Raw genomic sequence first — 144179 nt, 5'->3', positions numbered from 1 at the left:
TAATATTGCACTCAATAATGTATTCATTTGAGATTTTCTAATGTCAACCAATAAAACTAAATGATACTTAAATGTATATGGTACCTTTCATATTTAAGCACCTGAATATTTTTCACCCAGTAAACTACCTTCCAAAATACAATATGCTTATTTATGGACAATCAGTCATTCTGTCCAGAAATGCAATGAAGAACATATATTTTAAAGTAAGGTTTATCCCCAAACTTTTCACTAATAGGCCTACGTAATTCAGAAGCTACAGTAGAACATATTTGAAGGGCTAATCAAGAGTTTGCTTGGAGAAAAGGACTTTGAGCAGATTTTAAAAGTGAGAAAGATGGAAAGGATTATTTTGTGGAGGAAATTTCAGAAGTAGGATTTTCATGGCTGTAGGCCCAGCTGCCAATGGTGGCATGCTTACAATTATCAGAGAAGCAAAATACTTGGGGGAGTTTGTGCAACTAGAGTGCATTGCTGTTAGGACTTGAAATAATTTAATATCAAGCATTAGGATTTTAAATTTGTAATGTTGGGGACTTAGAACCTGATATAAGTTAAAAAGAACTGGAGTGCTAGGCAGGTGGACTTCTGTGCTGACAAGATACTTGATATGGTTAATTGGTTGATGGAAAGGTGACTCTGCAATGACTTTAAAGCAAGGTCATAAAAATTGCTGCAGATGCTGCAGTGAGGATAGAAATAGGGCACAATTATTCTACCAGACCATCAATATAGAGGCTATGAATTGAAATTCGCTATGGAAAAAGAATTGAAATGAAGATCTTTAGAAATCTGTAAATTTGTGAGTTAGCTCGAGAAAATGGATATAAAAAATACTGAACTATCTTGAAATAATTTGAGAGTACTAGATATTGGTGAGATGGAATTTGCAAAGTTAGATAGACTGATTACTTTTTAATTTGATGGATGATTCATTGCTGATATCCCTCTCCAAAATTTTTGTTATTGCTTATTTCTGTAGGGATTCTTTTAAATGTGAATTCCTTGGTAGTTCATAGCCAAATACATATATTGAGGCTGGAGTCATATATTGATTGTTATATATGACATTTTCCTAGTATTTTATTGTTAGACAAACGTGCTGAGGACTCATGATATATTCTAACATATCAGTAGAATATTATTGAACAATGTATGTATATATGAGGAAATTTTAAAAAGCCACTACAAACACTCCTTCATAAACATACCAAACAAAATATATCAAATAATCTCAGAAGAGGGGTGATGAAGGACGAAGAAAAATGGAAACCATTAATTATACATGGCTTCCTTCTAAGAAGCTCAGGCCTTTTTAGGAATGGCACCATCAGTTTGCTTAATCTTGGCTCTTAAAGTCAGTGTGGGAACCAACATGACAGTGAATATCATGCAAATCACTTTCATCTTCCAATACAATTGAGAATAACATGATGCTGGGGGTGCTGAGAATACCTTTGACATTTTTGAAACAAGCTAATAGGGCATACAGTGAGACATACTGCAGTTATGGAATGCTTCCAACTCTGCTTTGTACATTTTCCTCTTTCAACACCTGCAAGTTTTTCCATTCCTTTTCTTTGGCAACATTCCTAAGATCATATTAGTGTTGATAATAAAAGCAAATAGTTGAACAAAATGTTGTCTGATTGGTGTTGGCCTCTTTTCTGCTTTAGATCGCAGAACCTTCCAAGTGATCCTTGCCTGAAGTTTTTGGTGAGTACCAAAGAGTTGTCACATTTGATATCACACATTCTTCCTAAATCTGCTCTAGAACATGTTTTGCTCTTGAGTTCAGACATAGGAGCTTTATGTAAACTCTTACACTTTACATTGTTGAATTCAGAATCGGAGAACAATGGTGAATGCATGAGGAGACACATATAATTTGCACCTGCATCATATTTGTAAATATGAGATAAAGAATTCTTCCAAACATAAGGCAGAATATGCATGATCACTAGCTTATTGTCCTATTCCTCACATGCTTGGATGCCAATTACAAAAATCTTCTTACTTGTCATGGTATTTTTGCAGATGTCCATTCCTGTGCTATTTACAATCTCTACGAATACAGTGGTGAATGTTGTTTGAAGTAATTCATTACCATCACTCCTTTGTGTCTACTTTGAATTGTAGCTGGTGATGGGGAATCCAGTATTGTCAAAGCCCAAAACTTTTCTGTGGGGCTCAGTGGAGCACTCATTCCACTTGGACCTATTAAATAATGCTTATTAACATGGCTGCATTGTTGTCCCAAAATCCAGCAATGTATAATGAAATATGACATGTGATTTCTGGATTCATCTCCTAGTCTTATCTCAAGGCAGTAGTTAATGGGAAGTCCCAGCTTTCTGCCCTATCCAGAACTTGTGAAACACCATTTTGCCAGGTCTTTGCTGTCTTGCTGAAGCAGAAGGGTGAACTGCTCAGGAAAGGGTTAAAACTCACTGTTGCAAATCCATTCAGAGCGTATTTGCCATTCAGGCCAATGTTGCTGAAGTGGGAACTCAGCTGGAATGCAGCAGGAAATATAGCTGCTCCATTTAACTGTATCGGTTTTTGTTCCATTAATTAAAGAGGGTTGAAATTAATTCAATTTCCTTTTTCGGTCTCTTTGCAATTGGTTTAATATGGGCTCGGCAAATTGCTTCCTGCAGAATGTAGAATACACAGGAAATTCCCCAAGAAGCAATAATAACTGCAATGCTAAAACATTTTGCAAAGTTAAAGTTACCAACTTGATTTATTCAAGGACACAGGAGCAAAATCATCAGTGAGGTACAGTACGGTATAATATGCAAACAGATACAATCTATTTTGAATTTCCTTTTTTGAAAAAATATCCATAGTTCTTTCAGTTTCTATCAGCAAGAAAGATAGGAGGAGAGCCTTGCTTGGGTTAGTTTCTGGTTGCTTGACAATAAGGAATATTATTTGCATCCTTGATGGACAATCCTGCTGAGGAGTTCTTGAACAACAACAAAGAGTCCATGTAACCTGGAGAAACTAAAATTAAAGAAGTCTTATAGTATAGTGGTGAATGCCCCTTCATCTAAGACAGGCTTGAGCCACAGCCCTAGACATGATTGCAAGGTGTGTTCATAATGTGGTGAAATCAGGTTCAGTGCTAATCTATAAATCTTTCAACCACATAGCAATGGCAGACCTGAAGAGCAGATGGGATTCCATGAGATGGAAAGAATGTTAGAACCTCCACCATGATTATCCATGACTGCCATGTGCATGTTAAAGTGTATGTTACCACAACAACTGTAACACAGCACCAGCACAACTAGAATTTTTGTAGAATTTATCTCTGGTGCACCGAAGCGGAGATCTCACTGTGTGGACTACTCAGGCCTATAACCCAGAAAGGTATCCAATCTACTCATAATCAGTCATTAATGTATTTAGTTACCTCTCTATGTAAGAAGTAAATAAGCAGCAGAATAAAAAGAATTCATAGTTTAAAATTAAGAGAAGCATGAGGAAGAAATAATGCAGATAGCATAATTAGTCGGAAAACAATCTGACAAACAATATAGATAACTACTGCAAACATTTTATTAACCAGCACCAAGAGTGTACTGGTTGATCAAATATTCGGAGGTCCAAATAATCAATGTGGAAAGGAAATCCACGGGATATACACGTCACTGTCATACTTCATTTATATTTAAGCAATAATGCAACTTTCTCTGAAATAAACCTTATCGGTAGAGAGCCTTTTCAATTGCACCTACAACTGACTACCTGACTCCATGATAATGCAATAAACTTCAGGTATAATGTTTTCCAGTTTATCCAGAGTGCCAGTTCATAAAATGCCAGTTAAAACAAAGTTTGCAGTACTTCCAGCCATGCCCAGTCTCCTTGCACACACAAGTAACTATTACACGTTGTCCTCAGAAATATTATGTCATAGATGTTCTTCCACGTTCGGCCTGCCATTTACTCATTCTTTAAAATAGTTCTTGCCTTCACTCTATGAAAAACATCTAGAACAGAAATGAAATGCATAAAATAATGCAGAAGTATTTACATTCACATGTACTTTTCTTTGGTGATCCGAAAAGTGTGCTTCTCCAACCTTTCAATATAAGAGAAGAAGACAAAGAAAAAATATGATGCCATTCAACATATTGAGATGATAAAAACATAAGATGTTTACTTGTTTGTATGCTTAACGAATTGACAATTGCTTATATGCAACAGTATTCATTTTTCGATAACATGTACATGCAAGTAAAACATATTGTGCTGAATTTTAACAAAAAATAGCTAAGTGCCAACTTTTTGCAAGTTTCAAGGATGGTTTTCCCCCTACAAGACTTAGCAAGATTTCTGGTGTGAGCATCCTAAACTCACCCTCATTAACCACATACCATACCCCTATGGTATCTATTCATTGTATTCTCCCATTCATCACAGGCAGGATTACTCGCCACTGTGCATACTTCCAGGAATTCCTGGTACTGGCAATGCTTTTCAACCCCAACTGTACACACCATGAATGCTATCTGTCTGGAGCTGCCCTGAACATGTCCCAGACATGAGGGAAACTGGCACCCCACTTTGTCTGCAGGATCCACGAGGTCCTGGAAGACAAGGTAGTGCAGAGGAGAGCTGTCCTTTTCCCCCAGGACCAGAACAGAAAACCGTGCAACCAGTTCAAGGTTGCTATTTGGCCAGTGCTGTTTCAATGCTCTGGAGGAACACCTGTCAGTGCCACAAGAAAGCAAATGACCTTTTGCACTCTGCAAGGGTAAATGCCACCGCCTTCACTTTGCTACTTCACACTCACTCTAACTCTTTGACTACATACACTTCCCATGAAGACCAATAATCCTCCGTGGCCCACACACTTACTCAGGACACCAGTTATCCCCCACCTGCACCAACAAATTGGGAGAACTGCCAAAATCTCATTGATCATGCTCTTGTGCCATTTTCTCCTTTCTTTCCAACAATGCATCTTGCACATCTGGTTGTGTAGTGAATTGTGGTAGAGAAGAAATTCTGAATGGATCTCCCTAAAATGAGAGCTGCTGGTGATGGTAAACCACTGCCTAGAGGATTAGCATGTAACTGCAACATAGATATATCTAAAAATCCTGGCAGATCTCTTTACATTTAATTTTCAAGGATTTTGCTGCAAACAGTGTGACAGTTTGACTGAGGGTCGAAAGGACAAACATGTTGAGCGTCCCATTTCCTGCATGTGTCTTGGAGGAGTACATGAGTGTATTATGGGTTGCTGAATGGCCAGGATAAACCAGTAGCTCGGGATCCATTCAGGCCACCCTTTGGTGAAGACCTTTTTGATCTGTTGCTTCTGGCCATCAGCTGACATATCTGGCTGTGCTTAGCTGTAAACAGTGATGTAAACATTTACCGGTGTCCAATTGGCATTGGCATTTAAGATGAATAATGCCAATGCATCATATACAGGACCCATTGTAAGTAGTTAGCTTATCTTGTGTGGACGGCCCAAGGCTGTGCCAATTTCTTGAGCTCATCTGAGTCCTGAGTACTTACAGGGATATTTGCATTAGTGTCAATGTTAATTTGTCATGTACTGGAAGTTATCCATTCATTCTTGGATATATCATTTGAATTGCGGTAAAGGGTTCAGCTTTACTGATGGCCTCCATGCATGTTGATGACATGAACTTTCTGACTGGGGTCCACAAGTTGTAATGTTTCGGTTAGCTTTTGGACTTTGTTGATATTTTTGCATATCATGTGAACATTTGGAAGCTTCTTTGGTATTAGTATTTGGTTGGAAGTAGGCCATTTAAGACAGAGATGAGGAGAAATTTCTTCCCCCAGAGACTGGGGAGCCCGGATATCTCTGCCACAGGCAGGGGAAATGGTTGAGATCAAACATTGAAGATATTCAAGAATGGGTTGGATGTAGTTCATCGGGCTAAAGGTATCAGAGTGTTATGGGGAGAAAGTAGAAACAGGATGTTGAGTCGAATAATTAGCCACAGTAATATTGAATGGCAGAGAGCTTGAAAGGCTGAAGGGCCAAATGGCCTACTCTTGCTCTTATTTTCTATATTTACCCTCTACCTGTATGGCCCCTGTAATTGGCTGTCTTCTGCTATAACATATGAAAGGGAAGGATTGAGTGTGATGAAAGTGGGTGGTATGGCTATTAACAATAAAACAAAGTTCATGAGCAACAGAAATGAAAATAATAATAAGAAAAAAAATCACCATTCCCTTACAACACAAATTAAAATATATTCAAGCTCACAGTATCGAGTAACTCCAGCATTCTTTATAAACTGAACAGAAACAACATTGTTTTATTTCGACTCATAGAGATAAGTAACAAGGAAGCAGAGCTTTTGGTCCAACTTGCCCATGCCTACCAGAATCTAGTCCCATTTGCCAGAATTTGGTCCATATCACTCCAAACCTTTCCTATTCATATATCATCCAGATGCCTTTTAAAGAAAAAATGTTGTAACTGTACCAGCCTCCACATCTTTCTCTAGCAGCACATTCCATACATGCACCACCCTCTGCATAAAAAAGTTGCCCCTTAGGTCCCTTTTTAATACTTCTCCTCTCACCTTAAACCTGTGCCCTCTAGTTTTGGACTCCCTGACCTTGTCTATTTATCCTATTCATGCTCCTTCTGAGTTTATAAACCTCTATAAGGTCACCCCTCAGCCTTCCATGCTCCAGGGAAAACAGCCCCAACCTATTCAGCCTCTCCCTTTAGCTCAAACCCTCCAACCCTGGTAACATCCTTGTAAATCTTTCCTGAACCCTTTCAAGTTATACAAAATCCTTCCTATAGCAGGGAGAGCAGAATTGCATGCATTATACCAAAAGTGGCCTAACCAATGTCCTATACAGCCACAATAAGACCAACTCCTCTACTCAATGCAACGACCAGTAAAGGAAAGCATACCAAAAGCCTTTTTCATTATCCACTTTCAAGGAACTATGAACCTGCACTCCACTGTCTCTTTGTTCAGCAACATTCCCCAGGTATCAGAATACCTTATAACATACAGTTACATTTCTAAGAACATCTTTTGCTACACTTCTAGCAAGACCCAGAGCAGTGTTCTGAAAGCTGGTACTTTCAAATAAACCTGTTGGACTATAACCTGGTATTGTGTGATTTTTAACTTTATCCACTCCAGTCCAACACTGGCACATCCACATCATTATTTTTAAGAGAAAGAGAAAAGAGAGAGAGACTCATTTATTTTTTGTAATAATTTGATGTGTTTGAATTAATTAAAATTTCAACTTATCTGCCAGAATGTAGATAACTCTCTCTTAGTTATTGTTATTATGCTCTCGTTCCAGTTCTACACTATCCCTTACTCAGCTTCATTTGCTTTTCTTCTCTTAAAAAATCTTCAAAATCTCAACTTCACTTCCTTACTATCGACGATACCTAACACTCCAGTCTGGGATTAATAATAACATCTTATTCTAAGATATTTTTATTATTTTAAACTCCTTTTCTTAGAAATGCTGTTTAGCAAATTGAAAGATTTCTCAGCACTTCAAATCTGGATACATGCTTCTCTCTCGAATAGCATCCAAGCACTGCCTCAAAAATGAAAGTAAGGGTCTAGAAAGTTCTCCACCTAAGGCTACTGGGTAATTCCCTAGGAATGCTGGGTAACTTACTCCTACTTGGAATTATGGGTGTGTAATTTCTAAAAGCTGAATGTTAATTCCAAATGCACAGATTAACTAAAAGGTTTAACTTGGAGTTCCAAGAATCCAAACTTGTGCGAAATTATATTAACATGCACATATAAAAAATTCAGTTTCATCACACTCAGGAGATGATTCCTCCACTCTGTATTAGCCCTAAGACCATCACTCCTCTGTCCCTTTGTGGGACTCTCTTCCCCTTCTCCAACATCAGATTCTATCAATGACCGAGCAGAGCAGTTTTGGAATCCTTGGTACAGGTACAGGTGCAGGAGGTGCTGGTCTTTCCATAGACATTCACTGAGTGGTGAATTGTTCTGAACACAGCGATGGGACCAGAATTGGACACGAACAATTGTCATAGAAGCAGGTAGGTAGTTAATGAGCTGAGTTTTGTAAGATTTAGCAAGAAAATCCATTAGGCTTCACAATCCCTGCAGAAACTTGATCCAACTCAGACTTAGCCAGAAACAAGGAATATTCAGCCCTAAACTTTTCTTCACAGATGCTACTAGACTTGCTGAATTTCTCATGGACTTTCTGTTATTATTCAGGGTTTTTCAGCTTGTTTGAATGAGAGTGAAGACAACAGGATGGATGGGCTAACTGACCGTGATACCATGGTACAGGAAGCCATTAAAGAGGAGGGAGTAAGAGTAAGTGTAACTGCAGTTTTCGATTAGTTATTGAGTGGTTTAGCACTGCAGTGTGGGTCGTTTTGTCTGCCTACTACCAAGGTTCTGGATATCTACTCGAGCTTGGATAAGGAATTGTGGTGGGAGAGGGATGATCTAGTGGTTACCGGAACCAACAAGGTAGATGTAACTTGGAAAGCAGTTTTGTTGAGGAGCATGAATGTTTGCTAAATCAAAAGCAGAAATTTGAAGGCAATAATCTTTGGATTACTACATAAACTCGTGCATATTGGTATTGGATCAATAAGTTTGGAGGTGTGAGTACACGCTCAAAGATTGGTGTAGGAAAAGTGGATTTCAGTTCTTGGCTAGTCTGCACATAAAATGTACTAGGACTGGTGTTCTTGTGAGCCACATTACTGGTAAAGTAGAGAGGATTCTAAACTAGACATGGGGGAGGTGTTATTGAGTCAAGTTAGGCAAATATAAGAAATCAAGGTATAGAATTGAGGCAGGAGCCGTAATTGTACTCACTATGGCACCAAAAGAGGATATGCATATACTCAATGCAGCACTCTGCAGAAAAATATTCCCCTGATATTTTTCCCTCTACCCAGGTCTCTGAAGTTCATGTATGGTCATGGTTTCCAACATGTGGATTTTGATGTATTGGTAACTGATCAGCATGCATGGAAACTCCCAGAGGCTGTGCAACTGTACAATTTAGAGGAAAATTTTCCGTTAAGCAAACCAGTCAGCTCCATTGCCCCATTCTATTGCCAAAGTCTATGAGTTTATTTCTCTCAAGTGCCTATATAGTATTTGATTGTCTTCATTTCCAACATCCTCATGTAGCTAGTAATAGGTTATTATCAATAGATTAAAATGTCTTCCTTGTTTAAACTCATTAAACCCCTGTCCCCTAGACCCAATCCCAGCAGCAAAGGCACAGTTTTATTCATGTCTACCTTATCTCAATGTGTTATAATTTTTCATATCTCTATCAAATCACAATTCAACCTACTTTTGCTCCAAACAGAACAATTTCAACTTCTCCAATTTTACCTTGTAGTTTAAATCCTTTCTGCCTAGAATCAAACTCCACTGCATGTTCTCCATTGAGTTGACATTCTGATGACCAGATGAATGATGGAGCAGTGTAAGCTGAGTTACATATCAGGAGCAGCAAAAATCCTAGTATGGCTGACGCAGAGGGAATTGTCCAGGAATTGGAATCAAAGATTCCAGTGGCAATTCCCCAGCATCTGGGGCCTTCTGAAAAATCCCTTGAAAGTCATAGAATCCCTGCATTGCAGATACTAGAGCCCACTGAGTCTGGACCAACCCTCCCATCCAGACTCAGATTCCCCCATTCCCCATAACCCTACATTTCACATAGCTCACCCACCTAGCCTACACTCTCTGGAAACTACGGGGCAATTTAGCATGGCCACGTTTGGACTGTGGGAGGAAACAGGAGCACCCGGCGGAAGCTCACACTGACACAGAGAGAACGTGCAAACCCCACACAGACAGTCACTCAAGACTGGAATTGGACTCGAGTCTCTGGTGCTGTGAGTGCTGGCAGCAGTGCTAATCATGAAGCCACTATGCTGTCCTAATGTTTCTGATACACTTCAAATGAATAGTCACCCAGGAAAGGTTAGAGGATTAAAAACCTGCTGTAACTCCTGGCTAACATTTATTCTGAATCTGACTCACAATTGACACCTTCCCAGATCTGAAGCACGCCTTCTCTCAAACACACTCTACCACCTTCCTGATGACCCTCGACTTGAAACACTTGTCATTTCACAGCTCCCTGCCTCTCCAAACTGACCAGACACCACTTCCAACCTGGTGTGACTGACGCCCATGTCTGATCTATTGTAAGTACTTATCCACTTCCTTATTATCTTAACCAGCTGCCACCTTACCTCCTCATTCACCTGGCACCCTGCCCCCTTACCCATCTGGTACCCTATCCACTTCACACACTTTCACCTTACCCAGCTCAGCTATCTATCCGCTACTCTCGTCCACCCTAATCCCACACTTTGCCCACACTTACATACTTACTCTATCACAGTAGCCTTCAAAGTGGCTGCTAGACATTTGAACCTCAGAATACCTCAATCCTTGCTGGTACAGCAGTATGGTTTCAACAACTCTCTTGGCAGCTGCTGGGTTTGAGGGTTCTTAGTCAGGTTTGTGACAGGAGGTTTCTGTTCAGGACACTCCAGTACAGACATCATCCAAAAGTAAGCAGGTATTTTTTAAAATTTGATCAGGGGTGGAAAGCTATTTCCAACCTGACCAGAATTTCTGAGCCATTAGTCTAATTGAGCTCTAACAAGAGCTTTTTTTGAGTTTGAGCTTAACTTCCATGCTTTTCTAATCAATACCATTACTTCTGAAGATGAAGAAACGATATGTTTTGCTAACCTTGCTCTCAAATGTCCTTCCACCTTCAAAGATCTATCTAAACGCACTGAAACTGGTCGATATTTTCTTTTCCCTATCCCTCTACCAAACTGCATCACTTCAAATTTCTCTTTAATAAGTTCCATATGTCTCTTTAATAAGTTTCTGCTCAATCTGCTAGCTTACCTTTGTCCTGTTACAGTCAATTTGTTGCATCTTCGTTGTTTGCTACCCCTCCCAACTCTCATCCTTGTTTTCAAATTCTTGCATGGCCTCTCCTCCCTCAATGAGTAATCTCCTGTAATCTTCCTCTGTAATCTCCTCCAACCTCTTTTGAGCTATCTGCAATCATTGAATTGTGGCTTCTTGAACTCCCTCCAATTTTAAATTGCTCCACTATTACTGTGCCTTCAGCTGCCCAGGACCTAAGAGTTGTAATTCTGTTGCATCAAGGCTTCGGAGAGTTTGTCGCTGCCAACACTAATGAGTTCTCTCACTGTCTCTTACCAAACCGCCACATTAATCACCTACCATGATCCAATACAGTCTTACATATAAATATGGCCCCATCTTAATCTATATTGGTCCTGAAATTTACATGCCACTAAAGTCAAAATTCACTGGCATCCCTTGCAATTAAACCATCTTTAAAAGCCCCATGTACAACCAGACAAGCACTGTTAGTTGCTGACTTTAGTTCTGGGCATGGTAGTAGGGGGAAATTGATGGCAGAGTTTGCAGGCAGGGCACTAGAGTGCTGCTGGGTGAGATGGGACCAATGTGGTACTTCCTCTTCCCTCAGGACCAGCTGTAAAGCCACAACACCAGACCATACCAATCTTGCCATCCTGGTCAAAACAATCTCAGCCATCTGGAGGAATGCTTAGCACTATCAGAAGAGGATCAATGTCTTTCTATATTTTGCAAGGGTACGTTCCATCATCTTGTCTCCGATACCTGACAATCATTCTATCTCTGTTACTGTACCCACCTCTCACCAAGGTGTACACTCTTGTCACTCTCACTATTATTTGCAACATCTTCCCTACTCACTCTCTAGTCCTGCAATACCAATAATCCTGCATGCCCTCCACACTGTCTACTCACTTATTTAGGACAATTCCCAACCTGCACCAACAGTAACAGCTTGGTCATCTGCTTTCATCACCTACAATACCTGTATCCCTCTCTCTCTCTCTCATTGCAGCAGAATAGCCAGAAAGAGTCAAGACAGGCAGGGACCTGCCTATCATTCAACTATTCACCTGTTGTGAGTATCCTGACTCTGATCACTCCAAGCAGGATCTGAACTGGTATTGGAGGCTGTCCTTTACTTACTGGGCTGGGAACTCCTGAGCAAAGGCTATTTTCCCTTGACTGAGGTCTCGTGACGCTTACAACATGCTTCCTGGCTTTATGTCTGCACTAAATGGAGCAACAGGACATGCGTAATATGAGCCTGGTATCGCTGGCTGAGGCGGGGTTGTGAAGTGCAAAGCGTCAAGGCAAGTCAATGTAAGACAGGGACACTGTGAACATCCAGGCAGCTTCAAAGTGAGTTAGCAAAGAGCCTGGAGATGCAGCCTGGTCCAGTCCATAAGCTGGGTGTGTGTACCTGAACATATGGTGTCCTCGCTGCAGCATTACAAGGAACGTTACCAGGACAGCCCAGTGTATAGCACTAATGTGCTGAAGCATCCCATAAGCAGACTGGAGGTGTGCCATGAGGGTTCTTAGAGGGTGGTATAAGTCAGAGGGCAAAGTCTGTGGACATGGGGTGCTTGTGGCTGGTGCCAAGGTGTTGGTGCCCAGTTTCTGACCTGAGGTCTTTTGGAGTAAGCCACAACTTGAATCCACCAGGTGCTCTTTCCAGTTTCCTTGTATTGTTTGGTGAGTTTGGTAAGATGGGAGGCTGAATATTATTGAAGTAGGTATGGCATTTAGAAGGCATTCAATGAATGTCAATTCTCGTCAACTGGCATCTTGCTGTTGCCGAGCTGTAATCTCGCCATGTAGGTTATGAAAAGAAAAAAATGATATTGAGATGATCTCAGTGTTGAGATAGGCCTTGCTACATTGATATCTGATTCTGCCCTGCACCTTGTCATCAGGGTGAAGGGCTTATGCCCAAAACATTGATTCTCCTGCTCCTTGGATGCTGTCTGACCTGCTGTGCTTTTCCAGCGACACACTTTTCGACCTCCTAAGTCTTGTTATTTACAATGGTCCTTTGAATGTCTCTTCTTGACCATGTATTTGCTATCCACTCTAATAATGCCTTATGCAGCTCAGTGTTTTTTAATGTTTGTGTGAAATGCTGGAATGTTTTGTTGTGCCGAAGCCTCCATATATCTGTTGTTGTCGGCGATCGATATGTTCAAAAGTAAACTCAGACCAAAAACAATACTGTACAATAACATGCATCTTACACTCTCTTCTTATCCCGCTCTCCTGATTTTCAATCTCCCTTTCTTTCTTATCTTGGCATTTTGATTTCTCCCTTTATAACCGTAGAATGGGATTTACAAGCCCTGCTGCTATCCCAAAAGCAACAGACAAACATGAAGACAGATGCATTCCTGTCTATTTGTGGTGCTGGTAAAAACAATTTCAAAATTATTTGGAAATAGCAAAGAAAATCCTCCAGCAATTACGAGCAAGCACCACAAATGTTGGCAATTATAATCTTCAGGCTGGAAGGCAGGAAATCCCAAGGAAAAATTGACAAGTAGTCTAGGTTAAATAGTGAGGCAACCATCTTTATCTTGATTTAAATGTTGTCATTTTTGTCATTTTGAAAGACAAAGGGACCATTGAAATAGCATTATTTATTTTTGGTGCATATTTAAATGGTTCAGCTGTGTTTTGCTGTCAACAGAGACTGTGGCAAATCTTTTCATATATCACTCCTGGGGAACAGAGATTAAGCTAATGCTAATCGTTTTTTAATGAACATTTATATTGACATAGTAATTGTTGTTTTTGACAGTAAATAATGAATTGCAAAACATTTTGTAGTGCAACCAACTCTTAATCTGTGGAATATTCTGATAGTCAAAAATAACAGCCTGGGGGATAACTTCTGGAAACATGTATAGCTGTCAGCTAACCTGACTGGGCATCAGCATGTCATATTCTCCTCCTGTTTAGTTGTTTGTAATATTGTGATGTCTGCTGGAAAATAATAATCTTTTTTGCCCTCAATCATATTTGAAGCATCACATGTTCTTGAATCATTAGTATTTAGCTCACTTGTGAGATCAATTGAAGACTAAAGTGACCACTGACTTGGTCACTGTGGTTCTACTGGACTTCTAGTTTGTAGGGGGTTGTTGTAGTTATTTATATAGTGATCTTGTTTTTCATTAGAAACCTTTATAGAAGAGGAATCATAAATAGTGTTGTTACTACAACAGTTAAAAACATAAGAAAGAGGAAAAACCGTAAAAGAAGACATTGTTCTTAATGGGAAGTTATTATCACTCTGTGGAAGTTGATTGTCCTGGAAGAAGGAAAAACCCAAAGAATAGAGCAACAGACTGAAGAGAGTTGCCCCAGGTTTGTTGGTGTTCTGTATTAGTACAAGAGGAAGGATGCAATATTCCCACTGGAAAATATAGGCGTTCAAGGGATGGCCCAAGAAGGGAAGGAAAAAATGGAAGGCCCAAGATGAGGAGTTTATCAGGGCAATCAATTCCTAGAAATTCTGCAAAGGCCTGACTGTGGTGCCACACGAAGTTCAATAATATGAGACTAGTAGTCAAGGTTAGTAATTGCACTTTCCCAAGTTATTTCCTACCCAATATCTCAAATTGCTTATTACAACATGGCTCTATCGTACCCATCAATGATCACTATCAGTACTCGGCCTGTTTTTGAAATGCTCCACTTCACCCAACATCAATGCCTTTGATCTCACCCCTCCTCTGCCTCTTTACTGCTTCCACATACATTCAGCAATTCAGCTAAGACAGACCAAACACACAATAACATAATACCACTGACATTCCTCCCATTCTGTTGGAAGTCAGGGTGGCACTTGATAGAATGAAACAGAGCAGAGTATGTGGGGGACCGAGTAAAGCTGTATTGTTGAGCCTTCTAAAGGAGATGGTTTCCTGTAGCTTGGGAATAACTATGACAGAGTTAGTTGAAACAGTCATGCTGCAGCCACTGGAGAAGTGCTAGGCCTGTAGTAAATTAGGTGCAAAGAAAATGCTGACTGAAGAATAGTTCAGCTTTGTACAGGCAGTCCCTAGGTTCTGAATAGGTTGCATTCTGGAGTCCATTCACAAGCCAAAACGTACTCAATTGAACACACAGCAGGACAATGGAAAGCAGCCATTTATAAGTATAGAATATGTTGATATGTCGGGTCTTCAAAATTACAGCTTTGTGTGAGATTGTGTTTGTAAGTACGAGTGTTTATACGTTTGGGACACCTGCATGTATATTTGAGAATGTTGTTGGATAAACTTTTAGGAAATGGCAGTTTCAGGACTTTGGCCAAGAGGATGCTGTGATGATCCATAGGAGAGTGATGGAAAGAGGGAGAATTTTGAACCAATTGTCATTTTGGGATGACGTATTAGCAAAATCTCAGAATTTGCTCACCAACAGTTCATCCAGAGTGAAAATGTGCTGCATTTCTCCTTGCTACATCTTCTTCTTCGTCCTTCAGTCTATATATACTGTTTCCCCACTTTGCTGCCTGAGCACTACCTCCATATTATGTTGCACCCTTAGATGGACTGCAACCAGTGATTGGAACAGGAATGTGTTAGCGGCCCTGGGCTCTAGGGGGTGCACTATTCTCGTGTTGGGAGTGGGTCCGGGGCAGGGCTGGACATCCAAATGAGGAGCAGCATAGAGGTCCATGATTACTCTCCCTGCCCCTGACTACATCCATAACACTCTTCCATTGACAGAGCTTCTCCTTTGCCCTCTTCTCACAGCCATACATCTCTAATACCTCTACTCCATCTTCAAGAGAGACTGCAACCATTACTGAAGTTGACTTTCTCCTTGTTTGCAAGTTTGACGATAGCCATAACTAATCAATCTAGTCTTTTCATGGCAAAATTCATATTATTGACAGATTGAGGACATTGAATAGTTTCTCAGTAATGCTTTACCTTCAGCAGAAAATGACATTGGCCATATCAACTTCTTATAGTGATATTGCTTGCATGGGATTCTACTTGAACTCCAGTTTGCAATTCTCATCATCAATTGGATTCTTTGTTTTCTTTTGCAGGAATTCTAGCCAGGCTATCTGCCACAAATACTCAGACACAATCCTCAACACCAATGCCTCACAGGGCAGTGTACTCAGCCCCCTACTGTACTTTTTATACACTCATGATTGTGTGACCAAACACCGCCTCAACTCCATTTACAAGTTTGCTGTCAACACCACCATTGTAGGGCAGATTTCAAACAACAATGAGACTGAATACAGAAAAGAGTGTCTAATGACATGATGTAAAGGCAACAATCTCTCCATCAATGTCATACTTCTCATCTCAGAAGCAATAATTCTGGAAGTTTGTTTAGAGCTCTAGAAATCGGGAGACTGTATTTTGCCATCCTTTCTTAGCTACTCGCACTAAGGAAAAAAGCTAAAGAACGGGGTGACACCATGAGCCAACAGCATGAGTAAGGTCTGTCATCAAGTCCAAGCCCTTTAGGTTTATAAAATCATGAGGGGCATGGATAGGGCAAATAAGCAAGGTCTTTTCCACAGGATAAGGGAGCCCAATGCTAAAGGGCATAGGTTTAAGGTGAGAGGAGAAAGATATAAAAGGGACCTAAGAGGTTAATTTTTCATTCAGAGAGTAGTGCGCGTATGGAATGAGCTGGCAGAGGAGGTGGTGGAGGCTGGGACAATTATAACATTTAAAATACATCTGGATGGGTATACGAATAGCAAGTGTTTGGAAGAATAAGAGCCAAATGTTGGTAAATAGAACTAGATAAATGTAGGATAGCTGATCAGTATGAAGGAGTTGGACCCAAAGGGTTGGTTTCCATGCTGTGCAATTTCATGACTGTAGTAAAAGCAGAGTCCAGTTGTTTGCCTTATAGAATTGGTAGCTTTATGAATCACCACATACATCTTGTTGGCTATTGCTTGCTAATTTATTTTAGTTAGGACATATATTCCTCATATTGCTTTCTTTCCTCTGAACCTTAAATATCAGTATCCAGGACATGAAAAAAGAAACTGTACCTCCCAGGTAAGTGGGGAGGATGAAATAATCACCAAAAATATAAAAACATTCAAGAGGAGAGTTTATTTCCTTCATTGTTTATAAGGATCTTTTCATTTTTGTCCCCTGATTTTATTATTCATGTGTATTTTGTTGCACAGCAGATTTACAAAACATTCTCAGGAAATGATGTTGCTTTACAGTTTCTATTAAACTTTCTGCTAAATGGATATAAAATAACCTCAATTTCAAGCAGCATCGAGCATGATAGCAATGGAATAAATGGATATATTTGAAATAGATAAATTTTACAAAGGCTGATTAACATGGAGTATGATAGATTGACATTTGTAACACCCGTTTTTAATTATTGCCTTTCCCCAACAATCAAACAATCTGGGTGTTTTATTCAATTCTCGGCATTTGCAAATTGTTGAAACAAAGCTTCATGGGCTTCAAACCTATAATAATACAGGTCTATTACACAACCGCTTAGACCACATGTGAACTAAGAGAAGACCCGGTCTCAATGGTTCTATGAAAGCTTTCAAATTCAGGTACAACCCATGACCCACTGTTACAGAATCAGCTCCAGAATGTAGCATTAATGATTTGCACTATTCTAGCATGTTTAATAACATCAAATAACTAATTACATGGTTTAATGATCTTATTGTAATGCAGCTGTAAAAGTATCAGTATTCAGCTCTTACAGAAATGAATATTATTACCTTCTGATTCAAGTCAGTTAATTATGCTCCAGTTTTCATAAGCTTGAGATCTTGAATTTTCAATTTTTTCTACTGCATCAGTGCTCCACAATAGATTCTAACATATTTCCCCAATGACAAACATGGGATATGACAAAAAAAACATTCCTATGAGTCCATAAGTATCAGTAAGAATAGATGACAACAAATACTCCGACACAATCCTCAACACCAATGCCTCACAAGGCAGTGTACTCAGCCCCCTACTGTACTTTTTATACACTCATGATTGTGTGACCAAACACCGCCTCAACTCCATTTACAAGTTTGCTGGCAACACCACCATTGTAGGGCAGATTTCAAACAACAATGAGACTGAATACAGAAAAGAGTGTCTAATGACATGATGTAAAGGCAACAATATCTCCATCAACATCAGCAAAATGAAGGAGCTGGTCATTGACTTCAGGAAGCAGAATGGAGAGCATGCCTCTATCTAAATCAATAATGTTGAGGTAGAGATGGTTGTGACTATTAAGTTCCTTGGGGTGACGATCATCAACAAGCTGTCCAAGTCTGCCCATGTTGAAGTGTTGTTTAAGAAACCACAACAATATCTCTACTTCCTCAGAAGGCTAAGAAAATTTGGCATGTCCTCAAGTACACTTACCAATTTTTATAGGTGCACCATAAAAACCTTTCTATCTGGATACATCACAGTGTGGTTTGGCAACTGCTCTTCCCAAGACAGCAAGAAACTCCAGAGAGTTGTGCACACAGTCCAGACCATCACACAAACCTGCCTTCCATCCATTGACTCCATCTATACTTCCCGCTGCCTCAGGAAAGCAACCTACATAATCAAAGACCCAAAGTTTGTATACACATACAAATAAGGGAAGAAGATGTTCTTCAATCGTCATTATTAGACTTCTGAATGCTATAGGTGCAGCCAACTGGGAATTTGAAGAAACATTGGAATTAGCGGCACATTCATCCCTTCAAAACAAAGGAACAGTCTGGAAAAGGAATATTTCCAGAGAAATAGGAATCATACAGCAAGAAAGATGTTTAAGGAATTAAAATTGAAGGTCAAAACTGAAGACAACATTTGTGTTGAGGTCAATGATAGGCAGCACAGACTCTGGACCATCAACCTGATGGAATAAGGGTTGAAATAGAATTTAAGGGAGGAGCTGTTACAATATTGACAGACAGCTTGCCATGGTTGATATCTGTATAAGTTAAACTGGCAAACATAAAGCTCCAGGGGCAAGGCAGTACAGACTTTTATGTGCATGGACTAATCCCACAAAACATAGTGACAAAGGTTGAGATATCAGTGAAGTACTCTAAGCAGTAAAGAATCAGTATGCTTCATTGTCAAGTAGAAATACATTCACTCTGCTAGTTATCTCGGGGAGAGATATGATCTCTCAATATTCCAGAATGAAAATGGGAAATTAATTCCAGTAAGAATTTCCAAAGCTCTTGAAATCTTAAAACAAGCTGAAGCAGAAGTATCACATTACTCCTTAAGAAGGTACTAAGCCACTTTTTTTATACACCAAGGAAAATTCCTCATCCTCTGATGGAAAACGTTAAATCTCAATTAAAACAACATGGTTGAAGGCAAGGATATTTTGTCAGTGACAGAACAGCACAGTGGTGCTCAGGCCTGATAACTATTCCCAAAGCAAAAGGAGAGCTAAACTTATGTGAGGATGCCGCTCATTTCATCTGTCAACAATAGTTTTAGTGAATTTGACAACAAGCTGGTCTTTCACAAAACTGGATGTAAGTATTTCTGGGCTCTGGCAGATACCCTTCGAGTCAAAATTGCTGACTACAATTAAGACACCATTCTGGCAGATGTCAAAAATGCCTCTAAACGTACAGAGGTGCAGACTTAGCCTGATGAATACGAGAATGAACTAATCTATGTTACAGGCATTACTAATGGTCGATGCATTCCCAAGTGCAGCCATGGATCAAGCAGAGAAGTAAAATCATATTCTTTGCAAAGTAGTGGAGTCTTGTTCTATGGGAATAAACCACACTTTACTAGTCAGTGATTCTGACAACTGTTCTGAAGTACGCTTTAGAATCAGCAGTGTGTCACCGCAGATCTGATGTGGTTAAGTGAAATTTTGCCACATGAATCCACCCATCTTGAATAATAATCCAGTCAAATGAGAATTTGAGGACAACTAACAAATGGTAAAGTCATACCTTTCCTGTTGGAAGCTAGTTGTAGTTGTTGGAGGTCAGTCAGCTCAGCTCCAGGATATCTCTGCAGGAGTTCCTCAGAGTAATGTCCTGGGCCTAATCATCTTCAGCTGCTTCACCAATAACCTTACCTCCATCATAAGGTCAGAACTGAGGATGTTAACCAATGATTACAAAATGTTTATTACTATTTACAACTCTTCAGATACTGAAGCTGTCCATGTTCGAATGCAATAGAATCTGGACAATATCCAGACTTGGGCTGACAAGTGGCAAGTCACATTCATGCCACACAAATGTCAGGTAATGACCATCTCCAATTAGAAACAATCTGACTACCACCCCTTTACATTCAAAAGCATTGTCAACACTGAATCCCTCACTATCAACATCCTGAGAGTTGCCATTGATCAGAAACTGAACTGGACTATAAACACACTGGCTACAAGTGCAGGTCAGAGACTAGGAAAACTGCAGCAAGTAAATTACCTCCCGTCTCCCCAAAGCTCGTCTATCGTCTAATTACATGGCACATGTCAGTAGTGTGATACAATGCTTCCTGTTTGCCTGGATGAGTGTAGATCCAACAACACTCAAGAAGCTTGACACCATCCAGGACAAAGCAGCCCACTTGACTGGCATCATATCCGCAAACAGTCAGTCACTCCACCACTGACACTCAGTACACGCTGCTGCTACTATCTACAAGATGCACTGCAGACACTTACCAAAGATCCTCTGTCAGCACCTCCAATTCTACAACCATGTCAATATACAAGGACAAGGACAAGGACAGCAGATATATGGGAACACCACCATCTGCAGGTTTTCCTCCAAGCCACTCACCATCCTGACACAAAACTATGTCACTGGTCTTTCTCTGTTACTAAGTCAAAACCCTGAAATTTCCACCCTAAGAGCATATCCACAGTACATGGACTGCAGTAGTTCAAGAATGCAGTTCACCACCAAAGGCAACTTAGCACAGACAATAAATACTGGCACAGCCAGCGACGCCTGTGTCCCACAAATGAATATATAAAAAAAGCAAAATCAAAGAATTCATGCAGTTCAAAAATCTGAATATAGAAAATACATGAAACATTATTCACAGTTATCAAAATGCTTTGGCCACGACATGAATGTCGGAAGAAGCTAAAGGAAAGGACATGTCAAAAGATGTAGAACAAAACAACGAAAATGGATGACTGACTCCAGTTTGGTTCACACTGTACATGGAAATGTTCAAAGATAAGCTTGTGACTGGATCTGCTGCAACTTCTTTAAGTAGGTGACCATTCAATAGCAGGTGCATGACCCATTTAGTCATATACACAAAGGTTAGATCTATTGGTGTAGTGACGATGCTGTCACTTTACAAAGGTTATTTTGTCCTTGGTTATTTTCAAGAGAGGTTGTAAAGGCAAAGGTACCAAAGGGTCTAGTTTAACAATGGCAGGAGAGTGGCTAATTTTCCCAGTTCAGGTTTTTTCCAGTTTGGTTTAACTGTAGCAGTCACAAGATACTGAAGTCCGGAGCAAGGCTGCAAGCTTCAGTGAAGATTCCTGACTGACCTTGCTCTCTGAAATTTCTTTGGAAGTTTATTCCCTCCTGTCTGTGTTTCAATTTATCTTTTTGCTAAGAAGTGAGTTAATGGAATGTTACTGGATTGGAACAGTTCCTTCGTTAAGTTGCCATATCGAGACAGTTAAGTTTTCCAATGGTCACGTTATTGTAAATTCCACTTTCGTTTGTTTGTAATTCATGAGTAGTGTTTAAATAAATTCTGTTTTGCTTAAACTCGAGTGGTTTGACCAGCTGCATCACACCTGGAATATCCACTTCACATCTGTCTTTAAAATAAGAAAAAGTTAGGGTCTATACTACCTTTTGAAAATATTTTAAGGGGGTCTGGGCTGGTCTATAAAACTGCGCAGCCATTGAATGTTTTTACTAATGTGGCTGAGATGAAAAAGTTTGACAGCCACTCAAGGATGACATCTAGTCTGTGACAATCAGTATGGTGGGCAAACTTTCTGAAAAATGTACCACATGTGGATGAGACATAGCCAAGTGTCTACAGAGACAACAATTTTTTAAGATTTCCAGAAAGGCCATGGGATAGGCTACCAACTGATTAAAGCTTTTGCCCGAAACGTCGATTTTCCTGTTCCTCAGATGCTGCCTGACCTGCTGTGCTTTTCCAGCACCACACTCCCAACCCTCATCTACAACATCTGCAGTCTTCACTTTTACCTACCAACTGATTTGTTTGAAAGGGCAGATGTAGATAGTCACAATAGATTATTATCTAGGATGGATTGAAGTGGCAAAATTTTAATCATTGACAGCAGATCCAATGGTGAGACTCTAGAAAAAAATCTTCTCGATGCATGGTTTCTTCGAAGAACAAATATCAGACAACGGACCTCAAATTGTGAATGAGGATTACAGAAAGCTCGCTTTAGAAGCCTGTATGGCCAGGTGACAGATTCTCTAATTCATCCTCTGTCAAACGGAGAAGTAGAGAGGGCACATAGGATCATTAAAGACACCGATGCTTAAGAACCTAGATTGGGAGGTAGCCACACACAGTTGCAGAGTAGCACCATTCACTAATGGGTACTTGCTAGCTGAATTATGAATGGTAAGGAGGTTAAATAGATGTACCAGTTTTGAAATATATCTGCAAGACAAGTTCAAGACCATGAGAAGATAAAACAAGTGGGGAAACATCACAAAAGGGATGGTACAATTCCAAACACAGAGTAGAAGCATTGTGAACTCTCAAACCAGAGCAGAAAGTTCATTTTTTTAATTCATGGAATGCAGGTCATCACTAACCAGTTTGCATTTATTTCGCATATATAATTGCCCAAAGGACAATATGGGCTCTATCTCCACCTAGCACTTACTCCTTACCACCCCCTCCCCCCTCCACCACCCCCCACCAAAATATTTTCTGCATGAAAAAACAACTTTTCCGAGCTATCTTCAATTCTGAGGAAGGGTCACTAAACCCAATAGGCTAACTCTGATTTCTCTTTACAGATGTTGCCAGATGTGCTTAGCTTTTCCAGCAATTTGTGTTTTTGTTTTAAAGTCTGTGAATGTTTTCCTCCCTGAATCATCTCTAGGGCTGATTGTGGGTGACAGGGGTACCTCAAAAGGCAAGGTTAATATCCCGGTATGAAATCCGTACATAGATACTGAACAGCACTACAAAACTATCCATGTATCTTCTAGAGCCATCATTGAACAGACAATGGGTCTTCTGGAGATGCACTTCCTTTTCCTGGATGGTTGAATTGAATTGAATTTATTGTCATTTGTAGCGAGGCACAGTGGAAAGCTTTGTCTTGCGAGCAATACAGGCAGATCACAGAGTTAAGTAGCATAGATAAGTAAATAATAGGTAAACAGGGGCAAAAACAAAAACACTGGCAATTGTTAAAAGTTTGTGAGTCCATTCAGTATTCTATCAACAGTTTCAAAACCAGCTGGTGCGTATGTTCAGGCTTCTGAACCTCTCCCCGATGGTAGAGGTTGTGGTAAAACATTGCCAGGGTGGGATGAATCTTTGAGAATGCTGGCAATCTTTCCTTGCCAGTAGACCTGGTAGATGGATTCTATAGATGGGAGGTTGGCCTTTGAGATTGTCCGGGCCGAGTTCACCACTCTCTGTAACCATCTCTGATCTTGAATGGTACAGTTGCCATACCAGGTAGTGGTATATCCAGACAGAATGCTCTTGATGGTGCACCTAAAAATGTTGGCAAGTGTATTCGCCATCATGCCAAGTTCAGGAGGAGCATTCCCGTACTTGCCTGACTTAGTCTCCAGAATAATAATTGTTTGCTGCACTGCACAACGAAGATCAACAATGAGGTGAGGAGGGTGAGACAGACCAGGTAGCTCTCTCTTCAGATAAGGAAGAAGGACAATCTGTCAGAGATCTGAGGGAGCCAACACTGATACTACAGATGCTGGGAAAACCTTTGCAATTGGAAGTCAAGGTAGACAGGCCTGTGAAAACTGACAGAGCCCAATTTCAGGACCAATGACTTTGCATGAACATCTGCAGACACTCAAAAATAATTGCTAGTTGTGAAGCATAACCCTTACCCTCATCAAGGGAATACTTGTTTTATAACAGGAAGCATTACATTGCTTTGTTTGTCATGCATTGTATTTCTTTTGGTCCCTTTGCTCTAATAAAGCTCTGTTCATTTTGATGGCTGGAGCATATTTGGGAGCCAAAAAAAACCTTTGTTTGTAAAAGACTTTCATCTATCACAGTAGTAGAGGACCTATACCATGCTGATTGATTCATGCAACACAACCATGAAGGCTAAAACCACTTTCCGTGAGTTTTCTCCTCCTGGATGAGACGTGCATTAAAGCATCGGTATTCCTCACAACAATGGGGCTGAATGTACGGCACCATCATCCTATCTCAAGAAGAGAACGGAAAATTATTAAAAGTATCAAGAGAACACACAAGGAATTTAGAAAATTATAATGCATTTATTTATATTTCTGTGCTTTACTGAAGGTTAACAGCCATGCATCTGAAGTCACTTCAAGCTGTTTTCATCTTTCTCTCAACCATTATATCTTGGTGCTACCTTGGCAGGAACAGTTGAGCCAGTGGAAGCCTGAAGACTGCTTTGCCAGCCTTGGCACAGAGACTTTTGTGGCTGCCCTCTGGTGGCATGGGGCATAAAGTTCATTGGCCCACTGGTGGTCTGCTACATAAGTATAAGTGAAACCTCTTTGGCCAAGGCTGATAGTGTCATTAAGCTCCTTGAGGGGGGGAAGAGAGAAAGAGGGAGAGAGAGAGAAGGTAGTACAACAGGGCACCTCTGCAAAGCTTTGAGAGATCAATAGTGTATGACTGTCACTCCTCCTCCCTGTTGGTGCATAATGGCACCTCCCACATACTGAGCAAAAATGGCCATCTGGAGTGAAGTCAAAGTCCGTAGGCCTTCTCTCACTGAGCTTTTGAATTAATGCATCCATGTGTTTAGCGATAGAGTCAATGTCCAAGTGCAGATACTGACTGTTCTGCTAAATCAGGCTCTCCACAATAGCTACCTGGTCCTTGGAGGTAGCTGTGTATTTAAATGCCAAAGGTAGGACAATTGACAGACCTTGGTTAGATTCCACTGCCCTTTGCTCCAGTCTGCCCCTCTGCCAGACATTCCATTTTTTGTCTCTGGACCTCCATCACCTCATTAATGGCCAAGTCAAGAGGGTCATTGTCTGTTCTCCAATATTTCTGTGAGGAGAGGAGACTTCAACCATTTTATTAATCTTGAACATCAGGCCCAGGTCAATGTTTTGCTCACCAGATTGTGATGCTGACCCTATTCAAGATACTTGATACTCCAAAGGAATTGTCTCTGTACTGGTGGAAAGTGAGAATGCATTGATAGTTGTTCCTTGGAGGATCCTGGCTGTTCTTTCTCAGGGATGTGTTCTGTTGAATTAAGGATGATCCTGAGGACTGGTGTGTTCCTAATCTGGCTCTGGATTGCTAATGAGATTGGAGGTAGCAGAGATAAAAATAAATATTTGTCCATGCCAGGAGGTAGAATCCTCACATAAGGTTTTGTTAAGAATTAGGTGCTTGATGTGTGGTTGAGAGCAGCTTTCTGACTAGATAGCTCCAAGTATCTAATTTCCCCTTCTGCCAATATTCCATTGGCATCTCTGTCAGCTCTCCATACTGCTTTTTAAATGTTGTGAGCACCCTGATTTGTGGCACTCTGTCCCTACGTGTGTGTACTGCCAGCGATTGTATACCTTCCTCTAACATATTAAGTGACTTTAGCAAGGCTACCTAAGCAATTTACCTGCACTGATAAAAATATAGATCAAGATGTGAATCCCTAAAGTTGCAATTATCTCTGTGTGACACTTGCAAAACGCATGCAGTATGGGGATGTTTTAAGTCAGAGTGTTCTGATTGAAGATTGGCTGTGTATGGGATAAGAGCTGGAGATGGTGAAAATCATAAAGCATCATATGTTGTGCATGTTTGATATTCATGTGAGGTGTCCAGCAGAAAGCCTGGTGATGTGGTGATGCCCTTGTCCCACATATGGATTTACTGGAAAACTAAGATATGTGGGGTCATCTGACATATTAATGAACCGAAACCTGCAATCCATTCTATAAGACGAAAGACTTAACAGCAATCTAAGTTTGTTCAGTGGGCTGCTGTTACACAAGTTGCTGAGCATCGTAGCTCGTTTTCTGTTTTAAGTGTGAACCCTGGAATATGGTAAAGAAGTCGCAACACTGTGGTACAAATAGTACAACATGGATAGATGAAATGAAATGACAGTAAATACAGGTGAGGCATGTGGTAGATATTCCTGGCAGTTAATCATGGGTCTGTGCAGAGGCAAACTTCCAATGCCAACTCACATTCATTGGTGCATGAAGATTGACTAAAACTGAATGGCCTGCCTTGCTCAGGTTTCTGAGTGGCACGGTGGCTCAATGGTTAGCACTGTTGCCTCACAGCACCAGGTACCTGGGTTCAATTTTAGCCTCAGTCTGTGTGGAGTTTGCACATTCCCCTGTGTTTGTGTGGGTGTCCTCACATAGTCCAAAAATGTGCAGCTTAGGTGAATTGGCCCATGCGAAATTGCCATAGTGTGTAGGGTTAGGTGCATTAGTCAGGGGAATGGGTCTGCGTGGGTTAATGTTTGGAGGATCAATGTGGACTTATTGGGCCAAATGGCCTGTTTCCACACTGTAAAGATTCTATGAATATTTTGCAGAGATCCCCATGGTTTTGTCAGGAAGAATAATGAAGGAGCTCCCTTTCATCCATTTACAGATTTCAATTTAAATGTTTGCTCATGGCTATAAATTGAGAGAGGGGACTGTGCAATGAGACTGGTGTCTTCAAGTACCAGTCACTGAAGGTAAGCATGGAGGTGCAGCAGTTGGTGAAGAAAGCAAGTGGTGTGTTGTCCTTCATAGTAAAAGGATTCAAGTACAGTACATCTTGTTGTAATTGTGCAGGGTCATGATGAGACTACACCAGAATTATTGTATGCAGTTTTGATCTCCTTATCTGAAGAAGCATGTTCTTGCTACAAAGGAAGTGCAATAAAGGTTTGCCAAACTGATTCCTGGGATGGCAGGACTGACATGTGAAGAGAGATTGAAACAACTAGGATCATTTTCACTGGAGTTCAGAAGGATGAGGGGGAAATAGCATAGAAACCAGTGAAAGTCTAACAGGAAATGATAGGGCAGATGCAGAAATGATGTTCAGGTCACAGTCTAAGGATGTAGGGAAGACCTTTTAGGACTGAAATGAGGAGAAATTTCTTAATCGAGAGAATAGTTAGTCTGTAATTTGCCATCACAGACAGCAGTCAAGGTCAAAATATTGTATGATTTCAAGAACGAGTGGATATAGCACTTTGGTCTAAAGGGATCAAAAAAATAGGATAAAAAGCAGGAAGGAGCTATCGTTTTGGATGATCAGCCATGATCTTTATGAATGGTGTTTGAGGCTCGTAGGGCTGAATGGCCTACACCTCCTCCTATTTTCCATGTTTAATTTCCCTTTTTGCTCCAGTGTGGTGTAGGTCATGTTTCCAAATGATTTATTCACTAATGAGCAGACAATGCACATTGTGTTTCAACAGATTTTAGTTGACATTTTGAATCCAGGTTATGTTCTGTCATAAGACACTAACTTCTAATCTTACTGAAACCTTCTAAGTTTCCAATGATGCTGTGAACAATGGCTGTATTATTTTCTTTCTTTCTGCAGCTGTTTTATCCTGCTCTTTAACGTTGACTTCGTGCTGGGATTAAGTTCCATTAGCCCTAAAAGTCTTTTAATATTTCAACCAAATGGCTTCATGTGATGGCTCAACTAGGCAAGTGCCAGCAGACTAATTAACCATAATAGGAACGATAGCTGAGGAGAAGCTGGTCATTCCCTGAATTCAGTATATGTACAACTGCATTAAGAGAAATGTTTTTGAACTTAATTACACTTCCTATCCAATCTTCCCTTTCCTGAGACCATTTACAGTGGCATCACTGCACCACTGGCAATTCATCACAGAATGGTCATTAAAACCTGAGACATTATTGTACATATAGTCCAACTGCTCCTTCCCTCAAGACCCCAGACATTTGTTTTCATTACTTTTATGTGCAGCAATAAATAATTTATACTCCTGTTGAGTTTTTCATCTTAAAAAATGTCTCCAGATGCTTTACTGCGTGAATGTCTTAAACATTTTTAGGGTAGCAATGGGAAGCAAGGAATGGATATAAAGGCAGAAACATTAATTCTTTTTAGGAATTTTTGGAAACTAAGAGGCAATAGGCATCAGAACATTTTTTTTTAAATAACCTTGCCTCAACACCACTTGCCTCTTTGTTAAAACCTATCCTAATCATTCTGACCCAAGATAGAAAAGAAATCTTCTCTACCTCAACTTAGAGGACCATCATTTGCGCAGCAAATTAATAGCTTGCTTTTTTTCAGAAATGGGATATCTTAAAATAAATCATGATATCTTGTCATCTTTCTTTTTCAGCAACTTCATAATTCCACTTTAAATGCTTGAGTAAAATGCTGGAAGGCAGGAATTTTATTGCAATTGGTGTGTAAACTGTCTTTCTTCAAAAGTTTCAAATCATTTTTATCTGAAAATTGTCTCAATACTGTAGTTCATTTTCCCTACAAACATTTTTCCATTGTTGTTCTGATGGCTATTGAATCCTGCTATGATATATAACTGCCCACTAATATCCTACTTACCAACATTGGAAATAAGAGCATGAAATGGCCACTCAGTCCCTCAAGGAGAAAGTGAGGACCGCAGATGCTGGAGATCAGAGCTGAAGGGCTCATGCCTGAAATGTCGATTCTCCTGCTCCTTGGATGCTGCCTGACCTGCTGTGCTTATTCAGCCCCTCAAGCCTACCTCACCATTCTATAAGGTAATGGCTAATCTGCCCAGGGCTCAACTTCTCTTTCATGCCCTCTCTAGTATTTCAAAAATCTATCATATCTATAAATACATTCTGTAATCTAGCTTCCACAATTTTATGAGGTTAAGAAATTTCAAACATTCACTATCCTGAGAGAACGTTCGTTTATATCATAGTTGTAAACGAATGTCCCATATTCCATTATTAGGTCCTGTATTTCAAACTTCCCCCACTAATGGCAACATTGTTAGAGCAACTACCCTTTCAAACCCCTTCAGAATCTTATATTGTTCAATAAGATTATCCTTTATTCTTCATGGAATTCAAAGAATCCCTGCAGTGTGTAAGCAGGCTATTTGGCCCATTGAGTCTATACCAACCCTCTGAAAAGCATCCCATCCAGATATACCCATACCTGTAACCTTACATTTCCCATGGCTAATCGACCTAGCCTGCACATCCTTGGACATGATGTGCAATTTTAGAATGGCCAGTCCATCCAACCAGCACATCTTTGGACTGTGAGAGGAAATTGGAGCACCCAGAGAAATCGAACGCAGACACTGGGAGAACATGTAAGCTCCACACAGACAGTTACCTAATGTTGAAATCAAACCTAAGTCTCTGGTGCTGTGTTAACCTCTGAGCCATCATGAATAAAGGTCTAACCTTTATCGCCATTGATAAATCAACTTACTTCTTCATCCCAGAAATCAGACCAGTGAAACTCTTTTGAACTACCTCCAACGTCAATACATCCTTTCTTAAAGATCTGGAACAAACCAGAGTACAGTACTCCAGACACAGCTCAACAATAACCTGTTCAGTTGTAACAAGACATCCCTAACTCCAACTCTGAGCAAAAATGTCCAAAGTTCCATTTATCTTCTGAAGTATCGACTATACCTACATGCCAGCACTTTGTACATCATGCAAAAAATACGGAGGTCCACCTGTGTTGCCTTTTCATGAAGTCTTTTAACATTTAAATAAGTCTTCCTTTTGATTCTTTCTACCAATGTGCATGATCTCACTTTCCACCATTAAACTCCATCTGCTAAGTTTTGCCCACTCGCTCAACCTATCTATAACTTCCTGATGATTCCTATGACCTCATCGCAACTTGCCCTCAAATCTGTTTTTGTATCATCTGCATATTTGGATACATTACACTCTGTCCCTTCCTCCAAGCTTTAATAGAGACAGTAAATAATTGAGGCCCAAGGATTGATTCCTGAGGCCCTCAACCAAGTAATTCTTCACAACCTGAAAAAGGCCCATTAATACTGACTTTCTATCTTCAGTGAGTCACCAGCCTTCAATCCATAAACTCCAAACCTGTGTAATAACATTTTATATGGCACATTATCAAATGACTTCTGGAAATCCAAATGCATTATATCTACCAGTTCTCCTTTATCAGCTCAATAAACTCCAGCAAATTTGTCAAGCATGATTTCCCTTTCAAAGACCTACGTTCACTCTGATTGTGCTAAGTGTTTCTAAATATCCTGCTATTTTTTCCCTGAAATAGAGCCTATCATGCATTAGATATTAGAGTAACTGATCTCTACTTTTCTGTCTCCCTCTCTTCTGGAACAGAGATGTCACAATAATGGTTTTCCATTCTCTTAGCCCATTTCCAGTGAGTTCTGGAATATTTCAAGCAATGCCTCTACTATCTTTGCAGCCACTTCTTTTCAAACCCTTGGATGCAGCACATCAGGTCTTGATGTCTTGACTGCCTCTGATCCCATTTGTTTGTCACGGGTTTTTTCCCAAGTGATAAAGATTGTTACAAGATCTTTGCTCCCATTAGCACCTTGTTTATTTGATGTATTTGGGATTTTCAAGAAGTCCAATGCAAAATACTGGTTTAAATAATTTGCCATTTCCTTGATTGAATCATCCTAAGGATCCCACATTTACTTTAACTAATCTCTTTCTTTTTGTCTACCTGTAGAAACTCTTGATTTTATTTTGTTTGTTTTTATATTTTTTGCCAATTTGCTTCACAATTAGAGTCTTTATTAGTTATTTTCTGCTGGTTCCTAAACAATAGGTAATTATTTTTTGCCACCTTGTACACCTTAATATTTGATTTGATACTCTTCTTGACCACCTATTTTAAACAAGAGTAGACCATCCTTCTTATCGAGTCCTTTATGACTGGATTAAGCTTTTGCTAAGCATTATAAAATATCTGCTTTATTGTTTGCCACTGCTTATCCACTGATTTTCCACTTGGGCTACTTTCTCAGCCTGCTCTAGTCAACCCTTTCGTCATGTCTCTGTAACTGCTGTTGCTTAAGTTGAGGACACTGGTTTGAGACCCAAGTTGCTGTCATGGAAATTAAATTGACTTGACTCAACTGTTAGCAAGAGCAAAGAAAGGAGCTTTATTTAAATTCTACAGAATTGACCCAGTACATTCAACTAGATGCCTCAATGTAAAGGGTACCTGAGCACTGTTCAGATACTTGCCTTATACTGTTTCTTATCATGCTCTCAAGGGCAAATACTGGGTAAACTCAAGTTGTTATTCTCTCATCCCCTGGTCTTGGACATAACAGTTCTTCAGCTTTCACTGAGTTCGACTGTCGCAAGGTCAAGTTGAATGTTTACAAAATTCAAACAGAGACAAGCTGGCTGCAAACCTCATCAAAGTATTGTTTACAAAGCTCAGCACAGCATTAAATTTTAGAAAGGCATTCTCTTTCAAATTTCACAGTAAATGTAAAATTTCTTATAAATATTAAATTTCTTAATTTTCCATTACATTTTCCCCCTTTTTGTCATTTTATGACAATAAGGACAACAACCAAAAAAAAAGCCAGATTTTCAAAAAAATACAGAGCCAGATAACTAAAAATCGGTGATCTTAACAGCTGTCTGTGTTATAAGGAGCACTTGAAATGGTCCCAGCCACCTTTTTGCCTTCCAGTTTTTCCTCCTATCCAGTCTTTCACCACTATCCAGTCTCCAGGTTCTAGATCATGCAGCTTTCCTTCAGTTGGTTGGGGTAGTGCTGTTTTCATTTGATTCTGTATTAGAATAAAAAATGGAGAGTTTTATACAGTAACACAACATCTCATCCTCACAGTGGCCTGTTATCTGTCTTACCTTAGGTCTTGGGCTAATTCCTGTGTTGGACAGTCTACCAAACAAAATCCCAAACGGGCTAAGATTAGCTCTTCCTCTCCTCTAGATCTTATGTACATTAGCACAATTGGAAGTGCCTTTGTCCATGTCACCCGTAATTCCTCACAACATTTTGTCAATTTATTTTTTAGGGTAGCATTTTCTCTTTCCACTGCCCCACCACTCACTGCTATTCTTGTCCATTTGATTTGTCCAGCCACCAGGCAGATTAAAATCACCCATGATAATTGCAGTGTTCTGCTTACGTACCTCCATTTTGTCCCAATTCATAATTTGTCCTACAGTGAAGCAACTGTTCAGGAGCCTATGGACAACACTGATGTGTAAGATTTAAGACAGTAGGGATTTGGAAATAATTTGGAGATACCAGTGTTGGACCAGTTAATAATCACATAACACCAGGTTATAATCCAATAGGTTTATTTGGAAGCACTAGCTTTCAGAGTGCTGCTCCTTTATCAGGTAGTTGTTGAGAATAAGATTGTAAGACACAGAAGTTTTTTGCTGTAAATTCTGTGTCTTACAATCTTATTCTCCACAACCACCTGATGAAAGAGCAGTGCTCAGAAAGTTAGTGCTTCCAACTAACCTGTTGGACTACAACCTGGTGTTGTGTGATTTTTAACGTGGGATTTGGAAAGGTATTGAATCATGTAGAGGTCTACAATTAAGCAAACTCTTTTCCTCTTCTCACTCAAAGCCACATGTATGTACTGTACAGCAGCAGAAGCCTGAGCAGACTGCCCCTCCTTTCAACTATGATCATTAGGGCCCATTGTAGTCATTCTTTCTTTTATCTCAGCTCACTTCCAGCTGTGAATAATTCAGTTACTCACTGCCTTTGCAATGAGGCACCAGTGGGCTATTTCCCTACTATTGAATCTTATTTTATTATTCAACTGTGTATTTAGCCCCTCAGTTTTATTCCTTTACCCATCTGCTGAAAGTTTCCGTTTATGTTGTGTTAAGCTTCTATCAGTCATTGAGACCTAATCTATCCTTGTAAAAAAACAAAATACTGCACAGGCTGGAAAACTGAATGAAAAAAAAAGACCTGCAAATAAAGCATCAATGTCTGTTTTCTCCACAATACCAACTGTCGTGCTGAATTGCAGCATTTTCTATATTTGTTTGTGATAATATCTTTGTCCAACGTTTCTCCATACTGACTCATGATCACAATGGGATGTCTGGCTGATTTTTCAGTGCAAATTAAATCAACTGCAACGTTCCAAATGTAGTTCTACTCTAATTAACAAATTCAACACAGTCTGACCTTCAAGGTGAGGACATTCCTAGTCTGCAGGAATACTCGGACCTGAAAGATTCTAATCAAAATAGACATTGCTCTAAATTAATTCACACTTCTGCTGAGCTGTTGTGTGTGAATCAGCAACACCTCAAGTGTGGAGAATTTTTATCAACTAAAGCATCTAAAATTGAATGTGAAAACAAATGTAAGGTGTGTTGCATCATCCACAGTGCTGCATTTAGGATTTAACTAAATTACCAAATTTCTTGTTTTGACGAATATTTCAAAATGGTAAAAAGTAAAGCTGTTAAGTACAAACTTTCTTTGTATAGAACAACAGACAATGTGGTTCACATTAGCGGCAGGTCAGTTTGATCCCATTATAGGCTGGTTATCTTCTTGCATATTATCTTCTTGCTTTTTCTATGTTGGAGTTTGTGGTGTTGTGAGTTGGACTTGTCTTTAAGCAAAGAACAGAATGAATGCGATTCTGGGTGGCATGGTGTCTCAGTGGTTAGCACTGCTACTTCACAGTGCCAGAGACCCGGTTTGATTCCAGCCTCGGCTGACTGTCTGTGTGGATTTTGCACATTCTCCTTGTGTCTGTATAGGTTTCCGTCAGGTGTTCTGGTTTCCCCCCCACAGTCCAAAGATGTGCAGGTTATGTGGATTGGCCATGCAAAGTTGTCTATAGTGACCAGGGATATGCAGGCTAGGTGAATTAGCTGTGGTAATTGCAGGGTTACAGGGACAGGATAGGGGGGCTGGCTCTGAATGGGATCTCTTTAAGAGGATCGGTGCACCGAATGGGTTCTAAAGATTCTGTAGGTTTTGTTTTGCAAATGAGAATATAATTTTGAATGGGAAAGTCTTATCATTGAATGTTGTTAGTATACCTTATCAATTGTGTATATTTAAATACAGTTTTATAGCAAGTTACTCAGGTTAATTTTAAACTAATCATAGTAAAATCCCTCGAGCTGTCCTGATTCATTAGGTTTTTTTGTATTTATTGGAGCATTCGTGTTTCCAATGTGGAACTGTTTTAATCCCAGAGAAAAGTTGTTGGATTAGTTAAAGCTGCTCAATCAAGTAAAGCTGTTAGTAAACTTTATGCTGAGTTCTGGCTGTACCAGAACTCCATTAAAGGCAATTTAACACTAGGATCAAATTCTCTTCAGCCTTAGCCACACAAAGCATGTCACAAGAAACAGCTGTAAGCACAGCCCCAGGCATCAGTGCCTATTAAGCATTTAAAAGGTTTACAATTGCACAGAAACTCCTTTAATTACATGGCTTTTCTGGTAATTGTATAAACTGAATTAAATAGAAGCCAGACTTACAAAGAACCATGTCCTTTAGTGAATCTTAAGCAAGAGAAAACAAATTACTCCAAAATAGGAATATAAATCAGTGGTTTATAAAAATTGAATTTTCTAGCTGTCTTTTGAGGTCCATAATACCCTTTAAATAGACAGTATATATTAACAAATAATTTGGAGCATAGGAGTTCTTCAAGCAATATTATTGTTGCTATGCTCACTGCTTTCAATACTGCATATTTGATCTTACAGTGAACCGAATATGATTAGTTATTTGAATTGGGCAACATTCCATTCATGAATCTATCTGATAAAATCATTCAGCAATGCTGCACAATTGTGGGAGTCAGTACATTCAGAAAAAAACATTTTTGATAAACTGTAAGTAAATTGCTTACTTTGTCTCAGGGAATAGGAAAGTCGTGGTTTATCTGAACTCAATGTGAAGTCAATTCTGTACAACAACAAAATAGACCCCTGAAGTGCAATCCTAATCCGAACATTTCTTCCAGTTTCCTTCCCTATTTCAAAAAGGTGCTGATTTACTAGGAAAGGCTTCACACATGGTGAAAGTTATTACCTTGCCAAAGTGCCTAGTTTTCATGCCTGGTCTCAGGCAATAAATATTGGTGGTTAGGTGACAACAAAAGACTGAATTCATCTCATCCATTATTATTCTATCCTTTATTTAATCCAATAGGACAAATATTGTGTCAGAAATTCCTTAGCTGAAAATGTGTTGCTGGTTAAAGCGCAGCAGGTCAGGCAGCATCCAAGGAACAGAAAATTCGATGTTTCGGGCATAAGCCCTTCCTTATGCCCAAAACATCGAATTTCCTGTTCCTTGGATGCTGCCTGACCTGCTGCACTTTAACCAGCAACACATTTTCAGTTCTGATCTCCAGCATCTGCAGACCTCACTTTTTACTCAGAAATTCCTTAGACTATCATAACAATGAATGTTAGTATAGAGAGCTGTAAAAATGGTGACATGAAACATTCAGGTTCAATATTTGCAGGAGCAGAGCAGAGGAACTCAAAATTGTACAGAAATCCCAGAAAGGTGAATAGTTGATTGTGAAAAAATGAACATGTGAAAAGATGCTGTCACATTTCAATGGTGATTGAAATTCAAAAATGTACCATTTATTGCAAACCCTTTGGAATGGCCTTAGGTCACAAAATGCACTAAATAACTGTAGCTTTAACTTGGCATACAGAGCACTTTAGAAATAGCATATCAACATCATGATGGTCAATGCCAACATGCCCATGGTGGGTTGTAAATTTCCAGCCAAAATACCTTTGTTTCCTGGGAACAAACTCTCCCCACCAACCGTCAGTCCCCTCTTGCCTGCCCTTTTACCATCAGTGGTTCTATAAGGTTGAGTTGAAACAGACGCAGAACATGTACATTTTCTTTATCTCTGTTAATATATTAATAAACAGGGTCTTATTATTAAGTTTCATTTTCACATATTTCCACCAAAGACACCTTTCTGGGATTTTTATTTATTTTATATATATATATAAATACACAAACACACAAATGCCCTAACGCACCATAGCTAAATTTACCTCAAAATACCCTCGAAGGGTAACTTATTGCAAACATTTGAGCAGCAGGTAATGCTAACTGTTTCATGCTGCTACACTGCAGTAGCATCATGAGCTGTGTTTGCCAGTGACAGGATGTTGTTGCTAAGCTAAAAAGTCATTCTGCAAATTACACAAATAAGTAAATGAATCTCAGTGCCAGTGTGATGCCAGGCTGGTGGATCATATCAAATAACAAGTCCATTCAGCTGTTGATAACAAAGTCCTCATTGTATCCAAACAACCTGCACTTCTTTGTCATTTTTATTCCTTGCAGGATGTGGGCATCATTGGCTGGGCTGACATGTGTTCCCCATCCATGAGTACGTGGTGGGAAGCTGCCTTCCAGAATTGTTGCATCCTATTGGGGCCCAGGGCAAGAAACTACATTCACAAAAATCAACCAACAAATGACATCAGTGCGGAAATACAGTGATATAAATGATGATGTCACTCTGCAATGTCACACCAGCAAGCCAGGACTTGGAGCATCCAGAGTGGTAACACAAATAGAACAACACGATGTTCAGAGCCAGGAAGAGTGCACAGCTGTTATTTTTGATGATGAAACTTCTTATGAATGCCTACTTGGAAGAGACAAAGCAACAAACAAGTCAGACTACATGTCAATTCAAAGCATTCTCCTCGAGCAGTTATTCTCTTTTGCAAAGTCTACAAAGAATGTTACTCTGTTTATGGAGATATCTAGACATGACATACGAGCCAAGGAAACAGATGTACATTGCTGCATGTGGTTGGGAGCAGTACTCCCCTTGAAGGATGCAGAGTATACTATGACAGAGTATTAATAATTTTAGATCTAACAAGAAGCAGCAGCTCAAAATCCCCGAGAAGTCATCGAGTCAGCAGAGACATTACATCCAATAGACAGGCACTTTTGTCCAATCAATTAAATTATCCAACAGGTAAATCTCCAAAAGTTGTAAAAAGTAGCAATGCCAGGTGACACTGAAAGCATGAAAAAGCCTCTTCATATGAGTGTATTGGGCATAAAGGGGTAAAATGACAGTACAAGATGGCATGTTTACAAAGGAAATTGAGTTATTATCTCAAAGGCACTTTGAGGAAAGATGCTAACCATAACACGGCACGGTGGCACAGTGGTTAGCACTACTGCTTCACAGCACCAGAGACCCGGGTTCAATTCCCGCCTCAGGCGACTGTGTGGAGTTTGCACGTTCTCCCCGTGTCTGCGTGGGTTTCCTCCGGGTGCTCCGGTTTCCTCCCACAGTCCAAAGATGTGCGGGTCAGGTGAATTGGCCATGCTAAATTGCCCGTACTGTTAGGTAAGGGGTAAATGTAGGGGTATGGGTGGGTTGCGCTTCGGCGGGTCGGTGTGGACTTGTTGGGCCGAAGGGCCTGTTTCCACACTGTAAATAATCTAATCTAAAAAAAAACATCCATGCAAAAATTGATTCGAGTCAGAGGAAGGCAATAAAATCAAGGACCAAATCAGCCAGTACATATTGTACCTGCTAGCTAACTATTAATGGCTAATGACATTCCCAACAGTCATGGAGTCATTGAGTTATACAGCACAGAAACAGACCCATCAGTCTAACTCATCTGTGGTGGCCATTTATTCTAAGCTGATCTAATTAGTGAAACTTCAGCAATCTGATTTAAGGAGTGATGGACTTTTAGAAACTGTGGGAATAAAATTCTGTAACTTGTTGGCAAATGGATGTTTAGCCACTTATTTTACTAGATTGTCTATAAAATGCTGAATGTTTAGAGTCATAGGTAGTGCCATAGAGTCATTCAACATGGAAACGGACCCTTCAGTCCAACCTGCCCATGCCGACCAGATATCCTAAGTTAGTTTAGTTCCATTTGCCAGCATTTGGCCGATATCCCTCTCAACCCTTCCTATTCATATACCCATCCAGATGCCTTTTTAATGTTGTAATTGTACCAGCCTCCACCATTTCCTCCTGCAGTTCATTCCATACCCATGTATCCTGGGTGCAGACCTCTTCGCCCTTGTAGGAACTGATCATCTTGTCACTGTAGACTACTATTCTTGCTACTCGGAGATAGATCAGATGATTTCTCTGACTACAGATGAGATGGCAGAAAACTTTAAACTGCATTTCAATTGAAATAAAATTTCAGTTTTTATGGTGATCAACAATGGCCATTTATCTCTTTAACCTTGTTGATCCTGTGCCAATTTGCTTCAATCCAAAGATCCTTTTCGGTCTGCTTTTATTTTGAGCCCTGAGCTTCTCATATTCCCTCAGTAGAGATTCTTTCTATCTAAATTACCTGACACACCTCTTTTAATCTGTCAGCCACTGTTCCCTGATTGGGCCAGGTTAACAGCCCCAGTCAGGGAACTCATATTTTTATGAGTTCCACCTAGCTGACTTTGTTATAATCACTACACTTTGGATTTTGGGAGGAAACTGGAGCACCTGGCAAAAACCCATGCAGACACAGGGAGAATGTGTAAACTCCACACAGACAGTCACCAGATGCTGGAATCAAACCCTGATCCCTGATATTGTGAGGCAGCAGTGCTAACCACTGTGCCACTGCATCACCCTCTGAGCCACTTTGCCACCATCCGTGCCACTATGCCAACCTATGAGTGTGGAAGTAGACAGTACAGGAGTGCTGATTGTAACATTTGCACCCATTCACCTATTTGTAAGAAAGACATTGCATGGCATCCAAATGTGCAGGTGCAGTGCTGCATGATATAATGTTCACTATGGATAATGCAATGAGCATTCTGCTGCTGAGTTTATTTTCCATAAGAAGGAACCAGATTGACTTCGTTCATTAAAAGGTTCACACTTGGGATTCTGATGCTATGATTGGAGACATCTATTCAATGTAAACGTGACATTTGGGCATTGTAATGAGAATAAATGTAAGTCACAGTGTTTCAGGGTGTATCAGAGGAAGGAAAAAGAGGAGAGCTGTTAATCTGAGTCTGTGAATTTTGTCAGCACTGGGCACTTGCCAATCTTACGTCTAAAGTTAATTGATGAGGAAAGGGCTGAAGATGTCATACACATGGACTTCACCAAGGCATTTGAAAAGGTTCGCCATGGTAGGCCGATGGAGAAATTGAAATTGCATGGAGTCCAGGGTGTATTAGCTAGGTGGATAGAGAACTGGTTGGGCAACAGGAGACGGACAGTAGTAGTGGAAGGGAGTTTCTTAAAATGGAGAACTATGACCAGTGGTGATCCACAGGGATCAGTGTTGGGACCATTGCTGTTTGTATTATACATAAATGATCTGGAGGAAGTTACAGGTGGTCTGATTAGCAAGTTTGCAGATGACACTCATATTGATGGGGTAGCAGTTAGTGAAGGGGACTGTCAGAGAATGCAGCAGAATATTGATAGATTTGAGAGTTGGGCAGAGAAATGGCAGACGAAGTTCAATCCTAGCAAATGTGGAGGGATGCATTTTTGAAGATCCAATTCAAGAGCAAACCATATGGTAAATGAAAAAGCCCTGGGGAAAATTGATATAAAGAGATCTGAGTGTTCAGGTTCATTGTACCCTGAAGGTGGCAATGCAGGTCAATAGACTGGTCACAAAGGCATACAGCACACTTTCCTTCATCGGATGGGGTATTGAGTACAAGAGTAGGCAGGTCATGTTATAGTTATATAGGACTTTGGTTTGACCACATTTGGAATACTGCATGCAGTCCTGGTCACCACATTATCAAAAGGATGTGGATGCTTTGGAGAGGTTGCAGAGGAGGTTCACTAGGATGTTGCCTGGCATGGAAGGTGCTAGCTATGGAGAGAGGTTGAGTAGGTTATGATTATTTTCTTAGAAAGACAGATATTGAGGGGGTTCTGATTGAGGTCTACAAAATCATGAGAGATATAGACAGGGTGCATAGCAAGAAGCTTTTTCTCAGAGTGGGGAACTCAATTACTAGGGGTCACGAATTCAAAGTGAGAGGGGAAAGTTTAGGGGAGATATGTGTGGAAAGTTCTTTACATAGAGGGTGGTGGGTGCCTGGAACACATTGCCAGTGGAGGTGGTAGAGGTAGGCATGATAGTGTCATTTAAGATGTGTCTAGACAGAATGGGCAGGGAGCAGAGGGACACAGATGCTTAGAAAATAGGCGACAGGTTTAGATAGAGGATCTGGATCAGCGCAGGCTTGGAGGGCTGAAGGGCCTGTTCCTGTGCTGTGATTTTCTTTGTTCTTTGTTCTATGTAGAGAGAATGTGACTCGTTTTTAGCATGCAATGTTACATAGACTGGAAAAATAATCACTACTAAAATGAAAATATATTTGAGGTGCAAGCGTTTTGGTCGTTCCACTTCTTCCTTTTGCAGAAAGCAAGGTGGAACAGGCAACATCACTAGTAATCCATGGAGAATTTCCACCTGCTGGCCCATACAAAGACCCAGGAAATAATCGGGAGCTATGTGGCTGAGTCAACAGGTTGCCTGGACCACCAATAGTCATGCCACTTGGTGCAAGATGCCTGTCGTATTGGGCTCTGGGTAGGAACTACTTTTGGCTTTATGTTGGAGTAGCTCACCAAGACCAATCCCCCTTTCTGTTTTTTTTCAATCAACCTGTACAGCTATTTTATCACACACCTTCTGGGCAGATGGCACTTGAAACCATAGGTTAAATTAATATTAATCAGTTTGGAATAATTAGAACCAACAGTTGTCAGAGAAAACTATCTCTAATCAGACCTTGTGTCTGTTTGACTAATTTTCTACTCAAAAATTGTGTTACATTAGCAGAACGGGTGGAGCAAATTCAACATCAATATTAACAATGCCTGTCCTGTCAACATACAGAAACTGAAACTCCTGGAGAAACTCAGCAGGTCTGGCAGCATCTATGGACAGAGAACAGAGTTAACATTTTCTAGTTCTGTGCCCCTTCTTCCAAACCGATTAATCTTGGTTATTTCCTGTAGCCTTTCCTATCAATTCTGTCTCCCTATTTCCACTTCGACACAGGCTCCTTAAAAAAAAGGCAACCAGAGTGGGAACGCAGTTGGCCAGCAACCTCAGAGTGGGGAACTCAATTACTAGGGGTCACGAATTCAAAGTGAGAGGGGAAAGTTTAAGGGAGATATGTGTGGAAAATTCTTTACATAGAGGGTGGTGGGTGCCTGGAACACATTGCCAGTGGAGGTGGTAGAGGTAGGCACGATAGTGTCATTTACGATGTATCTAGACAGAATGGGCAGGGAGCAGAGGGACACAGATGCTTAGAAAATAGGCGACAGGTTTAGATACACTCCTCCTTGAATTCACACGATCTGTGTTACTGAGAGATAGAGATTAGAGAGTATCAGGATAAGATCAATGTTGAGGAAGATAAGGAGGAAAATTAGGGGGAGGGTCAGGAGATCACAGAGCTAAGTGTTGGCCATGGACAAGAGAGAGCACAAAGATGAGCCTGAGGATGACATTTTTTGGATGCTCCTGGGCACCCACCCTAACCTACTCTCACCATTATCCACTCTCGCCCTCACTCACTCTAGCCCTCACCCTCACCCACTTTCAACCTTACCCACTCTCACCATCACCACCTCTCACCTTCATTCACTCTCACCCACACCCACTTTCACTTACAGCCTCACTCACTCTCACCCTCATTCACTTACCCACCTTCATTCACTCACTCACCCACCCTCACTTACTCACTCAGTCTCACTCATTCACCCTCACCCTACTCATCTTCACGTTCTCATTCATTTTTACTTCTCATGAAATCACTCACTGACACCCACTTTCTCACTCACTCTCAATTCTTTACTCACTCATCCACCTTCATTCATTTGCCCTTGTACTCTCACTTACCTTCCCTTTCTTATTTACCGTCTCCTATGCATTCACCCTCAGTCACCCTCACTCACACCTCTGCCCTCACTCACCTTTCCTCCCCAACAGGATGGACAGGTGGCAGGGGGAAGGACAGCAGGGTCTGAGGCCTAGCAACACTGAAATGGAGCTACTGGCAGGATGACAGATATAGGGGTTGGGGGGAGTTGGTGGGATGGTGATGGGTAGAGACAGCTGACAGGAATGTTCTCTGAGGCAGTGCGAAGACGTTTGAATATCTAACATAGTGAGCGAAGAGCTGAGAAAGTGAGGTAGAGATGGAGGAACAGAAGGGAAGTGGAGAGAATGCTGGGAAAGTGAGGAAAATGCTGGGTGGAGGGAGGGAGAGGACAGAGAGTGACGGCAGCAGAGCTGGGTAAGTGGAAGGGACGAAAGGGCTGGGTGAGCAGGTTAAGAACGGGGAGATTGGGGGAGGAACTGTGGGTGAAAATCTAGGTGCAAGGAGAACTAAGGGTATGGGCTGAGAGCCAAAGGAATGTGGGAAGGTTTAGGCGGAAGTGGGAGAATGGGCCAAGAGTTGTGTAAGCTGAGGGAAAGCCTGGAGAGTGGGCTAGGAGCCATAGGAATGGGCAGAGAACCAAAGCAGCAGGCCAAGAGCAGAGGGAGAACAGGGGTAAACCAGGAGCTGAGGGAGCACAGGTAGGACTGAGGGAGTCGGGGAGGGTGGGAGGAGGAGATTGCTGAGTCAGGCAAAGACATGGAGACTTGGGGGGAAGGGAAGAGATACCCTGGGCTGGAAAGTGGCCTAGACATGGTGGTTCAGGCCAAGTTTAAAAAGTTGGTTTGATTTTACTTTCTGTGGTGGAACAAATGTGGCCCTGATGGCCAAGGCTGTCTCAACCTCAGTGGTAACCACACCAGAAAGTGGTTACCAATCAGAATCGCAGAAGTGTTAAGGCATAGAAGGAAGCCATTCAGCTCACCCTTTCTGCCAATCTTCTGCTTTTTCCTGTGTCCTTGCATGTTATTTCCATCCAAAAATATACCCTTTTGAGTATCTCAGGAGAACCTGGTTGATTGACTGTTATTTTGGTGCCTGTTCCTAACCATGCCCCAAGTTCAAAATTGGAGATCCTTCCCCTACTGTATACTAATTGACTGCTGTTCCATGAAGCTGAAAGCTGATTGGCCATTGAGACAGTAAGATGAAGCCATGTGCAGTCTGGCTGAGAGGGAGAGAGGGTAAGAGGGAGGGAGGGTAAGAGGGAGGGAGAGATGAAAAACATACGCTTGAAACGTCAACTCTCCTGCTCCTTGGATGCTGCCTGACTGACTGTGCTTTTCCAGTACCACACTTTTTGACTCTGATCTCCAGCATCTGCAGTCCTCACTTTCTCCTCCTTTCTTCTCTCTACCAACCAGTAGATTTTGTCTGTGCCCTCCACATCCCTGGCTTTTTGTGAAAACTGTGACAGTAGATGACGTAAAATTATATCTCCACGAAGATACATGACATTAACAAGAAACATTAATTTTCTTGGACCTATTTGGAAGGAAGTGTTTATTTATTTGAATTATGCAATGTTTCTTTAAATGTGTTTTCTACATAAAAGTTTGAATTTAGAGCTACAGATAGTGTATCTTTTCACTAGCTTTTCACAACTGTGGACACTATCATGCTCAAGGGCTTAATTCGTATGAGGTATGTTCACTAAATTCTATTTATATAAATTGGGGTCAACTGGGAACAACAATAAATAATAGGTGATAACTGTTTCTTCAGCCAGTGATAACTACTGCCGACAGACTGGCAAGCAACTAATATCAGCTTTTTTTTGACTGTGAAAATTCAAATACCTGGTATTTGGAGTAGGGTGGAGGTGGTGTTATAATGATAATGTCACTGGACTAGTAAACTAGAGGCCCTAGCTATTAATCTGGGAACATGGATTCAAATCCAGAATATAAATAAATACAAATCACTTGCAGATTTCTATCCAAGGATAGTATCCTATCATATACATGGTATTTAGTAATTGAAGGGCTCTGTGGAGCAATGCTAGTGTCCCAGAATCAGGAAGCCTTGGTTCAAGTTCTGCCTGATCCGGAGATGTGTCATAACATCTCTGAACAAGTCATTGAGAAAATATCGAACTGGTAACTGGGGTCCAACAAATGGCGCAGCAGGAGAATGCTGGACCCCTACCAAGAGGTCAAGAAATCAAAACCATCCTGTTTACAGAAGCTGTTTTAGAGGTAGTGTGCCTACCTTTGAGCCAGGAGGCCCAGGCCAAAGTCTCATTTGCTCCAGACATGTGTCTTGACACTTCTGAGTAGGTTGGTTAAAGCTACCTGCCTGGTAATTGGGAAGAACTGCTTCCATCTGGTACCCAGCAACCAATGCAAACTGTTTTCAGCTAGACATAGCCAACTGCTCAGGAACCAAGATCAGCTGTTTTTAACTGGCCCCAAAGCGATTGTTTTAACTGGATTGGGTAAACTCAATTCAAATAGGCCTATCCACCTGCTCACCTTTGTATTGAGTTTGTCTAGCAATGCAAAGTAGTTGTTCCAATAAAATTACAGTTCAATCTCAAAGCACCTGATGGTGGCTAATAACTTGGAATAATTTGGCCATCACTCTGTTCCATCTATATTCATTCAACTTTATTTAGGCAGAAGTGGGTACTGCAGATGTTGGAGATCAGAGTCAAGATTAGAATGGTGCTGGAAAAGCACAGCAGGTCAGGCAGTATCTGAAGAGCAGAAAAATTGACGTTTTGGACAAAAGCCTTTCATCAGGAAACTCGCAGTAAAGTTAAAATCAACTAGACAGAAGTGGGTACTGCAGATACTGGAGATCAGAGTCAAGATTAGTGTGGTGCTGGAAAAGCACAGCAGGTCAGGCAGCATCCGAGGAGCAGGAATCCCAATGAAGGGCTTTTGCCCAAAATGTCGATTTTCCTGCTCCTCGGATGCTGCCTGACCTGCTGTGCTTTTCCCGCTCCACTCTAATGTTGACTCTATTCATCTATATCTCCTTGCTTTAATAATGGGTGGTTTCAATATCCTGCAAGTTGAACAACCTGAAGCAAGAAATGTTAAAACAGCCACATTCCCAATGGCGATCATAGATGGTTTGATCACATATGATGCAAAGACTCTGTAGGATTTTAGGTTTTGTAATCCAGCACTGTGAGTTTGTGGCTGGAGGTTAGTAAACATTTAAGATAGAATGCTTATTATGTTGCTAGATCTGAGATTTTTACAAGCTAAGGTCAGAATCAGAACTTTGGAAAGTCAAATCACTTGCTACATATAGACTGAAATAATTTCCGCTCCAAAGGTAGAGCAGCAAAAGGCAAGGAAATGCACTTAAGATAGTTATACAAGTTGAAAAAGAAAATATCCTCCATTTAAAATGACATGGGATCACTATATCACAAGTAACCATCAGGCAAAAGATGCTTCAATATGATACACTAAAAGTGCATTTGAACATGGAATCAATTTTTATGTAAATTACACAGTACATGCTTCTCTTCCTAAGAGGTAACATGCTGGAAACAATGTGCTGAGATCTGCCGATGTTGCTCCTCTTTTGCACATCACATCCACTTCCAGTGGCTGAACAGAGGCCCAGTTAGAAATGGGAATAAACTTTATAATGTGATGAAAATCTATTCCAGGTGCGTGACTAGCCATTACACAGTGTTGTTCGATTTCCGAAACTTGCTTGTATTTAACAGCTATCCAGGGGTGTCCAACAGCCAGCTGCAGATAGGAGCGTTGAAAAAGAAACAATTACAGCTTTAAGGCCAATTCTACATCGATTTTCTGAGATAAATTTGTCTTCTTCTTTCTCTCCATTGCCAGTTTGGTTTCCATGAGCCTTTCTGCCAATTATCTTATTGATATTTTACCCTCAATGCCCCCTCCCCCAGCTCTAACAGTAGCAATGCTAATATGGATGTGCTTTGTGTAGAAGGAAGAGAAAAATCAACCTGGCAGAACCCACCAGGTTGAGCTGTGAATACAAATCAATGTGCTGAAGCTCAAATTTATGGATGAAAGTGTCGATTTGTCTAACTTGAAAGTCAGTACAAAGTCACCAATTCTCAAGTCAGATTGTAGCAGCAGGACTTATAATACAGGTGTAATATGTGACGAACTGTTATGCTGGATGGCCACAGAGATGGTGTCATGAAGGAACATGCAGCATCGCATTCTCTTGTATCTGGGTCTGAAAGAGTTAATAATGATGAGTACCATAAACACCTCCCACTATGATGTAATGGACTTGTGCGTAGAACAGTGTAGGATCTGATCCTCCTCAAAGTCATCATAGCTGGTTGCTAACAGTATAGAGTCATTGAGTCATAGAGATGGACAGCACGGAAACAGACCCTTCGGACCGACTCGTCCATGCCGACCAGGTATCCCAACCAAATCTAGTCCCACCTGGCAGCACCTGGCCCATATCTCTCCAAACCCTTCCTATCATATACCCATCCAGATGCCTCTTAAATGTTGCAATTGTAGCAGCCTCCACCACTTCCTCTAGCAGCTCATTCCATACACGTACCACACTCTACGTTAAAGAGTTGCCCCTTAGTTCTCTTTTATATCTTTCCCCTCTCACCCTAAACCTATGTCCTCTAGTTCTGGATTCCCCCACCCCAGGGAAAAGACCTTGTCTATTTGCCCTATCCGTGCCCCTCATGATGTTATAAACCTCTATATGGTCACCCCTCAGCCTCCGACGCTCCAGGGAAAACAGCCCTAGTCTATTCAACCTCTCCCTATAGCTCAAATCCTCCAACCCTCCAACCCCCCAACCCTTGTAAATCTTTTCTGAACTCTTTATAAACCCAATATACCGGCCACTGCAACAGACAGCTGGAACTGACAACTGGAAGCAGCAGATTCAAACCACTACAAATGCCGGAGGAAAGATCACAGAAGCGCTTCACAGGAGGCTCCCAAGCACTGAGGATGTCACCTAGACAGGGGACAAAACGTCTGCAACACAAATTCCCAGCTCGGTGAACAGAACCACAACTCTTTCAAATTTCACAACATCTTTCCTATAGGAAGGAGACAAGAATTGCACGCAATATTTCAACAGTGGTCTAACCAATGTCCTGTACAGCCACAACAGTCCTCCCAACTCCTATACTCAAAACTCTGACCAATAAAGGAAAGCATAGCAAACGCCTTCTTCTTTATCCTCACTACCTGGTACTCCACTTTCAAGGAGCTATGAACCTGCAAGCACTCTGCTTAATTGGCACCACATCCACATCCTCCACCACTGGCCATCAGTAGCAGCAGTCTGTACTATCAACAAGATGTATTGTAGAAATTCTCCAAATCCCCTTATATAGCACCTTCCAAACCCATGACCATGACAAATGAGAAGGACAAAGACAGCAGATAAATATGAGCACTTACAAGTTTCATCCAATCCACTGACCATCCTGATTTAGAAATATATCAGCACGTCTTCAGTGATATTGGGTCAGAAAACAAACAAACACTCCCTGATGGTAATGTGGGTGACTGACTGCAGATATTATATCATAACTACAAGACAAGTACAATTAGACCAGAAGTGGTTTTCCTCTACTACACTAAATCAAGCATGCCCTCTTGTTTCCTACACTAAAAAAGTATAAAGCAAACTATCTTCACCATGAGCAGCATCTCAGAAGATATCTCTGTGAGCTGTTACACCCAGACAGTATGGTCGACAGTAGTGCAGATTCGACTTTACTGTTAATACAAGCCATGATAAACTGTGAATTAAAGTCTCCTGCTCATAAAGCACAGACGGCAGTGAGGAAGACCTGAAGATTTATGAATCTTACAGAAGAAATCCTCATGATATACTCAGCAAGGAAAAAAAACTCCAGTGTAAAATCTCCAGAGGTCCACTTCAACAGGAGAGTTACTAACTCCCTGGAGAAATCAAGTAGTAATTCCAAAGCAGACAAAGCCTGGACTCATGAGTGGGAGAGCCTGTTGGGGTAGTCCGGTCAGAGCACAGCAATGATGCTCTGTGAATAAAGATTAAGATCCTGATGGACTGGGGAAACTTGAAGATGGTGCAGTGATTCAGGCTGGAGAAGTGAGACGTTATATGACTTACAACTTAGACTGAGCATCACAATCATTGCAGGTGGGCACTATGGGGAATGAATCCAGAAATGGAAGTAAAGGACTGTAAAAGAAAGTGTAATCTGAGACCACAGGCAAAGAGCATCACAGAGTCTGTAGTTTTAAAGTGATAATGTCAGACAAATTAAAATCTTAAGTGAACCTTGTCAAACAAGGGATAGAAAGCTTGAGACACTGTATTCAGGCTGCAAAAAAAAAGGCAGGCGATCTTTCAGATGAGCCACGATAAAGGTAGGAATCATTTATTTAAGCTGCCAGGATCAAGAATGAATCAATCAAACTGATTGAAGCATGAATTACATTTTAAAGCCACCAAAAGCAGGATCTTAGAGCGAAACTACAGAAAAAGGTTGAGAATTCTCCATTTTATCCATGAAGAGCAAGAATCTTCCATATTCACTGTAAAAGGTGGCAATCATCCAGTTTAGCTGTGAAAAGGTGTGACCCCTCCATTTTAGTTAGAAAGCACTCCAGTGCTCCAGCACAGGGCAGGAGAACTACTGTTAATGGGAATTATAATGCCAATAGAAATAGGAGCAGGAGTAGGCCATTTGGTCCCTAAAGCTTGCTTTGCCATTTAGCAGAATCAATAAAGGTACCTTTTGCAAGCAAAATGTGCCATACTATTTGGAAGACATAGCATCAGAAATAATTTTGTTCAGAAGACTTAATTTCAAAATTGGTGAAAATTTAACACTAAACTGGACATCTTAGAGAAAACAATTATTTAAGATACAGAATACTTATCAAATTAGATGTGAAGTCAGAATCTGTGCAAGTAAATACACATCCTTAGACAATTGGGATCTGTCTGATGACATAATAGCTTATCAGAGAATGAGAGAAGCAATGAAAAAAACTAAGGAAGACCTGAAAGCTTTTAATAATTACCTTAACCTCAAAATTAATAATATTCTTGAAAGAACAAGATTTAATAAAACAGTTCAGCATTCAGGAGAACCCAAAAGTGATTTGATTATTGATTTCTAAAGATTAGTGATTCAATTTCTGTCACTGTGATGTCTTCAAATTAGAATTCATAAGAGACAGAATTGTTGTAAGAATTGCTGTTGAGTATTTGTCAGATTTATTACACTCTAAACAATATCTGACCCTTGTGAAAGCCATTCAACTTATGAATGAGACAGAAGTCCAGAAGCAATACAGATTAATATTAAGAGGTGAGCTTCAACTTTCTGCACAGGAGATCAGAGACTATTCAGTTCCTAAAATACAAAACTGCAAATGGCAGACACAAGAAACTAGTATAATAAGTAAGACCACACATGACAACATCTTGATAGTGCTATGGAGGAAAGAAACCTGACAGGCATAGACAGTGCCCAGCTACTAAAAGTGAATGCCTTATTTGTCACACTTTCAGAAAATGTACAGATGTGGCATACAATTTTAGAAAAGCAAGAAATCAACTCGCTATCCACCCAAAGGGTTTAACAAGATAGAGAACTCAACTAGAGAAGAAAAATCTGAAGCATCCCGGGTGGAAATTTTGGCAAGCTGATACTTATATCGATAGTCACTATCTTATCAAATAATGAATCATGATACAAGAAACATCAGCTTGCAATGCATCTCAAAGGTATAACATTTAAGATTAAAGGTATGATACAAGCAACTCACCAATTAGAGGATACAAAATAAGAGAAAACCTATCCATCCTGATAATCAACAATTCTTATTCTTCGTAGGCAAGCATGCCTTGACCTCAATCTTCTTTAAATGGCAAAAGGAGCTAAAACCAAGGAGCAGCTGTTTCAGGAACAATTAATCAGGGGACGGGCAGTAGAAGATTTCATACAGCTTGCTAGACTCATGACAGAACTTGAAAAAAACACAGAATCCATTGAGAATAGTTATTCTGGCATAAGAAATATGTTTCATGTTGTGAATCAGATAGGAACCTGTGACTGTACTGTATTGGCACAAACATTTTCCACTGCTATCAACTGAACAGTGCTCAGTCTACAGTAATCAGCAAGGTTTGCAAGGAAAAACAAGTATTGAGACAGCCAGTCAACAGCATATCCAATTGAGCAAATTGGCGAAACTATAACTGATATAACTTGGTGTAACACAGCTTGGTGAATACATGACTACGACAAATTCAAATCTAATATTAGCTGCTGAAATACTTGGAAGAGGCAAGTTCACATAGAATATTCAACTTCTTCATCTTCCTAGGAATAATTCTCAGCAACTGTTACAGAGATCATGGTGAGGCAAAAGTAGTTGACAAACAGCAGAGCCGAGGAAATGAACATGTTGGTCCCACTAACGATATAAAAACCTGGACAAAGAAGAATGTCCAAACAATCAACAAGCTGATGTTAAAGGTGAAATGCTCAGTACAAATGTCCAGGTGGATTGTAAATAAAAATCCACTGATACAGATTGAAAATCCAGTGCATACAACTCTATGGAAGCCATTGTTCAGAAGGGACAACCAACACTCAATGATTCAAGACCCTGCAACGAAGAAATTGCTTGTTTCAGCAGCAAAATGTTCTCTGTGAAGGAAGAAAAAGATTATAGGTATACAGTTTAAAGGAATTTATAGTCCTCAGACTACGAGAAAGACTTACAAAGACATCAGTCTTTCATGCAGCAAACTATCAGCCTTCCAAGTCTGAAAAGAATGCCTTACAGAAGAGTAATTAAACTTCCAGATGACCTGATGATTCAAAGTCAGAGTTGAGAGGGTGGATGGTTAATGGTAAATATAATGAAATACACAGAAATATAATATTAATAATGGAAAACAAATTAGTGGGGGCAATTGGAAATGGGTCTAAAATGATTAATATCCATTATAATGTCACTCAATCTTGTTGGCAGAATAGGTTAGAATCTTGGAGGAATGAACCCAAACCTCTGGCTGTCCTGAAACTCTCTGTAATAAAATCTATCTCATTATTGTAACCTTTTACATGTTGCTAATGTGCAATAAACTGTATCTTGATACATACAAAGGATTCTTCCAGTTAGACTAGATGTGGTTTCACATGCTGAAATAATTTGTCTCCTCCTATTCTGCTCTTCCTGTTTAATGGTTAACATTTCTTTAGATTCTCCCAGCACATGCAAATGTGAACCTGACATTGTGAATAAATATACAAACATGTAAATGAGACAAAACCTATTTATATACCATTGAGAAGACAATTTATCTTTGTTTCAACTCTCCAGTTGAATTAAACTCCCAGTTCTCTGTTTAAAAGCTTTGCAAAATCAAAAAGTCAGCACAGTACAGAAGGAAACTATTCAGCCCATTGTGTCTGTGCTACTCTCTCAAAGGAACATTAAACTTAGTGCCATTGTCTTGCCTTTGCTCCATAATCTGCCAACTGTTCCTTTTCAAATAACTATCTAATTCCCTTTTGAGTATATCAATTGAACCTGCCTCCATCACATTCAGGCAATGCACTCTGAAGAAAAATAAGAGTAAAATAGTGATAATATAGTGATCTCAGTGACAATTGTTGGTTTTCTGTTAATTTTGTTTTATGCAATATCATGTCCTGGAAAACATCTTCACATTGTCTGCAATTAAAAATCATTGCCGAAGTATAATTCAGATGTTAATAGACATGACAAAAACATACAGATGCTAAATTTGCACTTATATCTTACAGGATGTAAGTCACTTGTTTGGTTTAATAAATAAACTGAGTGCAAGAAGGGAAGTACAAGTTGTCTGTACAGCAGCTAGCTGTCCTTGTGTGTGAATTATATTGGCTCTATCTGCGCCAGGGTAGTATCACTTTATATACTGTTTTACTACAATCTACAGTCTTTTAAAACGCAACTGTGGCATTTCTCAGTTACTGTTTCTTGATTTACCGCATCTTATTTTGTACCTTTTAATACCTTTTGTAATGTCCTGCAATATAGGACCAAACCTTTAACTTGATATGTGGTGTCAGGTGTGGTAGCGCTCTCACATCTGAATCTAATGTATTTCAGATCAAGACCCACTCGAGTGACTTGAGTACATAAATCTAAGCTATATTCCAGTACAGTACTGAGCGAATTCACTGGAGATGCAATTTTTTTCGATTGAGTGTTGAAAGTGGGAATCACATGTTTATTCAAAACGGTAGTTCCTAAGAAGGGTCTTGCAAGACCAGGAGTAACAGTATTGCTTGAGGGAAGATTATTTAGAAGAAAGGAAAGACTTGCATTTACGTGGCACCTTTCCAAGCTCAGGAGATCCCAAAACACTTTACAACCAATGAAGTGATGTGACAGTGAATTTTCATGAAGCACGGTTTCATGAATACTGATAATGAGTGAATCATTTATGATGTTAGTTAGTTAAAGTGGGCACAACAACAGGGTAAATGGCGGTGACAAATAAGAGGCCAGAGACAATGAAGTAGAAATGGGGTGATGCGAATACAGTAGGATAGGACTGAATAGTATTATAAAGTTTAAGAATGTGACAGAAATATAACTGTACCAGCAGTAAACTTAAAGTATATAATTGAAGGTATCAAATTACATTCACAGCACTGTTTGAAAATAAATGGTTAAAATAACAATTTGATGTTGTTCACATCTGAAATGTTAACCTATTTATTTTGTTTTACCAGATGTTTTCAACATTTTCTGGTGTTAGTTCAAATTTCCAGCACCTGCAGTTCCTTTATTTTCTCATTAAACTATCATTGTGTTTACTATAGATATAACACCGTCTCCAACCTTATTCAAGGACACCTTTAGAACAGCTTCAGCTTCAGTATACTGCATATGAAAAAGGCCTAAAAATTGGTGACATTCTGCTGCAATTTTATCCACCTATGAGAATTAAATACTAAAGAAACAATTGTCTGCTGTGCTTAGCTTCCCTTGAAGGATACGACTCCAGCTCATTAACAGACTGAAGCTGTAAAATAGTGGGAGAGAATAAAACACTGAAATGTCAATCAGTGCTTGTTCGTCATTTTGAAATGCTTGCTTGTGCAGACAGCCTGGAGACATTTACCATACGTCCGTGAGAAGGCTGGTATTTTTATGGTATACGCATTTTGTACTTCCCTGGCATCTGTTTTATGAAAGAAGGGTGTGAGTGAGCTATTATTTAAAGCTGATAACAGGAAGTTGAATGCAGGCAAATCCCCACCCACTAACAGCATGGTTGCTGCTAAGGCAAGTGTAAAGAGAACAAAGAAATGACAAGCAAGGCAGTGAATAGTGCTGGTAGTATTCCAAAGGGCATACTTTCCCTGCTTGTGTGGCTTACGCGTGCTGGAAAATATCAAGTCCAGTTCAATCTTTGAAACATTAAGACTGTGGTGTTTGTTACTTGCAGGTAAGTTCAATAGTCTCTCCATTGTATCTGAGCGAAAAATCTGTGTTGTGCTCTGTTTATAACTGCATGTTGACCAGGACGTTCAAATCCCTTTCAAGGATTGAAACTGGTGCATTCTTTGGCTACAGGTTTTTTTTGAATAATAACAGATGCAGAACTAAAGCTCAGTAAATATGGGATATCTACTTTAAAGATATTTCAGTCTATAACACACTAAACAGATCATTGATTTTTACCAGCAAATGGCTGGTTGGTTTTGTACAGTTGAACAATGCACTTTAGATCTAGCTTTTACAATATTTTCTGAATGCTGAATTCTTTTACATTGAATCGGTTGTACTCTCAGCAGCGCTCTGTGCAGCAGGACGTTTACCATACTGACCTACTGTGAGTTATAGCGCTTCCCCTTATGGCTAATATTCTGTAAGCAATCAGTTCCAGCTTTCTGTTCAGAAGGAAAATAATTTATGCACCTTGCTGTCTGCCACATTTTTGGGACATGGAGTTATACTGATGCCTACTCTCCAGGTACGATATCATCCCAAGGATAGTTCATTGAAAAGAAAATCTTTGAAACATGTTGCATCCTTTAATTAAAATGCCAAATGTTAGCTCTTGAGTAATTTAGAAGACTATTCAAAATTACATTCAATATAAGGGAGCCTTTTTCCCTTTCTTCTCTCCTGAATGCTGTGTGATATTATTCATGTCATATATTTGTGGAACTAACCACTGACACCTTTTGGTTGGGTAAAAGGCTGCTATCAATTCTCTTTTCTATACTGTGTCTAAAGTATTGAGTATAGGAGTTGGGAGGTCATGCTGTGGTTGTACAGGACTTGGTTAGGCCACTGCTAGAATATTGCATGCAATTCTCATCTCCTTTCTATTGAAAAGATGTTGTGAAACTTGAAAGGGCTCAGAAAAGATTTACAAGGATGTTGCCAGGGTTGGAGGATTTGAGCTATAGGGAGAGGTTGAATAGGTTAGGGCTGTTTTCCCTGGAGCGTCAAAGGCTGAGAGGTGACCTTATAGAGGTCTATAACATCATGAGGGGCATGGATAGGGCAACTAGACAAGGTTTTTTTCCCTGGGGTGGGGGAGTCCAGAACTAGAGGGCATAGATTTAGGATGAGAGGGGAAAGATTCAAAAGAGAACTAAGGGGCAACTTTTTCATGTAGAGGGTGGTACGTGTATGGAATGAGCTGCCAGAGGATGTGGTGGAAGCTCATACAATTACAACATTTAAAAGACATCTGGATGGGTATATGAATAGGAAGGGTTTGGAGGGATATGGGCCAGATTCTAGCAGGTGAAGCTAGATTGGGTTGGGATATCTGGTCGGCATGGACGTGTTGACAGAAGGGTCTATTTCCATCCTGTATATCTCTATGACTTTAAAGACCTACTTAGTTAAAAGTAGTAGAGGATTAACCACCTGTGAGTCATAATAAGGAAAAGCACTTCTCTCAACAACAAGGTGTACTTTATTGCATGACAACAATCAGAACAAATTGCATTGGTTAATTCAGCATAATTACAGAGATGACACTAAAATAAAAGCAAAATAAAATGGATACTAGGTATCTGAAATAAAAAGAGAATGCAATGCAGAAACTCAGCAAGTCTGGCAGCATCTGTGGTCAGACAGAGTTAATGTTTTGAGTCCAATTGCACTCTTCTTCAGAAGCCCAGAGATGAGATGGCTGATCCCATTGAGATCTAGGGTTGCTCTTTTCGATTCTCCACCCAGGATTGTGTGACATCATTAGAAGGATTGGATTAAATATAGTCTCCAATATTAACCCTTCCTGAGCCATTACCTTCTATAACCGCTCATAGGTTTCCAATCCTCCAGTACTTCATGAATAGTTGTCCAGGACAAAACTAAGGGGTAGGATAATGACAGAATGAAGATTTGAACACAGCTTGAGTTTGGATGTTTTCTTTATAATTGGTGAAAGCTCATAAGAATTATTGATATCACCACATGATAAACTGAATAAAGTGGAAAACACAACTATTCCCTTTCAAAATCTGTTTCCAGTTTGATTTACAGCTTAGTAGTTTTTGTCCAAAGTATAAATTATCCAAGTTCAAAAGCAGTCAGGTGGTAACTCAATACCATGCCATTGCTCTACTCTGAGCTTGAGTAATGAGTGTTAACAGGTTGCTTGACGTGGGACCATCAGTGCGAAACAATCCTCCACTTGGCTGTAGGACAAATGCCCTTCAGTCAGAAAGATTCAGGTTGAGAATGTAACCAATTTCAGTCTTGAGTATATAGGACTGAATTGTTAGGGTCCCACCCTCACTTACTGCAGCACTGAATGCCATAAATCGGGCAAAGGTAATAGGGCATGGAGTACACATTGGGAAAAGTGAACTCAGTTGAGTCATTTAAATTGAGTGCATAGGACATGCATATAGGTTATGCAGGTTGTGAAGAAGGCAAATGGTATGTTGATATTGAGAGAATTCAAGTACAGGAGCAAGGAAGTCTTGCTGCAATTTCACAGGGCCTTGGTGAGACCATACCTGGAGTATTGTGTGCGTTTGTGGTCTCTTGTCAAAGGAAGGATATTCTGGCTATGGTGAGAATGCAGATACAAGTTTCCATTCCTGGGATGGCAGGATTGACTTACAAAAAGAGACAGGACAGGTTAGGACTTTCTTTATAATGGAGTTTAGAAGAAAGAGGGGCACTTCATAGAAACCAATAAAATTCTAACAGTATTAGGGAGGGCAAATGCAGAAAAAATGCTCTCAATGGCTGGGGAATGCAGAACAAGGGGTTACTGTCTAAGAATAAAGAGTAGGTCTTTTACGACTGAGATGAGAAGAAATTTCTTCACCTAGAGACTGGTGAACTTGTGGAATTCTCAGTCACAGGAAACCTGAGGCCAAAACAAAGATTCTGGGTATCCAAGATGGAAGACAGGAAAAAATTCTGGCTGTAACAGGCTGTTCCTTATTTGAAACATCTGGGTTTTGGAGGTGATTTCCTCGAATCCTAGGAGCCGCAATTACTGTTTTATATGCAGATGCATTGTTTTGAACTTTGGGTGGCACAGTGGCTCAGTGGTTAGCACTGCTGCCTCACAGCACCAGAGCCCCAGGTTCGTTTCCAGCCTTAGGTGACTGTCTGTGTGGAGTTTGCACATTCTTCCCTTGTCTGCGTGGGTTTCCTCCCTCAGTCCAAAGATGTGCAGGTTAGGCAAATTGGCCTTGCTCAGTTGTCCATAGTGTTAGGTGCATTAGTCAGAGGGAAATGGGTGTGGGTGGGTTACTCTTCAGAGGGTTGGTGTGGACTGGTTGGGCCAAAGGGCCTGTTGCCATACTGTAGTGAATCTAAGTGGCACTTTTAAAAGAGAGAGGAATAGACAAAGGCAGCACATGGCGAGAGAGAGAGAAAAAGAAACCCACACTGCTAAATGATACAGCAGTGAACCTGCGCAGTTAATGCCTTTGCTGTTTGAATTTGTGTATTGTTGGACTTTAGAGTGCATCTGGGAAAATTAACAAACAGTGAAATTCACAACTAATCTTGGAGGAACCTGTTTGGAAGAGGACACAGCACAGAGACAGGTAGGTGAAGATTTTTAAGTGTAGCCTCACAGTAAATCTATAGTAGTGAATAGAGTGGGTTCTGTTTTGATTAAATCTTTTATTGAGATATGTCTCTTGATTAAACTTAAATATATAAGCCATAAGTATGAAGTTAGCCTGGAGCCGTGTTTTGCAGAGGAATAAGACAGTGCTATTTTCTGGGTCTGTACATTGAAAGAAGCAAAAATGGCCTTTAGAAGAGTGATATGCTCTTTTTGTCAGATGTGAGTTCAGGGAGAGCTTACATGTCACTGAGGAGTATATCTGCAATAAATGCCATTGGTTGCAAATCCTATCAGATTGAATGGATCAGCTGGAGAGATAGTTAGAGGCAATGAGGAATTTAGGGGATGTGAGGGATGGCAATTATACGAAGGGAGAAAAGTTGCAGACACAGTCACATAAATGGGTTAACTACAGGAAAGGTAAGTGAGGTAGGTAAGGAGTGAAGGAGTCCTCTGTGGTTATCTCCATTTCAAACAAGTATGCTGTTTTGGAAAATGTGATGAATTCTCTGGGGATTGGAACAAGTTTCTGGTATCAAGACTGGCTCTAATGCAATGAGGGTTACGTCGGGTTCCAAGAGATCAATTGTGTGAGGGGACTCTCTAGTCCGAGGCACAGACAAATGTTTCTGTGACCAGGAGCAAAATATCAGTGTTGAGTTTGCTTCCCTGGTGCCAGGATCAAGGATGTCTCAGAGAATGTACAGAATGTTCTCAAAGGGGAGAGGGACCAACAGGAGGTGATTGTACACATTGGAACCAATGACAGAAGAAGGGAAAAGGATGAGATTCTGGAGGGAGAATTAGGCAGTAATTTAGAAAGGAGATCCTTGAGAGTAATAATATCTGGATTACTCCAGTGCTGTAAGCTAGTGAGGGTAGGAATAGGAAGACAGAGCAGATGAATGCATGGCTGAGGAGCTGGTGTATGGGAGAAGGATTCACATTTTTGATTATTGGAATCTCTTCTGGGGTAGAAGTGACCTGAACAAGAAGGATGGATTGCACCTTAATTGAAAGGGAACTGGCAGGGAGATTTGCTAGAGCTGCTCGGGAGGATTTAAACTATTAAGATGGGGGTGTGGGACGCAGGGAGATAGTGAGGAAAGAGATCAGTCTGAGACAAGAAGCGAGTCAAAGAGTCAGGGCAGGCAGGGACAAAGCAGAGAACAAGCTAAGACTGATAAATTAAACAGCATCTAATTTAACGCAAGAGGCCTAACAGGAAAGACAGATGAACTCAGGGCATGGTTAGGGACATGGGACTGGGATATCATAGCAATTATAGAAACATGGCTCAGGGATGCACAGGACTGGTAGCTTAATGTTCCAGTATACAAATGCTACAGGAAAGGGAGGCAAGAAAGGATGGGGAGTGGTGTTTTTGATATGGGATAGCATTACAGCTGTACTGAGAGAGGATATTCCTGGAAATATATCCAGGGGAGTTATTTGGGTGGAACTGAGAAATAAAAAGGGATGATCACTTTATTGGGATTGTATTATAGACCCCCTAATACTCAGAGGGAAATTGAGAAATAAATTTGTTAGGAGATCTCAGTTATCTCTAAGAATAATAGGGTGGTTATGTTTGGGGATTTTAACTTTCCAAGCACAGGCTGGGACTGCCATAGTGTTAAGGGTTTAGATGGAGAGGAATTAGTAAAGTGTGTCCAAGAAAATGTTCTGATTCAGTATGTGGATGTACCTACTAGAGATCTACTTGGTCTACTCTTGGGAAATAAGGCAGGGCAGGTGACTGAGGTGTCAGTGGGACAGCACTTTGGGATCAGTGACCATAATTCTATTAGTTTTAAAATAGTGATGGAAAAAGATAGATCAGATTTAAAAGTTGAAGTTCTAAATTGGAGAAAGGCTCATTTAGATGGTATTAAGCGAGAACTTCCAAAAGCTGATTGGGAGCAGATGTTTTCAGGCAAAGGGACAGTTGGAAAATGGGATGCCTTCAGAAATGAGATAACGAGAGTCCAGGGACAGTATATTCCTGTTAGGGTGAAAGGAAAGGCTGGTAGGTGTAGGGAAGGCTGGATGACTAAAGATATTGAGGGGTCGATTAAGAAAAAGGAAGCATATGTCAGGTATAGACAAGATAGATCGCATAAATCCTTCAAAGAGTATAAAGGCAGTAGGAGTATACTTTAGAGGGAGATCAGGAGGGCAAAAAGGGAACATGAGATAGCTTTGGCAAATAGAGGTAAGCAGAATCCAAAGGGTTTTTACAAATACATTAAGGATAAAAGGGTAACTAGAGAGAGAATAGGACCACTCAAAAATCAGCAAGACGGCCTTTGTGTGGAGCTGCAGGAGATAGGGGAGATGCTAAATAAGTACTTTGCATCAGTATTTACTGTGGAAAACAAAACGGAAGATATAGAATGTGTGGAAATAGATGGTGACATCTTGAAAAGTGTCCACATTACAGAGGAGTAAGTGCTGGATGTCTTGAAACACATAAAAGTAGATAGATCCCCAGGACCTGATCAGGTGTACCCCAGAACTCTGTGGGAAGCGAGGGAAATGATTGCTGAGCCTCTTGCTGAGATATTTGTATCATCAACAGTCACAGGTGAGGTGTCAGAAGACTAGAAGTTGGCTAACGTGGTGCCATGGTTTAAGAAGGGTGGTAAGGACAAGCCAGGGATCTATAGCCCAGTGAGCCTGATGTTGGTGGGCAGGTTGTTGGAGGGAATCCTAAGAGACAAGATGTGCATGTATTTGGAAAAGCAAGGACTGATTAGGGATTGTCAACATGGCTTTGTATGTGGGAAATCATGTCTCACAAACTTGATTGAGTTTTTTGAAGATATAACAAAGAAGATTGATGAGGGCAGAGTGGTGGACATGATCTATATGGACTTCAGTAAGGTGTTTGACAAGATTTGCCATGGGAGACTGGTTAGCAAGTATAGATCTCACGGAATACATGGAGAAGTAGCCATTTGTATACAGAACTGGCTCAAAGGTAGAAGACAGAGGGTGGTGGTGGAGGGTTGTTTTTCAGACTGGAGGCCAGTGACCAGTGGGGTGCCACAAGGATTGGTGCTGGGTCCGCTACTTTTCGTCATTTATATAAATAATTTGGATGTCAGCATAAGAGGTACAGTTAGTAAGTTTGCAGATGACATTAAAATTGGAGGTGTAGTGGACAGCGAAGAAGGTTACCTCAGATTACAACAGGATCTTGATCAGATGAGCCAATGGGCTGAGAAGTGGCAGATGGAGTTTAATTCAGATAAATGCGAGGTGCTGCATTTTGGGAAAGCTAATCTTAGCAGGACTTATACACTTAATGGTAAGATCCTAGGGAGTGTTGCTGAACAAAGAGACCTTGGAGTGCAGGTTCATAGCTCCTTGAAAATGGATTAGATTAGATTCCTTCCAGTATGGAAACAGGCCCTTTGGCCCAACAAGTCCACACCAACCCTCCAGAAAGTAACCCACCCAGACTAATGCACCTAAAACTGGGGCAAGTTAACATAGCCAATTCACCTGATCAGCATATCTTTGGATTGTGGGAGGAAACCTGAGCACCTGGAGGAAACCCACACAGACATAGGGAGAATGTGCAAACTCCATGCAAACAGTCACCCGAGATGGGAATCAAACCTGGGCTTCTGACACTGTGAGGCAGCAGTGCTAACCACTGAGCCACCGTGCCGCCCCAAGTTGCAAGTGGATAGGTTAGTGAAGAAGGCATTTGGTATGCTTTATTGGTCAGAGTACTGAGTACAGGAGTTGGGAGGTCATATTGCGGCTGAACACTTCATTGGTTAGGCCACTGTTGGAATATTGTGTGCAATTCTGGTCTCCTTCCTATCAGAAAGATGTTGTGAAATTTGAAAGTGTTCAGAAAAGATTTAGGTTTAGGGTGAGAGGGGAAAAATTTAAAAGAGACCTAAGGGGCAACTCTTTCACACAGAGTGTGGTAGTGTATGGAATGAGCTGGCAGAGGAAGTTGTGGAGGCTAGTGCAATTGCATCATTTGAAAGGCATTTGGATGGTATATGAATAGGAAGGATTTAGAGGGATATGGGCCTGGTGCTAGGATATCTGGTCGGCATGGATGTGTTGGACCGAAGGGTCTGTTTCCGTCCTGTACATCTCTATGACTCTATTGAAGACCTTCAAGAAAGATGTAGATTTAGTTCAGACATCTAAAGGGATCAAAGGAAATAGAGTGAAAGTGGGAATAGGGTTCCGAGTTGAATGATCAACCATGAACATATTGAATGACAGAGCAGGCTCAACAGGGCAGATGGCCTACTCCTACTCCTACAATCTGTGTTGCTAACAAGCATACACAATTTTCACTTCATAATTGGCCTAAACCAGCAGAATATGTTTCACAATTTAATGGTGGAGAAGTACATGTTCTTGAGGAGGGTATTAGGCATTTAGAAACGCCAAATATAAAGTTATTTAAGTCCCTTGCCCTTTAAATGTTTCAAAAAAAGTCTTTCTCCCTATTGTCCCTGCGAGTTGAAAAGTAGCTCTGCCTACAGTTTCTATGTATGTTTGTTCATGCACCTGAATAATTATCACAAGAGTATTATTCACTTTTGATTGCCTCCACAATTTCTCATTGTCACAGGCTTTGGTTTCCAATTTGATTAACAGCTCCAAGAGATTATTAAAGGATCAGATGGCTTTGATGTGCAGTTGTGAATACAAAATGCTTGTTTTACTTAAGGCTTCAGTTCTTGAGATATTTAAATGTATTGAATGAACTTTAATGAAATAGAGTACTATTTTTAAAAATTGAAGTAATAGATAAATCAAAATTTAATATACTTAATCTTAGAATGGTTCCTGAAGTATGCCCATGATGAATGCTAGAGTTGCCATGGAAGGCCATAGGATGGTGTAAGGAATCATGATTTGGCACTAAGTTGTCATGTAGCTATAAAAGCCCATGGAGATGAATAGACAGGCATGAGTTGGCATGGAGAGTACAAGAGGCCATTGGGAGTGGAAATGGCTAGAGATTGACATGAGTTGGCACTGTTGGCATAGATGGGTTACAGGGTGAAGGATGAGAAAGCATGAGATTAAGTCTTAGAGGACCTAATATTTTTCTGCACAATTAGAATGAAATTCCAGAGAACTGATCATGCAATCTTGGCACACATTTGTTTATATGGTCACCTCTAAGCTGCACTCATGGGCACCAAGCCTTAGCCTACCAACCCTCACCTCCTTGAATTGAAAAGTACACGATTTGGGTCCTTGTCTCTGAAGCTGCTGGGAAATTTCCCAACATCCAATACCTGCCTGTAAGACAGAAATGCAAACCAGAGGCTATGTTTCAAATTCAGTGCAGTATAGTATAATTCCGAAAGAATACTGCAGTACATACGAGCCATCTTCTGGATGAGACAGTAAACTGAAGCCCCTATTCTTTGGTGTTGAGCAATATTGACTGCTTCAATACCCTTCATTGTTGCCCCATTCACAACAGATTGCATTTATGTAGCACCTTTAAGAAAGTAAAGCATCTCAAGATTAGAGTTTGTCAAACAAAAGTTGATACTGAGCCACATAAATAGATATTAGGACAAGTGACAAAAAGATTTGATCAAAAGCATAGGTTTTAATGAATGTCTGAAGAATGGATAGAGAGGTAGCAAAGTGAAAAGTTTAGGAAGGGAATTTCAGAGCTTGGGGCCTTAGCAGGTGAAGGCAAGGCTGTCAGTGATGGAATAATTAACAATACAGATGCTGAATGATGACAATATCAGTATTTCTAATGGTTGTATAGTTGTTGAAGATCACAATGAAAGGGAGGAAAGATAAGGAAGGATTAGAAAGCCTGGATGAATTTTTAAGAATTGGGGAGACTTTGTTTATTCATGGAACAGTTTAGTCACTGGACAAGATAAGTAGAGAGTATTCCAGCACACTCCTAACTTGTGCATTGTAGATGATTGGCATTGGACAGAAGGAGATGGGTTATTTACCATAGAATCCATTGCCTCTGACCTCCTATTGTAGCTACTGTGTTTATCTGGCTGGCCCAATTCAGTTTCTAGTCAATGTTGATAGTGAGAATTCAGCAACTGTAATGCCATTGAACATAAAGGGGCACTGATTAAATTCTGTCTTGTTGGAAATGGTGATTGCCTGGTACTGTGTGGCACAAATGTTGCTTGCTACTTATCAGTGCAAGCTTGGATGCTGTCCAGACCTTACTGCTGTGGGCATAGAGTGCTTCAGTGGCTGAGAAGTCAAACATGAGCAACTATGCAATCATCAGTGAATGTTCCAAATCATCAGTGAACATTCCCACTTCAGACTTTATGATGGAAGGAAGGCCATTGATGAAGCAGTTAAATCAGCAAGTTCAATTTACTCCAAGTGATATCGAGACAAGGTTATGGGCCCGGAAAGCAATCCAACAACTGTACTGAAAACTTTTGCTCCAGAATTAACTGTGCCTCATCCAAGCTGTTCCAGTAAGTTACAATATTGCCAACTAGTCAATGATGTGGAAAATTGCCTAGGTGTGTTTTGTACACAAAAAACAAGACAAATCCAAAATTGGCCAATTACTGATCCATGGGTCTATGCTGGATCATCATTAAAATGATTGAAGATGCCATCAACAGTGCTATCCAACAACATTTCCTTTTCAATAATCTGCTCACTGACTTTCAGTACTTATCCTGTGAGGCCCATGCAGCTCCTGACCGCATTATGATTTTGATTCTAAATGGATAAAAGAGCTGAATTCCAGAGGTGAGGTGACAGTGACTGGCCTTGATATCAAGGCCACATTTGACAAAGCATGTCATCAAGGAACCCTAACAAAACTTGAATCACTAGGAGTCAGTGGAGAGCTTTCTGATGGCTAGAATCTTACCTGGCCTATAGGAGGATGATTGTGGTTGTTGGAGGTCAACCATCTCAACTCCCGACCATCTCTGCAGGATTTCCTCAGGGAAGAGTCCTAGGACTGTAATTATCAGATCAGAAATGAGGATGTTTGCTGATTAATCTGCAAAAGTTAACACCAAAAGTCATCACTTGACAGTCAATGAAGCAGTCCATGTCCAAATCCAGCAAGACCATGGCAATATCTAGGTTTGGGCTGACGAGTGGCAAATTACACTCATGCCACACAGAGTGACCATCTCCACCAAGAACAAAGCTAACTATCACCCCTCTCCCATCATCAACATCCTTCAGAGTTGTTCTTGACCAGAAACTGAAATGGACTAGCCATTGCAAGTACTACGGCCACAAGAGCATGAGAGCACCCATCCAAAATCTACAAGGTACAAATGAGAAGTATGATGGAATACTTCCCATTTACTTGGAGAGTGCAGATCCAATAGCACCTAAGACCCTTGACACCATCCAGGACAAAGCAGCCTGCTTGACTGGCACTACAGCTTTCCTTGTGTTATCAAGAAACTTGTATGCATTACACTCACTCACTTTGTCTGAGCTATTAATGTAGCATGCAGTCAGCTGAGGCCCCAGCACTGATTGGTTACAATCTGAAATTGACCTGTTTATTCCTATGGTCCATTTTCTGTTGTATAAACGATGTTCAATGCTAATAGGTTACCTGCAACCTATGTGTCCTTGTGAACAAGCTATTGTGTTGCACCTTAATGAACACCGTGTGGAAAAATTATAATGTACTTCATCCAACAATTTTAGTTACATCCTTGAAAACCTTAATAAATCTGTCCAACTGCATTTTCCTTTCTTAAAAACATGTTGATTCTGTGTAAACATGTAATGATTTTCTAACTCACCTGTTACACTTGCCTTACAATGGACTTCTACAATTTCATGTCAGCTCAGTGGCTTATAGTTTTCTCTTTTCACTTTCTCTTCTCTCCTTAATAAGTGTGACTTTTCTATGTTTCAGTCCATCAGAACCAATCAGAACTTAAGGAGTTTTGTAAGGTTGCAATCTAATGCATCTAATACCTCCACAACCACTTCTTTAGAACAACAGAATGTATCAAGTCATTTATCATTTTCAATTCCATTAGTTTGTTGTATTTGTTGTTGAATAAGAATTGTCCAAAAGTCTTTCATTATGATTGGACCTTTTCTTTGCCATTATTTCTGGCAGGTGTATTTTTATGTCAGAGAGATATACTATTTAATATCAATGCAATTTTTATGTTCCTCATTATAATTTCTCCTATCTTAGCCATTCCAGTTCAACCAATACCATTAATGTCACAACAAATCTAATCCAAATGGCTTTGCAGGTAGGTTAAGGATTCCATTTACCTCTTCCTTTTCTCTCATGCAATATTCCAAGAAGCATTTCACCACAGTATGAAGCCAAATGCCTCAGAACACTTGTCGATAATTTTGTTTGTGAGAAACATCTTAAAGAAAGAAAATAACACAGTTAAGTCAACATTTGTTCCTACTTTCTCTCTGTGGTAAATGTCAAACGGAAGCATTTCAATTGAAATATTCAATGCAATTATCATGCCCCACTTATTGAGGTTATTTCAAAAACATACTCAAGTATTCAATGTAGCCCTCCTGGTGTAAGATAGATTTAAGGGCAGAAAATAGAAATTAATAGAGAAAACCAAAGTAGTTGTGCATTGAAAGCGATAATGTAAATTGGCCTTATGTGCTAATTAAATGAAAACACCAGTTTCTAAGAAGTACTTTGTGCATCTTTGTAGTTAGGTGTAATTATAGCTTAATTTGTTCAGATTTGTGCAATGTAAACATTATCTTCCCTCTCATGAAGTGCCAGTTCACACTGGCAATGCACATAATTTATGCAATTGTAAATGATTCTCTCCCCCCAACCCAACACCATTGTTGAGTCACGGGGTGGAATTCTGTTGCAATGGTGAGTCTCCTGACAGTGTGGCCAGAAAAGAGCAGGACCTAGATTTGAAGATTTCACACGGTTAGCCAACCAAACATGTGGTAGCCAATCAAGTTAGGACCCAGTCAGTGGTGTAGCAGAGTGAACAAGAAGTCATGAAGTCAAAGTGGCACCTGAATAAACAACAACTTCATGCAATTCAAATCGTCATCCTGCCTAGCTAAGAGGAATAATTTGAACTGTAGCTCTTTCCACCTCCTCCCCACCTGCCAGACTTTAATCCCTGAAGCTACTGCCACCCCCATCCCATCTGTTAATCCTGATAACTGGTTGTCACTCAATTCAAAAGTCAGTGCAGAGAACGAGTGGCCCCACAGTTTAGCAATGTTTCCTTTTAGCTCACTCTCCGGGATTCATGAGAACAACATGAGATCTTGTTTCTCAGTGATGGCAGCAGGAGATCCTCCCACATCACCCTGGAAGCCTGGACAGCAATTGCAGCAGAAGTGAGCAGTGCGGTGTCAAAAAGCAAAACTGGGTCCAATGCTACAAAGCTGCCAACATTCTCCTGAATCTCCAAGGTAACTGGAATGGTATAGTCACCGCAAAGTGACACTCATTATAGCATCAAGCAATGTAATTATACCACACAGACATAAGGATTCCTGACCTCAGCACCAGATGAAATATATGGACTGAACATGTGGGAGCAGTTCATGCTGTGAAAGTAGTACTAATTGCCAGAGAATGCATGAATGGAACACTCATTAGAAAAATGACTTTGGATGTCATAGACTTACATGTTCTTAAAGGGATTTGCTGTCTATTGAGACGATATTCAATTCTTCTGACTACCACTAGAAAAAGAGAGCACATAACATTCAGGGAGCTCTTGATAATTGGTCGCAGTATCTCTGACCTCTGCATGATCCCTGCAGAGGAGCAAATGCTGGAGAATAGGGTGGGCACTCAGTTGTGTATCACAGCGTAAAGAGTGAAGATGTTCCTACCCTGGGCATACAGGAGGCACTTGTGAGACTGCACTAAGATTGTGCATTGCCTCAAGCTAACTCTTTGTATTCTCCATTACCATTCTCATAATCAGGAGACTCCTCAGCCTATTTTCTGCAGCAGTCCAAAATCCAGCTCTGAGGATGAGGATATAGAACACCCAGAGGATGCACCATCACATTATTTCATCTCACCTATCACCACACAGAAATGATCACTTCAACGGGAATGCTTAAATGGTTAGGCTCAGGGTCACAATCTGGTGAACATGTCTAAGCTAATTTGATGGAAGATGCAATAGCCATTGTCCCTAACAACCAGAAGATTTCTGGGGACCAGGCCCATGCTAGGTTCCATGCTGTTGACATGTTCTTTTCTCTAAGAACTATAGGCCAGTTTTAAAAAGGAGACACAAAACCTCCTGGATGTTTAGAGGCAGGCAGGGGAATCTCTAACAGAGATGTGAGTCTATGTGCAATGCTGAGCTGAAAATGTGTTGCTGGAAAAGCGCAGCAGGTCAGGCAGCATCCAAGGAGCAGGAGAATCGACGTTTCAAGAAGGGCTCATGCCCGAAACGTCGATTCTCCTGTTCCTTGGATGCTGCCTGGCCTGCTGCGATTTTCCAGCAACACATTTTCAGCTCTGATCTCCAGCATCTGCAGTCCTCACTTTCTCCTATGTGCAATGTTGAGCAAATGGTTAAGGGGTCCATCCAAAAGGGGTCCATTGAGGGCCAAAGGGCCTGTACTGCGCTGTGTTTTCTATATTTTTTCAAATGGTGAGTTCATGGTTCCTGCATAACAATCTGTCTTGGGAGGTATCGAATAACAGCTGCTATTGTCCCTCTCCTCAGAAAATGACCTTGTCTACTTATTCTATCCATGCCCCTCATAATTTTATAAATCTCTATAAGGTTACCCCTCACTCTCCAATGTTCCAGGGAAAAAGTCCCAGTCTATTCAGCTTCTCCCTATAGCTCAAACTGTCCAGTCCTGGCAACATCCTTGTAAATCTTTTCTGCAACCTCTCAAGTTTAATAATATCTTTCTTATAGAAGGGCGACCAGAATTGAATATAATGTTCCAAAAACAGCCTCACCAATAGCCTGTACATTCTGAATATGACATTGCATTTCCTGCACTCAAATTTCTGTCCAATGACGGTAAGCGAACCAAATGCCTTCTTCACTAACCTGTCCACTTGCAATTCCACTTTTAAGGAACTATGCAGCTGCACCACTATGTCTCTTTGTTTAGCAACACTCCACAAGGCCCTATAATTAAGTGTATAAATCCTGTGCTGATTTGCCTTACTAAAGTGCATCACCTCACTTTTATCTAAATTAAGCTCCATTATCAATCCTCGGCCAATTAGCCCATCTGATCAAGGTCTCATTGTACTCTGAGATAATCTTATTCTCTGTCCACTACATTACCTAATGGTGCCAGTTTCCAATTTATTAACCATACCTCCTATGTTCACATTCAAATCATTTGTATAAATGATGAAAAGCAGTGGACTCAGCATCGATCCTTATGGCACACTACTGGTCACAGACCCCCAGTCTGAAAAGCTATCGTCCACCACCATCTTCTGTCTCCTACCTTCAAGCCAATTTTATATCCAATTGGCTAGCTCCCCCTGGATCCCATGTGATCTAATTTTACGAATCATTCTACCATGCAGAACCTTGTCGAATGCTTTGCTGAAGTCCATATAGACAATGTCTACTGCTCTGCCTTCATCAATCTTCTTTGTCACCTCTTCAAAAAACCCAATCAAGTTACTAAGACATGATTTCCCATGTTCACTATCCCTAATTAATCCTTGCCTTTCCAAATGCATGTAAATTCTCTCTCTCAGGATTTCCTATAACAAATTACCCATTACTAACATAGGGCTCACTTGTTCATAGTTCCCTGGTTTTTTCTCATAGCCTTTCTTAAATAATGGCACCACATTAGCCAAGCTCCAGACTTCTGGCACCTTACCCGTGGCTATCAATTATACAAATATCTCAGCAAAAGGCCCAGCAAACTTTTCATTAACTTCCCACAACATTCTGGGAAACGCTTGATCAGGTCCTTGGGATTTATCTACCTTTATGCATTTTAAGACCTTCAGCAGCTCCTCTTCTGTGTGAAAAGGTTGACAAAAATATCTGTTGAAGAAGGCTGCAATGTTTGCAATTTTTCAATAGCCAGAGTTGTGATGCTTGTTGCTTTGATTTAAATCTTAATGACAATAAATGAAGAAATTGAATCATTTGATTTGAAAGTATAAATTCAATAGAAAAGACATTGACCTAGTTTTTTGAATCAAACATGCCACTGACGTTATGGCCTGAGGCTGTCCTTTATGTTAGATCATGGGACATATACCACAGAACCAGACTTCTTGCTGAGAGAGACGTCTTGAGGTTTGTTAACAACACTAACCATTTACACATTATGATATCTCAGACTTTCACACAGCCTGGAATATGTGCTTACTGGTATTACTGTACATTAAATATAGGCAGGTGGGACTAGTTTAGTTTAGGCTTAAGTTCAGCAATGGACAGATTGGACCAAATGGTCTGTTTCCATGCTGTATGACTATCACTCAATGTCTCAACACACACTGATTCCATTGCAGTGAGACCTGAATAAAGGCAAGAGGTACCTTTATTGTAGAATGCCATATATCATGATGTCATGAACTGTTTCAAAGGTACACTGCTTGTCTGGTCTGAAATTTATGTATTAACTCAACAAGTACTACACATATTTGTTTTGGCTATCCTGTTTCATGTTTATGTGACGATTGTTTCAAAAGTTGTGCCAAACTTGCATAATAATACAGGTAGCCAATTCTATTATAAATGATGTAATTTTTATCTGTAAAGCTAGATACATATCTTATCTGTCATAGAAAAGCCTCGGGATAATCTTCAGCTGGAAGACAAAACACCATGCCCTAGTTAGGAAAGTCATCCTGTCGGTTCCATTAAATATCAAAGATTATCTCAACTCAACAGTGATTCTTCATACAGCTGTCAAAGTGACTTTTACTTGGTTTAGATTGAGCTTCTAAGAGGATTATACTGTTTGAATGACTGTTTATTTATTTTGACAGTTTTATGAGCTCCTAGGGGGATTAAAGTATTTTTTTAATTCAATTTTTTGATGTGGATGTTGATGACTGGGCTGGCATTTATTGCACATGCTGATGAGAAAGTGATTGTGAGCTGCCTTTTTGAGCCACTGGAGTCCATGTGCAGTCCACCATGCATTAGTGAGGTAATTCCAGAATTTTGACCCAATGACAGTGAAGGTATGGCAACATATCTCCAAGTCAGGTTTGTGAGTGATTTGGAGGGGAACTTGTAACTGGTGGCACTCCTATGTATTTTCTGCCTTGACCTTCTGGATGGTAGTTTTCATGGGTTTGGAAGATGCTGTCTAAATGAATTTCTATTGTGCATCTATTATCTATTGTACAACTATTATCTGTTGTGTAGATAATACACACTGCTACATTGGTGAAGGAGAGAGTGGATGATTGTGGATGTGGTGTCATTCAAGCAGGCTGCTTTGTCCTGGATAGTGTCAAGCTTTATGAGTGTCATTGGAGCTGCACCCATCCAGAACAAGTGGGCTAGTATTCCATCACACTGTTTACTTGTAACTTCTAGATAGTGAACAGTCCTTGGGAAGTCAGAAAATTAGTTCAAGAAGTGCTTGAAGGGCTGTTTAATTTGAACATTTCATGTTCATAGCAAAGAGTTCCCTACTTCATTATGGGGTTCATGCATTCTGTCCATACTGGTACATGGTGAATGGTTTAAGAGGATATGTGGGTATGAGCAGGACAGGAAATATGGTGGATGAGGGATGACAGCTAGAATATTCATGTGTAGAGCTGGGCTGATGTCCTGTGGAGCTGAGACAGACTTTTGAACTTGCCTATCCTGGCATTCACCCAACTCCATGCTAATTCTGCCTTCCGTTGGGAGGTGGTGATCCAGACTTCAGTTTACTCGCATCACCCGGTGTGAAAGTAATGTGAGTGAGTCCTGCAGTCAGGAAACAGAATGATGCTGGCAAATGGCCCAACTCGCAACTCCTCCCTCCTAGATGAAAATCCAGGTTTAACATTTATTACTTATGACTAGTTATTAATTAAGGAAATATAAAGCTATTTCAGACGAGTCAGCAACATTGTTGCGATACTAAGTCACATATTGACCGGACCAAGTTATGATGATGGATTTATTTTCCTCAAAAGCATTAGTGACCAGATGGGATTTTACAACAACATCCAGGTCATTACTGATTACAGTTTCTGTTCAGGATTGATTTGTTTATTAAATTTAGAATTGCCAGCTGTGAGGTGGAATTTGTACTCCTCTTTAGATCATTACCACAGGCCTCTAAATTGGTTTAGTGACATGTGGCCGATAGTTGATTTTCATACTTTAAAACAATGATCTGTTAATATTGGTGCTATGGCAATTCCACCAGTTCTACCGGCAGCATAATTACAATGTATTAATTTCCACTAAAATTGTGGATACTTGAAATAACAATAGAGTTAATGAAAAGACATGGACAGTTAAGACTTTCAGTATCTGGATTAGTGGTGCAGGAAGAGCACAGCAGTTCAGACAGCATCTGAGGAGCAGTAAAATCGACATTTTGGGCAAAAGCCCTTCACCAGAAATACAGCAATACAGACAGGAATACAGACTTTTAGTAGTCAGCCTTCCACTGTGTCACACAGCAACAGACAAGGTCATATGCAGACAAGGTCTAAGTTAACTCGGGTGGATGACATGGGGAAAGTGACATGGTGGTAATGTCGCTGGACTAATACTCCACAGCACACACTCTGGGGAAAGTATTTTAAATGTGGCACATGGCATAATTCAAATTCAGTTAATTATGCTCAAATATAAAACTGTTCTCCGTAATTATTACTATAGTAACCATTATGGATTATTGTTGAAAATCATTCTGACTCACTAATATTCTTTTGGGGAAGGAAGTCTGCTATCTTTATTCACTCCGACCTTCATGTGACTCCAGACCCATAACAATGCAATTGACTCTTAACTGTCCTCTGAAATGGCTAAGCAAGTCAATTATTTTGAGGGCATTTAGGGATGAACAACAAATGTTGGCCAGTAACGTCACATCCCATGAATGAAAAGAAACAGCAAATAGATTAAGTGCTAGTGGCAAGCAGACAGAGAAAGTACATCAAAGTTATAGACTTAGGTGAGGAACAACTAGCGCCTGATTGGACCCAGAGGAAGAAGGTGCTAAAAACTAAAATGGAAGGGGGAATGAAACATAGATCAACACATCAAATGCAGGCTTCCTGCTGGTGGGGAAGTAGAAGATGAAACATAGTAAGAAAATTCTTGAAAGATAAACAGAGTCAGAGATAGCACCTGAGCATAGCTGTACTCTGAAGGAAACAATGGTTTTGAACTCCAATGCCAGTTTCTGTTTGCCCAAGTGTCAAAGTGCACCAAGTCAAAGAAGTCTTGAAATGTACTGTCACAGTCTTCCCTTCACACTGAGAAAGGTAGCACTATATTTTTTAACAATGATGTTGAGAATGATAATGAAGGAAAAAATGACAAATGTACCTCATTTTCGCTTTAATAAAAAATCCAGTAAAATGTATCCTGGAGAAATGCAATTAAGCCCTTTGCAGTTAAATTCCCCAGATTTTTTTAAATCTAGTTTTATTCATGAAATAAATACTTTGCAAGTAGCTTGCAATAGGAATAAACAAACCAAGCTACAAGGTATCTATAAAGGGTAATGTGTTGCTAAGTACCTGTTTGTGCCTTTTAAAGCAAAAATGGTGCCTGGTATATCAATCTATTATTATTTTGTCCTGCATTAGCTGTTCAATAGATTTTTATAAGAGAAATAGTGGTTTGTGGAAAGAGAGAAAATACTTTGCAACAGAAATGTTGTTGTGGTTCTGTTCGCCCAGCTGGAAGTTTTTGTTGCAAACGTTTCGTCCCCTTTCTAGGTGACATCTTCAGTGCTTGGGAGCCTCCTGTGAAGCGCTTCTGTGCTGACTCCTTCGGCATTTATACTGGTTTGAATCTGCCGCTTCCGGTTGTCAGTTGCTGTCCGCTGCAGTGGTCGGTATATAGGGTCTAGTTCGATGTGTCTGTTGATAGAATTTGTGGATGAGTGCCATGCCTCTAGGAATTCCCTGGCTGTTCTTTGTTTGGCCTGCCCTATAATAGTGGTGTTGTTTGTCATCTGAGTGTATGGCTACTAGGGATAGCTGGTCGTGTCGTTTCATGGCTAGTTGGTGTTCATGGATGCGGGTTGTTAGCTGTCTTCCTGTTTGTCCTATGTAGTGTTTTGTGCATGGGATTTTGTACACTATGTTGGTTTTGCTCCTGCTGGGTATCGGGTCCTTTGTCCTGGTGAGTTGTTGTCTGAGAGTGGCTGTTGGTTTTTGTGCTGTTATGAGTCCTAGTGATCGCAGCCATCTGGTTGTCAGTTCAGAAATGCTCCTGATGTATGGATGCACAAAACACTACATAGGACAAACAGGAAGACAGCTAACAACCCGCATCCATGAACACCAACTAGCCATGAAACGACACAACCAGCTAACCCTAGTAGCCATACACTCAGATGATAAACAACACGAATTCGATTGGGACAACACCACTATTATAGGGCAGGCCAAACAAAGAACAGCCAGGGAATTCCTAGAGACATGGCACTCATCCACAAATTCTATCAACAGACACATCAAACTAGACCCTATATACCGACCACTGCAGCGGACAGCAACTGACAACTGGAAGCGGCAGATTCAAACCAATATAAATGCTGGAGGAATCAGCACAGAAGCGCTACACAGGAGGCTCCCAAGCACTGAGGATGTCACTTAGAAAGGGGACGAAACGTTTGCAACAAAAACTCCCAGCTCGGCGAACAGAACCACAACAACGAGCACCTGAGCTACAAATCTTCTCACAAACTTTGAACAGAAAAGTTGGTATATCAGAAGCTCTGCAATCACCATGTATCATGCCAGAAAACCATTGATGGAAGAGGGTTGATCTGAAGGAGGTCATTGTGTGTTGCTCTCCACAGATCCTTTCTGTAAAAACCTTGATATCCTTCAGGGATGACTAACAGGACAAATGTTCCTGTTATTAATTTTACTGATAATATTCCTAAATAGGCCCTGTGATGTTTTCCCAGCCAGCTTTAGAAAACTGACAAATCTTGAAACTGCAGGACAAATTATTCAGTGAGACTTTAAGAAGTCACCTTACCCAGTGACAAATAGACAAGAATGCAATAAGGCAGCGTGGGACATTATAGTGAATTACTATGCTACGCAATTCAGATTGGCCTGAAGTTTCAGCTTCTTTAATATATTCAGAATCTATACTCAAGATAAATCTAACTGATTGCATGTAGTATCCATTTTGTCAGCATGTGACTGTTTTCTGCAGATTTTGCCCAAGATTTGAACTAACAAAAACATTTGAAGGGGCATTGTTGTATATGGTCCTGGAAGGGCGATGGCCTAGTGATATTATCATTAGACAGAGATCTAGGTAGTGTTCTGTGGACCTGGGTTCAAGTTCTGCCATGGCACATGGTAGAATTTGAATTCAACATAAATGTGAAGTTAAGAGTCTAATGATGGCACCGTTGTTCGAAAAACCCCATCTGGTTCAGTAATGTTCTTTTGGGAATGAATCTGTTGTCCATGCCTGGTCTGGTCCATATGTAGCTCCAAATGCACAACAATGTGGTTGTCTCTTAACTGCCCTTGGGGCAATTAGGGATTGGCAATAAATGCTGGCTTCACTGATGATGCCCACATTCTGTGAACGAATAAATTTAAAAAAAGGAGGACTACCATCAGATTACCTGTTATAATAGTGCCGTATGGAGGTGTGGGCAGAACAACTTAGATCTCAAAGGCATGAGACCGAGCATCTGGTCCTCTCCAAAGTCTCTGAACAACATCTATTATATCTATATGACCAGCAACTAATAGCTAACATACATAAATTAAGTCTTGTTAACCACAAGAGACTTTTCTTGTTAGACCGGGCAGTTTTATTGCTATACAAGACCAAGTAGGCCCTGAAGTTTCCAACACTTAAAGAGGATGGTGCCAGCAACCTTCATCAGGAGCAGCAGTCCAGTCAGTGTGGTGAACTGGCACCCTGTACAACATGGGAGGGAGCATTGTGGATTTGATTTTGGTGCTCCTACATTATGTGGTGAGCAGGGATGTGAAATCTTCACACTCAGCTTTAAATTGCCTGCTCATCCAGCACAGTCAGCAGTAGGAAAGAGCCGATCATTTAAGCATCCTATAGAAAAACCTCTCATGTCAGTCCTCAACGTGGAATGATAAAATAAAAGCATTTCAGACCTGTAAAGAAACACAGGGGAGTTAGCCACTCCTTGGAGAAGGAGAATAAGTAGTGCCAAAAGAAATATAGGCTGCAGCACAAGACTGTGGTCTGTGGGAGTGAACACGAGTCAAAATTGAGCAGCTAGCGAACTGTCGTCAGAAGCTCTGTGAATAAGGCTTAAAATCCCTGGTGACACATTCAGAAATGTGCTGCAATCCGAGCTGAAAAAGTGAGAAGACAATAAAATTATTTAGAGCTCAAAAGAAGCACATTACCAGAACAACTGGGCACCATGCAGCATAGCGACAGTAATGGAAGTAAAGGACGGGGAAAAGAATATCAACCTGAGGTCACTGACTTGGGGACATTGTCGCTTTAATTGCTGCCTCCACAATGTTGTGCAGATTAAAAGCTGAAGCAAATCTCATCTAAAAGGGACAGAACATTTGGGAGACTTTAGTCAGACTGCAGAAAAGGCAGTCATCCATAATAAAAACCACAGTAAAGTCAGGAATAATTTATTTAAACCAGAAGCAATGGGAGTTATTCAGTAAAACTGTTGATCAAAGTGGGAATCATTTAATAAAACTGTGATCGTGGGATTCATACTGTGGAGCTGAAAAATATATCAAAATCTTCCAATTAGCTGCAAAACAGAAAAACCCACCACACAGCAGAACATCAGCATTCTGTGCCCAAATGCAGCAAGATCTGGACACATTCAGGCTTGGCGGGTAAGTGAAAAGCAATATTGGTGTCACACAAGTGCCATGGAATGACCATCTCAAACAAAAGAAAATCCAAATATCGACCCTTGGCATTCAATGGCATTACCATCACTGAATCCCCTACCATCAGCTTCCTGGGGATTACCATTGACTAGGAACTGACCAGACCAACCATTTAACCACAGTGGCTATGATAGAGGGTCCAAGGCAACATGCTTCCTGATTCCCCAAGGCTTGTTCACCAATTGCAACGTACAAGTCAGGGGTGTGGTGGAATACACCCGGTTTGCCTGAATGAGTGCAACTCCAACAACACTCTGCACCATCCTGGACAAAAAAGCCTGCTTGATTAACACCATATCCACTATCTTCAACATTCATTGCCTCCATCACTAATGCATATCAGCAGCAGTGGGTATTATCTACAAGATGCACAGCAGAAACTCACTGAGGCTCCTTCGACATCACCTTCTTGTCATGCAAAACATTCACCTATAAGGATAAGGATGAGATAACCACCACCTGCATGTTTCTCTCGAAGCTACCCATTGTCTTGATCTGGAATATCACTATCACTTAATTGTCACGGGATCAATGTCCTGGAATTCCCTCCCTAACAGCATTAGAAATATACTAACACCACAGCAATTCAAGAAGGTACCTCACCAACAGCCTCTTAAGTGTAATTAGGAATAGGCAATAAAAGCTAACCTATCTAGCAATGCCCATATCCTATGACTGAATTTTAGAGCAACAAAACTACTGTTACTGCAAAAAAAAAGTATTTTAGCAAAATATATTTTGAATTTAGACAACATGGCATCGGACTTATTTTCAGTGTTGGGCCAAATGGAATACAGAATTGGACGTCTTAGAGAAAGTAATTCTGAAATACAGAATAATATCTAAATGAGCTAATAGGTTAAAAACTGAAGACATAAATGCATGACTAGACACAATTTGAAATATAGATAGTGGTGTTATCGCTCACCAAGGGGTAAAAGAAGCAACAAATATTTTTGAAGAGTTAATGGAAGCCTTTGAGAATTACTTAAACCTCTTGAAAGAGCAAGATTCAATAAAAGAGTTCAGCATCAATGAGAAATCCATAATGTTTAATTAACAATCACTATAGATTGGTGATGATATAAAATCAGAATTCATTTCAAAAGAAATTTTGCAGGATCTGCTGATGAGTCTTTGTCAGAATTATTGCAGTCCAAAGAAGACTTGACTCTAGAGAAATCTATTTAAGTGAGTGAAGTTGAAGTCCCAAAGCAACACAAATCAATTCTAAGAGAGGTAGTTCAGGGGATCAACAAAGTCCATTCAATTTTTGTGGCATAAAAAAATTGGGCATCCATGAAATAGTCTGGGCCATCAACAGCAGAATAATTGTACTCCAAAACAATTTACAACCTCATGCCTGGCATATCCCCACACAACCATTACCACCAAACCAATCAATCCTTGTTCAATGGAAAGTGCAGGAGGGCATGCCAGGAGAAGCACCAGGCATATCTAAAAATGAGGTGTCAATCTGGTGAATTCTCGGAACAGAACTACATGCGTGCCAAAGAACATAAGCAACAAGTAATAAAAATTTAACAACCATTGGATCAAATTGGAGATCAAACATCTTGGGTCAAGGACATCTCTGCAAAAGTTCCACAGGGTAGCTTCACAAGACCAAATATCTTCAGCTACTCCGTCAATGACCTTTGCTCCATCATTACCTTAGGTCTAGGGATTTTTGATGATTGCACAACGTACAGTACCATTTGTGATTCCTCAGATATTGAAGCAGTCTATTTTCAAACACAACAAAATTTGGAGGCATTACCATTGACATTAACATCATTGAAGCCCCCATTATCTACATCCTGTCAGTTACCATTGACCAGAAACTGAATTTTGTAACTACAAGAACAGGCTAAAGGTTATGAATTCTGCAGTGAGTAACTCACCTCCTGATTTCCCCAAAGCCTGTCCACCATCTACAAGGCACAGCTCAGGAGGATGATGGAATACTCCCCATTTGTCTGGATAAACAGTTCCAACACCATTGAAGAAGTTTGATACCATCTAGGATAAAACAGTCCTCTTGATTCCCATCATATTCCCAAATACCCACTCTCTCTCCACCATAGATGTTCAGTAGCCATTGTGTGGACCATCTTCAAGAGACACTGCAGCAACATGCCAAGTTCCGTGCTAAATGCCATTTGATTTGGAACTATATCACTTTTTTTTGTGGTTTCTTGGTCAAAATCCTATAACTCCCTCCTGAACAATGCTGGAACTGCAGCAGTTCAAAAAAGCTACTCATTACCAATTTCTGAAAGACATTGAGGCAAAGGCAAGAAATGCTGACCAGCTTTCGTCATATCCCATGAATAAAGTTTTAAAACTCTGTTGAATCACTAAGGCTATGTATTTCCACATCTATATAGTTCACCTGGCTCAATGATTATCTCTGCTAATCTACCACGGAAACTCTCATGCATGCATTTGCTATCACCAGACTTGACCTTTTTGTATCCCTCCTAATTGTCTCATCATCTTCCAACCAATATAGCCATGCCTTGTGTTGTCTAGGTGTAAAGCACTGGATTTTCCACCTACAATTCTGTCTTTCATCTTTTCTCTTTTTTAAGATGCTTCTGAAATCAATTTTATCTGCTCTAAATTATCTTTGGATCAGTTAAGTGATTGCAAACTTACTGGGTATAGTTGAATGTAGTGGAGTTGTTGAGCAGTATCAACATTTGATGGGATCTTTAGAATGTCCATATTGCAATTGGTAGCACACTCTCACTTTTTCAGCAGTACTTTCTATGTTATGTGGGTAACTTGAGTTTATGATACCCATTGTTGCATAGCTGGGACGTGCTATTTTGTTTGGTAAGGGATAGGTGAAATGCTATCCCCTTAGAACTGAGTTCACTCGAAGGTAACTTGCCTATTGATCAGAGATGAAAATTGAATTCAAACTCTGTGGCAAATTCGGCAAATGTTAAGTATGTCAAAGCACAATTGATATTTGGCTTACCTTTCTGGTCATTGGTACCTAGAAATGTGGGTTTGTCATTAAGGTTTCTTTGAAGTATAGGGGAACCAACAATTAAAAGCAGCCATTTTAAATCTCCGTCTTGCAATAATAAATTGTCTGATAAGTTTAAAATGGCTACTGCAGTCACAGTGACCATAAGAATGGAATTGGAATGCATGAATCTTGGCATAATGAAGTATCTGTCTGTTTCCCAGTCAGTCACTATAACGTAATACTGATTGTAACCTAGGTATTATCTCAGTGATGCAAATAACACCACATTAACAGTATTGTTTATTTTATGTGTGAAGCAACATTAATGTATTAAATACCTCCTGAGAACCTAATTAAAACTAGAAACATTATACGGTTGGAATTGGAGAAAAACGATATGATTACGCATATTAAGGGTATATATTATGCTGCCTCTTCACTAAGAATTAGACATCATTTATTAGCACATTTGAGGTCATCTCTGATTGATAATCTCGATTTATTGTCTATTAATCTCTCAGCCGGCTTGATAACAATAAAAGACTGCTATTTTGTAGCCTATGAGGGGTCCGAGAATTTCTAAATTTACAGTCTGAGATTCCCTGGTTTTATAGAACATAGAACATTACAGCGCAGTATAGACCCTTCGGCCCTCAATGTTGCGCCGACCAGTCTGAAGCCCACCTAACCTACACTATTCCATGTACATCCATATGCTTGACCAATGAATACTTAAATGTATTTAAAGTTGGCGAATCTACTACTATTGCAGGCAAAGCATTCCATACCCTTACTACTCTCTGAGTAAAGAAACTACCTCTGACATCTGTCCTATATCTATCGCCCCTCAATTTAAAGCTATGCCCCCTCGTGCTCACTGTCACCATACTTGGAAAAAGGCTCTCACTATCCACCCTATCTAACTCTCTGATTATCTTATATGTCTCTACTAAGTCACCTCTCAACCTTCTTCTCTCTTACGAAAACAGCCTCAAGTCCCTCAGCCTTTCCTCGTAAGACCTTCCCTCCATACCACGCAATATCCTAGTAAATCTCCTCTGCACCTTTTCCAAAGCTTCCACATCCTTCTTATAATGCAGTGACCAGAACTATACAAAGCACTCCAAGTGCGGCCGCACCAGAGCTTTGTACAGCTGCAGCATAATCTCATGGTTCCGGAACTCGATCCCTCTATTAATAAAAGCTAAAACACTGTAAGCATTCTTAACAACCCTGTCAACCTGGTGGCAACTTTCAAGGATCTGTGTACATAGACACTGAGATCTCTCTGCTCATCCAAACTACCAAGAATCTTACCATTAGCCTAGTACTTTGCATTCCGTTACTCCGAACAAGGTGAATCACCTCACACTTGTCTGCATTAAACTCCATTTGCCACCTCTCAGCCCAGCTCTGCAGGTTATCTATGTTTCTCTGTAATCTACAACATCCTTCGTCACTATCCACAACTCCACTGACCTTAGTGTCGTAAATAAACAAGGATAAAACATTTCTGCAATGTTTGCAGTCATTCAAACTTCACAAGCAACACAATGGCTACAGCTGTTATGGATCAGGGCAGATCCCCTCAAAATATGTTAAGGTAGCCTAGACCCTAACTGTTCCTTTATTTTAAAGGCAGATGTGAAGTGAGTGTTCCAGTTGTGAAGCATTGGTCAAACCACATAGCTTTAAGCAAAACAGAATTTATTTAAACCCTAAAGCTGAAATATGACACAAGGAAAACAGAATTTAGATTAACCTACTATTGGAAAACTTAACTGATTCAATACAGCAACTTAACTCATTAACTCCAAAACAGTAACATCCCATAAATGCAAAAAGCTGAAAATCTGTTGCTGGTTAAAGCGCAGCAGGTCAGGCAGCATCCAAGGAACAGGAAAGCCGAAACATCGAATTTCCTGTTCCTTGGATGCTGCCTGACCTGCTGCACTTTAACCAGCAACACATTTTCAGCTCTGATCTCCAGCATCTGCAGACCTCACTTTTTCCATAAATGCAAAAAGGCAAATTCAAGCACAGATTGTCAGAGGCAGGAGGAAAGAACATCCAGAGAGATTTCAGAGAAAGTCAGTCAGGAATCATTTAGTGAAGCTTGCAATCCTTCTGGTACTCACACATCTTCTGACTGCTACAGCTAAAAACAACTAGAAAACCCTGAACTGAGAGAACTGGCCACTCACCTTCTGTTGTTAAAAAAAGACACTTGATTCAGGACAAAACCCTTTGGCATCCCTGCTTTAAAAACTCTCTTAAAAAAAACCCAGGACAAAATAACCTTTTTAAAAGTGACAGCATCGACACACAATAGTCTGTGTGAAGAGCCTGCAGTTTTAGATATATCAAATGCAGGATATTCTTCTGCACATTATAAATCTTTCATGTATAGCTCTAACCTATGCACAACTTTTGTTAGTGTATGTAAGTGGACACTGCTTCCAGATATATTTATGTGGTCTGCATTATACAAGTGGAAATTACTTTGGTGGTTTGGTTTGGAGACTCCTAAACATGGTGATCATTTCTTAACATGTGTCTGAACACTCAGCTAAACAAACAATTGGATTGCCTTCAAAAGAAAAAATACAAGCATTTTTCTAAAAACCTGAACTTAATAGTATGGAAACAAATGAAATGAAATGATTGTTAGAGCAGGACAGAATGAGGACTGCAAATGCTAGAGATCACAGTCGAGAAGGGTGGTGCTGAAAAAGCACAGCAGGTCAGGCAACATCCGAGGAGCAGGAGAGTCAACATTTCTGGCAAAAGCCCTTCATCAGGAATGTGTGTGTGTTTGGGGAGTGGTGGGGTAGGTGCTGCTGAGGGATAAATAGGAGGTGAGTTGAGGGCTGGGGGAGGGGTGGTAAGTAGATGGTAGCTGGGAAAGTGATAGGTGGATGCAGGTGGGGGGAGAGGGTGACAGGTCAGAGGGGAGGGTGGAGTGGATAGGTGGGAAGGAAGATGGACAGGTAGGTCAGTTCGAGAGGGCAGTGCTGAGTTGGAGAGTTGGATCTGGGATGAGATGGGGGAAGAGGAGATGAGGAAACTGGAGGAAACAACACCCAGAGATGTTGATACCATGTGGTCGGAGGGTCCCAAGGCAGAAGATGAGGCATTCTTCTTCCAGGCAATGGGTAGCTGGGATTTGGTGGTGGAGGAGGCCCAGGACTAGCATGACCTTGGCAGAGTGGGAGGGGAAGTTGAAATGGTCAGCTACACGGTGATGGGGTTGTTTGGTTCATGTGTCCCAGAAATGTTCCCTGAAACGTTCCACAAGTTGGCGTCCTATCTCCCCAATGTAGAGGAGACCACATTGAGAGCAACAAAGACAGTAGATGAGGTGTTTGGATGTGCAGGAAAATCTCTGCCGGATGTGGAAGGATCCTTTGGGGCCTTGAATGGAGGTGAGGGGGAGGTGCGGGTATAGATTTTACACCTCTTGCTGTGGCAAAGGAAAGTGCCAGGAGTGAAGGGTGGGTTGGCGAAGGGTGTGAACCTAACGAGGAAGTTGCAGAGTGAATGGTCTATGCAGAATGCTGAAAGGGATGGGGTGGCAAATATATCTCTGGTGGTGCAGTCTGATTGTAAATGGCAGAAATGGCGGAGGATGATGCGCTGTATCTGGAGATTAGTGGGGTAGAAGATGAGGACCAGAGGGGTTCTATCCTTGGTGCGGTTGGAGGGGTGGAGGTGCAGGAAGTGGAGGAGATGCACGGGAGGGCATTGTTGACCACATGGGGAGGGGATATTGCGGTTCTTGAAACAGGAGGCCAGCTGGAACATTCTGGAGTGGAATTGCTCCTCCTGGGAGCAGTTTTAGCAGAAGCAGAGGAATTGGAAGTAAGGGATAGCATTTTTATGGGGGGGGGGGTTGGGTGGGAGGAGGTGTAGTACAGGTAGCTGTGGGAATCGGTGAGTTTGAAGTAATGTGTGTATTGAGTCAGTTGCCAGAGATGGGGACAGGGAGAGAGGTGCCTGAGATAGTCCAGGTGAACTTGAAATCAGGATGGAAAGTGTTCGTGAAGTTGATGAACTGTACAACCTCTTCATGGGAGCATGAGGTTGCGCCGATACAGTCATCAATGTAGCGGAGGAAAAGGTGGAGGTTGGTGCCTGTGTACCTGTGAAAGGTGGACTGTTCCATGTATCCGATGAAGAGGAGGCATAGTAGGGGCCCATGGGCATTGCTTTGGTCTGAAGGAAGTGGAAGGATTAGAAGGAGAAGTTGTTGAGGGTGAGGACCAGCTCCACCAAATGATTAAGTGTATCGGTGGAAGGGTACTGGTTGAGTCGGCGGGAGAGGAAGAAACAGAGAGCTTGGAGGCCTTCACCACGGCAGATGGACGTGTACAGGGACTGGATGCCCATGGTGAGGATGAGATGGTAGGTGCTGGGGAAATGAAAGTCATGGATGAGGTGGAGGGCATGGGTAGTGTCCCGAATGTATGTGGGGAGATCCTGGACCAAGGGGGACAGGACGGTGTCAAGGTATGAGGAGATACGTTCGGTGGGGCAGGAACAGGTTGAGACTGGGGCAGTCGGGTTTGTGAATTTTGGATAAGAGGTTGATCAGACAATGTAGCGTTCCAGGACTACGAGGTGGATGGGAGATCCTCTGAGATGGTGAGGTGATGAATGGTCTGAGGGATGATAGTTTGATGATGGGAGGTGAGGTCGTGGTTGAGGGGGCAGTAGGAGGATGTGTCTGTGAGTGTCCATAATTGTTAGAGCATTCTGGTTGATTTTAGTATCATTTGGCAGTCCTCTGAATTCAACCAACCCCCACCCCTCCATCCCTCCTTTAATGAGGTATCTAAGTACAAAGCAAGATATTTCAAGAGAAAAGTAAAACAAATATCATAGGCATGAATTATCCTGTGGCTGTACAATAGCTTGCCAGACTGAAACTGCTAACTTAAATTCTAACTCTGGAGTCTGCAATTTTTCTAAAGAAGAAACTAAGCGAAGTATTTTGTGGGAAGGAAGCAGTGACAGAACCAGCTAGTGTTTCTATTGTAAATAAAAAGGTTGCTTGAAATACAGCAGAAGAGTTTTTTTTACATGCATTCATATTTACAACTTAGTGTGGTGTGTTAGCACTGTCAATAACCAATCTTGACAATCTCTATACTAAACACACCTTAATAGGATAGTGCAAATTGACAAACATACTAATTAGGATGATTATGAAGAATGAAATACACTTAACATTTTGTTCAGTAAATCAAATTTAAATGGAGGTCATATTTAACTCCCATTTGTTCACAGTGTTTTGCATAACCTTTCATTAGTCAAATATCGCATTATGTTTTCTGTTTAAAAAAGGTATGTGTTTTTGTAAACAGGAACATTTTAATTCATTTGTTTGAAAGGACATAACATTATTTATGATAACTGAGCTTTCCCACTTTGATGTTTTTCCTAAATATGAAACAAACCAGAAAAGATTTTTTTTTGCATGAAATTTAAGAAAAACAAATAGATAACTCTGAGATTAGCAGCTGCTAGAGATTACTAGAATTTGGAAGTGCAAGACTACGGTGTGAGAGGTGGTTGGGGAGAATATATTGGCTGGAATTTATTGTAGCTGACAAGGTTATGGTCATTTTTTTCAGGTACTTATCCGTGCAATGTTATGCATATCTTCTGTTTAAGCTTTTGGACCAGATTCTACTAACTCTCAGACTAACTCATTACAGTCACAACAGGACCTGACCTGTCAGTTGTATCATGACAACCTAAATACACCTCAACTACCTGACTGACCTGACCAATTAGATCTGATTATGATCCTTCCACAACTGCTCCCACACCAATCTCGCAATGGACCTTACTATTTAATGGATTACCCAGTTACTAACACCATCCACCCACACATTCACTGACTAAGCCATTCACCCATCTCATCCAATTATCCACCCAGCCACTTACTCAGCTATCCATCTCAGCCACTCACTATCTGGGCTACACTCTCATTTAAAACACTCATGGCTTCACTTGCCATTTCACTAATGCGTTCATTACCACTCACTGAAAGAAGCAACCATTAATCTTGCCAGACACATTATATCAGCTAATACTAGACAAAGAGGGTGTGTGCTATTTTCCCATCATCTATCCCAACAGACATCATGAGCAACACACTGCAATGCATTTCTTTGACAATCAATATGTAATTATGTCAGGCTGAGGGAATATTTTTGTGTTCATTCAGAGATATGGGCATCATCAGATGAACCAGAATTCATCACCCATTCCTGGTTGACCTTGAGAAAGTGGTGGTGAGCTGCCTTCTTAATCCACATCCATTTGATATAGGTACACCCACAATGCTATTAGGGAGTGAGTTCCAGAATTTGACCCAGTAACACTAAAGGAACAATGATATATTTCCAAGTTAGAGTGATGAGTAGCTTGGAAAGTAACTTGCAGGTGGTGGTGTTGCCATGTACCAGCTGCCCTTTTCCTTCCAGATTGTAGTGGTCAAGATTAGGAACATACAATCAAAGGAGCCTTGGTGAATCTTGTGCATCTGATAGACGGTACACATTGCTGCTACTGAATATTGGTGGTGGAACGGTGAATGTTATGGATGGATTTCACTTTGTTGTCTCTTTTTAGAAATGTCTTTAACAATTAGTTTCTAAGAGGGCTAAGGAGTGGCAGATGGAGTTTAATTTAAATAAATGTGAGGTGCTACATTTTGGAAAAGTAAATCAGAGCAGGACTTAATAGTAAGGTCCTGGGGAATGTTGCTGAACAATGAGACCTTGGAGTGCAGGTTCATAGTTCCTTGAAAGTAGAGTCACAGATAGATAAAGAAGGCATTTGGTATACATTCCTTTATTGGTCAGAGCATTAAGTATAGGATTTGGGAGGTCATGTTATGGCTGCACAGGACATTGGTTAGGCCACTTTTGGAGTATTGCATGAAATTCTGGTCTCCTTCCTATCAGAAGGATGCTGTGAAACTTGAAAGAGTCCGGAAAAGATTTACAAAGATGTTGCCAGGGTTGGAGGATTTGAGCAATAGGGAGAGGCTGAACAGGCTGAGGCTATTTTCCCTGGAACATCAGATGCTAAGGGGATGACTTTATAGAGGTTTATAAAATTATAAGGGGTATGGATATGGTAAATAGCCAAGGTCCTTTCCCTAAGGTGGGGGAGTCCAGAACTAGAGGGTATAGGTTTAGGGTGAGAGGGGAAAGATATAAAAAGGGTCCTAAGGGACAATGTTTTCACACAGAGGGTGGAGTGTGTTTGGAATGAGCTGCCAGAGGAAGTGGTGGAGGCTGGTACAATTATAGCATTTAAAAGGCATCTGTATAGGTATGAATAGGAAGGGTTTAGAGGGATATGGCCAAGTGCTAGCAAATGGCACTAGATTGGAGGCAGCACGGTGGATCAGTGGTTAGCACTGTTGCCTCACAGTGCCAGGGACCTGAGTTCCCACCTCGAGCAGCTGTCTGTGTGGAGTTTGCACATTCTCCCATTGTCTGCATGAGCTTCCTCTGGGTGCTTTGGTTTCCTCCCATAGGCCAGGTGAGTTGGTCATGCTAAATTGCCTATCGTGTTAGGTGCATTAGTCAGGAGTAAATATGGGGTAGGAGAATGGGATTGGGTGGGTTACCCTTTGGAAGGTCGGTGTGGACTTATTGGGCCAAATTGCCTGTTTTTTCACTGTAGATTAGTTTAGGATATCTGGTCGGTATGGACAAGTTGGACTGAACGGTCTGTTTCCATGCTATGAATTTATGAGTCTATCTTCCCTGTGACAAATGTTAAGCTGACCTGCCCATAGTTTACTGTTTTCTGTCTCCCTCATTTTTATGGAATAAAGGAGATATGTTTAGTATTTTCCAGTCTAAAGGAATCTTCACCAAATATAGGGAATGTTGAAAAATTAGCACCAATGCATGAACTATGTGTGATTGTATGTTTTCAGCACTTCCAGGCATGACATTGGATGACTTTACTGAAGTATTTAAACATTTTTAGCACATAAAATTATATTATATATTTATCCCCTTTTCTTTGAACACTTGTTAAGTGTTCTGACCAGTTGCAATGCTGAGCACAGTGCTTCTGCACACAAAGACTATGTGATGCCCATATCCTTTGAATTATTAAAACAAAACATTGGAAAATGAAAACATGTCCATTTTGGCAGGAAGGATAAAAAAGAAACATATTGTCTAAATGGTGAGAGATTGCAAAGCTTTGAAATGCAGAGGAATCTAATTTTCTTACTGCATGAATTGCAAAAGTTTTGTATGCAAGTACAGGAAATAATTAGGAAAGCTCATTGAATGCAGTCATTTATTGCAAAGGGGATTGAATTAAAAAGTCATGCGGTTATGTTTCAACTATAAGGGCATTGATGAGATCCCATCTGGAGTAGGAAGCATATTGCATTGGAAGCAGCTTGAAGAAGGTTTTTTTAGATTAATACTTGAAACAGATGTGTTGTCTTATGAGGAACAGGGTTTGTATTCACTCTGTCCCTTTTAGGTATTTATTGTGATTGAGATTTGAAATCCCAGGCTGCTTTCAATATCCTACCCTCTGCAGATGCATGAATTCACTGTTGCTCTTTTCCTCTTGTTCTTAAAAAAAAGTTAACTATTGGGAAGCAGTACCAGACTGTGCCAAATGAAAGGAGTCAACTAACCGTAAATGGATTGCAGTTTTTACAAATCCTTTGCACTTGTAATAAGAGTCAGCATAAACTGCCTTCCAGTAATAAATTTAAGAGAAGGACAGAAAGTTGTATCACAAGAAATTATATTAGCATTCTGTTCGAGTTATGTCGTGCCTAGTCAGCGGTAAACATCAGATTGATTCATTGAGTTATTGCACTCTGTTTTGCATTCCTTTACATATATATGGGATCTAAACTGTGCCATAAGAAAAGATGGATGGTCAAGTTTCTCAGTCAAGAACTTGGAATATTCTGCATAATTGGAAACCTTTTGGGAGATCTTCTTAGGCAGTAATAACTGATTCTGACTAAATAATGACTAACTCGGGAATCAGGAGTCCAGATACTGTTCATTTTGAATGATGTAACTTCCTTTCTTCCAGTTTTCTGCAGAATGTCTTGCACCCATCTCAGAGCTGACACTGCAAGGGATCCTAACCAGCAGATGGCTTCCCTGCTCTCACTTCTTCTGGACTCTTCGTTGTTCTTGAGTTATTGGCGTTCATATTGACTTAGAATTGAGACCTTCCTCCACTAGTGAATGCACTCACCTTCCACCTCTTCAAGACTAGCATGACTTCATCCCCAGAAGAGCCAGTTGTGGCTTAAAATATAGGTAAACCATTCTTGAAGATATTAATGTAAAATGTCTTGTGATGTTTTTTTAAAAGCAGATTTCATTAGACTGAACCTGAATAGGCTCCACCTGAAGTAGAATGGAACCTGTATGACAGCAGTAAGGGTACAAAGGCAAATGGCAATTGTTTAAAATTAGTAAGTTATAGCAAAGCTACAAGAATGGAAATAAATTAATTATAAATAAAAGTGGAAGGACATTTTTATGGCATATTAAGCTAAGGGAGGGCATAGACGGTCAAGAAATAAATAGTGTTTTAGAACAGGAATACAAAAAGATGGCTAAGATAAAGTGAGAAGAATTGCTTCTATTAATAATTTAAACTGTTAAAGCAATACACAATTCTGTAATAAAACATGGATGACTGGAGGCAATCATTCATTTTGATGATTCATATATAGTTGACATTACTGAGGCATAGCTACAGAAAAATCAGGATGGAAATAACACACTGCAGAGCATAACACATTTGGAAAGGATAGAAAGATGGATGTGAAATAACTGTGCTTATTAAAGTTATTGTAATGACATTAGAAAATAAATGCGTAACTATCAGTAAAGCTGAAGTAGAATCGATATAAGATAATGCAAGATCAATCAAATTAATAGGGGTAGTTTACACACCCTGAATAGTGGAAGGGAGAAGGAGAAAAAAATAATTAGGTAAATCAACTAGAAAGAGAGATTTTGCAGCACACTAAAATTAATTAACCCTAAGGAGTACAAAAAGGGATACGCTAATGGAGCTCTCCCGGTGTCGACGCAACTCCTTCCTAAACCAGTATGAAAGAAACCTGGCAAAGAAACAACATACTACAATTTTGAAACTTGAAAGAAAAGTAAAATACAATTCTAGCAATACTCAGAAAATCCAACAGCATCTGAGGAAGAAACAGAGTTAGTACTCAAAGTCATCACATTTATCAGACTTGATTCACAATTGAATTTATTAATATGAAACGTCGATTCTCCTGCTCCTTGGATGCTGCCTGACCTGCTGCGCTTTTCCAGCAACACATTTTTCAGCTCTGATCTCCAGCAACTGCAGTCCTCACTTTCCCCCAGGTCATAACATGGCCAAGCAGGTTAATTGTTAACCTGCCAATCCTACCAACATGCTAATGGAAGACAGTAAGGGTGGGTGATCCTTCAAGTCAGCACGCTTGATGTTGACTGAAACCCCTCAATCTATAGCTTCTTGCTTCAGATTGATTAACCTGGTTGAGGAAAAGCAAGCTATGGATAATAGACATTACTATGAGTCTTATCTTCCTTGTGCAACTCCTGGTGTGGGTAGTGTTTTAAACCTAATAATAATTGAAGTCATGATAAGAAAAAGACTAAGTGTATGAACACCAGGGGAGAGTATCACAATAGAGAATGCATTAAGAATAGGAGAGAAGCATTTAAATTGTCAAGGAGCATAAAACAGTGCTGCATACTTTATAGGTACATAAATAAAAAATAAAGATGTTGAAATGGATATAGAATCACTCTGGGATGCAAAGGATAAAATCCTTGGCAATGATGACAAAATAGTTGAAATATTAAAGAATTATTTGCTTCAGTATTTACCAAACAGATGCATCAGATGGACATTTTATTGGAAGATTAGATTAGAAATTATGGTCCAGATTTTCTGATGACCAGGTATTTGGTTCTGCAGTGTTGGAGCAGTTCATGAAGACTCTGAGGAATTCCTGATAAGATAAAGGGTGTATAAATTCACAAATCACATAAAATAGCGATGCAGGTCAGCAAGGTATCCTAAAAAATACACACACAAAGAGAGCACGAGGGTTTAATTTGAGAGGGGTGGAATTCAAAAATAGAGAGCTTATGCTCAACTTGTACCAAATCTTGGTCAGAGCACACTTAGAATGTTATTTGCAGTTCAGATTGCTACATAAAAAAATGATATATAATCATAAGATAGGATGCAATAAAAATCTAGAAGAATCATATCAAAAGCATAGGTTATGCCAAACAGGAGAGGGTAAACACATCAGATCTCTTTTCTCTTGAAAAGATAAGGCTGATAGTTACAAAATGTTTTGATGGTACAGACAGAGAGGAAGCATTCCCACTATTGGGGATGAGCAAAACAAAAGGGAATGTGAGGATGTCACCAAGAAATCAACCAAAGAATGTTTAAAGAAATGTCTTTACCCAGGTTTTAGTTGGAATGTGGAGTTTGCTACCAAAGCAAATGGTTGAGCAAAATAGCATTTATGAGAGGAAAATAGAAAAGAAGGTCATGCTGACAATTTGATGAAGATGCATAGAAAAAGGATAAGTAGCATAAGTGCCAGCATGGATTATTTGGGTCAAATGGCATGTGCTGTAAATTCCATGTAACTTCTGTGTACTATATAAAAAAAAATGGACCCTGGTTTTAATTTATTTGTATTATTTTCAAAAGTGTTGTATGAAGGCATTAATCACTATGAAGTGAATGATATCTTTTATTAGTGTTCTCTTTGTGAAGGAAACTTTCTGCTTTTGATAATTCTTATTTTACTGATAGTTGTCAAATATCTTAAATTCAGCTTGTTTCTTAAAGGCATTTTGTTTTTGATTTTTCTTTTATCAATGGTGTCAGTCTCTGTGTTGGAAGCTATGGGTCAAACCCCACTCAAGACTTGAGCATAAATTGTAAGGTGACACTTCAGTGTGGAACTGAGGTGTGGAGATGCCTTTTGAATACCATGTTAACGTCCTAAATTCCAATGAATGTATCATTGTTAATTATCCATGCTCACATGCATATTGCCAAAAGTTCCACATAAAAAGATAACGTTTCCCCATCCCACAAAGGTATTATATGAAAAAAATTGGTTAATCGTACTTTTTAAAATGTACAGTCTCAATGGTAAAGACTTTGGCAAGCACTTGACTCAGATAAAGGAATTTGTGCCAATGCGTCATTGTGTTGTGACATCTTTTGCCCCTTTTTTGTGATGTCATTGTAACAACAAAGACACCCCGTTATTTTGCTCCTGTCCTGAAAAATGGTGGCAGTGTCCCTTTTTAAAAAAAAAGGTGTGACCAGAGATTCCTTCTTTAAAATAAGGTCTTTTGATTTTGCTAACTCTTTTTTTGACATTTCTCACTGTAATGCTTATCTGTTAATCAAATCTGTCCTTTATTTTATTGTTTTTTAGCTGGCTTTTTCACACTCCAGCTGTGCTGAATCCAAGAGGAGTTTGGTGCAGCTTGGACAATGAAAGCCAAGACCAAGCAGTGGAAGCAGCTAGTACTGATTGGGATACTGGCATGGGCACTCGTCTTCTTGCTGCTGTTTACATATTTCACAGACTCCAAAACAGATGAGCGTCCAGCCAGCTCTTTCACATTCACTGAGACAAGAAGGCTCTTCCCCGTACAGGGTAAACAGAGAGTCTTTATGGGAGCTTTCCCAAATCCAAAGGTCTCAGCAAGTCAAAGAGAAAATAGCCTTTTCTTTGAGAATGATGAAGATTCTGTGCATTCATTGCATTTAGATTCTTTGAATGATGGAAATCTAAAATGGAGCCAAGTGGAAGATAATGGTGAACTTCAAGTCAAGATAAGAGTGGAGAAGATGAAGATTGGCAGCGAGCAGCACATTCAACACAAGTTAATAAATACACTAGTTAAAATTGCTAAAGATGGCAATATGTACAAGGAAACAATTATTCAAGATACTAAATCTAAACCTCACAAAAGGATATCAAAAAATAAGCAAAAACAAAACTATGAAGTCGACTCATTTCTTGAAAATCTAGATTCCTTAGAGCTAGAGGACTTGGAGTTTTCAAAATCCAGTTCAGTGCTTGCCAACTTGTGGAGAGGAAATGTTTCATCTGGGATGCTGAATCCTCGTTTACGGAAAGCTATGAAAGACTATATGAATGAAAACAGGCATGGTGTCCAGTTTCAAAGGAAAAGTGGCACGGAAAAGATGATTGGAGAAGAGCTTCTCTGTGAACTCAAAGACAAAATCAAAGTAAGAACCCTCGACGGGAAGGAAGCTCCATTTTCTACAGCTAGATGGAAAAAGCATTTTCCTAAAATACCACTGAACAAGATCAGGACTAACACACAGGCCTACAGAAATTGTGCTGTAGTCACATCTGCTGGTTCAATATTGAATTCCTCCCTTGGCGAAGAAATAGGTAGGAACAGAATTTTTGTCATTTGAAGTAAAATTTGTTATTGGCTGAAAATTTCAGTTTGCAGATGTATAATGAGCAATCAAACAATTCTCAAGTGAAAGAAATTTCTGGAAGGTTGTTTTTACTCACTGAAGTGGTCATTGTATAATATTATGGTTGCATCTGTGTGCTTCCCACGAGAACAAGGTTTGTCGCTCAACATTGCATTTTTATAATTTCTGTTCTCCGGAATGTAGTGAGTCATGCCAGAGTAAATTCCTTATGTAATAATTTTCCAGTATATCACCAAGCAACCATTCTACTTGCTTCTAATTGAGGTCACCACAGTTGATGCAATCCAATCCAGTGGGCATCCTGCCATCCAGAACAGAAACCACGGCTCTATTCATTTATTTTCTTCCCGGGGGCAATCCTAAGGAACATTTGCAGTGCTGATTTAACTATGACAATCCTATGGATCAAATGGGGTATACTCTTGTTCCTTAGTCACAAACACCATATGCAACATTTCTGATTCACAAAATCAAGTCCTACCCTAAACTTGATGGGAATATTGTTATAGTCCAAAGATTACCACTGGATAAGTCATATCCCAGAATAGAATCTGGGATCATATTTAATTTAATGTGACTGCAGAAACATTAAGTACACAGAACATAGAACATAGAACATAGAACAGTACAGCACAGAACAGGCCCTTCAGCCCACGGTGTTGTGCCGACCACTGAGGCTGCAAATTTGGTTTTACGAATAAAAGAAGTTTATTATATAAGAGGAATTAAAGTAAAATAAAGTAAACTATTTAAACATAACAGTTTAATAGATTTCAAAGCACACACCAAATCAAAATTTCATCTACTCCCTAACACCATCGCTTTATCGTTATTCAAAAGCCACAGAAATGCCGTTTCTGTCAAATCTATAGGTTTTGACTTAATTGTTTCTTCACAGTTTCGGGCCTGTGAGATGCAAGATCTTTTACCTGGAATATTCACACAATTGAGATCTCAGACATTCTTAATCCTTTGATAATAAGCAGGTTTCTAACCAAATATTCCTGTTCTGGAAATTTCACATCTAAACTCATTCCCTGAGGTAATTTATTTCCAAACTTCTCTGAATAATCTCTCTTTTCTATGAACCATTGTAAGGTCCTGAACAGGTCCCTGTCAAACTGAATCCGAAAGCTTTCTAATTTCCATGCGGTTGTTTGCTGTGGGTTGAAATTTTGTGGAAGTATGTAAATTTGAGAGCTGTTTGATTTCTATATATGCAGACAACTCACAGGTGTGAGGTGGAGCAGTGGCAATAAAACAGTCTAATGCAGACTGATTTCTTTTTTAGCCTCGTGGAAAAAAACATTTCAACATATCAATTATATAGGAAACCATTATGCACACCTTGTGCTAGCTGGTCAGAGTAACATTTCCAGCTACAGTGTTAGTAAATGGTAATTCTGGAGAAAAAAGGAAATGCAAATAAATCTACACTAAAAATAATTTTCAGAATGATTTTATGTTTGAACAATGTGCTTTAACGTTATTCAATGGGAATGTAACATGAGTATCCCAACCAGTTTCACTGTTGTGCTGTAAAATTGCATTTCCATGCTGATTATTCCCCTCTTGCTCACGACCTCCCATCGATGTTCCATCCACTTTTATTCAACTCGCAACTACAAACTATTGGAAACAAAAGAGAAGTTTCAAAATAATTGGTGTGCTCTTTACAAACATTTTACTGTATTTGGTATAATTGCCATGTACATGAGCAAAGGCTGATCAGGGAAACATAAGTGTGTCAACTATGGACCGAAAAAATATTTAGAATACATTATATAATGAATATAATATTAGATTACAGGATTCAGTAAGCAAAACAAAATTGCATACATTTACAACAAGCTTTCTATGGCTTCAGAACATCCCAAATCATTTCAAATTGTTGTTGCATTTATAATACAAAATGTAACAGTCATTCTGAATATATTAATTGTCCACAAATAGCAATGCGCAAAAGATCAGTTAATGAGCTTTTTCAGTGAAATTTGTTTCAGGATAAATAGTAGTGAGGAGGTTGAAAAGGACTCTTTTGTTCTTAAAAACACGTGACCTGCCATTTATATCAAAGCAATTTGCTTATTATGTGTGATGAATTCCATAGAACTGTTGTCACAGAAGTTTTCCTCTGTTAAACTACCTGTATAGTCTCTTTCAGGCTTTTTGTAATCTAGGAGCACTTTTCCTGCCTGTATTTCTCCTGTTGATTTGAGATGTCTTTGAAGCTAGGAAATTCAACAATCACTACTTTATTCTGCTTTTAAAGTTTACCAGCTACCCCTTAATCCTTCTTTTTATCTCTCATGTTAATGTTTAGTAATTAGATTTCTATACACTATGAACTGCTGACAATGCCAGCCCAGTTAATAGCATTTAAGCAGCGTGTTTACAATTGACATCTTTGATAATGGCACTTGCACCTATGCCATCTTTAAGAGGATGTGATGCACGCACTCAAGTACCACCAGTCCAGAGCTGCCCTGCACAGTTTCTGACATTTGCCTCAGACATTGTAAATGGGGGAAAACCAATGCTTTGTTTCCTGGGCAGGGTACAGTGGGTAGTGCTGAATGGGATGGTGCCAACACAGTCCTTCTTTCTGCTCTAGGACCAGCAGTGGAGGCCATGACACAAGACATTACCAGGCTGGTTCAAATTGCCAGCTGGTTAAAAGCAGCCTAATCCATCTGGAGGAATACCCAGAGATGTAAGAAGAAGATTGTCCTTCTCCAGTTTGCCACCATCTTTTCTCTGATATCTCACAGTCACTCTCCGTGTGGTTTTGTACCCAGTGCCATACTCTACTATTGTTACAGTTGCTTGCCATTGTCCACTCACTCACATCCATCTCAACCCCAATCTTGCATGCCCTCTGTGCTGCTTACTCATTCACTCAGGACACCTTCCCAACAATAATAGATTAGATTACTTACATTGTGGAAACAGGCCCTTCAGCCCAACAAGTCCACACCGACCCGCCGAAGCGCAACCCACCCAGACCCTACATTTACCCCATTACCTAACATTACGGGCAATTTAGCGTAGCCAATTCACCTAACCTGCACATTTTTGGACTGTGGGAGGAAACCGGAGCACCTGGAGGAAACCCACACAGACACGGGAGAATGTGCAAACTCCACACAGTCAGTCGCCTGAGGTGGGAATTGAACCCAGGTCTCTGGCGCTGTGAGGCAGCAGTGCTAACTACTGTGCCACCATGCTGCCCCACTCACTTTCATCTCTGGAAGGACCTGCCCTCCCCCTCTCATTCCCTGAAGAAAACAGCCGACAATAGAGCAGAAAGAGTCAAGATGGGTTATGTGCTGCCTGTCATACAACACCTCCCTGCTAATCAGGTCAGAGTCCTGACCCTGACCACCCCATGCAAGGTCTGGACATTATAGCTTACTGTGCCATAAACTCCTGAAAAAAGGCTTGAAACACCTTGATGTGAGTGACATCTGCTGACATAATGACCAGCTTCCTCTCCCTGTGCTAAATGGTGGAGCAAGGAAGCAGTAGCATAAGCCTGGAATCTCTGGCTATGGTGGCAAACTACAAACAGGTAAGGCAAGGCAATGCAAGTAAGGGACATCCAAGTTGGCTCATGTGAGTGAACATATGAAAACAAGTGAAGAGTCCACAGGTACAGCCTGGCCCATCAGCTGAATGTGGGTCCCTGAGAGCAGTGTCCTTGTTGCAGCATTGTTATGATAGTTGCCAGTGCAGCACCAAGTATGCATCCTGTAAATGGATAAAAGCCATGCCATGAAGGTTCTTAGTAACAGGTACATGTTGGATGGTAGTATCCATGGGTGAGGAATGCATGTGGCTGGTACCCACGGAGCGTTTTCTGAGATGTCGGTATCCAGTTTCCGACATGCAGGTCGTTTGAAGTAAGTTGTAAGCTGAATCTGCGGGGGACATTGTTGAATTCAAGCTTGTTTGGGGTGTTTGGCAAAATAGGACACAATGTTAATGGGGTGAGTTGGGCTATAAATATGGTGTTTAGTAAGTGTTAATTTCCAGCAATCGGCTTCCTGCTGCTGCCTAGCAAGAATGTTGTACACTGCTTATGGAATACTTAGCAGATGACACAGGTTTCTGTCAAAGACAGGAGAACCTCATTGTACCTATTGGCCAATTCTGTCACACATCTCACCAAAGCCCATATCGTTCAGATCTCTATATGGTTCAATCCATAGATTTATTCATCACGTTTCTATATTACAGATTTAACTTTATTGAAAGAAGCACTCTCATTTGTAAATGACACTTAAGAAAGGCCAAAACCTCTTCACTGTTCTTGATGGGTCCACACTAGTTGACAGGCGTTGGTGAGTTCGATAGTTCCACGTGGTAGAACCAATGGCAATGAATCAACTTCTATTACACACCATCTCTAATATTCCTTCCCGTGGAAGAGTACATGATAATGATTAACTCCATATAAATTAGTACTTCTGACACCAATATAAAATTCAATTGAATAATTAGACAGAGTGCTATATGGTCAGAACTCTCTTGCAAATGTTGTCCATTCATTTCCTGATCAATCTCACCCATTTTACAGCTGCCAATAGGATGGACATCCCTGATCATAATATGTATCTCAAACGTTCTTCAAGTTAGCATTTGAAAGCAGATGTTGCTTCCTATTGTACATATTGTTTTAAACTATGAAGGAATCCATTACTTTATAATTTAAAAAGTGATCACATTTTAAATAATGGAGATAATCTTAAAATTACTGTTATTTATAAATTAATTGTAGAGATGAAAGTGTGGGAAATGGATTTTAATGCAAACAAGTGTGAGATCATTGATTTATGTTTTTCTGGTCCAAAATGAAAGTATTATTTTAAGAAATGAAAATGAGGAATTGTGGAGGCTCAAAAATGTATAGCCATCAATGTAAACAGAGCATTTAAATGTGGTGTCAGGTATACAAAGTAATCAAAATAATTAATGGCATAGATAATTAGACTACAAAAGGTGAACTATTTAATATGACTATATCAGCCTGGTTTCAGACAGAATCAATATGGTTTCATGAAAAGGAAATCATATTTGAAAGTTTAGAGTTCTTTTAAGATGATATGAACAGGATAGAAATGGGGGAAACTAATAGATGCAATATAGCTAGATTTCCAAAAGAAATTTGATAAAATGTCCTAAAAATGATTATTACACAAGAATTCATGGTGATGGGGTGTTATATTAGAATGATTAGAGGCTTGAATAAGAGCAAGCAGAGTTGGGATAGATGCATAAATTTCAGGCTGGAAATCTCTAACTAGTGGAGTGTCTCAGGGATCAGTGCTGCAATCTCAAATACTTATGGTCTAGGTTATTGGCTTGGATATAGATATTGCAATTGTACTTAGGTTTGCTGATAATACAAAGATGGTTGGAAGCAATTTGTGAGGAGGATATGAAAAAAAACCCTGCAAAGAGATTTGGTAGACTGAGAAAGTGAGCAGAGAATTAGCAGATTGGGTATAATATGAGTTGTGCACTTTGACAAGAATAGGAAAGCAGAATTTTATTTAAATGGAGGGACACTGCAAAACGCTTCAGCACAGAGGGATTTGAGTGTCCTTATACATTAATCACAAAATGTTAGCATGCATTTCTTTTTAATGTTCTTTCATTGATGTGGGTATCACTGGTTCGGTCAGCAGTTAATGTTCATTCCTAGTTACCCTTGGGGAGATTATAGAGAGCTGCCTTTTTGAATCACTACAGTCCATGTGGTGTTGTTTTGCAGTTCTGTTAGCAGATGAGTTCCATGATTGTGATCAAGTGACAGTAAAGAAATGGCAATTTAATTCTAAGTCAGGATGCTGTGTGGCATGAAGAGGAACTTTCAGGTGATGGTATTCCCAAGCATTTGTTACTGTTATCATTCTAGACTAACACTGTAATTGGGAAAGTAATTGGAGTGTCAGTATTTATTAAAGAGGAATGGTGGAAACAAGTTGAGGAACTTGCTACGATTGTGCAGAACATTTTGTAGACTATATCTTTAGTACTGCATACAGTTTTTGTCTCCATATTTAGGGAGAGATATGTGTGTAGTGGAAGCAGTTTAGTGAAGCTCACTGGATGGATTCCTTGGATGGAGGCATTATCTTGTGAGGAAGTGTTGAATTATATGGCCTATACTCACTGATTTTAGAAAAAATAGAAATGATCTTAGTGTAACATACATGATGCTAAAGGCTCTTTATATGGATTATGATCCTTGCTAATGGTAGTCCTGGATAATCAAATCCCAGAATGATACCTGACATGATAGATCAGGATTTAGATTTTCAGTTGAACAGATAGACATTATTCTGGTGTAGATGGGACCTGCATATAGGGATCCTGTGGAATTCCTTGTTTAGTGGACTCTGAAGCAATTTCCCAGGAAATGTAGGTCAATTTCTCCACACCTGGAACCCTTCAGAATGTTCCATTTAACTTAGATAAAACAGAAGGATCTGATTAAATTAAGTACAATAAACCATTAATTGTGTAACTATTAAAGTAACTACACATTTACCTCACACCCCCCCCAAAACAACTCCCACAGACCACTTAGACCCTCCAAACCCTAATCTGACACTCCCAGATTGACCACACTTTCCCTGCTCTGAACTCAAACACATTTCATGCCCAGGAGACATGCTTTCCCTTGTTTCACTCTGGATCCAGTCTGCCACTGCCGTCTCCAGGTCCCACATCCCATGAAAGAATAAAAGAAAACGACCAGGAATTGAACTTTCAAGGGTATTTAATGTTTAAGAAGAATGGACAAAAAGTAAAAAGAGATGGGGTTGCTCTGATATTAATGGATGAGATCAGTATATTAGTAAGGGAGGATCTCAGGTTAGATGAAGAATATGTGACAAATGTTTAACAAAAGTCCAACCCTATTACATCTGATTGAGTATTGATTTGTTCCACCCAATCAGCCATGGTTATATTGAATAGCAGGGCAGGCTCAATGGGCTGAATGGTCTACTCCTAGTCATACATTCTGAATTCTTCACTGTGTCTATCTTCTTTACACTTAAGTGTTTGCACTGAAGAACAATGCCCTGTTTTTCAGAAGTCCTGATGGTGATCTCTGAATTATAAATGGGAGTTACACATGGGGCCCCTGTGAAATTCCAATCGGAGCAGAATTCAAAAGAGTTGACCAGGAAGTTGAAGATTCTCCTGGGCAATTCCTCTAGGTCTGGAACCATCCGAAACTATCACCTAAAACTGAGATGTTCTGAGAGTCCTGCTGAAATTATAGTTACTCAGGAAAAGATACAATCTTGGATAACTTGTCTAACTCCTGACTAACTACTAAACTAATTGAAAACTTACATTGCAAATATCTACACCAGTCCTACACCCCTTACACCTCCTTCCCACCTTCTGCAAGCCTCTGACCTCCTCCATCTCAGCCAGGACTTGACCACCATCACTATATCATTTAGGCCTGGGACCAGACAAACCTTCCAGCTGTTGATTACCCCATTCGCTTTTGAACCTATTGTCCTCCAGTCTTATCCTTTCCCTGGTCTGGGTCCAACCACCCTCTTATCCCTATTTGATACCCAAAATCCCCATCTCCCCCACACTGGATCCAACCACCCTCTTAACCCCACTCAAGACCAAACAACACCCCCTCTCTTCCCCTGTTTTGGACTCACCTCCTCTAATACTAGAAATAGGATGTCAATGGACCAGATAAGTAGAGTGCTAGGGGGCAGGGTGCCATATGGTGAAAGATGGCAAGAGAGCCAGGTAAGTGTTTCATTATTCAGTGTAGGTTGAGAAGAGTGGTAGAAACTGGGCCAGGTGACAAGGATGGAGGGTATCTGGTTGGGTGGGATTCTAGGATGGGTGTTGATATGGCATTAGAGGTAATGGGGTTGGGTCCTGTGTATGGGAGAGTGAGTGCAGGGGTGGGTGTAGGGGCAGATCAGGTCTGGTGTGGGGGCCAATGTTTTACACAGAGGCTGGTTCATGTGTGGAATGGACATTCTAAGGTAGTGATGGATGTGGGCACAGTTACAATATTCAAAAGACATTGGGGTAACTACATGAATAGGAAAGGTTTGGAGGAATATGGGCCAGGAGCGGTCAAGTGAAACTAGTTTAGTTTGGGATTACGTTTGGCATGGATTGGTTGGATCGAAGGGTCTGTTTCCATGCTGTATGACTCAATGACTATGACTGGTTGCCAAGAGACTAGCTTTTTATATCAGATATTTTGCATTGAATTCAAATTTCACCATCTATCATGACAGGATATGAACCCCTGTCCTCAGATTATTAGTGTGAGGTTCTGGATTATCAAATTTATGACATTACCATTACTCCAACACTTTCCCTGGTGACCATTCTGCCAGATTTCAACAATAGCAATTGGAGCAGACCGATGCATTTCTGTCTGTGCCTTTACAACGTCTCCCCTGCATTCAGGTAGTGAGCTCTTAACATTTTATTGTGACATCAATCTACTTTCAAAGCATACTCATGCTTATCCTTATTTCTTCTGTCTTATCTCTCCCCAGCATCTTTTGGATTTCCTGTTTCCAACTTTGCTTCCTTCTAATTCACAGTACTCCTTGGATTGCTATCCCTCAGCAATCTAGTTTAAGGCTCACCACCACATGCCACTGGAAATAATCCTGTGATGGCTGCTCTTGAGGTCCTACTTCTTAATTTCCTTCCTAAACCCCTAGATCTATCTTCAGGACCTCATCCCTCTTTCATCCCATGTCATTGGTACTAACATGGCCACGATGTCTGGCTGGTCCACCTCCATAGAAGAATGTCCTGCAGCCGTTCCATGCCATCCTTCATCCTGCTACCAGGTGAGGCAACCCATCTTCCAGGAATCAAGTTTACCGCCACAAAATGATCCTTGAAGTTGGAATTCTTCATTTATTCTTCCCCTTCCACTGTACAGCTGAGTTATCCATGCTGTCATGGCCTAGGTTCTGACTGTACTCCCTGAAGACCCACTACCCTCACCAGTTTCCAAAATGGAATTCTAATTAGTAAGCGTGAAAGACAAGAGGTTCTCTTGCATTATCTGCCAGGTTTTCTTAGACTGCCAAGTTCTTACCCATTGCCTGTCTGTCAGTATGATTCCAATCTGCTGTGTGACCAGTTCATTGGATGTGCTATCCATATGGTCCCCTGCCTCTCAGATGCACAACAGTGCTTCCAGCCACGACTTGAGTTGGCAGTCAATTCACTGTGAGCACATATTGCGCTGTTGGCAAAGATCAGGTGAGTTTCATCCCTAGGTTACTAAGTTTAGAATTACAGAGCTCATTGCACAAGCTTGGCTATGTTACATATCTCTTAGGTCTCTTGTTAAACTAACACATATTTGTAACGTTTTCTGAATCTATTTTTTCATTGAATTTTGCATAATAGTTTGGACAACTGGATATAAGTATGCTGACAACGCAAACCAAGTTATAAACATTTGGGGAAATTTCCCCCAACACACGACCATCCTGCCCTTGAAAAGCAAGGAAGCCTTATTTTAAGTTGTTAAACGTGGTCAATTTCTACCATTTCAATCACTCTGTGGGAGTGTTGTATCTTGTACATGCATATCAGAAACTGATCATGAGAGGAGCCCGCTGATGGTGTGAAGCATATAACAAAAATTTGATTTCACTTCCATTTGTCATACGGGAATTATATCTTTGGGAGAAGAGTATGACATAAAAGCATTTGTAACAGTCCAACACCATGCTGAGTTTTTATTGGGAAACTACAGGGGGCTGTAAACAAGGCTGAAAATGATTTGAATTTGAAACACTTTTGTGTGAAACCCTCAGTGCATTCTTGACTCAACCCTGAAGTGAAGCAAAGCTTTTTATGACCTTGCAAGAGCAACTTTGAGCCAAATAATTGACAAAAGATTTTTATACCAAAATCACAGAATTTTATAGACTGGCAGGATACTCTGGCTCGACCAGTCTCCACCAGCTCTCTGAATGAGCATTATGACCGAGTGCCATTCTCCCTCTAACCCCACACATTGGTTCTGTTCAAATCATTATTTCACATCCTTTTAAATGCCTTGATTGAATCTGCTCCCACATTACTTCCAGGCAGTGCATTCCAGACCCAAACTACTCTGTGGGACCAGTATGTTATCAGATTGCACTTGTTTTGTTTCACAAATTATTTTAAATCTAGGCTTTTCATTCCCAATGCTTTTACAGGTTTCTCCTTATCAACTCTGTCCAGAAGCCTCATGATTTTGAGTACCTGAGACCATCAGATGTAGGAGCAGAAGTAGCCATTTGGCCCATCAAATTCAATCCATCATTCGATGATATCATGGCTGATCTGATAATCCTCAACTCCACCTTTCTGCTTTTAACCTCTAACCTTTGATTTTCTTACTGATTAAAAACTATCAATCTCAGCTCTGAATATACTCAAAGATCCCGCCTCAACAACCATCTGATAAAGAATTTCAGTGATTCACTATCCTCTGAAAGAAAGAAATCCTCTTCATCTCTATCTTAAATATGCGACCTATTACTCTGAGATTATGCCCTCTAGTCCTTGACAATCCCACAAAGCGAAACAGCCTCTATTCTGTTAACTGCCCTAGGAATCCTTATGTTTTTTTGCCTTCATGTAGGTTCACAAAAGTTGGGCATCACTGGTTAGGTAAATTCAAATGTCACCATCTGCAAAGGTGGGATTCAAACCTATCCATTATGTTGAGGTTGTACAGGACATTGGTGAGGCCTTCTTCAGGAATATTGTGTCTAGTTCTGGTCGCCCAGTTATAGGAAGGATATTACCAAGCTGGAGAGGGTTCAGAAGAGATTTTCCAGGATGTTGCCGGGTATGGAAGGTTTGAGTTATAAAAAAAGGCTGGGAATTTTTTCACTGGAGTGTAGGAGATTGAGAGGTGACCTGATAGAAGTTTATAAAGTAATGAGAAGTATAGATAAGGTGAATGGTAGCTGTCTTTTCCCTAAGATAGGGATTTTCTGGAGTCGGGGGGTACATTTTTAAGGAGAGAGGAGAGCAATTTAAGAAAGACATGACAATTTCTTTACACAGAGAGGGTTTTGAGTGTGGGATGAACTCGAAAAGAAAGTGCTAGATGTGGGTACAGTCACAACGTTTAAAAGACATTTGAACGGATAAGTGAATAGGAAAGGTTTGGAGGGATATGGGCCAGGAGCAAGCAGATGGAACCAGTTTAGTTGGGATTATGTTCAGCGAGGACTGGTTGGACCAAAGGCTCTGTTTCTATGCTGCATGACTCTATGACTATATCATTGGCCTGTAGTTCTGGATTGCTAGTCCAGTTGCATTACTGCTGCACCATTTCTTCCTCCATGTTTCAATAAGACCTCCTCTCATTCTCCTGAACTCCAATAAGTATAGGCCCAACCTATGTAACCTCTCTTCATAAGGAAATCCCTTCATACCCCAGAATCAACCTTATGAGCCTTCTCTGGACTGCCTCCAATACCAATATATCTTTCCTTAGATAAAGGGACCAACACTTTTGTTAAATCTCCTCTTAGCCTTCTCCTCTCCAAGGAAGGAGCCAAATTTCTCCAGCCTATCTTCAGAAATGAAGTTTCTCATTCCTGCACCTTTTCTTATAACCTCTTCGGCACTCCCTCCAATACATTCAAGTGCACTGAGACGTACACAGTACTTCAGCTGAGATCAAAGTTATATCTTATACCTTAACTTTCTTGTACTTGTTACTCTGTGCCCCCAGTAATAAAGCCTAGAATACTGTTTCCTTTACTGACTGATCTCTCCACCTTCAATGACTTATGCACATATGCACCCAGGCCTCTCTGTCCCTGCACAAAATTTAGAGTATTTTTTAAAGTTATAGCTGTCTTTGTGAAAGTATTTTTCTCCATCCATTTCTGGGTGAGAATGTTTAATGCAATTCAGTAAAAGCCTCAAGTCTTATTCAGTGTCGCCTGTTTTATGAGTAAAATGTAACACAAAGGTTGGCGTACACCACTGGAAGGAACACATTAAACAACTCTCAAAAAAAATCTACTCTGCCATCTTGTGGCCACAAATGTTTATATCAATATTTGGTATACAATAATTGCTCAACAGCACTCATCAATAATGTACATCTACAGACACGGTGTATATTTCACATACCACTATAGTTGGAAAGGAGATGCCGTCCACATCAATTAATTGAGTGGATTTGAAATTCTGCTGCAATCCAAGCTGTACTGTTATACAGTGTTAGATCAGACACCAATAAGATTAGCAGACTGACTAATTCAAATGTCCACTCAGATGTGCAATGCAGAAACTAACCATGAATTTAATCACTCATTGTTTATCGGCTGACACACTTTTTTTTATTAATACCTATCACATTTTCTGGTTTGCTAGAAACTGGTGCAATTCTGTAAAGGTTCCATTATAGTCCCTGAAAAATCAAAAATATTGGCCACAAAAATTAATATGTGTGCATTATTCATTGGCAGAGGTGGACAGAAAAATGAATTGTGGATGATTTTTGATCATTATTTGGCAGTATAATGCTTCACACATAAAGTAACATCGTTACAAGAAGCTCCGTTGCAATTTATAGTATGGAATTCCTTTAAAGTATCTAAGAAGTGAATCGTGTATATACAGATTTTTTTAAAAAGGAAAATCTTATTATAATTTGGCAGAGAATTCAATAAATGGTATAAACATTCCTTAGCTCTAGTTTGTGAGCATTCTAAGAAATGGAAACATTTTACTCTGACTGAGATGGAATGCCGTTTCTTTGTGTCTCAATGCAACAACTAGACTGAAAAGCAGGAGGTTCTTCAACTTGGGAATGGGTCAGGGTTTGTCACATGATTGTCACTCGCAATTTATTACGTATGTATGCATGAGGAACTGCAAACTTTATGGGTAGTCAGATAGGAAATTCCCTCCTACCCCACTTCCCCACTCGTACAACACCTAAACACGAGACCTCAGGGGTTCCAAATTCTGAGTGCCACATTTAAAAGGCACCCTAACAACACTCTTTGCTCCATAGCCTAAGAGCATCACTCAATCTCTCCTCATCACCCTCACCCAGCCATGGAGATGTCAGACTAGGTATAAAGAAGCACCGCACTTTAGTGATGGCTCCTTCCCTGAAGCTACTCAAGAGAGCAAGGCAGCTTTTTTCTCTAGGGATGGGAACAGTAGGCCATCCCAAATGACAAAGGTGGCATGGACAGAGCAGCCAGAGAAGGTTAGCACTCATGGTTCCACTGCCACAACAGGATATGTACTGCTGCCTACTCAGTGCTTCATGCTCCCGTGAGTGAGAGTTGGCTTAATAAGGTTATCACGCGGAGGACTGTCACACACCAGATGAGTGCAAGGCAACTCCATCAGATGTATCATAGAATCAATGTATATCCCTTTGCTGCAACTGCCACTGTAGCATTACATGTTTTTAAAATCATTTGTAGGGCCTTGGCATTACTGGTTGGACAGTATTTTTATTGCCCGTCCCTAGTTGTCCTTGAGAAAGTGGTGGTCAGATGCCTTCATGAGCCACTGCAGTCCACGTGCTGTAAATCAACCCACAATGCTGTTAGGGAGGGAATTCAAAGATTCTGATCCAGCGACAGTGAAGGAACGGTGATATATTTGCAAGTCAGGATGGTGAGTAGCTTGGAGGTAGGTGTTTCCATGTATCTACTGTCCTTCTGGATGGAAGCGGTCGTGGGTTTAGAAGGTGTTGTCCGAGGATTTTTGGTGAATTTCTGCAGTGCATCTTGTTGATGGTACACACTGCTGCATCCCAATAATGCTGCCTCTCTCACACTTCTGACAGAACTCACACTTAAACTTATAAGGAGCCTTAACACTTGACAGTTCACAAAGCATCAGCTCATTTACCTTTCATCACTTTGAGAACATACACAGAGACTTTTATTCATTTAATGGGTAGACGAAATAGGGTTGACGGCCTTAATTCCTTAAGCACCTCCAACTGCCCCTTCTCCTCAAGGGGAGAGGGAAGTGCTATTGCACACTGCCAGGGAGCAGGAGTGATAGACAGACACCAAGGAATTATCATTTCAGCATACTCCAGAGTATGACAAAGGAGTAGTGCCCCAAAGGCTTGTGATTTCAAATAAACCTGTTGGACTATAACCTGATGCCGAGTAACTTCTGACCTACTCCAGTGTACACTACCTTTGCTCTTTCAATGGTACAAATACTTAAGAACATAAGAAAGCCATTCAGTCCATCAAGTATGCTGTGCTGTTCAATGCGATTATGGTTGATTGAAAACTTTTATGCTTTTTACTCCATCACAGGTAATCGGAAATCTGTCAATCCTGACCTTGAACATACTCAAAAATTGAACCTCTACAATCTAATGTGGTAGAGAATTCCCAAGGTTCACAACTTTGTATATGACATAATTTATCCTCCTCTCAGACCTAAGTGGCATCCCCTTATTTTTAAATTGTGGCCTCCGATTTTAGGCTCTTCAACCAGAGGAAACATCATCTCTGCATCGACCCTGCCTATCCCTGTAAGGATTTTGTAGTTATTTCCATCAGGTCAGGTTCTGGACAATGGGATCACACCGAAGCGGTGACCTCTAAGCAGGCTGGAGAACTCTGTCCTGGACCACCAGAGGACATCCATCAAAGTCATTGGAGACAAGCTGACAAAGTAGTCAGTGGCAAGTTCAGCAATGGCTGCTGTGGTTCCACCAATAGGAAAATAACCATTAAACAATATTGAAGTCACCTTGGGTGCACGACTTTCAGTTGATGTCCTGCATACTGGGGTCATTAACTAGGTCTTCTGGAGCTACCCCTTGTCGCTCTTGAGACAGCCCTGGAGATCACAGAAACGTTACAGTGCAGAAGGAGGTTATTTGGCCCAAATCTCCAAATAAATGTAATGACTTAAAGCCAGTCTCCTGCCTTTTGCTTGTACTCTCACACATTGTTAAAATGAAAACAATCACGTGGCCTACTTGAGTGCCACAGGTGAACCTGCCCCCATCACTTGTTGCTTGAAAACATTTTTAATGCAAGGACGCAATTATTCAAGGAACCTGGAATATATACAGAATGTGAGTATTGTGACAGTTTCCTGGATATTGGGCATACACATTTAGGAATTGTTTCTTGTGGTCAAAGTTAGCTGGCCATTCAAGGAGTGATATCCCTTTCTGCTCAGGAACCTGTCTGAATGAAGCCACGGTTGAGATCTGTATTTGTACAATTTGATGCTGCTTGTATGAGTGAACTCAGTGATGACTGCAAATCTGACAATTTGGGCACCTTGGCTCTCTGAGTCCATATTTAACAGGACAAGAGGTATGCCATGCTGTAAAGGACACTGGAGAACTCTTGATTGTAATGGGGTGGACCATATGGGACATGTCCCTAAATGAGGTTTAAAAAGCACTGGCAGCAAGCATGTTCTATGCTGCTGTGATTTTCAGCCTTGTTGATATTTAGTTTCCCCCAAATGACCTGTAATCTGTCAGCAAGAGGTGCGGGTATAAGTAATGGTTTTGCTAGGCTTGTGAAGACATCTCCAGAACTGTTTTTAAATTCATTTGTAGATCAATGCAACTCTTTTCTTTTTGTAGCCTATGTGATCCTGGTTCTGCTCTTCAGGCACCTTGTCCACAGCTGCAGGCCGGAGTCTTGTCTTTTCACTTTCATTGACGCTGGGCCTTCCTTCTTTTTCTTTCCTGCTTACCTCGCAATGTTAGTAAAGCTGCTGAGTTAAGTTGGTCACATTGGCAGGCAAGTACTGATTTGTGGAGAAAAGGTCAGCAGTGAGGTGTTTGTTTTCCATTTGAGGTATGGACACAGTCAATATTCCTTTCATCCATAACCAGGCAGCTCTGGTATTGGGTGACTCTACAGCCACCTCTACATCCTCCGTGTCCCATGACAGATTTTCCAACTCTTGATGTTATCACATGCAAGGTCTTTGTAGCTTTGATCTTTACATTGTTTTCCATGCATTAGCTCAAACTGACTGTTGGTGGAACCTTCACTATCCCCTGTGATACAGCCTCGCATCATTGCAAGCTACAGCTGCATAACAGTTTCATCCCCATGTCCATAACATGGGTCCGTGAATGTTCCTCCATGGCTGAATGTGGAATATTGCACGCAGCACCCTCACTACTCTGGGGCATCTTTCACAGAGGTAGATGAATCACAGAACATGTTGAGTTGCTAGTGTTAGGATTCGAAAGAGGTTATTCACCTTTACTTTGCAGTGAGTGCTTCTATTCAGTGCAAAAGTCTTAACTGAGCACTCAAAATCGTAGTATTTTCCAGTATCTGTTCCAATTCCCTCAGCTGGGTGTGTTTGTGTTGTACAAGAATATGTGCAAACAAATTTTGGATCCATCCCATGTATAATTCATATTCTCTAAGATGTTTTCTATTGTAGAACAATTTAGGAGAGATGGTAATTGGTAGATTTATATTTGATTTGTTCATCTTCGATCCTTCTCCTTTATAACATACCTTCCACTCATTTCTAGAGGCCTGTTCTCTTCCTCCGGTATTCCCTCTGTATTTCCTAAATTTCCCCCTATGAATATTGGCCTTTTCACAATCTTTGTTATATGCCTGCTCTTCCTCCTAAGACCACTCCCAAACATATCCCCATACGTAGTCTACCCTAAACTTGGTCAATTCTTATTACCCTGTTGTGTTCTCAATCCTAAATATGCCAGACCTCCATGTCCCTCTTGCTGCTATCACTGTGACTCTCCTCTCACCAGTGTGTTGCCTTGATATTGCAGGTTTGCTGACCCAATCAATAATGCAATTGAGGTTCAACTGACCAGACAAAAGAGTTCTGAGAACATATGGCAAAACTTTTCCCCAATATCGGGAAACTGAATTTTTGCTCTGACGCAGTTGAGTTCCCTAACCCACCCTTCTAAAGGTTCCAAGCAAGCCTGCAAGTGTCTGCTAATGGTTATCCCAATTCAATCTGCTAGTCCATCTGTCTTAGTTCCATGAACTCAATATTATGAAAGCATGAAAGCTCCCATGTTAAACAGTCTGAGGGTACAGATGTTTAAAATGGGATATCACAATTCCAATTGCTTGAATTACTTAAAACAAAATGTGATAATCATTGACATGTTTCTCTCTTTCAGATTCCCATGATGCAGTGCTGAGATTTAATGCAGCTCCTACACAAGGTTACGAGAAGGATGTTGGAAGTAAAACTACAATCCGTGTTATTAATTCACAAGTGAGTCAATGTGTATCATCACATACTTACTCGTATGCATTGTTACTTGAGTTATTTTATGTACTGTTTCTTTTGCAAATGGGATAGTTTCCCAGTTCACTAATGGAAGCAAATTTGTAATCCTCACCTGACCTACATGTGACTCCAGACCCTCAATATATATTTGATTCTTAACTGCCTCCTGAAAGAGCTAGCAAGCTGTTAATTTGTTTAATCCATATGACAAAGTATTAGGGAGTGAAAAGAGTCGGCAATCCCAATGAGCATTAGATTCAAATTTGGACAAAGATATAACTCTATTACAATGCAAAAAATAGGATTTGTGCCAAAACTCAGAGAGATGTTCTACAGACCAATCAAACAATAGAAATAGACAATGGGTGCAGGAGTAAGGCATTCAGCCCTTCGAAACAGCAACACATGATCATGGCAGATCATCTGCAATAAGTATCCTGTTCCTGCCTTATCCCCATAACCCTTGATTCCACTATCTTTAAGAGCTCTATCCATATCTTTCTTGAAAGTATCCAGAGACTTGGCCTCCACTGCCTTCTGGGGCAGAGCATTCCATATAACTACCACTCTCTGGATGAAGAAGTTTCTCCTCAAATCTGTTCTAAATGACCTACCCATTATTTTTAAACTGTGTCCTCTGGTTCTGGACTCACTCATCAGTGGAAACATGCTTCCTGCCTCCAGAGTGTCCAATCCTGTAATAATCTCATACGTCTCAATCAGATCCTCTCTCATCCTTCTAAACTCAGGTGTATACAAGCCCAGTCGCTCCAGTCTTTCAACATATGTTAGTCCCGCCATTCCAGGAATTGACCTCATGAACCTACACTGCACTTCCTCAATAGCCAGAATGTCCTTCCTCAAATTTGGAGACCAAAACTGCACACAATACTCCAGGTGCGATCTCACCAGGGCCCAGTACATCTGCAGAAGGACCTATTTGCTCCTATACTCAACTTCTCTTGTTATGAAGGCCAGCATGCCATTAGCTATCCTCACTGCCTGTTGTACCTGCATGCTTGCTTTCATTGACTGATGTACAAGAACACCTAGATCTCATTGTACTGCCACTTTACCTAACTTGACTCCATTTAGGTAGTAATCTGCCTTCCTGTTCTAGCCACCAAAGTGGATAACCACACATTTTTCCACATTAAACTGCATCTGAGGTGAGGTGCCAGATGACTGGAGGGTTGCTCATGTTATCCCCCTGTACAAAAAGGGTAGTAGGGATATTCCAGGTAACTACAGACCAGTGAGCCTGACGTCAGTGGTGGGAAAATTGCTGGAGAAGGTATTGAGGGATAAATCTATTTCTATTTAGAAAAGAATGTGCTTATCAGTGATAGGCAACATGGTTTTGTGCGGGGGAGATCGTGCCTTACCAACTTAATAGAGTTCTTTGAGGAAGTGACCAAGTTGATAGATGAAGGAACTGCTGTAGATGTCATAAACATGGACTTTAGTAAGGCGTTTGATCAGGTTCCCCATGGTAAACTAATGGAGAAAGTGAAGTCACACGTTGTGCAAGGTGTTCCAGCTAAAGTGAACAAAGAACTGGTTGAGCAACAGGAGACAGAGAGTAGTTGAAGGGAGTTTCTCGAAATGGAGAAAGGTGACCAGTGGTGTTCCACAGGGAACAGTGCTGAGGCCACTGTTGTTTGTAATATACATAAATGATCTGGAAGATGGCATTGTTGGTCTGATCAGTACATTTGCAGATGACACAAAGATTGGTGGAGTAGCAGAAAGCATAGGGGACTCAGAGTTTGGGAGAAGATTTGTAGCTCAGGTGCTCGTTGTTGTGGTTCTGTTCGCCGAGCTGGGAGTTTTTGTTGCAAACGTTTCGTCCCCTTTCTAGGTAACATCCTCGATGCTTGGGAGCCTCCTGTGAAGCGCTTCTGTGATGTTTCCTCCGGCATTTATAGTGGCTTGTCTCTGCCGTTTCCGGTTGTCAGTTGCTGTCTGCTGCAGTGGCCGATATATTGAGTCCAGGTCGATGTGTTTGTTGATAGAATCTGTGGATGAGTGCCATGTCTCTAGGAATTCCCTGGCTGTTCTCTGTTTAGCTTGCCCTATAATAGTAGTGTTGTCCCAGTCGAATTCATGTTGTTTGTTATCTGCGTTTCGTGGCTACTAAGGATAGCTGGTCATGTCGTTTCGTGGCTAGTTGGTGTTCATGGATGAGGGTTGTTAGCTGTCTTCCTATGTAGTGTTTTGTGCAGTCCTTGCTTGGGATTTTTTACACTACGTTGGTTTTGCTCATGCTGAGTATCAGGTCCTTTGTCCTGGTGAGTTGTCTGAGAGTGGCTGTTGGTTTGCGTGCTGTTATGAGTCCTAGTGGTCACAGCAGTCTGGCTGTCAGTTTGGAAATGCTCCTGATGTACGGTAGTGTGGCTAGTGCTTTGGGTTGCGGCATGTCCTCGTTCTGTTGTTTTTCCCTTGGGCATCTGTTGATGAAATTGCGCGGGTATCCGTTTTTGGTGAATACCTTGTATAGGTGTTCTTCTTCCTCTTTTTGCAGTTCTGGTGTGCTGCAGTGTGTTGTGGCCCTTTTGAATAGTGTCCTGATGCAACTTTGTGTGTGTTGGGGTGGTTGCTTTCATAGTTCAGGACTTGGTCTGTGTGTATGGCTTTTCTGTATACCTTCGTGCTGAATTCTCCATTCGGTGTTCTCTGTACCATCACGTCTAGGAATGGGAGCTGGTTGTCCTTTTCTTCCTCTCTCATGATTTGGATTCCTGTGAGTGTGGCGTTGATGATCCAGTGTGTGTTCTCTATTTCTGTGTTTTTAATGATTACAAAGGTGTCGTCCACATATCTGACCCAGAGTTTGGGTTGTATTTGCAGTAAGACTGTTTGTTCTAACCTTTGCATTACTGCTTCTGCTATGAATCCAGAGATTGGTGAGCCCATGGGTGTTCCGTTGATTTGTTCGTATATCTGGTTGTTAGTGTGAACCCGCATCCATGAACACCAACTAGCCACGAAATGACACGACCAGCTATCTTTAGTAGCCACACACACAGATGATAAACAACATGAATTTGACTGGGACAACACTACTATTATAGGGCAAGCCAACCAGGGAATTGGCACTCATCCACAGATTCTATCAACAAACACATCGACCTGGACCCAATATACCAGCCACAGCAGCGGACAGCAACTGACAACCGGAAGCGGCAGAGACATGCCACTATAAATGCCGGAGGAAACATCACAGAAGCGCTTCACAGGAGGCTCCCAAGCACCGAGGATGTCACCTAGAAAGGGGACGAAACGTTTGCAACAAAAACTCCCAGCTCGACGAACAGAACCACAACAGCATAGGGGACTGTCAAAGAATACAGGAGAATATAGACAGATTGGAGAGTTGGGCAGAGAAGTGGCAGATGGGATTCAATCCAGGCAAATGTGGAGTGATGCAGTTTGGGAAGTTTAATTCTAGAGCAAACTATACTGTAAATGGAAGGGCCCTGGGAAAAGTTGAAGAACAGAGAGATCTGGGAGTTCAGGTCTACTATACCCTTAAGGTGGCTGCACAGGTGGATAGAGTGGCCAGGAAGGCATATGGTATGCTTGCCTTCATCGGATGGGGTATTGAGCATAAGAGCTGGCAGGTCATGTTAAAATTGTACAAGATTTTGGTTCGGCTGCATTTAGAATACTGTGTACAGTTCTAGTCACCACATTACCAAAAGGATGTGGACACTTTGGAGAGGATGCAGAGAAGGTTTATGAGGATGTTGCCTGGTATGGAAGATGCTAGCTATGAAGAGAGGTTGAGTAGATTAGGATTGTTTTCATTAGAAAAAGAGAGATTGAGGGGGAACCTGATTGAGGTCTACAAAATCATGAAGAGTATAGACAGGGTAGATGGAGATAACCGTTTTCCCAGGGTGATGGATTCAATAACAAGAGGTCATGTGTTCCAGGTAAAAGGTGAATAGTTTAAGGGGGATATACGCAGCAAGTACTTTACACTTAGGGTGGTAAGTGCCTGGAACGCTTTGCCAGTAGAGGTAATAGAGGCAGACACAGTAGATTCATGTAAGGTGCATCTGGACAGATGCATGAGTAGGTGGGGAGCAGAGGGATACAAATGTTTAGGAATTGGGCAATAGGTTTAGACAGTGGATTTGGATCAACTCAAGCTTGAAGGGCAGAAGGGCCTGTTCCTAGGCTGTAAATTTTCTTTGTTCTTTGTTCTTTATCTGCCATGTATCTGTCCACTCACCTAGCCTGTCCAAGTCACCCTGTATTCTCATAAATCCTCCTCACATTTCACCCTGCCACCTAGCTTTGTGTCCTCAGCAAATTTGCTAATATTACTTTTAATACTTTCATCTATATCATTAATGTACATTATAAACAGCTGCATCCCAGCACTGAACCTTGTGGTACCCCACTGGTCACTGCCTATCATTCTGAAAGGGACCCATTTATCACTACTCTTTGCTTCCTGTCAGCCAGCCAATTTTCAATCCAAGACAGTATTTCGCCTCCAATATCATGTCCCATAATTTTATTCACTAATCTCCTATGTGGGACTTTACCAAAAGCTTTCTAAAAGTCCAAGTACACTACATCCATTGGCTCTCCCTTGTCCATCTTCATAGTTACATCCTCAAAAAATTCCAGAAGATTAGTCAAGCATGACTTCCCCTTCGTAAACCCATGCTGACTCTGATATATCCTGTTACTGCTATCCAAATGAGTCATAATTTCATCATTAGTAATCCAGCATCTTTCCCACCACTGACGTCAGGCTAACCGGTCTATAATTCCCTGTTTTCCCTCTCCCTCCTTTTTGAAAAGTGGGACAACATTAGCCACCCTCCAATCCACAGGAACTGATCCTGAATCTATAGAACATTGGAAAATGATTACCAATGCGTCCACGATTTCTAGAGCCACCTCCTTAAGTACCCTGGGATGCAGATCATCATGTCTCGGGGACTTATCAGCTTTCAGACCTATCAGTCTATCCAACACCATTTCCTGCCTAATATAAATTCCCTTCAGTTCATCCATTACCCGAGGTCCTTCAACCACAATTACATCTGGGAGTTTGCTCGTGTCTTCCCATGTAAAGACAGATCCAAAGTACCTATTAAATTCTTCTGCCATTTCCTTATTCCCCATAATAAATTCACCAGTTTCTGCCTTCAAGGTCCCTATTTTAGTCTTAACCTTTTATTTTCTTTTCATATACCAAAAAACCTTTTACTATCCTCCTTTTTTTTGGCCAGTTTGCCTTCGTACCTCATTTTTTCTGCATATATTACCTTTTTAGTTATCCTAGGTTGCTCTTTAAAAGTTTCCCAGTCCTCTAGCTTCCCGCTCATCTTTGCTATGTTGTACTTCATTTTTATCTTTATACAGTCCTTAACTTCCCTCATCAGCCACAGCCGCCCCTGCCTCCCCTTAGGATCTTTCTTCCTCTTTGGAATGAACTGATCCTGCACCTTCTGCATTATATCCAGATAGACCTGCCATTGGTGTTCCACTGACATCCCTGCTAGGGTTTGAACCATTGAACTTTGGCTCCCTCAGAGCTCCATAGTTCCCTTTGTTCAATTGCAATACTGACACTTCCAATTCTCCCTCTCAAATTGCAGATTAAAACTTATCATATTATCTCATATTATCATATTATTACCTCCTAATGGTTCCTTTACTTCAGGGTCCCTGATCAAATCCGGTTCATTGCACAACACCAGATCCAGAATTGTCTTCTCCATGGTAGGCTCCAGTATAAGCTGTTCTAGAATCCATCTTGGAGGTACTCCAAAAACACCCTTTCTTGGGGTCCAGTACCATCCTAATTCTCCCAGTCTACCTGCAAGTTGAAATCCCCTATAACAACTGTAGTAATACCCTTGCAACAGGCCAATTTCAACTCCTTATTCAACTTACACCCTACATCCAGACTACTGTTTGGGGGCCTGTAGACAACTCCCATTAGGGTATTTCTACCCTTAGAATTTCTCAGCTGTATCCATACTGACTTTACATCTCTTGATTCTATGTCCCACTTTCAAGGAACTGAATATCACTCACAAACAGTGCCACCCCACCCCCTCTGCCCATCAGTCTGTCCTTTCAATAGCATGTAGAGCCTTGAATATTCATTTCCCAGGCCCTGTTCACTTGAAACCACGTCAGTTGTCCCCACAGCATCGTACCTGCCAATTTCCAACTGAGCTTCAAGCTCATCCTCCTTATTTCTTATGCTTTGTGCATTCATATATAATATTTTTAATTTGTTACTCCTCTCACCCTTCCTATCAATCCCTACTTCACTTGACCATACTGTATGATCCCTTCTTGTGTTTTCTGCTCCTTCGTTCTGTTGTCTTTCTTAACTTCTCTTATTCTCACTTTCCCTTTAACTTCCTTCTTAAAATTTCCAGTGTGTCCCCTCACCCCACTACTTAGTTTAAACACATCTGTGTTGCAGTGTCAAGCCTGCCTGCCAGAATGCTGGTCTCTCACCTATTAAGGTGCAGCCCATCCCTCTTGCATAACTTATCCTTACTGCAAAACCTCCCTGTTCCTGCCCCCTCCAGCCAAAGGAACTGGAAGCAAACTGGAAATAACCAACCTGGAAGTCCTGCTTCTTAGCCTACTTTCGAGTCCCGTTGTAGAATGTCCCTCCTCTTCTTCCCAACGTCATTTGTGCTGACATGCACCACCGCCTCTCGCTCTTCACCTTCGCCCTTGAGAATTCCCTGCACTCTGTCAGCAACGTCCTGGATCCTGGCACCAGGAAGGCAACACACCATCCTTAAATCCCTCTGGTTGCCGCAGAAACCCCTTTCAGTCTCACTATGGAGGGCCCTACTACCACGGCTCTGCATGATGTCTGACTCCTCGGCTCTACCATGATTGATTGGCGGAGTGGACTCGATGGGCCGAATGGCCTTACTTCCATTCCTATGTCTTATGGTCTTATGGTTTTACCTCAACACCAATTTTCGATTAGCAGACCTGTCTGCCTCTCGGACTAGCAGTGTTGTCTGTCACGACAGTTTCCAAGGAAGTCAACCTGTTCACGAGAGGTACTTCACCTGGGGTCTATTTTACTTGAATGATCTATTCCTTCCTCATCGTCATCTCCCTTCTCTCTTCTGGTATGCTCGGTGTAATGACCTCGCTGAAGATCCTGTCCAAAACACATCTACTTAACTACACTCACTAACCTTCCCAACAGCCTCTGTGCTCTGACCTCACTTCCGCCCAGCTCCTGTCATTCTCTGCTGCAAAAAAGCCTGGTGCAGCCATATTCACAGGAAACATACCACTTAACCAAAGTCTCAGACTCGTTCATCATCATTCCGTATTTATTCTAGATATTACAACATGTTTTCTGTGGTACCCCCACTTGCCACCTCACATAAAGACTCAGTACTTCTCTATGTTGAACACCATTTTGAAGAAGCATTACATAATGGGTTCTTAAATAATCTGGAGTGGACTGAATTGGCTGAACACGAGCATATATGATACTGGGGACATCTGGAGGAGGCTGAGATGTTAAGGATGGAATTCCAGGATTTTCTGCAAGTCAGGATGGTGAGTGGCCTAGAGGAGATCTTGCAGGTGGTGGTGTTCCCATATATCTGTTGCCCTTGTCCTTCGAGATGGAAGTGGTCTTGGGTTTGGAAGGTGTGGATCACTGGTGAATTTCTGAAGTGCATCTTGTGGATAGTACACACTGCTGCTACTGAGCATTGGTGGTGGAGGGAGTGGATGCTTTTTTGTCCATGTTTGGATCAAGGCCAGATTGAGGTCAGAAACTAAGCGAGCCTGGAGAAACCCAAACTGGGTGTCACTAAGCAGGTTATTGTTGAGCAGGTGCTGCTTGATAGCCCTGTTGATGACAACTTCCATCGCTTTATTGATGATCAAGAGTAGACTGATGGGGCTGTAATTTGTCAGGTTAGGCTTCTACTGCTTTACTTTGTGCTGACAAGTAGGCAGTAAGTTTGGGAGCACATGTCTCCAGTTGCCAGAATGTTGTCAGGGCCCATACCCTTTGCACTATCCAATGCCTCTAACTGTTTCGCAATATCTCGTGGAGTGAAATGAACTGGCTGAAAACAGGTACCTGTAATGCTGGGGATTACTGGAGGGGGTTAAATTGAATCATCCACTTGGCACTTCTGATTGAAGACTGCTGCAAATACTTAGCCTTCTCTTTTGTACTGAAGTGCTGGGCTCTTCCATCTTTGGGAATGAAGATATTTGTGGGGCCTTCTCTTCCAGTAAATTGTTTAATCATTCACCACATTCACGACTGGAAGTGGAAGGGCTGCAGAGCTTAGATCTGATCCATTTGTTGTGGGACTGCTTAGTTCTGTCTCTCACTTGCTGCTTTATGCTGTTTGGTGCGTAAGTAGTCCTTTTTGGTAGTTTCTCCAAGTTGACACCTCATTTTTAGGTAAGTCTGGTGTTGCTCCTGGCATTCTCTCCTGCACTTTCCATCAAACCTAGATTGATCTCATGGCTTGGTAATGGTTGTGTGGGGGGATATAGAGTCATAGAGATGCACAGCCCAGAAACAGACCCTTCAGTCCAACTTGTCCATGTCGATCAGATATCCTAACCATTTGCCAGCACTTGATCCATGTCCATCTAAAACCTTCCTATTCATATACCCATGCAGATGTCTTTTAAATGTTGTAATTGTACCAGCCTCCACCACTTCCTCTGACAGCTCATTCCATACAGGCACCACCCTTTGCATGAAAATGTTGTCCCATACTTCCTTTTCAAATTTTTTCCCTCTCACCTAAATCTATGCCCTCTAGTTCTGGACATCCCCACTCCAGTGAAAAGACCTTCTCTATTTACCCTATCCATGCCACTCATGATTTTATAAACCGCTGTAAGGTCACGCCTCAGTCTCTGACTCTCTAGGGATATCAGCCCTATGCTGGGCCATGAGGTTACAGATTGTGCTGGAGTATAATTCTGCTGCTGTCAATGGCCCACAGCTTCTCATGGATGCCCAATCTTGAGTTGATATGTTTGTTCAAAATCTGTCCCATTTAGCACAATGATAGTGCCACTCAACATGATAGAGGGTGTGCTTAATGTGTAGGCGGGACCTGATCTCCACAAGGACTGTGAAGTGGTTGCTCTTACCGATACTATCATGGACAGATGCATCTTCAGCCGGCAAATTGGTAAGGTTGAAGTGAAGTACATTTTTCCCTCTTTTTGGTTCCCTCATGAACTGCTGCAGACTCAGTCCCATAGCAGCTATGGTCTTTAAGACCCGACCAGCTCAATCAGTAGTACTGCTGCCCAACCACTCTTGGTGGTAGGTGATGAAATCTCCTACCTCGGAGTACATTTTGCACACTCAGAACACTCAGTGCTTCCTTCAAGTATTGTTCAAGATGGAGGAGCGCTGACTTATTCACTGAAGGAGAACGGTATCTGGCAATCAGCAGGTTTCCTTGCTATTGTTTAACCTGAAGCCATGAGACTCCATGGGGTCCAGAGTCAATGTTGAGGGCTCCCACGGCAGATTCCCCTTGACTGGATACCACTGTGCCATCACCTCTGCTGCATCTATCCTCCCTTTGGGACAGGAAGTGTCCAAGGATGGTGATGGTGATGATCCCAAAAGTATGACAATGTCAGGCTGCACAAATCCACAGATGTCAGTAAGAAAGACTTTGCAGGGTCCACTGGGCTATTTCTGCCATTGTCTTTTCTGGAGCCCAGGTCGATGCCAGGTGGTCCGTCCAGTTTTATTTCTTTCCTGCGACTGCGTAGTGATTGATATAAGTGAGTGGCCATTTCAGAGGGCAGTTGAGAGTCAACCACATTGCTATGGATTGGTGTCATGTGTAGGACAGATTTCCTTTCCTGAAGGACATTAATGTGCCAGGTGGCTTTTTCTGACAATCGACTATGGCTTTACGATCATCAGTTGATTCTTAATTCCATTTTTTTTAATTCAAATTCCTCCATCTGCCATGGTATGATTTGAACCCAGAATATTAGCTGAGGTAGTTACATTTACTGTTATAATTTCTGGCACCTACACCCATGCTAGGCAATATAACGAGTTTGATTCTTTTTCTTCAAATTCAGAAAGGTTGGATACAACTGTATGGCTTGCTAGGCCATTTCAGAAGGCTTTTGAGAGTCAACTACATTTGTGGGTCTCGTGTGTTACATATGGCAGAACATGTAAAGGGTGCAGATTTCCTTCACTAAAGAGCATTAATCAAACAATGGCTGCTTATGACAATTGACCTTGGTTTCTTGATTATCATTCGACTACTAGTTTAATTCTAGAATTTTGAATTGAATATAAATTCCATCAACTACCACGGTGAGATTCAAATTGGTCCCTCCAGGCCAGGAGCTTCAACCTCTCAATAGCTAGTTAAGTGATATTATCACTTTGCACCCCAATCAATATTCCTTTTTTTCATAACATTGGAAAAGTGGAATTGAATTCCATGATCCTAACCAGTAACCCTGCTCTTAAGTATTATGTTTTTTAGAATTTGAGTTTGAGTTTCCATGTTTTCAGACTATCTTTGTACATGAGCTCCCTCATAAATTGCTTTAATTGTCAAGAATTATTGTAGCTTGCCTAGAGGGAACTTCCTTTTTTAAAAATGTTGGTTATTACATGTTATCAGGAAATACTCCTTGTCATTTAACCTGCCCAGAGTAGAAATTCATTTAAAATCTTGCGATGGAGATAATGTAAAACAAACGATCTGCGGATGATGGACATGTGAAACAAATTGCTGGAGAAGCTCAACAGGTCTGGCAGCATCTATGGAGAGAAAGTAGCATTAATGTTTCAGGTCCCGTGACCTTTCTTCAGAACAAATTGTAGCTTGGAAAAGGTTGGTATTTCTGCAGAAGTTAGGATGATGGGGAAGTAAACAAAAGGTGGAGATAGAGCCCAAAGAGAGAGAAAAACAGTTGGACAGACAAAGTACTGGATAAAGGTCAGCCTGGGACAATAAATACCTCTGGATGCTAATGGAAGTCTTTTCCTGGAGAGAGTTCCCTCTGGAGGCAGCAATAGCGATGGCATCGCAGCTTCACCATTGTCCAGAGTATGCCAGCAACTTGGGGCCTGGATCAGAGATCGAGCCCAATACGGGAAGAATGAGGCCAATGCGGTGATGAGAGAGATCTCCTGGCATCTATGTGGCGGTGAGAACAGGCAGCACAAGGACTCCCGGTGAAGCACCAATGCGAGGAGACCAGTTCAAAGCAGAGGAGATTGCATCCTTGTAGGGAGTGTGAGTCCAGCATGGCTAAGCACTTAAGAAAGGCTGTAATGTTGAACTTTTAACTTCATTTCTTTATTTTTCTACTTTATACTAAGAAGGCTGTAAAGTTTAATCTTTAACTTTGTTTCTATATTTTTCAACTTTGTACCTAAGATTTTGTACCTAAGTACTTTGATACCCAAGATGGCACCAAGAATGGCAGCTTTGTACATTTGATACTGTGCTGAAGCCCAAAACTTGTTGAACTCAATATTGGATCTCCATGGGAGACTGATTAGCAAGGTTAGATCTAATGGAATACAGGGAGAACTAGCCATTTGGATACAGAACTGGCTCAAAGGTAGAAGACAGAGGGTGGTGGTGGAGGGTTGTTGTTCAGACTGGAGGCCTGTGACGAGTGGAGTGCCACAAGGATCGGTGCTTGGCCCTCTACTTTTCATCATTTATGTAAATGATTTGGATGCGAGCATAAGTGGTACAGTTAGTAAGTTTGCAGATGACACCAATATTGGAGGTGTAGTGGATAGCAAAGAGGGTTACCTCAGATTACAACAGGATCTGTACCAGATGGGCCAATGGGCTGAGAAGTGGCAGATGGAGTTTAATTCAGATAAATGCGAGGTGCTGCATTTTGGGAAAGCAAATCTTAGCAGGACTTCTACACTTAATGGTAACGTCCTAGGGAGTGTTGCTGAACAAAGAGATCTTGAGTGCAGGTTCATAGCTCCTTGAAAGTGGAGTCGCAGGTAGATAGGATAGTGAAGGCATTTGTTATGCTTTCCTTTATTGCTCAGAGTATTGAGTACAGGAGTTGGGAGGTCATGTTGCGGCTGTACAGGACATTGGTTAGGCCACTGTTGGAATATTGCGTGCAATTCCCGCCTCCTTCCTATTGGAAAGATGTTGTGAAACTTGAAAGGGTTCAGAAAAGATTTACAAGGACGTTGCCAGGGTTGGAGGATTTGAGCTATAGGAGGAGGCTGAACAGGCTGGGGCTGTTTTCCCTGGACCATTGGAGGCTGAGGGGTGACCTAATAGAGGTTTACAAAATTATGAGGGGCATGGATAGGATAAATAGACAAAGTCCTTTCCTTAGGGTCGGGAGTCCAGAACTAGAGGCATAGGTTTAGGATGAGAGGGGAAAGATATAAAAAAGACCTAAGAGGCAACTTTTTCATGCAGAGGGTGGTACATGTATGGAATGAGCTGCCAGAGGATGTGGTGGAGGCTGGTACAATTGCAACATTTAAGAGGCATTTGGATGGGTATATGAATAGGAAGGGTTTGGAGGGAAATGGGCCAGGTGTTGGCAGGTGGGACTAGATTGGATTGGGATATCTGGTCAGCCTGGACGGGTTAGACCGAAGGGTCTGTTTCCATGCTGTACATCTCTTTGACTCTCTAAGTCTGCAGGGTTCTCAAGCAGAAAATGAGGTGTTGTTCTTTCAGCTTGCGCAGAGCTTGGATGTAGCACTGCAGCAAGGCAGAGACAGAGAAATTGACCAGGGAACATGGTGGTGTTTTGAAGTGACAGGCAACTGGAGGCTCAGGGTCTTTTTTGCAGACAGAATAGAGGTGTTCTGCAAAGTGGTCATCAAGCCTGCGTTTTGTTTCCCCAATGTAGAAGAGACTACATTGTGAGCAACGAATACAGTCAACTAGTTTGTGTGAAGTGCAGGTAAAGCACAGTTTAGCCTGGCAGGTATGTTTTGGCCCTTCGTTAGTGAGGTGGGAGGAAGTAAATAGGTAGGTATTGCACTGTGATTGTGGGGGAATGTTGAGAGTGAAGGAGAAGTAGAGCAAGGTGTCCCTGCCGAAGACTGACAATGGAGGGGAGTGAAACATATGCCTGGTGGTGACATCCCACTGGAGGTGGCAGAAATGGCGGCTAATGATCCTCTGGATGTGGATGCTGCTGGGATGGTAGGTGAAGACTGTTGTCGGAGGGAAGAGAGGGAGTGAGGGCCAAAGTGCAGAAGATGGGTTGGACCCAACTGAGGGCCTGTCAACCATGGTGCTGGAGAATCCTCGGTTGAGGAAGAGGGTGGACATTTTGGAGGCTCCCTTGAAGTTGGCATCATCAGGACAGATGTGACAAAGATGGAGGAACTGAGAGAATAGAATAGAGTCTTTACAGGAAACAGATGTGAGGATTTATCAGCAAGATAACTGTGGGAGCCAGTGGCATTTGTTGTGGATGTTGGTGGCCAGTCTATCCCCAGAAATGGAAACCGAGGCCTCGCAGAAGGGAAGGGAGGAGTAAGAGATTGACCAGGTGAAAATGAGAGCAGAATGGTAATTGGAAGCGAAATTGATTAATTTTTCTAATTCAGGACGAGAGAGGGAGGTTGATGGATTATGTCATTGCTATGCTGGAAAAAGAGTTGTTGGAGGAAACTGGAGTAGGAGTGGAACAAGGAATGTTCCATGTATCCCACAAAGAAACAGGTGTATCCGAGGCCCATGCGAGTACTCATGGCCACCCCTTGGACCTCAAGAAAGTAAGGGGAGTTAAAAAAGAAGTTGTTCAGCGTGAAGATGAGCTTGGCCAGATGGATGAGGGTGGTGGTAAATGGGGATGGCTCAGGGCTTTTTTCTAAGAAGCAGAGACACCTGAGACTATCCTGATGGCAGATGAACGTGTAAAGGGATCGTACATCCCTGGTAAAGAGGAGGCTGCTGGAGCCCGCAAACTAGAAATTCCGAAACTGATGCAAAATGTCAGAGAAATTACAAATGTACGTAGGAAGTGAGAAGGATAAATGTATTCTTTTCTAATGGCACGTCTATTTTCATTCAGTAACTAATACTGAAATTATTCCTATTTAAGAATTGCGGACATATTTTAATAAATTGCAAACCATTACTTTATGGCTAGCACACGTATTAAATGGCTATCAAAAAATGTCTCTTATATTCTAATAGCTTTATGAACACTCTAGTTAAGTTGTGAATGAATAGATGCATTTTGGTATCAACCTTACCTATGATCATGAATAATTTGTCTAATCACAACCATTCTTAAAATGCAATGTATGCATTTTTGCTGTTCAACAGCTTCCTGAATATTTAAGTTCCTTTTGGAAATAATTTTCCACCTTTTAACTCTGTGCAATACCTTTCGGTAATTCGTGATTTCATTCACTGCTTTTTTTAAGTAATATTTTGTTTTCATTATAATTTGCAGATACTTGTTAACCCAGAGCACAAATTTAATAATAACATACTATTCAAGAATGTGGTTTTGGTGGCCTGGGATCCTGCACCATACTCAGTAAACCTCCTTAAGGTAAGAACAACTGATGGAAATGTTTCTGCTATACTTGTGAACACTGCTTGTTCAGAAAGGCACAATGAAGTAAAGGGATTAGTGTGGCTAAGTGGTAGCACTTTTATTTTTGTATTAGTTAATTACCAGTTCTAAATCCCAATCCAGGACTTGATTTTATAATCTAGATTGATGCTTCATAAGATAAAGGCATTTTTGGAAAGACCAATGTTAGCTGCTCATCCATAATGTCTTAGAAATGGATGATCATTTCAGTGTGCTGTTAAGAATATGCCTCATTTCTGTAGTTCTTGAATCACATATAGTTCAGACTGCCTAAAATCCCCAGGATATTAGCCTGAAATATCTGCCTCCCTTCTTCATTTCAATGATGTTTCAAAGTGTGATGTTTTCCTCTCTTTGCTAAGCTGCAATTGTCTATCTGGTCCAATGGAGTTAAAAGATACTGCAGCATTACTTCAAAAAGAGTTCCGTGCTCTCCTCAGAGAGGAGCCACCAAATGCTATGGTGGCTTAGTGAGTCACCTTCCTTTCTCAGACACAGAAGGCCCCAGGTTCACGTTCTACTCTGGGAATAGTCATCAACAAAAGAACCCAGCCATTTGTGTGTGAACAAGCCATGTGTGTCAGTGCCAGTTCTCAGCCTGGTTAAATGGGGAAGGTTAGCAGCAGGAAGGACATCTCGTTGTAAGAACCACCTGCCAAATCTTAACACTTATGGTCGACATAAAGGCATTTAATTTGTATTGTAGCAACTGCCTGAAGGTAGGAAAAAGTCAAAGGTGGAAGATTGCTGTGTCTGCTCTGACTTTTATATTTCAACCAAAACAAATGTAACTGGCCATTGATTACATTAATCTTTGAGGTGCTGAGATATATAGTAAGTATCTGCCTTTATTTTCTAGAGAAAAGATGTAGGTTTAGTAGATTGTATTACTTTTCTTAAATTTCTATAGTTATGTTTATTTTGTTTGTTGGAAACATGGAATTTTGTGGCTTTATTCTCTTTGTAAATACCTGAGATTTCACACAACTTTACTGGCCCCTAATCAGATCATCACATCAGGGTTGCCATTTCTTATTGTCACAGTTCTCAAATTCACACAATTTCAGTGGCACACTTGTAATACCATGCTCCATGTGCAACTTTTAATAGCGTCTCTCCCTCAACTGAAAGTAACTATAACAATCATCATATCGTTACAGCAAGATCCTCCCTTTATTTCATAATTTTCCTGGTTAGTTTTGGATGAGTGCCATTGATGATGGGGTTCTTGTTCAGAATTTGACCCTTTCTTAAATTGACTACTGTCCAAAGTAGTCAAGCATTGGGGTCAACTATGAGTCAAAAACCTACAGTGAGTGTGGAACAGCCTTACAGCAGTGGTTTTCCCTGAATCAATTAGTGTCCAGAGGGTGGACTCAATATGCTAGGAGGTATTGCCATTGGACTGCCAGAACTGGTGCTCCAACAGAACATTCTCCATCTCCAAAATGATGAAGCCTACAGCTCAGGCAATAGTGAAAGACAGAGCCGCCATTTTGAGGCAACCTCTGAATGACCTTTTAAAACTTGACAAAAAAGGAAAGAACAATGCAGTCCCCTCCTGAGGAGTTAGAACCCTGTCCACTGGATGGATGTCAGCAGCAATTGTGATCAGGCAGCTGAGAAGAATCTAGAATCTGCTCGGCTGCTGGTGGGTCACCTGTAGGCAGCTGAATAAGAAATTCCAGTTGGCCTCTACAATAGAGATAGAACTATTCTGCATATTTGCCAGTGAGCACAGGGCCAATTTACTCATCCTCTCATGGTTGTCTGACAATTTTGTATCAGGAAGCTATCTACTGAATATTTGCTCAACCACTACCAGAGCTGTAGACAGTATTCCAGGTGGGATCTCATCAAAACCTTATACAATAAACAATTACAACAAGGTCTCTTTTATTCTGTAATGAAACAAAGAACAGCAGATGCTGAAGATCTGAAACAAAAACAGAAATTGCTGGAGAAACTCAGCAGGTCTGGCAGCATCTGTGGGAAGAAAACAGAATTATGTTTTGAGTCCAGTGACACTTCATCAGAACTTCTGATCCCACCTCTGCTATCACTCTCCTAGCCACCCACATCTTCCTCTTCTCCCAGTCCCCAACTGGAAGGTATGTTGATGGAGAATAGCTTAACATAAATGGACAATGTAACAGAATTGTGTTCTCTCACAGAGTGGTAAACTGTGTCTTTTGATAAATATTTTGAGTCTCGAAATAGAAATCAAATTGACTTCTTTTCTTCTGATGTTAATGTGAAAATGAAGAATTGTCGCCACTTTAAACTCATCTGCTTTTGGTATTATTATGCAAAAGTGAGTAACAGATGCATAGGACAGGTATAAATATTTGATGATTTTACTGAACTATGTACTTACTTTTGACAATAATTAACATAAGCAGCATCACAATTAGCTGATACATGACCATCTAATCACATTTGGTCCACAAGACCAATAGAAATAGCTGGAGTTTTTCTGAATTCTAGACTTACTTAAAGTAATTGCTTTTGAAAATGGTAAGAATTAAGAGAAATAATGTCAGAAAGAAACAAGACTCTTATGCTAAAGTATTGAAATTGAACATTTTGATCCTCTTTTAATGCACACACTCCTTCGCAGTGGTACAAGAAACCAGATTACAACCTGTTCCTGCCCTATTTGCGATATAGAAGAAAGAATCCTGACCAGCCCTTCTACATTCTTCATCCAAAGTTTGTCTGGCAGCTTTGGGATGTAATTCAGGAAAACACTCAGGAAACCATACAGCCAAACCCTCCCTCCTCTGGTTTCATTGGTAAGTCTGTCTGTTCTGTGATTCATATCGCGGAACTGTACCACAAAGCATAAATAGGAGTTTTATTTGTTTCTTTATATGCTGGCATTGGGATTTTGTATAGTGCCCAAATCCCCAAGTAAAGAAAAATGTTGAAGAATAACCATATTGATAAAAATAACAATCATTGATCTGGAATGCAAATTGATGAGATTGATTAGACAATCAGCACTGCTACTTAACATTTCATTCATCAAAAAGTTGGTCTGTCTTTCCCATGGATGCTGGATCTTCTGTGGTCTTCTAACTTGCTTGAACCTGATCTCTTGAACATTTCTAGTCCTAAAATTACTATGGCTGTACTAATGACTCCTATACGCTAGATTTTAGCTGCCTGAATGATTCCTCAACAGCTAAATTGATTATATATTTTCTATTCACTCTCTGAAGGTAAATTATTTCACTTCTAGTAATCAGTTCATGCTAATACATTCCTATGGCAATCCTTCATTGATGCTTTAGTGGCTAACCAAGCCTAATACTAATATACTACAACCAATACTTTTTATGACATCCCCTCAGTCTATGAGAAATATCCATTGACTAACAATGTCCTCTGCAGTTGCTAGCTTCCTTGCTAATGTCCTATTTGTGCAAATGGTCTCTCAACAAGTGTACTACTGCTAACACTCTCTCTCCAAACAGCAAATGTCCTGTAACAAATTGTAACTTGGAAGATGCAAGGACCCCAATAATACACCTGTATTTTATGTCCTTATTGCAGGTTGTTTGCAACGGTTAACAAAATATGTTTCTGAGCCCATGCATCTAACAACTTTTAACATAGACAAGGATTGCAAATCTAAAAGGGAATATTGCTCCTAGCATTGTCACAACAATGCAAAAATACTTTGCCTCTCTAAGAACAGTTACTAAGAAATGCCTGAGAAGATTTTAGCAGACTTGATGCTCCTAATAACTGTGAAACTAAGTTGTATTCTTGACCGAATGTACTGGAACAACTCATTCTCAGACTAGTTTCCGGAGCAGTCAGGGTTGTAGCTTTAGCTTCTCTTTACTGCGAAGCCATACTTGCTAGAACCCAAATGTGGAAATATCAGTTCAGCCCACCAACTCCAATCAACTTGGAAGGACAACTTGACTAATGAATGACTAGACCCCTGACAGATTTCTGTGCACCTTCACAACTGACTTACAATCCAGGCATTGGACCATGGTCAGTGCTGCAGGTTCAATGTAACCAAGCGGAGTTAGTAGTAAGGATACAGACCTCCTGACCCTGAGCACTTGAACATACAGATATCCGTCAAAGGTCAGTTCATTCAATATTCCGGACTGACTGGTTAAGTTGTTCAAGAAATTGGTTCACAATCAGTACAGGGGGTCTAACCCACTCAACATCAAGCAGGAGGGATTATCAAGGGTCCAGCATTGTGGAAGGGAAGAAAGGAAATTAATAGTGGGAGAATAGAGGCAAAATGCTGGGATGTAGAGAAGATCGTAATAATTAAGTCGGGACGGCAGACAACAGAACATGAGTGGGTAAAAGGGGCATGGGAGGAGTGTCAGTGATCATGAGTGACACCCTGGTTTCTGGTAGGGGACAGAGGCACATTCACCTAGATATGCAGATGCAAACTCCAATAGATGGTTGGATGGGGTCTTGGAGGTGCGAGTTAACAGGGAAGGCTGCAGGTCAGGATATACTTGCATTTGGGGCTTCACCTACACACAAAAAAGAAGACTGGAGCACACCATCTAAGGAACAGTTGTTGTTACTTTCCATTGTCTGGCAAATCACATGTGTACAATAGAAATGAAAATGGCTGTGATCACACCTGGAGTGGGTAGGATAAGTGCTGCCATCCAGGAGGGACAGGTCAGAAAATTATAGCTTTGTAGGACTTTTAAAAAGGGAAACACCAGCAGGGAAACCCCCATACAGTGAAGCTGAGCTCAGCAGTCTCTATAACCTTTAAGTACAGAGGAACCTCAATTATCCCAAAGGACGCGGGCAGGAAGTGTTTCTTTTGGTTAATTGAATTCCTTAAAATCAAATGCCAGATAACATAGTTTAGTCAAGCATTGCAATTTTGCTGGATAATCCAATATTCAGGTAATCAGATGCTGGATAAGAGAGGTATCTCTGTATTAGTTGACTCAGCATGGTAGACCCCTTGAGCCAAGCCCTCCAGACCACTTCATGCTGGTTAAAGGCTGAACACTAATATTTGTAAGTCAATAGCAATCGCAGCCTGAAAAGAGAGAGCTTGGTTGCTGAGGTTGCAGCAAAACTACAAGTCATCCATTGCCTACACAAGGACAAGGACTTTACACACCTTGGTCCATGGAATATTATCCAGGGGTAAGAACAAACTGTTTCAGTATCTTTAAGTTTACTGCCTGGCCACATACCAAGAGTTGATAGGGATAAGGTGAACATATGTTTACAGAAGCGATACTGTGCCATCAATGTGCACTCAAGGAGTTGCTTCTCTTCCACTACATTTCAGAATTGCCCCAGTGCCCACAGCTGGTGTGGTTGGAGCCTAGCCTGTGTAGGAGCACAATGACCTTGGAATTTTGGTTGAATGACCCCAGGACCTTTGTATCTGGAGGGGTCAGACATGCTGGGTGCATCCTGCCCAGAGGAAGCTACATTCTCCTTGGAGGGAGCCTCCACAGGGCTAAGTGTGGCAGGCAGGTTAGAGATAGAAGCCCTGCCATCTCTGAAGTGTCATAAATGGAGATTTCCAGGATGACTACATTTGGTTTCTCAAACTGGCACTGACTGCCCTATCTCCTAGTGAGGAAGGGACCTTGGAGCAAGCACTGGGATACCCAATCAAAAGAAAATTCTTCCAGGAACAGCAACTGGTAGATTCAGTGTGCCTCAGATGAAACATAGTTGGCAGTGAGGTGACTTCAGAACGACAATGCAAGAAAACTCCAGAGAAACCCTCCATGAGACTTGAAAAATGACACTTTGCCAAAATATGGTAAGATTCAGCCCAATATTGCAGACTTGGTGGAATATCAATTTACCAGATGGTGCCAGGGAAGGGAACCTCACATTACATAGAGAAACTGGAGATACTGGAGCAATTTCCATTGAGACGGGGAAATAAAGAGGAAATTAAAATGGAGATTTTAAAATTACAATGCATGTTAACAGAATGAAGAGGGAAAAAAAAATCAATCTTTGCGAAGTTCTTTGATTGCAAAGCCAGTGATAAGGAGTATCAATAATGTACAAAGAGTATAATACTATGATGGTATCCCTAAACATGCAAAACTCTGATGTGGCCAATATTTGGAGTATTGTGTACAGTTTTGGTCACTGCAGAGGTCTCTGAGCAAATGCAACTTTAATATTAATTGATTTACACTCCTAAGCATTTGTTGCTAACAAAGAAAACAGTATTTTCAAAATTACTTTTCCTGCCATTAGTGAATATATTTGCATATTTTTATTCCACGGTTTTTCTTGAAAACTTTGTAACTAACTTTAGCCTAATATATTATCTATCTATCTATCTACTGATGAGCTGGATGCCCCCTACCTGGTACCTCTTTGTGCAGCCCAAATTCACTCCAATGATTGCTGTTTGGCATCTTTTATTCACTTCTTTTCTACTTTTTTTAACTGTGAAGTCTTATGGTCATGAACAGAGTATCTGTGCCTCGTGGTTTTCCTGATTTTTAGTCTGCCTTCTGGCTCTCAGTTAATTACAGGTCGCTATCCTGAAAATGCATCTTTGTTTGCTATTGGCCAATCTTCTATTCATGCTAGTATACTGTACCCAACATCATGGGCTCTTATCTTATTGGCACCTTTTACAAATCCAAATATATGAAGTCTACTGGCTTCCGTTTATTTATCCTGCTTCACCTCAAAGAATTTTATAAGCATGTACATGATATGATTTCCCCTTTGTAAAGATATGCTGACTGTTTGACTATTTAATGTATTTCTAAGTGCTCTACTATTACATCCTTCAGAAAAAAATTCAACATTTCCCAGTGATGGGTGTTAAACTAACTGATCTATAGTTGCCCTTTTTTTGCCTCCTTCTCTTTTTGAAGAAGGGTATTACATTGGAAAGGTTCCAGATGATTGACAGTTTTCCAATGTGAATGAATTTTCAGTGGCCTGAATTATCATGAACTTCCCTGGAATGAAAATTTACTTTTACACGGGAGGATTCATTCCTTTAAATTTTAATTACTGTCAAAGATATTCTTCAAGATATGCAAACTAATTTGATTCTCACTTTTTCTTTTAACAACAAAGTCCAGGTCGTTACAGTAGAATAAATGTAGATTTGTGTTTTAGAACTCTGGACACCCATTTACCTTCAAAAGCCTGACAACAAAAAATCGTATACGCAGTAGGAAGGAAATAACCACTTCACAAAACAAAATTAACAATTTTTGTAGATTTTATCAACTTCACAAATTGCATTAGATTACAAAATAATTTCAGGATTTTAAGGTGAAATATAACCTCTTAAAATTTTTCAAGACTTAAAATGGAGTACAAACATTTCAGACAAATATATAGTGAGATAAGTGGTAAATGAACACATTCTGAAACAGTAAATCTATTTACTCCTTAGTAATGTTTGTCTGTAATATTTGTGAAATATATTCATTAACCTCAATTCATTCCATAAACTGTGTTCCATAAACAGTTCTTTGTGGAAAACTCTACTGACAAATAGGCCACAATACTAATTAGAAAGCTTTTCTTGTTGTTATACAACACACCACTAATGACATCATAAAGTAGTTATGTTCAATTATCTCAAATCAATGGCAAAAATTAGCATTCACTACAGTTGGACTTATACAGTTATAACCAGCCTACGTGGTCCAGAGATTGTTGATAGATTTTTAAATAATTAAGTACTTACTCCGCCTCCATCTGAAGTCCCAATTTACTCTAGACACTGGGATAAACTTTAATTGCTTAGAAGTTATTTTGGTGGAAAATTGCCTGCCATTACTGACTATCACCCAATATTAGTTAAATGATTGATCCCTACTTCTGACAATGCAGCATTTCTTTAACACATAGATGAAAAAATGTACTATACACTGTTTTGCTGGTCTTCATGAGGAATCTGCCACTCATGCTGACTGACAATTCTGTCAAGTTGTGGAGGTACCTTCACATTATTCCATGTCATGCACCATGTTTGCCCTGCATTAAATTGCAACCCACAACCCACATTGATTCTTTCCAATGAAATGACACAAGCTGAATGTTCAGCTGGTAATCACGGGTGATAGTTTTCAAAGCTCAAATATTGACTCGAAAATTGATGACAGTAAATACATTATAGGATATATTTGAAGGTATAGTCTTCACAGAAGAACTGAACTTTTTAAAAAAAATTCTCTTTGCACAATGCTTTTATGATGACATATCTTTAGAAATGTTTGGTCCCCTATAGTAATCTTCTAAATGATCAAAAACTAACATTGGAACTATAAGTTGCTAATAATTATGGTTCACTGATAAACCAAACAAGTAAATCTTACTCTCCCATTAAATCAACTTGGGAAAGTTAATAGATGTAATATTTCTACTTTAAAACTGCAAGCTGACTTACAAAATAAGTTATATTTATAAGATCCTGAATTTTAAGATAAGAGTACAGCAATCCTACTCTGTATTCAGAAATAAAAGTGATTCTAAGATGCTATATTGCTATAAGAATCATTGTGCTTCCAAATTTCTTCTATGTAGAAAGGATTTATATAATTCTTATTTTCTATTAAAAGGTTCAGAAGTCTACCATTTATTCAGTGTGTCCAGATCTCAAGACTTTTTTTTGAATAGTAGTGTTATTGGACCAGTGTAGGCTTGAAGTAGTGGATGCTGAATTGGGTTTACAGCAGAGAAGATTGAGAAGACATATAAAACTAGAAAGGGAGAAGAAACCAATACAAAATTGCAATAATCTATAAACAAAAAAAAAATCAATGATCGTATAAATCAGTGTTACAACTGTATTATCATTTAACAGATCTGAATCCTGAGATTCCCTGAGACGCAATTGCATAATCATACATTGGACAAATATATCACAAATTATGTTGTACGCATTTGGAAAGGGATAATATATAATACTGGCAATTAAAAAAAAGGCTTTCAACTCTTTTGTGAGCCAAAGAACTAAGGAATGCTGTGCTTTCTTGAAGGCAGAGGAAATACTCCATCCTGCTAGATACCACAGCCCAAACCTCACAGTGGTTAGGCCACATCTGCAGAATCTGAATCATTCAGTAGAGGAATTGCCCCTCCATGAGGATTGCCTGGCAGTTATGGCCTTTTCAAAATCAAAAATTTATCTTTACAGAGTAATCTTCAGAGAGTAATTAATGGTGCTCCCACTTTACAGAAAATGAATAGTTTATTTATGGTTGGTGGAAGACCTTTTATTGCCTTCCCTGCCTTAGGAGACGGTCTACCAGCCTTAATTTTAAAGAAAATATGCTTTCAATCCTCAAACTGGCTATCCCTACAAAGATCTGACAAAGGTGTAATGAGGGATTGACACCTGAAAACTCTCCCAGTATCCAGGGTCTGATTCCAAAACTAAGAACCAGCTCCTGGTCCTTTGGAATAGATATGGGACAGTGATATACGCTGTCAGTCTCTTTCCCCAGTGGGTTTAATAGGAGGGTCATGTGATAAGGGAGGATTAACATCATTGTAATATCTCACTTCTAAATTGAAACTTCAGTCACTTGTATCAGAGACTGCATCAGCATCTTTAAAGTGTCAGGGAAAGTCATTATCGCATCATATAAAGTAACATATCAACTTGAGGGCAATAACATGAGAAATAAAAGGAAAAAAATGAAAAATTATTTGTCTCTTTCTTGTATCATACAAACTCTTGTATAAGCTGGACTTTTGTCTAAAATCTGTATATGTTCAGAGCTGGCATTAAAAATGAGCCATTGTAGGCTAAAGTATCCAAATGAGGCCTAGGCTTCTGAGAAGCACTTAGGATTATAATTAAAACTTTATTGAATGCACCAAAAATTCATGAGATAATATGTAAAATAAATATGCTGCTGTGGAATATTTATATTTGTATTTGTATTAGTTACTCAAAGAAATTGCATTGGAAACGTTTCAGATATTTTCAGTAAATGTGCTGTCTGGTGGTAAGAGCATGAATGATAGAGTCACAGATCATGACTTTACTGGGGAAGTTCTCTTAATGAGTGATGGGAATAATCAGACTTAAATGTTTAAAATACTATTAGGAATGGTCACTGAGTGTTTGAATGAAGAGTTGACATTTTGTCCTGAATTTAATAATATTTAGGTTGACTGTGTAATCAAAATGTAATTTTGAATGTTTTTCTGATGGGCTTGATAAATGTTTTCCAGGAATCCTTATCATGATGTCGTTGTGTGACAATGTCAATATCTACGAGTATATCCCTTCCATCAGACAGACAGATCTCTGTCACTACCATGAGCGATACTATGATGCTGCCTGTACCTTGGGTGCCTACCACCCTTTGCTTTATGAGAAACTTTTGGTACAACGCATGAATAAAGGAATGGAAGCAGACTTATATACAAAAGGAAAGGTTATTCTGCCTGGCTTTGGTACCATGAAATGTTCTGGAGAATAATGAACTTTGTGCTGCTGGCTAAGTACTGCAATACAGAATGTGATAGTATGGCAAAGCCTGAAAGATACTTGAAATGACAAGTTAGGACCAATTTCAGGGTAAAGGCAAGTTAATGAGCCATTAACTACAAAACAGTCCTACTGCATCATCATGAAGCTTTTGTACCTCACACATATTGCAACACATTATTCTTAAGTAAAGTCAAAATTTCAGATTAAGACCACAGACTTACAAAGAACTTCCATTTCCTCCTGTGCCAATACTAACAGTTGTTTGAATAGGGTCTGTATGCTTTAATAAAAATGGTGGTTAGTTTTGCTGGAACACTGCTTGTTATATTGTCAGCAATTACATTTCTTATTTAAGCTCAGTGGCAATTACCATCAGAAGTTAAGTTTTGCTTTGTGGATTACTTTGCAACAAGTAGCAGTCTCTTTTGGCAAACATGTGACTCCTCAAGTTCACTATAAATGACAGGAACATAGAATTTAGTGAAATATGTGGCTGAGTTGTTTGTGATTTATTCACATTTCTGCTCAGCTGATAACAGTTTAGTTTCAGATAGTCTAAATAGAAACCTAGTTAACATTAAAACAAAACACCAGAATAAATGTAAAAATATAAAAAAATATGCAGAGGAATATTTAAATATTGTGCCAGCAAATGTATGGAACTAATATTGTTGAATTCTTGAGTACCATGGCTTTACTGAATTTCATTATTTCGTCTTGTTTTGAATAATTTGCTGTGTGAACTTAAATCTCCTTGTTACTTTGAATGTAACTTTTTACTGTTGCTGCAGCCCATTAAAACCTAAAGCACATCAAGCCAAAGTCCCTTGCCAAACATAACAGTGAGTTGGAGTTCTGAATACCTCACCATTATGGGATGTTATTCAAACCTATAACAGCCACTCAAATTACAATCCTCAGCTAGGTTCCATGATGGGCTGGAGTAGGTTGGTGCTTCTGGGATTCCAGTGGAAGGCAAACATTTCTTCAATGAAAATGAGAAACTGGTGAACTAATAACTGACTTTCTGTCTGATCCTCTTTATATTCTAAGTAGTGTCACTATACAAGCCTCAGCAGGCCTATAGGAAGTTTTGTAGGAAACGTTAACCACTTTACTAAAGAGGTGCAAAATGTTTCCTCAACATATTGCAATTATGAACCTTTAAGTCTTACATATATCCTAGTTGATGCTCTGCAATCACAAAACTGATAAAATCTAAATTAAGACTTTGTCTCACTGAAGAAGCTTTAGGTGAATCTGCATCCAATATCCTGATCAGAAAACCCTGTTTATATTATGACAGCTGTGATAAATTCCACCACAACAATTGAGACAAGCCAGAACATTCTAAAACCACCAACAGCATTCTAAATAAAATCAACCTATATCATTCTATTGTATAAAGTTAGAGATCATTTAAAAATTTCCAGGATTTGAATTCAGAACAACCTCTTTGCTAAAAATTAATCAATCAATCAGTTCTTTCACTAACCATACCCTGGCTGTGCGACAAATGATTATGAAATCCGTCCATTAGGTTTTGAGATGTATAGTGTATAGTCAAACTGCTTGATAAACAAGGATGGAAAAAACTTACCTCTGATGTAACTAAAATGCCATTAAATGTGAGTATCCCCTCTGCCTTCCATCAGTGGTGTGGCATAAAATGGAAACATATAGCCAAAAACATCCTTAAAAGGAGCAATTTGTTATTTGGTTTCAGAATTAAGGTCTAAATATTTAATAATTAATAACTTAATACCATGACAACAAAAAAGATTCTGTTGCATTATAGGATATACCTTTAGCACAAGATTAGTTGAAAAAGTAACTTTTACTGGATGAATTAGTTGCTTCTGGGGATTAAAAGTTACCGTATTCCTACTTCCTCACTAATGAATTGGAAAAAAAATTGGACACCAGGTAAACTGGGCTGCTGATTCACCATGAGATCATTCCACACTACTGGTAAAGATTCATTTCATCTCTTGGGAACTTGGTTTGTAATCAAATATAACATTTTTTTTATGCCAGGTTACACTTCGGACATTATGCCCTCTTATCCTTATTAAATATAGTGATTAGAACTTATCTTTGGCTTGAACATAAAAGGAGTCAAGATAAGTCACCAAAGCAAATTTCTAATCTGTCTGTAAAATGTTCCTTTTCACATCACAGTCCAAGTTTTGGCATTATCCGTGGAATGTGCATGCTGTTATATCATGACAGATACAATGTGCTGTCATTTTAAATTTTGCCATGAAATGTCAGTTTATATGGGACACCATTTATGCCTGCATAATGTGGAACCTGGTTTATCATTTGAAATCTGTTTTGAGAATATATTTCTATTAAACAATTAAGATAAAAGTTATTAGAATTAAAACATGCACATAGCATGGAAAGTTTACAACGGAGAGTCAGTCTTGGGATACAGCCAGATATAATTTAGGTTAACCTGGAGTCCAGTGCAGAGAAAAGCAAAAATGGGAAGGTTAAAATATAATTTTTGTGGAAGCACAATGTTCTTTTAGGGACCATAACAATAATTTTTTTCCAGACCATGGGTTATGGGCTATGAAGCAAGGGGATGACAAAATAGAGGGAAGTCAGGTGACAACAGCTTCTTGTGCAGACTCACTGCCAAAGTCTTTTCCCAACAGGAGAACCAGTTGCAGAGAAACTGCATACTCCAAGGAGGCAGGAAGCTAATTTGTTTACATAAAGGCCTTACAGGCCAGTTTACAAAGTACCAGGCATTTTGTAGAGCCTGGCCTTGGAAGGTCACTACCTAAATGGAAGCAGCTTCCCTGCAGTTGCTTAAGGGGGTTATTGGAGCAGCAGGCTACATGGCCCAAAGAGGGAGCTGGAAAACTGAATAGTTTCAGTCTCCGAGTAAAGATACTCTAACTAATGTCTGACTACAAAGCACACACTTGATGGGTAAGCTGCCTCCTAAGCTGCATATACAGACCACCAGTTAGTTGCATTGTCCAGAAAAACCAACAGACAGGAGAGAAAGCTCAAGCAGCTGAATGTTGCTACCCTTCATTTACCATCAATGACTGTCTTTGATTAAAGGTCTACGCAGAGTCAGAATAGATGCAGTCCTACTTTCAGCTGCCTGAAAAGCTGCAGAGATTTACCTATTCAGACTTTGTTCAAGAATAATTTGTATACTTTGCATGTGTCAGGTGGATTTACATACGTTCATCAGGATCCCAATTGCCTTAAAGGAACACCTCATATCCCTACTAACCTAGCAGTGCCAACTCATGCCTCCCACCCACTAGCTTCTGAATTACAATCTGTGTCAACTCACCCAGTATCACCACGGACATACATCAGGATCCATGCTGATATTTAGAAAATCAGGTTTTATTTATGAATTCACTATTAAAAGAAATTCTGATTCAATCCTATTTACTGCAACTAAGTTTATTCAATAGCGACCTTCATAAGAACAATGAAAATACTTTATAAGCACTTGGAGCTGCTAATCAAACTGTGAACTGACAGTAAACCCACTGTGATGGAAGGTTGAGAGATCAGTCATGCAGCACAAATTTATAATAGTGGCCATCAAGCTTATGTCAACAGAACAAAATTGTTTACACTGCAAGCAGCTTTTTAATTCAAAAAAGAAGTTGAATTTAATTTGCCAGCTTGACAGATTCAATTAATTTGACAGTTCCCTAGATAGCTTGATAGTTCCAAGGAGCGTTTCCACTTTTTATACATATTCCTGTCTATTGTTAGCCACCAAGAGACTTGATTTCTCCTAAAGGGCACTTTGTTGCTCTACCTTTTGTACCTATCAAATAATATCATGCCTCTCCTAATAACTGACAGCTTTACAACTTTGCCTAGAAAGTGTAAAACCAACAAGTCATGCTGTATATACCACAGTAAAAATGGTGATGCAGGATTTGAGGGCAAGATTTCCAGAATCAGGGTTCCATCACCATGTTGGTGAAATCACATACTGTCTCAATCTTTTTGAAAATTCATGCCAGAATTGGTCACAGTGGTATTAGCCACAGGAGTATTATTGTAACCAATAGTACTACAAAAAAAAACACACAATTTTATCTTATGGTTCATTCTCAGAAATTGCATTGTAATTGCTGAAGAGTTGTTCAGTTAAATTCTTAACTACTATTCACTAGAGTAAACAAAACAAGCCTGACATTTGTGCCTACAGTGAACTTGTGAAAAAAACTTCCAAGACTATCTGAAAATCAGACTGTGCATTTGCATATTCTAAGAAGATGTTATTATTCTTAGTAATGTGTCTTCTGTTGCTGTACTGATAGAAATGCTTATTTATGCATTTACATTACTGTTTGACCAAAAGGATGCCTTTGCTTTCTGACTTGAAGAGAGCTATGACTCTGCTATTTCAAGATCTCTCTTCTTCATTTCAGCTGCTATTTTCTGCAATGCATTCATTTTATTCTTTCATAAAATGAATGTATAAACATGACTACTGGCAAAATTAGTGGATATAATCTTAACACATGGATATGAAATCATTTAAGTCGTAGAATCACACAGCATGGAAACAGACCCTTCAGTCCAATTAGTCCACACCAACCATGTTCCCCAAACTAAACTAGTCCCAACTGTTTGCATTTGGCCTATATACCTCCAAATGTTTCCTATTCATGTACTTATCCAAATGTCTTATAAACATTGGAACTGTACCTGCATCCACCACTTCCTCTGGCAGTTCATTCCACATACTAACCATTCTGTATTAAAAAAAAGTTACCCCTCATGTCCTGTTTAAATCTTTCTGCTCTCACCTTAAAATTATGGCCCCTAGTTTTGAACTCCCATATTTTAAGCAAAATAAGTGACTGAGGAATTACCTATGAAACCAATAAGCATTTGCTCACTGGCAAGGTCAACAGTAATACTCAAATGAGCAATATTACTAAATTTCATTAAAGAAACTACAGCACCAGACATTTCCAGCTTGCTAACCAATAGATTTTCATAAAGAAAAAATAGATCAGCAGTAAGAAAAATAATATATTATTTGCAAGAGAACTTGCTTACACTATGAAACCTCTTCATTACAAAATGAGAGCAGTCATGAACATCATTTTGAACTTTAGAAGAAAGTGAGGACTGCAGATGCTGGAGGTCAGAGCTGAAAAGTGTTGCTGCTGGAAAAGTGCAGCAGGTCAGGCAGCATCCAAGGAGCAGGAGAATCGATGTTTCGGGCATAAGCCTTTCAAGAATGAAGAAGGGCTTATGCTCGAAACGTCGATTCTCCTGCTTCTTGGATGCTGCCTGACCTGCTGTACTTTACCAGCAACACTTTTCAGCCATCATTTTGAACTTAACCAATTAATATGTGTACAGTGCAAATTTAAACTATCAAAGGTAATTTCAGATATTCCCTTTCTAAGTGGGTATACTTGAAATCTTATGACATCAATTAAAATATAAAGTTTGAGATTCTGCCATCAGATGGCCCGTATTCAAGTGTTAACAACTTAATACAAATTTGTTTGGAGAATATACAGACTGTTTAACATTACACCATACAGTCTTCCAATTGTGACAGTGATGAGAGTTCTGGACTGAATCATCCATTTAAAGAAAAACCTGTGGGTTAAAACAGTTAATTGATGTAATTGCAGCAATACACTCATACAGAAGCTGGTATGGAACGGAGAAAGAATACTTCTGTGTTTGAGTATTTTTATGTAACTTTATTTAAAAGTTGAATTTTCCATGATCCACTCAGCTCAATATATAGTAACTTCTGAGGATTTTCTTAAAGATCTTATTACTATTTAAATGTTTTGCATTGTGAATTGTACAAAGTAAAAGAAAAAAAAACTTAAAACAATGACCTTTTTAAAATAATTGATGTAATAATTATGTTTGGTGCAAAAACAGACTAACATTTTCCAACCATCTGAAATTTTCACAAACTGTTTTAATTTATTGAATTGTTTTTCCAGCTTTTTATGAGCTTGCATTCCACTGAATTAGCGATTAGCAAACTGGAGCCATGCTCATCTATAAACATAAATGTTGTTTTTTTTAAGATTTTGGTTTTATATATTTTATATGTATAACATACTGAATATAACTTGTTGTAAATAAACATTTTTATCCTTAACCAACTGTCTATTGAATATATTTTAAAAGCCAGAGGTTAATGCAATAACAGGGAATAATTTGAAGGTACATAATCATGTGTTCTGAGATAGTAAAAGAGAAAAAAGCGTTGCTGAGCAAAACAGATTAGCACCAGGGCAGCAAGGGCAGGGAATTTACTATAATATTTTAAAAGTTCAACACTTGTCTTTTCAAGAACATGCAAGGAATTTGCAACGGGACTGAGAGAGACTTTCAAGTTTTGCCATTATTACTCCATTGAAACTGATAGCAATTTCCGGAGTTGGTGTATATACACAATTACACAGAAATCAACAATTTGTGTCAGTGAGTTCACACTTCTGTCTACATTGCAATGCTAAGACAATTTGACTATAATCAATGGAAAAGAATGAATAGATGAGACTGTCCACTTCTATACTGTTAGTCTAAATGTTAAACCATAATAGCAGCGTCTGGAATTTAAGTTCAATAAATAAAAATCAGGCTTAGTAAAGCTGACTATGACATTATCAATTATAGTGACCAAAAGAGTTGGATTTTGTGCACTAATTGGCCTTTAAGGAATGAAATCTGGCATCCTTAACTGGTATGTATAAATGTGAGTACAGATTCACAACAATTGAGTTTACATGTAACTTTTGGCTAAATGTTGGCCTTGCTAATGACACCCATTTGCCTTCAGACATTTGAAAACAAACTTGAAAAAGTTACACTTTGTTTAATGGGAGGTGTAACTGGATCTTTAACAGTGTACTAATTGAAATCACAGAATTATACAAGGGCAATGGCACAAAGGAGGCCAGTTGGCCAAACATACCAACACTGACTCGTTAAAGGAGCATTACCTAATGCCAAACACCTGCTTTTTCTTTATGCTGTTGCACATTACTTGTATACAAATAATCCTCCAATGTCCTCTTTAATGCCTCCATCACATTTCCAGAAAATGCATTCCATAACTACTCACTGAATGAAAAATGTTTTCCAAACTTCTATAGTTCACTGTTCCTTTTATGAATAAGAACAGTTTCTCCCAATCTACTCTATCAAATCCTCCCAGATCTCCTCTCAGCACTTTTCTCTCCAAAGAGAACAATCCTAATATTTTCAATCTCTCTTTATCTATGCTCTCTTGTAGTGACACTCAATCTGGGTCTCTCAGGCCCAGGCTAAAGCTTCAGAAGAACCCAGACCAGATTTGGCCACTAGGTGTGCAGTGTGCAAATCCACCAGTATCTGAACATAACCTGACACATGATCCAAACTCCCAGCCATGGGCAAATAACTCCACTGCCGTGATTTTATTTTCTTTATTCTTTCACAGGTAGTAAATGTCATTGTTGGTCATTCCTAATTTCCTTTCAACTGAGTGGCTGGTTATGCTGTTTCAGAGGATAGTTTACATTTAAAAAATTAATCACTTGCTGTGGGGTCTGAAGTCAGATTGAGGCCACAGCAGACTAGACTGACAGCTATTCTTCCCTAACATCAGTAGGGAAGAATGGGTTTTCACATTTGATGACATTTCCAACAGAATGGATCCCAAAGTCAACCTGATGTGTAAATGTCATTTTTATGGCAACCCCTGCAACCAAGCCAATGACAAACATACTGCCTTGCATTCCTTTAGACTCAACCAGGAACATTGAGAGGGAGATGTGGATGTTTGGGCAGTCCAAAAACTCCAAACATTCAGTCCAGGCTTGCCCCCAAGCTAAGAGTATCAATGCAACACAGAAGGCAGTGGTTATGAATGCTAAGTGCAAATTCTTTGTTGTTGTGGCTATGTGATGCTGGGAGAGGCATCCGTATACGTATCCCATTGGTCAGCCATCACCCAGCTCAAGTCAGGTAGCCTTTCAGTTTTAAAAGTGCTGACCTACCAGGGTACATCTGTCACACTGGGTGTTGGAGTTTACAATCTCTGCTCAACAAGTGGGCTGAATCTATCGTACAAGATAAACAAACAAAAACACCAAGGGAAGATGCCAACTCTAACTGAATAACTGGAACACCAGGGCTATGTGCACAGAGCACTTGTCACTCTCTAATAACAAGACAGGTTTGATCAATATTGACCTACCCCTCCCCCTCCCCCTACCCTGTCCCTGTGATCTTACATTTACCATGGCTAATCCACTTAGCCTGCACATCCCTTCTGAAGTGGTATATTGAAGAATGAACTATGGATTGGGGTATTTTAGATCTAGTATTATGGAATGAGAAAGGTCTGATTATTAACCTTGCTGTAAAGGAGCTATTTGGAAATAGTAACCAAAATATTATAGAACTTCACATTAAAATTGAATCTGATGCAGTTAATTCTGAAACTGCAGTCTTAAATCTGAACAAAGGAAATGGTAAAGCTATGAAGGGCGAGTAGGAAGCTCCCAGAAATTCTATGTAACCAAGGGACTTGTGAAATTCAAGAACTGAAAGGAATTTGTGGTAGTAAAGAGATAATATTTGAAAAGGTAACTTGATTGAAAGTTGATACATCCCAGTGGTGGCTGGAGTTGCAGGACGTGGCTGTAGATTTAAAAGATGCATTGAAATTTTAAAAGATAAATGCCATCGAATCTGGAAAGATTCCTGCAGACAGGAAAGTAGCAAATAAAAACATATTACTTAGGAAGAGGAAGAATGGGAGAACTGACCTGTTAGTTGGCATCAGCAGCAATGAAAAGTGAAAATAAAATTAAGGACTGTTAGAAAATGATGGCAAAATTGGACAGTCAACATAGATCAATGAAAAGAAAATTATGTTTGACAAATGTATTGGAGTTTTGAGGACATTACTTATAACATAAGTAAAGGAGAACCAATTAATAGAGTATTTGGTTATCAGCAGGTTTTT

The 144179-nt window shown here is 40.3% G+C and overlaps 1 protein-coding gene across 1 annotated transcript; it reads left to right on the top strand.

Annotated features, from left to right (window-relative positions):
- Positions 1-53362: 53362 nt before the first annotated feature.
- st6gal2a (ST6 beta-galactosamide alpha-2,6-sialyltranferase 2a) lies at positions 53363-135660 on the top strand. The gene is made up of 7 exons (XM_060826665.1): positions 53363-53554; positions 88312-88544; positions 91730-92722; positions 109973-110070; positions 124558-124659; positions 127325-127499; positions 134914-135660. Exons 3-7 carry the CDS (start codon positions 91789-91791, stop codon positions 135162-135164), a joined length of 1560 nt encoding a protein of 519 aa, XP_060682648.1. The 5' UTR covers positions 53363-53554; positions 88312-88544; positions 91730-91788; the 3' UTR covers positions 135165-135660.
- The last annotated feature ends 8519 nt before the right edge of the window (positions 135661-144179 follow it).

This window comes from Hemiscyllium ocellatum, chromosome 6 (assembly GCF_020745735.1).
Source record: "Hemiscyllium ocellatum isolate sHemOce1 chromosome 6, sHemOce1.pat.X.cur, whole genome shotgun sequence".
Classification (NCBI taxonomy): domain Eukaryota; kingdom Metazoa; phylum Chordata; class Chondrichthyes; order Orectolobiformes; family Hemiscylliidae; genus Hemiscyllium; species Hemiscyllium ocellatum.
The sequence above is the reverse complement of the archived record's forward strand: the minus strand, read 5'-3'. Positions and strand labels throughout refer to the sequence as shown.

What these genes read in the sequence shown, in the direction of transcription:
- st6gal2a (XM_060826665.1), top strand. Translation starts at nt 91,789, where the DNA reads ATGAAAGCCAAGACCAAGCAGTGGAAGCAGCTAGTACTGATTGGGATA. An exon ending in CTCCCTTGGCGAAGAAATAG is followed by an intron (nt 92,723 to 109,972) that starts GTAGGAACAGAA and finishes TCTCTCTTTCAG; the next exon opens with ATTCCCATGATGCAGTGCTG. An exon ending in ACTCAGTAAACCTCCTTAAG is followed by an intron (nt 124,660 to 127,324) that starts GTAAGAACAACT and finishes ACTCCTTCGCAG; the next exon opens with TGGTACAAGAAACCAGATTA.